The 109,564-nt window shown below is 36.0% G+C and overlaps 3 protein-coding genes across 8 annotated transcripts; all 3 read right to left on the bottom strand.

The window, feature by feature from the left end:
• Window positions 1-25,684: 25,684 nt before the first annotated feature.
• On the bottom strand, window positions 25,685-28,986 carry LOC117230644 (sphingosine-1-phosphate lyase). 5 transcript variants are annotated; one of them, XM_033488271.1, is made up of 9 exons: window positions 28,869-28,986; window positions 28,058-28,205; window positions 27,775-28,014; window positions 27,507-27,715; window positions 27,203-27,439; window positions 26,924-27,133; window positions 26,597-26,835; window positions 26,263-26,530; window positions 25,685-26,204 (listed from the first exon to the last, which is right to left on the bottom strand). In XM_033488271.1, the coding sequence occupies exons 2-9, from the start codon at window positions 28,203-28,205 to the stop codon at window positions 26,073-26,075; spliced, it is 1,683 nt and encodes a 560-aa protein (XP_033344162.1). In that variant the 5' UTR covers window positions 28,869-28,986; the 3' UTR covers window positions 25,685-26,072. The 5 variants fall into 5 exon arrangements, with proteins under 5 accessions (XP_033344162.1, XP_033344165.1, XP_033344161.1 ...); XM_033488274.1 differs by having other exon boundaries at window positions 27,775-27,990; window positions 28,869-28,983; XM_033488270.1 differs by lacking the exon at window positions 28,869-28,986 and adding an exon at window positions 28,657-28,838.
• A 470-nt stretch (window positions 28,987-29,456) lies between these two features.
• LOC117230502 (tubby-related protein 4) lies at window positions 29,457-58,351 on the bottom strand. Of its 2 annotated transcripts, XM_033488052.1 has the most exons (16): window positions 57,707-58,350; window positions 48,725-48,892; window positions 41,356-41,538; window positions 40,403-40,510; window positions 38,867-39,032; window positions 37,864-38,132; window positions 37,676-37,764; window positions 37,446-37,580; window positions 36,529-36,928; window positions 35,844-36,021; window positions 34,123-35,761; window positions 33,798-33,911; window positions 33,497-33,719; window positions 33,133-33,312; window positions 32,931-33,060; window positions 29,457-32,850 (listed from the first exon to the last, which is right to left on the bottom strand). In XM_033488052.1, the coding sequence occupies exons 1-15, from the start codon at window positions 57,800-57,802 to the stop codon at window positions 32,944-32,946; spliced, it is 4,065 nt and encodes a 1,354-aa protein (XP_033343943.1). In that variant the 5' UTR covers window positions 57,803-58,350; the 3' UTR covers window positions 29,457-32,850; window positions 32,931-32,943. The 2 variants fall into 2 exon arrangements, with proteins under 2 accessions (XP_033343943.1, XP_033343944.1); XM_033488053.1 differs by lacking the exons at window positions 29,457-32,850; window positions 32,931-33,060 and having other exon boundaries at window positions 33,171-33,312; window positions 33,497-33,611; window positions 33,676-33,719; window positions 57,707-58,351.
• A 22,055-nt stretch (window positions 58,352-80,406) lies between these two features.
• On the bottom strand, window positions 80,407-85,868 carry LOC117230765 (aminopeptidase N-like). Its single transcript, XM_033488522.1, has 6 exons — window positions 85,501-85,868; window positions 83,649-83,926; window positions 82,775-82,968; window positions 81,870-82,175; window positions 81,692-81,770; window positions 80,407-80,822 (listed from the first exon to the last, which is right to left on the bottom strand). Exons 1-6 carry the CDS (start codon window positions 85,763-85,765, stop codon window positions 80,610-80,612), a joined length of 1,335 nt encoding a protein of 444 aa, XP_033344413.1. The 5' UTR covers window positions 85,766-85,868; the 3' UTR covers window positions 80,407-80,609.
• Between the last annotated feature and the right edge of the window lie 23,696 nt (window positions 85,869-109,564).

Here is a 109,564-nt window from a genome sequence, read left to right as displayed (position 1 = left end):
TTCTTCGATGTCACAGTTTGTTTTATTAGCTTTTTAGGTCGCAACGATCGCCAATTCTCAGACGATTTCCAGAGTATCCAAAGACAGGAACGCGTTTCATTTCTTCCGTATCGATACGATACAGGTATAATGAAGTTGACGACGCTTGTCGCCACTTTATGCAGATTTTGTTTGCGGCACGAGGCAGGCGGACAACTGGCATGGCCGAGTCACCGACTATGCTCGCTTCCACTTCTGTTTCACGCGCGAGCGCCTCTAACAGGCTTCCATTCGATTAACAAGCAAGTGCTCAGCCATTGACCTATTGCACCGATTCGTATTGTTTTCGTGGGTTACCTTTATACGGCGAAGAAGATTTTTCTCATCCGAATATCAATATTCTAGATCCAGAACGATCCAAAGACTGATGCCATTTAAGACGATATCGATGTACTGCCTTCATTTTCCATCGATGGTGCTAATCCATTGTCGTTCTTTATTCCTTCCATCGCTCTAAATTAATTAATTAATTAATTCCGCCAAGATGCTTTCTTCTCGCGCGAAAAATCTGCCAATGTACCTATGCATTCTTATCACGTTTTGATCACGTAATGATAGCAGCGTCTTTCCTGTTGTATTCTCGCATTTCACGATTCCAACCTCCACGATTAATTACCTGCCGCTGAAAACGTTTAGCCGGTATCGTTAAAGAAACTCCGACCGCAATTCTCCACCAATTACCACTGATTTTTTCCTCTACGCCCGATGGACTGACATCCTGAACACGATGTAAACTTTACGTTATTTCATTTCACGCCTCGAGCGCACTTCAAAATACATCGACGAGGCTTTCACGCTTCCGTCTCTTCTCCTTTTTGCCCTTACTGTTTACGCGTCTTGTGTCACGCGTCCTCTCTTCGGCCCAGCACTTTGCGTCCTACCGAATTTCTTTTGCGTCCTTTTATCTATATAGATTTTTAATGTGTATTCTTTCCTATCCTCTGCTCTTTATCGCGAATGATAAGTCGATCATCGATCAGTGTCGTTTCTTTTTCCTTCTGTAGTCAATGGAACAGACTTACTCGCCGATCTGTTTGTCGTTATGAAAGAAGATTCGCCTCACATCTTCCGTGCAACCGCTTTCTCGCTTTTCGGTCTTGTTAATTTTCGCACAGTTCAAATATTCTCTTTCGAGCTGGAGATACAAGAATGATGGATACTAAGAATTCCTAGATAGCTTTCTACTCTCGGGAACATCTCGACTTGAAATCGGAAAGACGATTATTCACAACGACGATCGAACGACATTCCGTGCGAATGTCTCCGAAAAGATCCTTCTCTATTCGAGTTACAACCGATACTAAGAATCGTTGTTTGTCGCGCGAACGACGAACCATTTCTATGTCGTGATAAGGGAATACGCCTATTAAGTACATTGAATTCCAGAGGAGAAAGGTTGCATTAAAGATACATGGGGAATCGCACCGGTTCACGGGAGATACCTTTCAACAACCCTTTCTCGCTACGTCCAGGGACTAACAGAAAATTATTTGCAGATATTCGCCATTTCGAACGAGGACAAGAATGCTTCTGTCTCTGCTCACAATCATGCCTGTTTCCACGGTACTTCCGACGATCCTCGTTTCAATCGACGTTTCAGCATCATACTGTCGATTCCTTTCGTTTGCTCCAACTACGTTTCGCAACATTTTGTCACGTCCGCAATTTCATTGAAAACTCATTCCATCGCGTCCTCCGTGAAGACAGCTTTAGCCCTGCAACATAAAAAGTAGTTTTAGCATTTTTTCCATTTCAGTTGATTTTAACAAACTTGTACTTTTATTCTCTCATAACCTAATCGATATTAATCGTAATTATATTATTTCTATCTGCTCTATCTGCTCTATCTGCTCTATCTGCTCTTTCTGAACTAATATTCGTCTTCTAAATAACGGTCGTTTATAATTTTCTACACGCGCGCTAATAAAGAGCATACATATTTTTTAAAATATAAATATGTCATGTTACAGTAGTTTGGTCACTTAATAATAAATTCTCGTTCTCTGAGAGCAGAGTTCTTTGTTTCTCAGGTTACACTTTCTTAAACTTTGATATATTTACCATTACTGTACAGCGAGGGGAAAAATTTCAGGACATTTATTACGAAGAATGAAACTGCACAAGCAACTGAAATTATGAATTCGTTCCAAGCGACATGAATAAAAATCAAGCTCTGTAACTAACATCATTGTTGCTAAGTCGCCATGAAAATCACTAAATAGAATATCAGAGGAAACGAATATCAGTTACACGAACGTTCGCATATTTTCCTTTATACCGGTTCTTTGAATAAAAAGTTTACTGCAGATCCGTAATGTAACATTTTTCTATTTCTTACGATCCTTTCGGAAAAAATAATATTTAACGAAGCAACCGAATAGCGAACCGAATCGGTATCAATGAATATCACGAGTCCTGCGGTATCTCACAGATCTTTCATTACAGCTTAGTACGTGGCTACCTATTACGAACATGAAATCGTGTTTCACGTTATGGAATACTACTAATAATTTGAAATTGATCGTTTAATCCTAATCCTTCGTATGTGCAGGGTGAACGATAGTACGCTGACTCTTGCTGCTTGTAATTACGTGCCTTTCCACCTCTCAACCATCTTTACCGTAGTCATGTACAGTATAAATTCGGCAATGTATCGATCAAAGCTTGTCTCTCTTTACCGAAAGTTCGTTTCAAAGTGGTTCGTTCCATCGTTCGTAAAGCACTTTTACTTTTTGTCGATCAAACAATTTGCAACGTAGTGGAATCCGGTTGAAAAAGGAACGAAGGAAATCGTGGATCGTAGCAGAAAGACGAAAAGTTTTACGACAGTTGTGATCAGCGTCGAACAAAAAATACATTTCTCTAACGTTCCATCACATCGGCGAGTAAAAAAGTTGCCGGCAAAAGAAAACCGCGTGTCTAGCTAACGTTAACAAGCAATTTCGCTCGTACCATCGATTTTTTATCTCGATATTAGAATAAAGGTATACCAGGGGGCAGCCTACTAAATCGAAGTGGATTAAATCCGTCGGGCTATCCACATAGTTGTAAAACATACGTGAGATATCCGATGCTTTATCCTATCGATACGATGGATCGCTAGCGATGATACTTGAGATGAATCGAACTCCTGTCAAGCCGCATAGCAGTTTACATAGCTGAGAGAGTACGGATTGTTGCATTGTTCGCCTGGAGAATTTCACACAACTTGACTGAAAGTTAGCAAGCACGTGGATAAATATTCCAATGCTCATGTATGACAAATATATTTATTTACAAAGAAATGCAAATACCAAGCGTCATATGCCACGGTACTCTTCTCCTTACGCGCATTTATAAAATGATACGATACAATACAAATAGATATTCGATGCATCTGAAGTGTATATTTATATCTCGCTGCCTTAATGAAACTATTACTACCTATTGTACAAATATCTCTAGATGATACCGGATAGAAATCTTTTTTCAAAATTATCTATTTCACGATCCAAGAAAATGGAGATACTCCCGTGAAACGAATCTTGCAGATCTATTTTCATTCGTGTCAATATGTCAATGTTAATGTATGACAAATATTTTGAAGGAAACTCGATAACGATCAAATTAAATGGTTATTACAACTATTTTTTATATTGCTTTCGTTTCGAAATATATATGTATCTATCATTGCCGTGGATATTTTCTATCATATTAATAGCACTTCAAATCGTGTCGTACGATGTGCTAGAAATTTTAATTTATGTTAGATGGCTTTTAACTCGTCCGGACGAACGACATTATTGACAAGAAGCTGAAAGTGGTCGTGAGAGATGGTCTGTCTTTTATCCCGTCGTATATTCCGTCCGGACATCATCTTGCGAAATGTCTAACGACTGAAAATTGAGCGATCGTAATCCGTTCTATTCCATTCTATATCATGATTAATAAAACTAATGTTATCTTAACATGGCAATAAACGTAAGAATAAATGTAAAAAAAAAATTCTTATATGAAATTCATTTACATGAAAAATACATTACTTAACACTTTCCTAATATGTTTAATACTATTAAAAAATGATATCGTATTGGTTAACTTGGTTGGTATTAGTTAACTGGCACGAAGAAAAATTAACCGGTTCGTAAAAATCGAACAAACAGGTATGCAAATACAAGCTCGAGATAAAAGAATAGAGGAAATATCTGACGTTTTTAATTTCGGTGAACGAGATGCATTCTACATCTACATAAAACTAGTAGTAGTAGTAGTTTGGCATAAGACATCTTCAATTTTTGTTCGAGTATTTTACTTAAACAAAAATGAAATTTAAAGAGAAATTTCTATAGGAGATTTCACAAATTTCTATAGGAGATGCTTGATGGGTGACTGCGTGTATTGTATATGTATATTGATATGTAATACTTCGAAATATATATATTTAACGAAATTGTTATGTCATTGAAATTTCAATTTCACTAATTTAACGAACAACAGAGTTTGATAATTTAACATATAAATTGAAATTAAGCTATATAGAACCGCCAGTAAGCGCATACAGAATGAAATTGATTGTTATTCATTAACTCTGCCGATTTCATTATCGGATGTGTGTGTGTGTGTGTGTGTGTGTCTGTCTGTCTGTCTGTCTATCTGTCTGTCTGTCTGTAGTTCCTTTATAAGTGATAGACAGAGTAGATGTCCTAATTCAGAAGATAAGATTTTAATATCTACACATATAGCTCTTCTCGTGTAAAAAAAGTAATTTATCCTATTAAATTATTAATATTTGCGACACATTAATCTTTATATCGTTTAATCTTTATATAGAGCTTTAAGCACGATCTAGTTTATGTTATAAACGTAGAATTTTTGTAATTGTACCTATATTTAATTTTATAATATATAATACATTATGTAGCTATCGCTATTTTTTTTCTTTTCTTTTCACCTTTCCTATCTGTAATTATGCAAATACTTATAGTACACTTATAGCATATATATCATAATTGTAACACAGATTTAGATAGCGTTTTATCGACATATAAATAAACAAATATATAGCATAATACTGTGAAATTACAAGCTGAAACAAAACTTTTGAAACATTGGTTTAATAACCAATAAAGATTTTCTAACTTGCGCCACTTGTGGGCAAATCTCGACCTTTGCTACTGTAAAAAAGTTTCTTGATTATAAATAAAATATATTCAAATGTATTCAAAGTTTGATTTGTAAGATTGCTACGAAATTTACTGATTCAAATAATCTACATGACCCTAGGGAAATTTCGGTATATGTATATGCTAATATAAGATGCGAACACGATATACTATACATGTATAGGAGCGTACGCAAAGAATATCCACTTCTATAGAACATGTATTTACCAGAGTATGAAGATAGAAGAAAAATTGCAGTGTATTCTACATGTACGTGTAGGTATTAACTCTGTGTACGTGTGTGTCTTTACAAACACTTAACAACTGTTTTACGCATACTTAAGAAAAATCAAATTGTCTTTCAGTTCATTGAAATAATCGGGATTACATTGTAACGTTATCGTAGGAAATTCTTTTCAAAAAATATGGTCTATCGTAAAGTGTCTCAGACTCGTTAATGAGCTATGAAAACTCGATTCATCCGAGCATGTCGACGGACAGAACGCTCGGTATCCTTCAGACGTTCTTTTCCACTAATCATCATTTTTTAAATCATCCGATAACTCAATTCCAGATTATTGGATTCGTCTATTCTTACGAATATGTAATATAAGGAAATGATATATAAGATATTGGCCGGTGTTTCGAATAACAAAAGAGCTCACAGCAGAAATTCAATGAATCTGGTCTTGAGAGAAATCTCGTTCTGATAAATGGAAAATTCATCTTCGATCAAATGGACCATTCGTGAATTGCATCTGTCGCGTTTGCCAAACCTGTCTTCGCATATTGAAAAAGTTCGTTCGTAAGGAAACTGAGGAAAGCGTAACTATTTTATGCGATTAATGGCCAACGAGGCACGATCGTAACACACGCATCTCACGCATCGGTTACAATAACGCTTGTATGTTCACATATGCGTAATGCGAAATGCGAAACGGAAAGCAACGGATGCGGCACGCGCTAACACAATTAACCTCCTGGTAATGGAGTATGCGAGGACCGGCGCCTGTTGCTGGAGCAAGGTTTCATCGTGTTATCAAGACGCTGTCGATACTTGCAAAACCAACCAAAGTATCTACGGTACTAGCCACGCTCTAGAATCTAGAAATACGGACAAGTTACTCACGTATTAGGTTGTCCGAAGAGTGTCTTTCTTTTATACACACGTTTTTTACAACATACAGCATCTTTATACAAACGTGAAACCTAATACGTACCACTTTTGCCAGAAAACGTATTTCGCCGTTTAGAATTACTGCAATACGAAAGACGATGAGAAATATTGAAAATCTCTTTAACAATTGTTGCGAATCTTAGCATCACGTATTACATTGTTACATAGCACGTCTTGTGTGTGCGTGCGTGTACAATTTATCACATAAAATACATAATTGAATAAAATCAAAACGTTCGTGGGTTATCTACGATGAATCGATGATATCGATCCAAGATCCAAGAGAACTAATCGTCGTTTAACGTATTTAACGTTCATTACGATAAAATTACACATTCGAGTCTTGCTTTCGAATTATACGAAAGTAGCACACAAAGGAAAGAAATAACTTTGCATCGAGCTATATGGTTTTGCTGTTAGAAGTAAACATTGACGAAATTTGGTCAAGCATTAACCGCTTGTAACTTTATTCGGATACTCTATACCCAGTCTTCTATCGATTAAGATACGTATTCTCCAAACATCTTTATCTAAAATGCAAAGAATTTTATGAACGTAAGACGTTATCAGTTCGAGTTCGGAAACACGAGTTTCAGATACACCTTGATGCGATAAATGCGTGTCTCCTTAAATAGATGGAAATATCGAATACCTTTCCTTAAACAGGAATAAATCAAACGATTGGCTTTAACGTAACTACACCTATTTGATGTGTATATTTTCAGACTAGGTTATTTCCGTTGTTATTTGATATCAGGGTAAAAGAAAGGCTTTTTAGTTTGAAATTTGATAGCGTTTCGAATCAGGGAACGGTTTCCGAAGGGAAGAAGGGTATTTTTTCGTTGTGCGACATCAGTGTTAAAAAAAATAATAAGAAGAAAATAATGCGAATATCAATCGAATTTATTAAATAGAACTGAATTTGATAAGAGCAGGTGTATCCTAGATGATCGCCTAGGTGTCACCGTATACGTACGTATTAATGATTTCAAGTATTTTGTATAAACTTGTAAACTACTGTCGGAGAACCTATAAAATGACTAAATTAATAGAGACGCGAACGAAAAGAGCAATTAATTTGTTTGATATTCAACGCACCCCAAGAGTGATCCAAGAAATAATATTGACACAGGTTGTTCAGGGCAATAATGAATGCAACGGCAGAAAAGTAATTGGACACTATCGACGGATCAAACACGCATTAACGAAATTAACAATCCATTACGCGGTAAAGGCGCTTTACAGTGTCGATCGAAAGCTAATAAAACGCGATATATTTATTCTCAAAACCGATACACGACGTTTCGTGCGTGTCGTAACGCAACGTAAGTTACGAGTAATTTCATTACGTACAATATGTCGGAGAGAAGATCATTTCTGCAGCCGCGATTCGATTAATTGACAATTTCATGCCATTAAGGTTCTATAGTTAATCCATCGATCCCTTGATCAAAGCACTGCGGATCCATGTCGCTTAGAGATTTTAATGATCCCTGTATTGTCTATGCATTAGCGTGTTACCATTTAATAAATACTTAGTTGTCACGCTATATCACGTTCTTGATCTTCCGTTTCCCTCTACTGCCATATCTTTGTCACAGTATCTCTATAATTTTACCAATCTATAAACAAATGTTGAGTAATCTTGATCTTGGTTTGCGAATAATTGCAAATATTTTATGAAATGAGATTAAAATTTTTCGGATATTTTCCAACAAGCCGATATGGATATCTACACGGCAAAATATCACGGACCGATCGTTACACGACCTGTAATTATTTCCTATTCTCGTTCGCATTAGATTACAATCGGACGAAAATTTATTTCGGCTTTCTGCTCGTAAAGTTTGTGTAGCAACTAGGGATAGAAGAAAGAGGCGGTAGCGTTTAATCTTAATCTTCCATGGAATTCATTTCATATTACAGGAAATTACTGCCGAGACCGCGTTGCATCATCTGTATGGCAACTTGGTCGACGCGATTTATCAATTACGTCCAATCACTTTCTTACGCACCGCAACGGAATCAAAAAGCCGGTCCACTCTGGATGGTAACGTTTTTCACTTTCTGGCCAGTACATATTTCGCATCAGCTGCTTTCTCTTACGATGCAGCTGCCTACTAGGTAGGCACCGCCGTAATATGGCTAATTTCTGCCGGAAAATAGGAAAATCCACGAGAACCAACAGCTGCGCTGTTTACGATATCCTCCCTTGTTACTACAAGCAATCAAAAGCTTATGTTCACAGTTAATATTACCGAACCGCATTTTGTTTCCTTTAGCGGCCAATTGTCGATTTTCCGATCATGTTTTATTGTGAAATTCAATCTGAAACTAATACGAGAACAAAACTTTTTACAAATCTTTTTTTATGTAATTTATAATGATCGAAATGTATGGAAGACTGGAAAGTTATTTATTATTAACATCGTATGGTAATTTAAATTCCACAGTTAGAGATAAGATTATTAAATGGATCATCGTTTTCATCTTAACTGTTAACGCGAAGAAGTAAACTCTTTCCTCGGAAAAATCTTTTACAATTATTTATATAACGACTTTAAACGAGCTTCTAATCGTCTTACATTCTTCTCGTGCATAGTTTGCTTGGGTAACTCATTAAAACTCTGTCTGTTTCATTTCTTGGAAAATGTTTAACTTATCCTCTTTATCTTCCTGCTTCTTGCGACGGAGATATTCGAGTTAGGGAAGCCAAAATTATGTTCCATTTCTGTCGCCTAAGGAAAATCGTAATAAAAAAATTATTCCTTCCTAGTCTCTATCTTCCTGTTCTCTTTACTCTTCGGATAGTTTTACAAAAACGAAATTAATCGTTTTCAAATATCAGATAACGAAAGTCGAGTTTAGCAAGAATTCATTATTAGATTAATCAAAATTAAATTTACAAGCAATTTCACGTTGTGATTATAATTCCTATGCGATATGCATAGGAAACGAAAAAGTCGAATAAAACGTGAAAGAATATTTGTTGCAGTTTCAGCTACTGTTTATTCTATGTTCATCTGTGTATATAATTACTCCATATTTTTCGAACAGATGACATTTTTAATATCTCGATTTCGCTAGAATAAAAGCGAAAATATTTTTTAATATGTACTCATGTACTTTTTTTTTACTATTGATATTTACTTTTTTTTATGTATTTGTATTGTATACTTTTCTAAAGCGTTTTCTAGCGGAGAGTGGAGATCCGGCTACAAAGTATTTAGAAAGTTTCATTTTAAAAAAGAAGCGCATCTTGTACATGCATCGATGCATAAAAATGCATACAGATCTATTTCTAGAATTTCCATGCCATTGTATACCGTTTCAGTTTACCTTAGGACATTTTCTCCCATTTCTAACCATTCAAAAGATAGGTACCTCTTTTCACTGTTACACGATGGGCGTTGTGTATTTAACGAATAACACTTTGATATGTAATAATCAATATAACATTTTATTAGACACTTTATTTAGCAAATAATTCGAAAAACGTATAACACCCAGCGTGTGTTCAACTCAACATGAATGTCTCTGTTTGAGATCAACGCGTAATCAATTCCAATCGGCCGGAACACGATACGTGCAACACTTAGCCGTACACGCGTATTCCACATATAATTTTCAAAATGAAATTTCTCGCAAATGAATCCTCGAACTTAATGCTAAGCTTTTCTGGTTGCTTTTACAGAGCCTATATATATATATATATATATATATATATATATATATAATATGTATAATATGTATGTGTACTTGAATATTTCTTATATGTATGATTTACGAGCTACTTTTACATACTTCTACGTAGTCGTATCATGCAACTTTTGCCTCTTTTCCTATCGACAAACTTATGTACACATATTATTTATATTCGAGACGTTTGTAATATTTGTTTGCATACTTTGGCCCCGTATAAAAATCATTTAGGTGTATATATAGCACGCAGATGGAGGGAGCCTTCTTCTCCATTAAAAATGTACCGTTTCCTCTCTCGATCTTGGATCACTAGATCACCGGTACTTACCGTTAAAACCTTCTAAAGAAAGTACATTATTACTCTGTTCGAAACAAGGTCGATGAATAACTTGATTCGAAGCCTGAGGCAATTGAATAAGAGAAAAAGACACGTTTTTCCAGCGTTTATTTGAAATTTAGTCACAGCTTGAATACTGATAATAACATTAATTTCAATTTCAATTACAGTATGCGTAATTTCAGTTTCAATTTTGACTTTTATACGTATGTAGAAACACCTACTTTTCGCACAAAACGAAAATTACAATTTCATTGACTTAGTTACCGTCAATAACTCACACACCCACGAATAGATTATTTCACGGTATATATTTTCTACAACAAAATTATTTAGGCTCGTTAAAGTCAAGTTACACGCGAGATGTACTACATTGGAAAAGTAAATAGTGGAAGAATAAAAATTTATACGTTAAAAGTTACCGTCATTACCATAGGTTTAGCATAACCTATCGAAAACAGAGAATTATCGAAACAGATACTGTTTGATAATTGATAATCCTGTAATTCAGAATCAAGATCAATTAAGGCAAATATATGTTATAGAAATTCTTTTCGTTACTTTTATAGCTGCGATTTAATTCACCCTTCGAGTTATGTCAATGTTTCAAATCCGCCAATCAATACTTGGAACGTAAGATAGATACCGCAAGCCATAACGTTTTCCCTTCCGTATTTCACCACTGGGATTTGGTATTGTAAACGGAAGGCTATAAATAACGAATAACGGTAAACGAAAAACATATTTTCTGCCCATCTTTTCCTTTCAACCCTGCTTGATTTCCAGTTGAATTTACATGTTTTTTTCTTTTCAAAAACAGAAGAGCCACGTCAATACAACGGAAAATCCTGCTCCTCCTGCTAATCTTGCTATATATCTTCAAACGAGAACCACCAACATCTATCTTTAACTAGGGTAAGGTTCTTACTTTTCTGATAATTTAGAAAATACCATCTTTTTTTATCTTTTGTCCTTTCGATTACCAGGCAATTTCTAAATATATTATCTACCTAACAATATATGATTACCATTCCAATTACGAGTTAAAAATTCAAGGCAACCGAACCATCCAAACGTGAATTCAACATCAGTTTCGCTAAAGACAAACACTCTTCTTTTCCGAGAAAAGATTTCGGCAACCTGCTCCTTCATCTTTTTGAACTCTCGAAGGATTCGAGATCAAAGGCACGTAATACATAAATATCGCGGCATACCAGGTCGGACTTTCAACGCGAAACTTTCAACCAGATAACAGACTTATATGTATACAAAATGAAAGGGAGATTACTTTTGTGGAAATGAACGTTGAAAGATCGTGCAGACGAAATAAAGGATCCTTGATTACGACAGATATCATCATACGGCTCCCGCTCGTCTCTTCGTTACGCTTTCCTCTTCGTCCTTTCATTTTCTTTTTCCTTCTTCTTCGCCGTTTCTAGAGGTCTGTGTCCCCCCTTTTGATTCTCCTAAACTTAAGATCCAATTATATCAGCCACGAATGACAGTCTTAATCTTGACAAACGCCTTCGACCTAGTCTCATAAAACACCGAATCTGCGTTTCCTTTCTTTTTCTTTTTCTTCCTTTTTTCTTCTCCCTCTCCTGCCACTATTATTTTCCATATCTTTTCTCGAAAATCTCCAAGAAAAACGTCGGAAACGCACGACCGAACTGCATAGGTAAATCGGTTCATCGTAACTTTTGAACTTGAAACGCGACACTTTTGGAGAAATATGAACAACATCACTTTACGAAGCACGATTCGAAATCCAGTTTAAGTAGTTTTTCAAACCTTTCGATTTAAAATGCCTGAAAATTATTATGTATTTTATCTTATTACGGTCCCCGCCTCCCGATTAGTTTGAACAAGCAAGCAAAATCGTAGATAGGATTCAGCCAAAGAAGAGATTGTTGGAAAGCGATCGATCAATCGTAAATTATTTGCCGAATCTGCGAGCGACGCGACGTCTTCTCCACTCATTCGTACGACTATCGCGGCTAAATTCTCATGATTTCGTCTAGCTGCTAGATTCGCTATGATATTTCAAACCATCCCGGAATTTGTGTGTGACAACTGAGTTATGGATATCCCAGGGATTCTCCACCTTACGGGCTCGATCGTTCGTAACTATGTTATGTAACCTACATCGGGTCACGTTGAATTTCTCGAGTTCTACTTAGTATCCGTGATGCCACATTTCCACCAGTTTCGTCCAAACGCAAACGCGCCAAGCACACCGCTGCTTCTCAGCAAATTTCTAATTACGTTTTCCCCCAATTACATCTTTCATATTTTTAAACAAAAATTGTGTTATATAGTTTACGAAATCGAAGATACTGAGAACAATAGTCAACGCTCCATAGTATGTCAGAAACAAGGATATACGAAAAGACTTAAAAATACCAACAAACATATTAATTTAATTAGTTTTCCATTTTCCTTGTACGGAAATATATCGCTATGCTTATCACTGTTAATACAGTTATGTGTATAGTAGTAGTTTGCGACTTAAAATTACGCAAGAAGATAAAAGAATTATATCCGATACCGATGCAATTTAATTAGTTAAAGCTCATATTCGCTTTTATCGTTTTGTCGCTTTGTTGGCGTCGTCTGTTTCACAACGTTCCGACAACGATAAAAGTAATTAACATATCGCGTCTTCCCAAATGCGTGTCGCATGTTTTAATTAACTGTTACACAATGTTTTCGTAATGCAAAGAACGAAATGATGTTTGAATACTTTTTTTTTCAAGATATTTTGTCAGGATGAACTGTTGCGTTTATAGCATTATTTACAAGATACGTAAATAATAGATAGCATTATGAGACAGATAACATTTATTGGAAATGTGTGTATGGTTCGATTCGTAGTACGTATGTCATCGTCGCCTCTTTCATAAACCGCTTTCAATCTATTCCTATATAAAATCTATATAAATATATAAAACATAAATATAATATATATAATATAAATATAAATATATCTATATAAAATAAAAAATTGTTATTACAAGGTTGTTACATTTTGGCTGTTCAATGGTCCACTTTCTAAGCAACGATCAAGAGAGTAGTCGATTCCTCACATTTTCTGTTTTACCGCTATTTTAGCGCTTTACGCGCAGTGTTTTATAACTCCCGAGGGGTGTATGAGATAAAGGAAACGTCTCTCGATTTGATAAACAAAGTTTAGATGGGCAGCGTCGAGACACAGTGAAGGGATATACATCGTATGTATGTACATAATATGTATAACAACAAAGGTTATATTTCGATTGGCCTGACCGGTCAAAATTTCGCACCTACTCGCTACGATGCTTACAACTAAAGAGAATTCAGAAGCCATTTTTATGAATATAAAGTTATTCGAAATGTTGTTCTCTATAACGTATTTGAAAGTCATTGAAATCAACGATACATACCCTTTTCGGTATATTTACCCGTATATCCTTCGCAACATCGGAAAATTAGAAACGCACGAACGTGCATATTATCTCAAAACCTTTGCGAAACGATGGAATTCACCATTTAGGACTTTAAAACTCTTAAAATAGTTTGGCGGATGAGACCAGAAACTAGCAACTGCGACTATGGCACGTTATACGCTAGTTTTCAAATCGAGCCGAACGCTGTTATGTTGTGCTCGTGTGTGCTAGCTGGCCTATTTTAATCTTTCCATGTTTACTCATTTTCATTCTCCTTTCACAACTATCCGTCACTCGAAAAACTCTTTCAGAGAATACTCACGATCGATCTGTCTCGACAGCATACACTACACGTATACATATAGAAAATACCTGTCACGTATTAGCAGAAAATATCATAATTCGAAAGTTTTAAAAGCGAATGATATTATATTCATTTAGTAAATTCTGAATTCTAGTAGTTACATCGTGTATCTCTACTATTAGAGCAGTAGGGAACGGAAACACGGCATCATAAATATCACCAGTATTAGTAATTAATATTGACATCAACTGTTCAACATATATCAATATATACATAATTGTTCTTTTAAGACATTTTAACGAATAAACAAATATCAACTGATTGTTCATCATACTAAGTGCGAATTGAGATTTGCAGGGCAGTTAAAACGCTCATAAATAATCGTGTTCCTTTCTCCCTCGTAGAGAAATATTCCGGGCTTCTCGAGCTGAATTCGCGACACAAAGTACCCGATGTATTAGCCCGGATTCACTAAGATAATAAGATTTGTTACCATCCGACGACCAACCTTCGTCAAACTTCCGTGCTTCCAGGCATCCTGACGGGCCTCCGGCTAGAATACTTATACATCCTATAGCCTTTCGGCAATTCACTTCAATTAATTCGCCGATTCAATCCACGACCGCAAGAAACGATACGCGTATACTTTAAGTAACAACTTCCCCGTCACGGTTTACGAATCCGATCTTGGCTATAAATTTCACATATCGCGATTCTCGATAGCTGTTGCGCCAAATAGAAACCGCTGTTAAATAGTATTATTAACCAGTAGAATTAAATGTTTCTTAGTTATATGTACCTATTTCACGTGCTAAAAGCTATCAGTGATCTTTCACTACGTATCTAACGTATCTAGTCCACTATATCTATCGTGGTCACTCGTGACCAAACCAGTCGCCAGATTAACATTCGTATTATTTTCCTTCAAATATTTCAATCACATTTACATGTTTAACCGCGTAGCGATTACGCGTCGCTTTTTAAGTAACATGCTACGAGATTGAATTTTCTAGCCTTCCATCCCTAAAATCTGAAGAACATCTTGAAAGTTGAACGTCTCGATCGTTCAACCTCTTAGCTCCTTCCAAATTTTCTATGCACTGACCAAAAATATTTTGGGAAATGTGCATTTTTCAAGTCACTTATCTATCAACTAACATATTTTTCTTAAAAATAATGAAAATTTCATTACTAAAGTGAAACATATCGCTGTTAGTTAGTCCAAAAGAAAAACTTATTTTATAGAAATAAAGTGTCGTTTAATTTGTTAAAATCTTATTAGAAATGAAAAAATATCAGACAAAGGTATTTTTCGGGAGAACCACAGAGTCACTGATGTACAATAGCGGCTCTGGGTTAGGTATTAACGGCAAGAGGGTTAAAAGAGACGAGTGGTAAAGAAAGCGATTATCGACTACGAGTATAGAAAATGTAAGACGTGACAAAACAAATTACAATTACAAATAAAACTGTAGTCGCGCAATTATATTTAAGCATGATCTGTGTTCTTCACCCGTTAAAATACCCTGATTTTTGTACAACTTATGAAATCTTAGATATTAGATCCTAGTGAATATTTAAAAACGATACACATTCACTTACGACACAGGATGCAAACTTAATCGATGATTCTGGTAAACCACAATAATTATGTAGGAAATTGATAATTGTAACACGCTGTTTGCCCCATTGTCCTGATCAGTGGCGGTCAATTAAACGTTTTAATTAACACATAAATCGATATAATAATTGAACAGGACGATAATTTAATAAGAAATGGGGACAAGACGTGTCAAAATGTACATCTATGCAAACAATATTATATCACGCATAAAAAAACGTTAAGGACTATTTTTAGAGTATTAAATTCTTTTGTTGTAGGTAATGCATAGTACCCCAAGGTATAGAGATCCAAAGTATAATTCTAAAAGATCAGCCGTTTACAATAATAACCATAATAACGTACTAATCTCAGTATTGCAAGAATTTCACCAACGTCGAACGACAAACGGCACAATACTTTTTCCTGGATAAATACTCTTTCACATACCAGAATCTCCTCATTGCACTACACTTTTTATCTCTCTGATAGATAGATTTCGATCAAAGTATCTTTTCATTTCAGGCGTATCTCGAATGCATTACACTTATACTCCGTCCATAAATCTGGTACTATTTCTCATCTTTCCAAGTCGGCCACATTTCACGTGCCTATTCTAACAATAACAATAAACTCTGTTTGGGCGGTCGATTAGAAGCGATATAGGAACGAAACGACAATAATTTCTTCAAAATGAAGAAATGTATCTGTTATTTAATCTGTCGACTCTTTTTGTCCTCTCATCTTTTCCGCTGACGAGACAGCAGGCAGTGGTCTCTTTCCGATATCACGTACAGTGGATAGTGCACTTGACAGAATGCTCGGTTTATCAGCGTTCCTCGATTGAAACTCGTGAACAATAATCAGTGAACTACAGTAGATTTGAACTGGATTTGATCAGAAATGTCCCTAGACTCGTGATTCTCGATCGCATTGTCCTTTGCAATGGCAGTGATCGACGCTCTCAACAGGATTCCGAAACTGTCAAAGCATATGATTTCATCGACTTCTTGACAAGAATATCTGTCTCGGCGCTATCACCAATGTACATGTAACATATTACGACGATCAATATGAATCTTCGTTAGAATTTAGTCAATTTAATTTATTTGTCAATTCTAATTTATTTGTCAATATTTAAATGTTTTGCTTACTCACTACTTACTACTTACTACTTGCTACTTACTGTTACGGTACGTTTCCACGTGGCAGAAAGTCATGATTTTTCTCTTTATGAAGGAGAAGGGCTGCAATTGAATACACTGTTGTAACATTCAGTGTCATCGCTGTAAAGTCACAACTTAGTGACACGTGTATATATATATATATGACAATGGCAATTATCAAATATATATGTATACCTGTAGATATATCATAAAATTTCAGTAGGTTCATAGATTGCATGATCTTTCTTACGCAATAGACATAGTCTACGTTTATAAACGTTTATATGTGTTTATGAGTTTCATAGTAATAAAAATGCGATAAAAAATGAATAGAATTTCAAACTATAATCTCTCGTTTTTCTTCTTCTTTCGTTGCCGTGTTTTGTTAAGCAGTAACAGAAAACGTAGCGGTTAAATTGTTTATTCGTTTATTCTTTACTTTCCTCTTGGCTGGTTACTGGTTTCTATCGGAGAGATACCTTTCATTCTTGTTGTTCCTTTTACGGCATAACACCATCTCAAACTAACACTATCAACCATCGGCGATGGTGATGGCGATTCAACGAAGAACCAACGAATTAACCGATTAAAAATGAATAGAAAACTTTTCTACGGTTCCAAATGACAGCGATATAGCGCTAGAATGTCCAACTGCTGAAATGTTATTAAAAATTACAGTTACGTTCTATACGAAATAAGTAATATGTAAGAAAAATGTGTAAAAATGAAGTATGTAAATTATCGAAAGAATTTCAAAATATCGTAGCAAATCGTAACAAGAACAGAATTCGATAAAATCATAGCGTGAATTTCCGATAACAGATTGTATAAATGATTGTATACATTACATTACCGTAGTTAGAATTCTGAGCTTGATAATATCTCAAATGAGAATGCATTTTGCATATGTATATTCCAGCACAGCAGCAGTTGGTTACTGGCGCTGTTTTATAATATTAATGTAGTAGGATGTGAATATGATTAATGTTTCGTAAGATGTATTTATCACACACACATATGTATATTAAACTCATAAGTAGATACCGCGTGTTAAACATCATGCGATTGTAATACTGCCAAAGTAATATGTATACAGATTATAATTTACAGCAAATATTTGCACAATCGTCGACGATGCGGGAAACGAGAAGAGATCTCGTGAAACAACGATTCTCCCACATGGAATTCTTTATTACATTTCCAAAGTTCATCCATATTTAAAATTAATATGTGTTATAATTAAAACTGTGATCTATATAAAACAGTTGACCGAATTGCAACGAAATTCGAATCGAAACTAGTATGTAATAAGCTTAGCATTCGAACAGTTAGAAAAAAGGCGAAGAATTAAATCTAATAGCTCGCCTTATGTTTGAATGCAACGTAAATTTATATCTTTATATTTATTTTACATTGATGTAGCAAGTTTAGTAATATGATTTTTTATGAAAAAGACGACCCACGTCGACGAATAGCATATCGGTGAACGAATTTGCATCGAAATGCATAAAATAACCGTAAAAAGCTGAGGATGTCCTGTACAGAATTAGAATTAGCTAGTAACTATTCACATCACAGCATATCGCAGCTGTATTCATAGAGTTAGCGTGGTTATTAATCGGTATCTATAAAGTAAATTCTGTTGTCATTTAGAAACGATTAACTGTCATACAAAAGGATATTACAAGCTGACAACGAACCTTAGACGATCGAGAAAGTAGAGCGAAATATTATTGTGTTTCGTACAATCTTCAGGTCTTAACCCATTAACTTTAGAATGATATAAATCGACGTCGAAAAATATATTAACGTAAAGTATCTAAGTAAAATGCTTGTCGAGGAACGATAGAAAATTTCAATCGAGCATCGTCCACGTGTAATTTATTCAATGCCACATCGTTGTAAGAATCTTATTCGTCAAAAAGAAAGAGACACCGTCTTTTCCGAACAAATCTAGCCTGATTTTTGTCTTCTACCACAGTTGATAGATTCTTGCTTTCTTACGCAAACAAAGCTACCGTTATTGTTTGCGTTTTATCACCACTCGTTTATCTCTTTCCCATTGCATTCGTTATTTCAGGAAAGGACATCGTTGCCATAGGTGTTATTCGATAAAATAACTTTCGAGCAGTAGCGAGTACGTTATTAGGCTCGATTGACGCCAAGTACAGAACGCGAGTATCGTGACAATCGATCGACGATCGATATTTGATACGATGATCGGCACACGGTCCCTCTTTTGCATAATAAAATTACTGGCTAATCGTAGCCATGATTTCTTTTTAATAAGCAATGTTATCGCGTTCCTTTGCGCTCGCGGACGCATCAAGATCGAGCCTCGACGACCCTCGGTAACATTAATTAGACGTATTTACAAGCTCGTCAACAACAATTACATTTGTTGGCCAACGATCATTTCCCCTTGAATCGTCGCGTCGCGCTTAACTTAACCGATAACCCCGTCGAATTCGGAATACACATACATATTACAGCGATGCGTATCAACTTTCCTTCCTCTGTTTAGCTCCATTTCACACGAAAAGGGGTTTTCATTGGGCCACGAATATAGAAGCACGCTGGCTTTTTTCTACGATACACTAAATATCAACTTTGATTTCTTTCTATTTCTTCAATTAAGCCTTACATCAGTGAAAAAACCATACAAGAGCATTTTCCCCAAAAACGAGACACATACGAAACATGTGTATATATGTGACATACGTATCTAAATCTAAATACGACCTTATCGTATATTTTCTCACTTTTACGAGTACAAATGTCTATGTGTTTTAACGTTTAGAAACATGCAAATTTCTCTATTAAACGATTTTAAGATCAAACTATTTTAAGTTACGGTTTCCTCGAATTAAATATCGTTTAGTATCACTTGTATCACTTTTCCTACGAGTTTCTCGGTTTAGTGTGCAACAAATCTTTCAGATTGGCTACTAGGGCAACACAAACATCGTAAAAATTTCAAGTTTTCAAAATCATTACATTTTATTTGAACGCGAATCAGCTGGTCGTGTATTTCGGAAAATTTAATTACACCCACGTGACATTGAATGTTATTAAATATAGTTTGAACAGATCGCGATCCGCTGGTGGTTGTTCATAAATTGTCGTAATTATGAAATCGCCGGTGGAACCGTCGAAACTCCCGCCTCGTCGCACACTGTCAGTTTTCATTACAGGATCGACGCGTACCCGGTTTTCCTCCGATGCGTGATTTTCCACCACAGATACGAATCCGTACGAGCACGTTCGTGCAAAATGTTTCAAACCTGCCGCGTCGTCCGCGTTTATTTTCATGGATCGGTAAAAGATTACGGAATATGTATGTACGTCGAGCACATACTACGAACAGACATCGTTGGAAAGACAATTAAACAACGGACGAGCCGCGCACATAATTTGTGATAAGATAAGTATGTACCTATCTGGTGTAACAATGGCGGTGCGGCAGAAAGCTCCGAAACAAAGTGTTTCAGATCATAAAGTAGTCGCTGGTTGTCCGTTGGTTCTTCGCTGGACAGAAGGCAAACGATCGGAACATAGAAGTAAATTTTAGTTGGTTGGAGTTTCGCTACAACGTTTCTACGATTGGAAATGTAGCCAGGCATAATATTTACCACGGTAGACGATGCACAGTTTTCAACATCCGCTAGATATTAACGATGCAGTATGTAGGATCGTATACTCCGCTTAAAATGCATTTTACACCATTAATTTGCGAACCATTTGCAAACCATTGGGGTTCGACGAAAATTTCATTCGACCCAATTACGCGGAACCGTGTACCAGATGAGTTTATAGATCGTTCGTGATCGTCGATTCGCCGACGCGATGGCTGAATATCTTCATTTACGTTTCACCAAACTACTTCACCCTTACCACGCCGCAGATTGCACTCTTTGAAATTTCCTCGACTGCAGCACTCTCTTTTCGCTACTTGCGAACGCTTTAAATCAAAGTTTCGACGCTTCCAAGCTTTCCTCGATCTCGATACGGATATTCGATAACGTAACGACGAGAAACGCTAGAGATACCTGTGTAACAACGAGTTAACAAGTCTTCCAAGAACTTGGACCAAGGTATATTAAAGAACGGAACACGTCCAAGTTCTTCATTTTACAACTCGCGACAACTTTCTCTCAATTTCTTTGAACAATTGAGTTTTATATTTTTACGTACGTACGTATAGTGTGCACGCATACACGCACGCATTTCGCCGATTCCATGACTCGAAGAATAGTTGGACAGTTTGTAGTCGCGAGGCGACGCAACGTCGCGTTTCAATTTCACAAGCGCTTTGCTCCGGCAGCAATTCATCCGTTTCATCTATTTCAAGTTGTATTCGTTTATTTTTACAATGGTAAATCTCAGATCTCGTTTCACGGTATCCGTTAATGCGTCGACAATTTATCATTTTATCGTATACGATACGATAGAAAGAGAAATAACGAGAACAGTGTTACTTCTTCGAAATGATTAACTTGTCACGTATTTTACAATAAAAATTTCACCTGTACACATAGATAGCAGGTAACAAGTTTCAATTGCTCGCGAAAAAGTAAAGAATATACGTTGTTATAGATTCGACGCGATATGTTTATCAGCGATATTGGTTTCGCGAAGCAAGACCAGTCCGATACTCCCTATAACCTAGCATATTGTAACTTGGAAAACCAATTGTAAGTCTGCTCGATGTCACTGTTAATGGACGTGCTAAAGCCGAAGCTGTTTCTCACGGTCTACATTTTCATAACACTTACTACCTACTTATCCTATACTACCCTTCCATTTTTCTTAAGCACTTTTTCTTAAACATTATTCGTTCGTTTCCTACGCTCTTTCCTCTTTATTCTTTTTTTCTTGTGTTTTTATCAGTGGGAAGAAAAATTTTGCGACAAAAGACTCACCGGTGTGTCAAGATCTCGGCGTAAACTCGATTCGTTCGCGAATAATTTCACACGTCAATGACGAAACGTCGTTCTTCGTGAAATGTTGCACGCGATTTAAGGGTTGCCCGAGCGGTACGGGACGCGCGCTTCCACGATACTGATCGACGACGTCTCGCAATACTCGCGCGTCGTGACGCGACGCGACGCGACGCTTGGACGCAGAGCGCGTACTCGAAACGCTAACCTCCTCTAGCCTATCCGTGACCAGCCACTGGAGCTCTATTGCCAACTTCTCTCTACTTCGAACATCGACTTTTCCTCCTTTTATACTTTATACCATTCTTCTCTTCATCTTTGTTACTATACTTGTATCTTCGTTTTTCTGCGAGACCCACTTATCGAAAGATAAGAGACCTACATGTGTCTCGAGATTGTTCCTAGATAATTGTTCTCTTTCAAAATGATATATCGATCATAGTTTCCTTTGTCTGTTCGACATTTAGAATAAATCAATGAGATACGCAATTAAAAAGAGAAAAGTGAATCTCCTTTAATCTGACTCCTCGATTAATAAAACCAGTCACTAGTGTTTTAAAATTAAACGTCTCTACGGTATTATATACCGGTTACACGTACACAATCATCGTTTTGTTGTCGAACATGTGTTTACGGAGACAAGCACGATACAATAAATCGAAACTTCTAATTGTATTTTGATATTTGCAAAGCCTTTAAACCAACGAAATGTCGACCTAAACGGTTATGCTGGTTATTAAGTGATTTCATTCCAAGAGGATTTATAAATTAATTAGAAACCTTTGCGACCTGGATCTATACCATACTTGAAAATCTTTCCCATCTTTTCGTCACACGACCAAAATTAATGATATTTCCTTCAATAATCGCACGTAAAAGCTTCAAGGGATTTTTATCAAAGCAAAAACAAAGGAGAACGCACCAAAAGACAAAACGACGCAATGCCATTTCAATAACGGTTTTCTGGTTTCACGAACGTGAAAAATAATTTTTCTATGAAACAATTCGACCACGGCATTCGTTTCACCGTGGCTGTTTGATTGCTCACGTTATTTCCATTCGCACGGATCGAGTAACAATCGCCAACAGAAGCAAAGTTTTCTCTCTTGCTGTCATGCTTCTTGCAACTTTCAGCTAAAAATCACGCGCATCGCCATTCCTTCAAAATGAAAATGTCTTTTTCCTTTATGGCCCCTTTCCTGTAATACTAAATAATTTCTCAAAATTTCGTTTCATTCGCTATTCGCGATATTCTTCGCTTTCTCGAAAGCCGGACAAACATTTCAATCGGTTGTCATTTCAAATAGTTGTATGAATTGAAAGAAAATATCAAAAATCTAAAATTTGCTTCAATTTTCAAAATGATGTTACGAAATAAATTTACGCGTAATTATATAATTACGTACTAACGCAAACAGAACATGCGAAATGGTTATAAACGTGTCTAGGTTTTAAGAACGCAGAGAGATAACAGATAAAATAGTAGACGCGTAAAGATAATGGATCTCTCGAACGATCTCGAGTATAAAAAGGTTTTCTGATGACTGCATTATATAGTAAAACGTATATACAGTATTTATCGATCTATTATCTGGTAGAAATTATAACAGCCGCATGTATCTCTCATTCTATGTCCGAGATTTAACATATATAGCTATATATACGTATACCCCTAGATTCTAATCCTTTTAATTATCCCAACTACTTTAATTGCTAATAGTATCAAATTTTTTTGCTTTAACTACATTTTTTTCGTTTACTACTTACTGCTAGGCATGTTACATTCCTATTTATTATTCATGCGAGCTATATCATTGATAATACACGTTCATAGCAGTGACCTCCTGTTTCAAAATAATTAACTTAATCGAAAGGTCGTACGTGACAAGAGAGCTGGTTGGGTGGTAATGTTGAATCAACATACGAATCTGACGTCTTCGAGCCGGATAGCTCGATTATAACCATAACCGAATTGGCAGCGAGGAAGTTCCAATCAGGAATTATCGAGCTTTTGATCGACCGATATCGGTCGCATGGCAATATGTATGTAATTTTCAATTACTTGTGCATACGCTACGTTAGCCACACTTCAAATTTTCATTTTGTTCTTGATGAGTACTTGTAATTTAAGCTACAGTATTGTACTTATTATATAGTTATTAAAATTATATTATATTATATTATATATTATGTTATATTGCGGGGAGAAAAATCAACTATTTTAACCGAGTTTTACTCCCTAACTCAAGGAACCTTCAAACATATCTATCAGCGGGCATGTTTTATTTTAATCATTTAAATACAATACGAATCGAAACGTAACAAAAAAGAAAATATATAAGTACATCTCTTTAACAATACATTTACATCTTATAAACAAATCTCTTAGCATCTCTTAGTAATCTTAGCATAGAAAGAGCTGAGCAAGTAAAGCTATCAATACTGCTGCTTTAGAGATTACACATTCTTTTAAAGTTAACTTACTTAATTTCTGCATTTTAGTATTATTACGGCAATCGATTTAAACATAGTTCACCAAAGACTTGTTTCGTGATTCATTTCAAAATAAAGAACAATGTACTTGAATATTCAGAAATTAATCACTTTTAAATCTTATGGGATTTTGTATGGAAATAACTCTTACAGGTACATACTTATACTTACTCCATACACTACATACTACATCGACATATATATACTTTCTTTTGCAATTCACAAACAATAACAACATTCAGGCTGAAAATTTTCGTATCAATTATACTGTTTATTATTATTAGAGCTAATAATCGAGGTGCTAATTGCCCGTTTATCTCGATATCATTAGGTTGTCCGAAAAGTTTCTTTCGTTTCATAAGGTGATAATAGACGAACAACAATTTCTGTTTTATATTATTTTATTGAATTAGATATGAACCATTTCGTTATATTTCTATTATTATGTTCGTGCATAATTACGTTAATGTACATTATTTCGGCCATTCAAGTTTACATATCTAAGCGTTCGAATACTTTCGTCAGCCACTGTACAGTGGACTGTCGTACAACGCGGTTAATGCATGAATTCGCGTTGTACGTGAATTTTTCTCGTATAACGCGCATAATCTAAAGTAATACGTTTGAACTGATTATTGCTATGCCAACTTCTGTTTTCTGTGTTTCATCAAATAGGATAGTATTTTAAAAATAAATGGCACATATACGAAGTTGATTAAAAATAATATACTATTAATGTACGTAAAAATCGTATCTTTTACTTTTACTTTTTCTCCACAATTCAGCTGATCTAACATTGCAACTTTTTCTTTAATAGAAATGCATTTCTGTTTTAACATTTTTTTCTTTTTTAATTTCATCCATCATGTCCTTAAATTAACTTCCTTTATAAACGTAATTTACAAAATACTTCTGTATTATGTATACATACGTATTTTAAGTGTAAGCTATCTCGAATCATGAATACATGACACTGATACGTTAGTGGACACGTTAGTTACTGGCACGTTATAGGAATTCGCGTTGTAAAAACTTACGTTATACGGGAGTCTACTGTAATTAAGGAAATTACTGTTTTATGGAAGGGTGATGAGATTAGTATATTATTTCAATTCTTTATTCTCAATAATTCCACTGCCAAGCATATAAAAATATATGGCACCAAATTATACGTTATTACTACTAGTAATAGAATTAACATTCAATACGTTTTTGTTATCTAAATTTGATGTAGTTATGTAATATTAGAATGAACATAATAAAAATGTATAAAATATATAGATAGATATCTTTACATAATATTCTATAAAAAGTACCAAAAGAATTGTACACATGGATGTATTAAAAGTCTATAACGGAATATGTGTACATGTATTGTATATTTCATGAAATGCGTAAAAATACTGCTGTTAAATAAGATATCGTCCATTTAAAAAAAATTGATTAGAATAAAGTTTTGTACTTTAAAAGTATATGTTTAAATAATTCAAAATGCCATTGCATTGTACAAAATATTCCATTTATACGTATTAAATCTCTCCAATATATGTTCATAACTCTATATGGTCTTGAATTCTATTTTGTTTTTTAAATTCAATCTTTTAAAAAATATATATGGGTCGATTAGATTTTTTAATTAAAATTATATAAGAGATTTCAGAAAATTAATGTAATTTTTTTTTCTTTTTTCATTTCTTCTTTACTCTTACATTTGAGTTTATAAAAAGTAAGCTAATAGTGCAATCAATTTAGATACTTGATCCATTATTAACCATTGTTTTATTTCCTGGCGTAAAGTATATGGAATCTAAGAAACATTTTGCGAAATCGCCAACAATACTTCTGTCTGGTATGCTCTGACTCATTCCATAAATTGCAAACTGAAAAAGTATATTGTATATGGTATTTATATAAAAATTACTTAATAGTTATATTTACCTTCCCATCGACAGGAGCTTCTGGATTTTTTAAGATTATACTTAATTCAGTTTCAACATCATTTAAAAATTGATCTGCTACACCTAATTGTGTATGGACATATGTAACACAAAGATGTATGCCACATGGGAACTGAAGTGTATTCAAGTTCCATCCTCTTACATTTAGAGCTTCCGAAAGTTTATAAATGTGAAAATCATTTGACCCTAATGCTATAACCGAGGTAGCCGGGGTACCAAAAATAAATATTCCATCCAACTTTCTCAATCTGCGATCAATTCCAAACATTGGATTATACAGTTTAACAGATTTGGCAAGAAATTCAAATACGTACCGTTGTTCAATATATTTAGTAGTTTCTATAATTTTCCTTGTCGATTCTAAATATTCATTATAACCAAAATACAATAATGTAGCCCAACATGTTGCTATAATTCCACCAGCTCTTGAACCACTTACAGTTGGTGAACCATATATACCACCAGGCCAATCGGTTGTTATAGTATATTGATAATGTCTTAACTTTTTATTTCTATAAAGAATAAGCGAAGAACCTTTCGGAGCATATGCGTACTGAAAGAAACAAAATAACATAAAACACCTGTATTATTAAATAAAATTAATCAACATTGTATGTATAATTGTAATATTATTTATGTACTTTATGCGTATCAACCGATATACTTGTAACTCCAGAAAGTCTGAAGTCACAAGGTGGTACATTAAAACCTGCATTTGGCATGAAACAAATTAAAAATCCACCGAGACAAGCATCAACATGAACCGGAATATTGTATTTTATTCCTAGATCAGAAATTGCTTTAATGTTATCCATTGTTCCATACGGAAAGTTTGGTGCTGACCCTATTAACTATTATAAATATTACATTAATTCTAATGCATCAATTTGAATCTAATTTGAAAGTTATTTCCTATATACCATTATTGTATTCCTTGTAATAGCTTTTTCCATAGATTTAATACAAGCAGTATAGCTATGTTGGTTGACAGGGACAGAACGTACTTTAAGTTTTAAGTACTGAGCAGCTTTATCAAAAGCGGAATGTGCTGTTATAGGCATTACTATTTCTGGATTTTTTATACCTTTTACATTCCTTGCATAATCCCTATATGTTTTACATGCCAATAAGATTGATTCTGTACCACCGCTGGTCATCTGAAAACATTTTATTACATCTTAAGTTAGTTCGATCGGTCAGCATTTTAAAATGAAAACAACTTACAGTGCCACAAGAATCTTCATCTCCATGGAACAAATTACAAACTATTCTCACCACTTCTGCTTCCATCTTACATATACCAGGAAAAATATCAGGATGTAATGGATTTGTATATGATGCAATGCTATAAATATCTCCCATTAATTGTAAAAGATTAATATCAACTCTATATATAGCTCCAGACACTTTACCATTTCTCCAATCATAATCACCTAAATAACAATTATATATATTGGTATACTATAATAAGTTTTTTTCAATTGCTTGTTACCTAACTGAACACATTTTTTTATTTTTTCTAATATTTCTTTCGGTTCTAAACTTTTCTCTGGAAGTTTCACAATGAAAGGAATATCTTTTATTCTCTGTAACGTTTCTTGTTCGAACGTTTGATTAATCTTATCTAATTCTTGATCAATTTTATTTCTAATAGCAGGTATAAAATTCCTTAAACTAAACAGTTGCTTCTTTGCTCTTTCTACCAGACCTAGAAAACAAAATTTGCTATTCATTGCAAATTTTTAAATGTTAGTATACATTACAAATAATCATACTCTCATCTTGAAAGACAAAATTCCATAACCAAACTGTGGCAAGGATGGTTGTACTGGTTATAGTCACTATTTGCCATGGTTCTTTGGCTTCAAAATAATTATTAATCAGTTGTTTCATATTATTAACACCAAGAAAATATACGTTCATCTAAAAGAAAGATAATATTATCTATATGTATTAGATGTCTTTCATCGTTTCTACATGTTTTTCTTCCAAATTATCATAAAAATTTGATCAGTAGATTCGATACATGTTAACGTAGATATTGTAATTAAATAATCTTCAATGCAAAACAAGTGCTAACACTCTTTCTTTATTTCATATGTATGTATGTATATACATATGTATATACGGCATACACACACATTTATACACTTGATCTTTAGCTCTTATTCTTCCTCTTTCTCGACACATTTCATTCCCTGAATTTTTTACTGTCATTACTGTACATTACTGTCTTTATCACTTACTATGTATTCTCCTTTCTTTCGTTAACCATTTATTTATGCGATTTTTCCCATGCAACGCCCCGTTTCAGAAAATTGATGAGTGAAATTCGGCATATTTAAAAAGAACACTGGGAATTTTTAATACATACCTCAATTTTTGATTATATTATAAATATATTAAAGCGAAACGTAAGTGCACATCCCGAACAGTTTACGAGGGATTGTGAGATAAGTTATAATACTTCGATAATTCAGTGTATCAGAACATTAATAGATAGTAGCCCCCACCCTTGCTTCTGTTACAGATTACAGACGAGACGGTGGTCTGTGCTACCATTGACTAAATACAGGATAGACTTACCTGACACTATGATAAATATGAGACTTTCGTGTTTCACATTCTGAAATACCGACATCGAAAAAGATTATTGTTCCTTACGCCCTCTGCGATTTGCTACGGCAGATATGAGAATTACATATGTAATATTAAAGTCAGTTGTCGAAAGCGATAGAAATGGATCTGGCATTTTAGACTTTGCTCATATAGAAGAGTGGCGCGCGCTAAGAACGACCAAACAAGTGACGACAAAGCAGCAGAAAATATATTAAACTTATAGATTTATATAAAATAAGCCACAAAGTAACTGAGAGTTGACGCGTTATTTGAGGTTCTACGAGTGATTGATTTATTTTCTGCTGCGTTGTCATTCACTTGTGTGATCGCTCTTGCCGCACGCCGTTCTCGGCACGATCAAAGCCTTATATGATGTACCGTGTCTCATATTTCCTAATACCGTTTATTCTATACACGGTTTATCATCAACTAATCCTGTTATCATTAACTTTTCGTCGGTGCCTGTATGTCGACCATGGTTTGAGTGTGCTACATTTATTTAAACAAAAGCATAGTTCAGTCGAAATTTATATAAAAATAAAGAATAACAATCTTGTGTAGAATTTCATTCTTTATTTACAAATATTTGATAATCAATGAATTCGGTAACAAAATTGCATTGCACAGATGCAAAATGATCGTTTAGCGCTAACAATAAGAGCACAAATTAACAATATTATTATAGAAGGGACAAAAGAACTAATATTGATACGATTTTCACTATGACGTGTTGTTAATCAGTGCAATATAATAATTATTCAATTGCAAAGTTTTACACGTAGCACAGCATTTTTATCTCTATTTGTATGTGCATAATTTCAGGCATAATCTCAACGTTATGCTCATAGAGAAACCGGAATATATCAACAAAAGACAGAGGAGATATCACCATCAGTTAACGAACATGTAACATATAGCAAATATGATTTGTTGAGCTAGGCCGAACATTTTCGAACTCAGTCACGATTGTGGCGCGTGTAACTACATATATTACCTATAGATACAAACGCCTTAGACAGATTATGTGAATCTATAGTACGTTAAAATACACAATTGCTGTACAACGATAGAATATCAAGAACGATCCGCTGTGTGATGTTTCTGTTTTAGTTCGGTACTCAACTTTCGTATTTCGTAGGTCGTTCCGTTTGATTAATGTATACGTAGGCACTATTCATCGTCAGAAAGGTATGTCGATGAAGATTCAGTGATAATCCAAAAAATATTATATGACAATTTGTTATTCTTTTTTGTTGAACGCATGGATTTTCATTTATGCGTGAATATTGTCTCGTCAATGATGACGCAGGTGTTAAACGTTAATAGATCTTCAAGGAGAAACTAGTGCGTGGCGGAAATGACTAGTCATTGATATAGATGTTGTTTGTATGTAGCGTGACTCAAGTCCGTCTTGCTCGGCGGGTGTAATAAAAGTGTAACGTATGTGAAAGGTAAATAGGTCACATTAATGCGATTCTTTCCTTGATATCAAAAGTTCGTGCAGGTATGAAAAGTTAATTATCGCGAAGCTTTCACCGTAACGTGACGCAATATTCTTTTTCTCTTTCCTCTGTACGGTTTTGTGTTTTCTTTCTAATCCCTTCACTGATGAAAACTCGTACATCGTGCGACCATACCGAAAAGTACAAACTGACTTATAATTGTTGCGATGACGCATGGTCGACAGCTATAGTAAAATCTATCATATGGGGAGTACATATTAACCAATAAGTACGTAACCGTATACCTACGAAATAATATTTTTAAACATACAAAAACGAACTCATGAAGAATTTTAAGGAAACACTCGAAAGAACATCAAGAAACGATTGTATAATTCAATCGATCGATACTATTGTTTTGAACGTGTGTGTTCTGCATTTTTCTCGTTTTCAGATGTTCATTACTCCTCTATAAACACGAAATAAAAAAATTTTTTCACACGCGCTAAGCTCGTGGACGTACAGAGAGAAATAAGCGGTAGGCGATACAGCGATAAAACTAGTGACATGTGACGATAAAGGCAAAGCCGATACAAATGTTGACACTTACCGCTTACCGCTCTCTGTATGTACGTAGCCTAACGCATGCCGTTGTTTATTCCATGGATTAGCGTCTTGTATTTCACGGTGCAAATGCAACAGTGTATCAACGAAAAACCAACTTGTTGTTGATGATACATCACGTACTTTATAAGGTGCTATCTACTACTGGTGACGACAATATAATTCAACATACAGCGTTGTCTAGAAATCAAATCAACCGTACGATTTAGCGGTTCTATATGTATACCGACGATTACTGTCAATACGTGGCATAAATATTTGTATATTTATCGCTAACTCGTCAATACGGGGCGGCCTGACTATAATTAATTGTAAACATTGTCGAAAAAAACCTGCCTTATTAAAATTGCTTGTATGTACATACATGTCTGCAAAAAATAGGGTTACAACCAGTATAACACACACCGTTTTGTAAGAAACCAAGTTGTTCTACACCTTCATTTGTCTTACGTATATTTACGTCAGCAAACGCCGTTTTAGACGCGCGCATGAATCACATATAAGAATATGGCAACAGAAATTACAATTATGTTATTGCACAGCTCGCATTCTCGTTTGCTATCGTTTCAGGCGCCCCACTCTCGAAATTTCGATTCGACGAAAAAATAACTATCCCTTAAGCGTTTTTCGTGTAGGCCTGAAATCGATATTTCTCTTTTTCTTTCCTTCTTCATTTCATCCTTCTGTCTTGTTCACATTACTTATAATTAGGCGAATGAAATACAACGATAATGGATTAAGTACAGACGACAGTTAGTTTGTTGCGTATACACACTGGCATACTGGCGGAATACTCTCCCTCTTGCACTGTCTAGTTACATTCTTTTAATTGGTCTTTTCTTTCTTCTTCAATTTGCCCTTTTCGTCTTCCGTGCTTCGGCGAGAACGAGCACAGGTCGGACGTTATATCATTTAGCGTTATTTATTTATTTTTTTTTCTTTTTTCATTTTACAATACGCCTTAAGAAACATTTAATCGAACAACATGAAACACTCGCATGGTTATGCGAGCCCGTCTATATATATGTATATAAAATTCGAATATACTCGGCGGACCGCAAAAATGAACGAGACGAACTTTCAACAGCATCACTAGACTCCAACGTGTCGCATAAACTATACAAAAATCAGCGCTCGAAGTTGGGAGAAACGAAATATTTTGGACGGTACGACGAAGAAGCATTTCAACAAAATCTTATCCTTTTTACCACGGTTCCTTGTCACAAAATCTTTGTGTTCCGCTCAAATTCAAATCACTCTCAATTGTACATTTGCTAAAAAGAGATTCTGCGAACTGACGTATCGTGTTATTTTAATTTGAAGGTGTTGATTCGAGAGACTTTCGCGTAAGGCCTTCGGCAGGTTTTACGTTTCTATCTTTCTCTCCTTCTCCTTCTTCTTCTGCTTCTCCTTTCCCTTTTTCTTCTTCTTCTTCTTCTACTTCCCCCTTTATTTCTCCTTCTCCTTCATCCTTTTCCTTTTTCTCAAGTTTCTCTTTATATCTTTTCTGTCGCGTTACAAGGCGCTGCAAGGCTATGAGCTTCCCTCAACTTTGAGATTTCCATAAAAAGATCTCTGTATCGCGATTGAACGCTTGTTCGTTTACTTAATGATTTATTCCAGTTCGTCACTAGTAGTCTTAATAATAGAAAGACATGTGGCTCTATAACGTGTTCAAAAGCTATATTTAAAAGTGTCTTTTGTATTCTCTTTTTTACTATGTGTAGCATATTGTTACAGTTTTTTTTTTAGCCTTCCTAACACTCGCGCCATTTTTCTTCTCTTTCTTCTTTTGGTTTTATTTGGACGAATAATTTATGCAATTATAGCATACGTTCCAAGCGATATTCTTAGAATTCGCTTTTACAATGTCACACGCGAACCTGAAAAATAATCTTACTAATCAATTACGAAGCAAGAAATCAAGAAGTGACTCTCATACTTGAATTACCAAATGAATTACCGGTGACTAACGATTACTTGAGTCGTTGTGTAACATTAGCCAAGGCAACGGCAAATGCTTGTAACGCGCTGAAAGGATATTGAAAATCCAATGTATAGGCGTTTCCATCTATCCTTCCAAATTGCATGACCTAGTGTAATATCGAGGAAAATGTGTTATTTGATCACGTGAAACAGAACATTCAAATTTACTATTTCTATACCTGTCGCCCTTTGAATTCTATTTGAAAGTTTTTAGCGCTTTCCTGAGTTACTCTGCCACCAAAGTCAAGCTGATATACTTGACTGGATTCATTCCACATAGGTGCTTTATTGTGCATCACAAGCTCCCGCCGCACTGCTTCTGATTTGTTACCAGATATCCCTGCTCCTTTCTGCTTTAACTGTATATCGTAATTGAAAGTAGATTAGTCTTTGTGTAATCGATCGATTGTTTATTTAATAAACAATACAGCATAATTGAATGACAGTGTAATATATTTCGAATCTCCGAGACGAAATATTTTTATAGAATTTATGGTTGAATTGTAATGTGCAGGTATTAATATCTAGCCTCTTTTTGTTTACCTTTTGTCGTAACTGTGCTTTTTGAAACGTTTCGAGATCTCTGTAATTCGTTGACGAATCGTCTTGTAAAAGTCCTTCCTCGTCTGAACTCTCGCCTCGACTTTTTCGTGCTTTTCTACTTAACAAAGGACTCGATAAAAGTCTTCTTCTAATTGGCGAAGCAGATGCTGGTCTTTTACCTTTCTTCGAAGGCGCTGGGCTACTGGGCGAACTTCTGGGTAATCTAAGGAAAATGTTACTTGTCGGTGGAAGGTTGTTTTTTTTATCGAATAAATGATACAAATCTTATAATGTAATTTGCCTGGTGGATGGACGAGGTGACGGTGGTGGCAAAGAATGACTTTCATCGAAATCTCGAAGTCGAGCTGCAAGACCGTCTAAGGATGATGCCAATGAACCACTTGGACTGGATACTCTGGAATATTAGCACGCGTTATTAATGTGAAAACTTCAGTTTGCATGCATTCTAAATTCAACAAATTTAAATTAAAACAAATATTGGTAAGATTTTCCGTAAAGAACGAAATTGCCGAATAAAACCAATAGAACCTAACCCCAACCTAACCCCAGCCTAACTCCAATCACAGAATAACGAGCCTCGGTAAGTGGTCCTAATATCGGCTCACCTGGCAGGAGAATTACAACTCTTCAACCGTGTAGATTTAACTTGAGCAGAATTAACTATACTGGCGGCTGTAACGTATTCTGTACACTCCCTAGGCATCTCTGTCGCGTCTGGTAATTTCTCCAAAGGTTTGTTACTTTTGTCTTCGACAGTCTCGATATTCGTAGCGCCTACAATCTCTTCAGCGTGTTCAGGCAATTTTGGTGGCAATGATATTTGTTCGTTAGGCGGAAATATGTCACTAGAGTCTAAACTTTTTGATTTGCCACAGTTACGAAGTCTCGGCGATTTTGAAGATTGCTGTCCAATCTCTTGTTGAGTTTTATTCTTTTTCCTCCTCTTGGTTTTTCTCGATACCAAAACCAACCTCTTATTGGGTGCCTCTTTTCTAAGCATTTTTAAGGCGATATCGCAAGGGACCAGTTGCGCGTCCACCATGTCCAAATAACCGACACTGCAACTTCTGACTATAGAGTCGTTGACGCAGAGTGGACCGATACTGACAACCGTCTGAGTTCTGTGAACTCCTCGCGACTGATCGAACGCTTCTGCTTCGCCGCGACACTCTTCGTCGATGAAGCGCATTTCATCGACCCGGTCGGTCGTAGAATTACAAGTATTCGATTGACTTGCGTTTGTTTTACCGCACGATTCTGAGTGAAACTTTGTGGGATCTTTTAATCTCGTAATGCAGTATGAACAAGACTGTCCGATACATTGATCGATGTTTTCTGGGAATTGATAAGAACAGGCCGGCGAATGATTGCTCGACAAGTGTATACCATTCTTGCCCAAAGGACCATTATTCGTTCCGTGTTGATTGCTCGAGTTCGCCTGATACGGTGTTTGACTAATGTTTGTCGAACTGCTGACGTTATGGTTATTTTTACCCTGAGTTTCGTTCACGTTGCTCGAACATGCGATATTGTGCAGTCCATTAAGAAATATTGTTTGCGACTGAGGAGGACAGCTGTTGTTTGTGCTCAGACCATTTACGATGACACCTCCCTGAGAATGACTGCTCGATGCTTCTGTATTCGAGGCCTGTCCATTGTGCATTGGCATGGGAATGATAGTCGATGGACAGTTAGACGTTAAAACAGTTTTATCGTCCTGAGAAATCTGATTAAATTTGTTATTCTCGAGCTCCTTCTTCGAGACGAGTCCTGGCTGATCGGCAAGGGCGGTTTTCATCCTCTGAATGTTATTCGAGTAATCGGTACCCGGGTTCGACGTTGCGATTATAGTCTGCGTGGGCGCAACCGCGTTTTTCGGAGATTGAAGAGCCGGTACGTCGCAACATCTCGGTGGATTGTGCCTGGGTGGAGTTCGGTAAGTGTTTGTGGACGCAGTTCTCAAGTTCTCGTACAGATTGCCCATTTCTTGTAAGTCCACGTAAGGTAACTCGTTTTCGAAATTGTCAACCCTGGACAAAGCGGTTGGTAAAGACTCGTTGGTCATAAATTGATTGGAAATTTGTGATTTCGGGCGATTGGAATTAAGTCGCGTGTTTCGGGGAGTCATTGGTGCGATCGGAGGAGGCTGCGCTTCGGACGTGTTTCTCGAGGCAGCTTGAAATTCCTGAAACGATTCTTCTTCGTCTTCGGAGAACAAATTCGGGTTGAACGTTGGATCTGGGCCTAACCGAGAAAATCGATCATCGAGTTTTGTCATCAACGAACTTTATTTTTGTTTGTGATCACGGAAATGGTATAGACGTACCTGCAGGCACGTCATCTCGCAGCTCCGTCATCACCAAAGTCATTTGTCGTGGTTGTAGATGGAGCAACGACGTTCGATAAGTAACCTGACCCAAGTTGGCGGGCACCGAATCCGCCAGACCGTGAAACTTGAATTTCGTGCCCCAAATATTGGACGTTACTTCGACCAACCTCGCGTGCTGCAAACAGATACGTCTTGCAATACTGATTGTCACACGACTGATTTTCCAACACCTTGAGGCTCAAAGGGCTCGTTAAACTTTGCTACATCACGCAATTCGTTAATGCTCGAGTTTAAGTGCATTGCACCGTACCAGTGTTGAAATGAGTTAGAAGTACTCGTGTGCGGTGTATGGGGCACCAACAGAGGAGTAAAACGTGTTAAGAGGTGTCACAAATAACAGTGAAGCTACGTTGATTACAATATCCTAACCTCAATATGGATAACTGGTATTACACATCAACTGACAAGGACTAGTGTTAACAAAAAAAAAAAAAAAAAAAAGGTATAAAAACTCGTTTGCGTTTTATCTCGCAAATATCTTGCGTATCTTTTAGACTCGTATGCCACGCCGCGCTGTACTGTGCTGTGCACTCCTAAATCGTTCCATTTTCACAAAGATCATCGACCATGATTCGTCGTCGTGAAACGCGAAATTCCAAGAAATATTGGAACTATACTTTACCTCGGGTAAGGTATCCACGTAGGTAAGATCGTCGGTTTCTTCGTTCGATTTTTCTTCTTTTTTTCTCCTGCTTTTCCTTTTGTTCCTGGGTGATCCACACAGGTCGGCCGTGTCTTTCTCTGTATCGGAACCATCGCTAAACGATGGACACTGTGACATGTCTTCCACGACTTGAAGAGTATCTTGGTTTTGTGGATCGAATATCACGAATTCTGGCCTGATTTTGCTTGTCCTTCTGCCCTTTAGAAGAGGCACTAGACCACCTAGATACTCCAAATATAGCGTATAACATGGTACCGGTTCCACGGCGTGTCTGAGCATGGTGCAATGTAATCTTCCACCCCCTGGAGGTGGACGTGACACGAAACGTCTTAATTCCTTTGGTTCTGGCACGGAACATCTGCAAATGCATATTATTAGACTGTTTTATTTATGTTTTATTAACTGCGTAAAGCTGTTGTCTTTCAATTACGACTATTAAAATGTATAAAACGACTGTTATGTATGAACTATTACGTATGACTGTGTATCTATATGTATAGTTGTTGTAAGTATTAACAGCTTCGAAGGGAAATATAATTATATGATGTGAATTATTCTTTACTTTTTTAGTGACCTTTGTTTATAAAATAATATATTATGAAATAAAATTCATATTTCATTAGAAATAGAACAATGCTCTATAAAAATTAAATTTGTTAAGATCAAAGTTGGACACGTTCATGTTTCATCGAGGTTAAATTACAATTTGCAATTTTTAAAATTTGACGATGAACACATTTAGTCTGGATGATATAGTAAAACTGCCGTTTATTGCCGTTTATTGTTGTTTCTCGACACGAGGAACAATATATACGTGTAAACATTCTAAAAAGTATGATCAGTTTACATTTTACAGAGATGGAATAGCGTTTTACCTTATTGTGCTGGCGAAGAGAGCAGCCACTGATGCTCTTAATCTCGGTGGCAATGGAAGTTGCTGAACATTCGATTCCCTTGTCAAAGACGCTCTTACAGCTAAACGAGACAGCAATTGCAGAGAACCTACTCGTCTGTAGAACGTGTGCATCGTATATCAAACACTTGAGTATGAAAGACAATTAGCTAGAGTAACAGTGCTCTTCTGTGAAAAGAAATGGAGTATTACCTTGACACCCATGCTGCGTGAACGCGTGCCCCGGTCGCAACGAAAAGTCTTCTATCGTTATGACCCCATGTGAGCGCCGATACTGCACACTATGATATAAATATGAAACAGACGAGTAGAAATAACGCGTATACCATCGTAATGTCTCGGTTAGATAAGCGCGGCTGCCGTTCTGAAAAGATACGTACCTGCGTGTATGGTATCGCAGCGGTGTACACAAGGGTACCGGCCACTGAATAAAACTTTAAGAGATTCGTGTATTCGTGCGGGCTATTCTGACCGTTATCCGTATCCTTCGTTCCCGCGATTGCCAACAATTTTCTAGAATTGCTCCATTCCGCGTGCAAGGGAGCTTTCAGCTTTGTACGTATCGTGATAGGCGAGACGTCGTCGAATGAACGCAGCATAACGATGCTCCCGTCAGCCAGGCAAACCGCCAGAACGTAATTTCGATCGTCTATAAACATAGTAATTTGCGCTTCATATTTTTACTCTGCGTTATAAGATATAGTCACAGATGCGACTCGGTAATAATTTTAAGCTATAAGAGTTAAACTTTATTAACAGAGCGCTTCGATACGGTATATGAAATTTGTAAATTGATTAATTCTAAATATAATATGCACTATACAATATGCGCAACTCTATTTCTTTGAACTCAACAACGAACAAATGGCTTTCGAAGTTTATCGATTATCATTTTTCGTACAAGTAATCTTATTACTTAACTCTTAAGTGAAACTCTTAAGTTTCAGTTCAGATAAATGAATTCAATCGTTTAATTATTCGGAAGATCGTTTAATTAGGGACCTAATTATTACAATTTCGTTCTAATAAATTGCGGCCCAAGCAGAAGTGAAATTTTACATTATTAAGATTTATAAAATAGATTAATTTCTCTCATCAAAATCTGCAGTGTTTTTTTTTTAATTGATAGTGAAAGTGCGAGGTTGTCAACGTTCTTTTCCTCATTAAAAGAAAAATCTTTATGTACGTTATGTATATAAAAATTAAAACTACGCATATAATATAAAAGTGTTTGCACGTATGTATAATACGTACCATAATATAATACATATAAGTGTATATAACTCGTTAGAATGCAACAATTCGCACATATTAAGCTGATAAAATATACCGATTCTAATAGTTGAAACACATTATTTTATAGGCTACACCGCACCGTCGTACCTTTATGAGGTCTATCATTCGTTAAATCGTCATCTCCTTCTTCCATCGTAAACTTCTCGGCACTCCAAGCCATCGAGGTGACACCCGCTGCCAATTGTACTTCGGACACCATTGCTCCGTGCACGTCCATTACTATTAATTGTCCAGCCGTTGTCCCGAAATATACCTATGAATATCAACATCAATATCGTATGCGTTAAAAAGAGAATCTAATTTGTGTAATAATTTTATCCACTGACAAACTGGATGGAAACTATTTAGCCATTCGGCTTTGTCGATATTTGATCGCCTCAACTTAAATATTGGTGATGATTGGTAACACGGTCTGAACTTTTATCATCATTAAGAAAGCTTTTTTCACATTTCTAGTTTACACTGATTTCGAGAAAAAATTACACAATATATGCGTAATGTGATAATTGCACAAAAATCAGGACCCAAATGTTGCAAATTATGCGGAGGTGGAAATGTTTCAATTCCTCGAAACGGAGATCTTAGACGTGCCGTACAGAAGGACAACGCGAGTGACAGAGAAAGCGGCACTGAGAATGGAAGCATTTGGCAAACATTAATGCTCACGACTTAAAGCCGAGACCTTTAAATCAAAAGACATCATTTTTTATTTTCGATTTGTGATCAATCAAGTTTTTACCAACATGTTTGTTACATTCTTCTAATTAAAATGACACCAAACACGATTTAATTCGGAGCATATTTGCGCACTTAATAAACGATAATTTAAATGCATATCAGTAAGTGAATATAATTCAAATTATATCACGTTTTGGTCTCATTTTAACCTGAAAGATCGTACAAATGCGTTACTAAAAGTTCAAAAGTAAAAACATTATATTTTTTGAATTGGTACTTGGATACATTGTTTCAGACATATATAACATTGGATCTTGTTACACTACTCGATCGCAGCGGGCCGTCGTGCTTCTCGATGCGTCAAAGGAACCTTCCCCCCGTAGTAAAACGACGAATGTGCAATTGTAAATGCAGAAGATCTTTTTGTACAATTATCGAACTTTTCTTGTATTTTTTTTTTTTTTTTTTATTGTATTAGTCCCTCAGCAGGGTCGCCCTGATGATTTTAAATGAGTTAGGGGTAATGCACCTTCGTGATATAATATAATGGTAGATATAGTCTGCCGCTATTTAACCTTACCACAATTTATGATTGGGGCGTGGGCTTAATAAGAACCTCGGCAGGGTGCTTCAGCGAATGTTTGGAAAGTGGATAGCCGGCGACACCAAGTCGCGTATGAAATGTCAATGATATGACATATTATCATATTATCAAACTATTGACATGGACATGCGTGAAATAGTTTAGCGATGGCAAGTGACATAACGTTCCATTGTCAATGAATAGTAACTTTGTCTAAAGTACTAAAAGATCTTCTTCTATAAGCGGACTGTGACTGTGACACTGTGAGAGACCGCACATCACTTACCCTAGAATCTCGAAAGAGTAAAGAGTCTTTCCTACAAAAAGTTCTAACATACATAATAATGTAATCCTTTATTTACCTGTTGATCGTCAGGCGTCCAAATACCACAGGTGATGGTAGCTTTGTCGTTCAACATTGATGACCAATACCTTTGACCAGCAACGCTGCCAACCAACACGAAACCATCCTGTAGGAGAAGAGCTTTATTCGTTTTCTATCTTAAATTAAATGTTGAAAGAAAAACAGGAAAGAATAATGTACCGCAATTGTGATTATTCTTTCTCGTCAAAAGCATTTTATAATATTTTGATAAAAATATTACAAGATATTATGAGATATAATGAGATTGTTTCGCAAGAAGAAGAAATATGGAGAAATATTGCAATAGCTAAAACTAATTATTGTAAAACAAACCTTGAAGAACTGTTTATAGATCTTATAATTCATGGCAGTTACTTATTATAGAATTTTAGAAGTAAGATCAGAAGTAAACGAAATTGATATTTTCCATTGATAGTCTTTTCTAACTTTAATTCGAATGTTCCAACGAGTGTTTCACATGAACAATCATTTTTCAAAAGCTAGTAACTTAATTACAAGGAAAAGGAGCAGAATATGTCAGTCAACAATTCATAAGTATGTATGTAAGTAAGTCAATTCATAAGAGCTAAACCTTAAGCCTTCTACTTTTAACCTTCGAAGGCCGAAGCTTTGTACTTTATACGATGTTTGTCTTCAAAACGCACACTCAGCTTTTAAAGTTGATCCTTGAAGCTTCGAAAACTCGAGATCTATACAACGTTAATTCACAACATTTACATCGAATCTCCTATTACTTTGTGATTTCAAAGTACCGGATATGCAATACGTTGGTTTTATTATTTATATGAATGAAAGTTACGAATCAGATCAGATTCAGTTATCGTATGAATTTCGAGTCCTTTGTTTCATGTCTAAGGAAAGTTTTCCATGCATCTTTTAACTTTCTTTCGACAAAAGGTTCAACAATGGACATTTCATAAAACGAATTACCCTGTAGCATATAAGAGCCATTCGTCCGTCGTGAGACCATGAGAAATGAGTAACTGGGGTGCTTCTATCGTTGATCAGTTCTATGCTCCATCTTCCCTCGTACTTGATCCACACGAAGATCACGCCGGAACTATCACACGAGGCTAACTTTTGATATGGCTCGTTCCATTTCACTAGTATTACCTGCAACACAAAGTTCATTAATGTACATGTATAATAATAAACAACATTTCGTTAAAGTCATCTGTCACCTAAACATCGACGGTAATGAATCGTATTATTCACTCTCTTTTGTATTTTTTCCTTTCTTAGTCCTTTCTTTTCTATCGAGTTAGCAAAGTTTTGCTCTCGGCGATTCGGTATTCCAAAAGTGAAAATCTTTAATCCGAACCAAGTTCTGGGTCAGTTCGTTCTACATAGCCTGAAAACACCAAGGCCTCGTCATTCATAGTGTAATTTGCCTTGAGCGACTGGTTTTACTCACTATCAATCACCGTTTGTAGCAAGCGTGAAATCGCCGCGGCATAGGCAAATTAAGATCAAGCCTTCAAATATAAACTCTCAAAATAAAAATTCTATTTTAATAGGCAATATTAGAACTATGATTGCCGAAAAATTTGATTTTAATATCGCCTATTACAGGAGAAACAAGTGAAAAGGTTTAAGACTTTCAAAACCTTTAATTTTTTGCTTTTCTATTCTACAAAGCATATATCTAACGAACCTTTTGTCTCATCTTAAAAGTAGCTTACAAACAATGAACAATCGTTCTTTATTTCGTTTTGTTATTTCTATTTGTTTCTTCGTTAGAGAGGTGTATTACATTCGTAAGATGAAAGATAATCCGAATGTCGGGATCAGTGTCTCGCGAAAAGATTTCAACTGCAGTCAAGATTTCAATTCGGTCTCTGCATTTTTCGCCATTGAAGTAAAAAATCATTGGACGGAAATGCGAGGTTTGCTTTCTCAACCTTCTTTTCTTCTCCTTATTGCGACGTCTAATTTCAAGCCCTGCGACAGCCAAACCGCTGTGTTCTCACCTAATTGTATTTCCACCAATAGCTCATAGATTCGCACTACCAATCTCAATATTCTCACGAGCGTGGGCTCCGAGTTACAGTGGACAATCCTGTATAATTAGTATTTTAATAATCTATTAAAAAGTGGTGTCAAAGTCGGTTATCAGTTTGCGACGAGCCCTCGAGTTTGCGACGCAAACGCAATTTCTTTGATACCTTCGAAATTCGAAGTGAGTAATGTATACATACGTATACATATGTATATTAGACATTTTTATATCGGAATATAAAAAGCAGCGGTCGAACGAGTTACTCAGGCATTCGTTCAATACCATGAACTTTGCTTAGATATATGTTGCATAATCCTTTGTGGACACTCCGCGAGTAGTTAAATATGTCCTCTGCATCTTGTTTTCTTTTTCGTCGGGTATGTCGCATTCCCCCGATTGTCTGATTACCACCTGTTCCCTTCAATTTTTCCTAAGAAATTAGTTAACTAGGCATGCGTCGTATCGTCAATTAACACTCGTCGCGTCCCTCGATGAAAAGGGAAAGAAAAGGAACGAAAGTGCATAAATCCGTGGTACCATTCCATGATCTTTTCTCAATCTTCACCAGCATTCTGTTTGTGTCGCATGCTAGACATAATGCAACTCTGGATCTTTTCTACCTCTCCTTCTTTGTTTTTTCATTCTTTTGTCATCTTGCAAGCTGAAGATGTCTGCTGTATAACGCTCGAAACGTCTAATGCATTGCAGTAAAAACTGCGGCAATCTAAGGCGGCGGTATTTAATATTTCTCAGCCAAGCATGTTTCGTTAAATCAATGATGTTCCTTTTCACACAGTCAGTCTTTTTCAATGTCAAGGTAAACGTATGCGCCACATATTTGGAAGGAGAAGATCTCTCTACTCTTTTTGGCTTGATTTCCATATTGCGTGATATATTTTCTGTCCCGGCGTTCACGTCTCAGCAGGTCCAAATATGACCTCGCGTCGTAGCCTGACGCGACGCCAGGCACGCCACACCATGTCAAGTTCCGAGTGTCCAGATTTATAAGATTTATTCACGATCGGAACATGCCAGTGATCCAATTATCGTGCTGCGTCACTTCGCTTTTTCAAATAAATTAAAATAAATATAAATAGTTTGAAAGTGGAACGATCTGTCTGCTAGATCTGCAGTCAGCAGTAGTCGGACGAAAAAACTAAAATGATTTGGACGTCCTGCGTAAGTACGTATTTCGCGTCATGTGTACATTTCGTGTCATGGGCATAATCCATTCACCCATGTTTGAACTTTGGACGCTCCTCGTAATTAATTACTTCAGAACGGCGTATTCTTTTGATAGAATTCGTTAACCGAGTTCCTTGCATCCAATGCTTACCAATGTTCGTTTAACATTCCGCCTAGTCGTCCCTTTATTACAAAAGTTGAAGTTGACGATTTTACGACAAGATCCCATCAGAAAGTTAACAAATACCTATTTTTACCTCTGTGGTTAAGCATTTTTATGGCAAAAATCGACTATATACATTAAATATTCTAATTGAACAATTCGTATTTTGCTGACTAATCTTACTGATTTAACTAATTTTTAAATATTTATTTAAATAACATGCACATAGTATATGCTTAACTAAAATTATTAGGGGGTAATAATTATTATTTCCTCCATACGACTAATTCGGTTTGCAAAAGTCGTATGAAAAAAGGAAAGGAAGATAGAAAATAAAGAAAATTGCAATTTAACGATTGCAAGGTAGCTGTGAAATTAGAAATAAGAGAATGTGAAAATTGCAAGCTGTGATTAATGAGCTATGATGGCAAAACTAGCACGTATAATCGTGGTATTGATTCGTAAAGGTTCGAACCGTAGTTGGTACGGCCTAGAACAGAAATAACTGACAATACATGCATGTGCCTGTGAGTGTCCGCTTATACATGAAACTATCTGCAGAATAATATGATTCTGTTGCACGATTGCTTTCTTCGGCCTGGTTAGCTAAAATTCGATTCTCTTCCTATCGATCACCGCCTGGGGTTCGTTTGTCTAGAAGTCTAGATGTCTAGATAGATTTAGGTTTTGACGTTGCGCGCGATGTTTACTTACATTTTACATTCCTCGAGAAATTTATCGAAATAATTACGTGTCCTATCGCATTTCTTCTTTTTTATTGTACAATAAGATTGTGTAGTCCAATTCTGGTGGGCAACAGCTCAGTAGAAACGGTTTCTGTTCGGTAGCGGTGTTACGAATGAACGACGGATGTCTCGACGGAATGTCAAATGTGGAAATAAGTAACCCGTCAAATACCGCTTAAAATTGCTGTGTCAAATTAGCTTAGATTGCCGGTGGATTCCTCCAGGTTTACGGTTTACGATCATATTGACAAGACACACGGTGAAAGATACAGGTGGGTTTCATGTTTCTTCGTTTGTTTGCTCGATATAATAGAATTTATTGTGAAAACGATTTTAAAGCGTATTATGCACTGACATAGAACCCATAGTTGTCCATCAAAGTTTTGCGAAATCGAAACAGAATTTCTATTGAGCAACAGGTGAGAACAATAAGGTGGTTATGTAGGTAAAGGAGTTATTAACATTAGCGATACTTTTTATGTACTATTAGATTTATTATTATTTGCTTTCCACTTTCCAAACGTTTATAATATTCATAACGTATCGCATATGTTTCATAAGTAGATCGATTAATTGTGTGTAATTATAAGCGAATAGATGAGTCAAATATTTAAACCTGTTTAAACTTGTTTTGGAGTTTGGAGTCAAAAAAGGAATGATCAGTTAATAATAGAGGTAAATATAGCATAATAAATAAAATCAATAAATGGTATTATATCGTCTGGTCCTGTAGTTTTCATTAATAAATTACGAGCATATACACAATGTGTATGCATGCCATTCTGTACACTTGTAAAACAGAGTGAGGAAACTGAAATTAACGTGTTCAATAAATATGTACAAAGTAAAAATCACAATATGTATATATCGTTACTTACTACATAAGTAGATACATATATTAAAATAACGCTACAAATCAATAAAGTTGGCCATGTGCATACAGAAAATAAATATAACTCGATGTATTTAATATTTTATTATTTACATTTAATATTTCTTTTATTCTGAAACATAATTTCAAAGGGAATAATCTTTTAAGATTAGAAGTCAAATAGAAATAGTAAATAGAACATAACAAGTAATTATCATCTTCTGGGCTTAAAATATACATTCTTCAAGACATTATCTCAAGTACTTTTTCACAATAATATATCGTTTGATCTTCCAAAAATTTTTAATTTCAATTATAATATTTTTACAGATACATACGTACTATGTATAGGTAAATGCAAACTGTTCAAAGTATATAAACTCGAGCAAATCATTGAAATTTAACGTATAAACATAATTAGGTAGCCGTTATTTGCGATTGTTGAACTGACCAATCGAGCGGCGAACTAGGTAATGACGTTAGATGATACACACTGACATTGTGTCAACTCGGCATACACAGGAACAATGAAAGAAGGCCATTTCGATTTTAATCAAGGCGCTTGAAATTGGAATATCTTTGAAGACAGGATTGAGAACCACTATCCTGAAACAGCACTGCGTGCCAGATCGATACCACGTTGGCTACCCTTAAACTCTGAAATGTAGACCGAAGTGAATGAAAAGGACACGTTCTAGTCCTTTGCTATGATTCACGAAAAGCACGAAACTGAAATTCATGTAAATAGTGTTATTCACATTTAAAAAGGATGTGGAGGACTCGGTGTGTTATATTATTGCATTATGCTATGAATAAAATGCTACTGAACGACGCATAATGAAATCTAAAAATATTACAATGAAAATGTAGTAGAGACAATTTTTACCAAGGATATTAAAGTATTAAAGTTAAAAAGGTTTCCTTCCGTAAAAAGTGGTGAACGCTATAATAACCGGGACAATACTGATAAGAACGGTGAGACATTCGTCGCTTTGGCGCGATGTTCAGTCACCGGGAATCATTGTCAGACCAAAACTTCGATTGCCCGTTTCCCGAAGGAGTAAACGTATCGAACAGTCACAGCGGTCTTCCTTTGCATCTGTAAAGCACGGTAAAGACCACGAGACAAGATAAATGGTAGAATGGGGATGCGTATGTGCTTATCTTTAATACTCCCTCCAGGTATGTATGTACATATGTACATATATAATTCTAAGTAGGTTCTCGAGTATCTACGAAAATAAAGACGCGATCAAAAAATATGATTTCACGACGAAAAGATGATTAAATGTTATATGAATGGTGAAATATGTTCTAATAACATGTAAAAATGGGACAAGAAATGGATGCGTGGAAAGTGAAAATCCAGTGGATTGCACGTTGGCAATATTGATACATATTGTATGTGACGAGCTGATGGAAGATTTGAAATACATGTGACGCTGCCGTCGCGTTGCAGCGCTGTGAACCTATCGCGAAATATGTATTTCATGTAATTGCACGACATTGAGCTGCGAAACAGTTGCAGTTCGTTAAAACAGCCTACTGAGCCTACGGCTTAATATCGATTTACTGACATCACCTAGCCCAAAATATTCCGTACGAGTCGAAAATATTTTTTATCCAATATTATTTATTGTTTATTGGTATTATTCATGGCTCGCATCCTTTCAATTTCTTTCTCGATTTAACGCGCTCGCGCATCATCTAATCTAATGGGCTGCCATGCAACCGACTGGCTTCTGTATACGCTAGCACAATGTTCTATAGCTCCTCATGGGTTTCGTTCTGTAGCGTCACAAAATGGTTCGCCGATTGAAAATTGTTGGGTACTCGTATCACGACTGTACCTGTCAACGTGTTCCACCAGTGACTTAGTGTATTGAGAGGCCGTGGTTGAAACATAAAATCGAACCTCCTTTGGCTGCAAAGTACCGATACGTTGGTTCATATAGTTCATATAGTTGGTTAATAGGAAGAAATTGTATGAAAACACAGAAGGACTACATTACCGTTGATAAAACCCATACAGCAATATATGTATATGCTATATAAAACATAAATACGGCGTTTTTATCGCTGACTCGTTATCATTCTCTATTTTGTTCCGTATGTTCTGGTTCTGTTTCATTCTACATAAACGTGAAATAATCGGATATTGCACGGCATGTTTCGGACAAGACATATTCGTATTAGACCGCGCTAGGATGGCTACACTCTCATATACACCTCATGGACAAACACGAAGCGTATAGCACGATTAAAAACAAAACTCGGATACGTCGGCTAGAGTAATAGGAGATTCGTTGGTAGCTGTTATATTCACGCGCAGTTTGAACTATTCCATCTTTGTTCTTTTATTTTCTTGGCAATATATCGTTCCAATTTTCCAAAATATGTATGCCCATATTTAACACGTACAATTTAATCAATAATTTACTTATTTTAGCTGTTCATATAAACAATAAGCTGGGCCAAATGTGCCTATTTCAAGATCTATACTTTTCATGGATCTATACCTCAGACTACCCATACCTTTCACTATACATATAAATGTTCGTTGTTACGCTCGTCGTGACTTTTTATATGGTTTCGATAATATGATTGACAGACATACACGACGATGTGTAGTATACCGGGTACATCAACGTAGTTAACTTACTGATCATCTCAGTTACTTTTGTTAGCGGTTGTTAGTGGACTGATTAAAAATATTTTAAACATATTAAACATCTTAAAACATCATAGCTAGTAGGATTTCTTGCGTTGTTGACGTTTATCACCTTTGAGACTAACTTGGAAAGACTTGATTTTTTTATTCTATTACGCTGCGTTTTCACTCTTGATTATACCAAAAACGTATATAAAATACAACGTATATTAGTTAGAGAAAATTGTTTCGTTATTCGCTATAAACAAGAAACTATTGTATCAAGTTTCAGTTGAGGAGCCTCTGTTATAACAATGAGAATCAATAGTAATTAAGCAGAATTAACTGCGGTTCTAACTGAAAGTCTTCGAACGTGAGCCGAGCTAAGTTTGATTCTTGGACAGGGAAGCACTTGCGACCTTGACTCGGAAACATTTTAAATCAATATTCTCACAGGCTGACATCGTTTCCACAGAGATCGTAAGAATATGCCAGGAATTAAAAAGGTCAACGCTTTTTATTAACCGCTTGAGTAGCTCGGAAACGGGGTACAGAGAAAATGAAATTACACTTTGTTGTGAACATCGCACTTTCATTGTGTTCACTACGGTCGCGTGGATCAGAAAAAAGAGAGAGAGGGGAAAAATAAAATGTATATACGCGAGCGAGACGAAACAAAACTTACCTCGCTACGATGGCCTCGAAGGTTGTAATTTGCCCTTAGCGGAAGTTCTGTGGCTCTCGTTCGACAATGGGATGTAGTAAAAGTCACTCCCACCAGACCACGAGCATTACCAGTGGCCAGCCATCCTTCCTGGTAGTAATTTGTACGGTCCAGTTTCCATCCGTCGTCCTGGTAAATACAAGAGAAACCGCCATTATTGCCGTTTACTTCGTGTTTATCGGAAGATCTAAATCATAGATATAGATCTAATTTATAATTTTTAAACACTGTTAACACACTATTGGACTAATACACTTATCATTAATAAATTAATATGTATGTTTTATATCGAATAAATCCTTTGAAGGATATATTACACTTTTAATCGCATATAGCAGGTTTTGATGGTTTCTTAATATTTGTTACTCTACGTTCATATTTCTGAAAACATCATAGAAGTAGAGTGCACGTTGGTAATGTAATTCAATGTTTTGAAACGATCGTCCAAGAAACTGAAAACGTTAAAATAGTGGATTAAATTATTAAATGAAACAAGTTTTTATTTCAAACTTCTGATTCAACATACGATCCACACGATCGTATACATACATAACCTATTTTGTACATACGTGTACATGATGTACATTCTGTACAATGCGTACACTACGAAGCGTACGAAGAGAAGATTCGAGCTAGCATCGATTTTCACACCTACCGGCATCGGAATTAGGAGTTGTAAAGTGTTTTAAGCGATATGTCGCTGCATTATGTATTCCAAGCAGTTCTAACATAGACACTATTTAATGGCCATTATCGCGCGACGAGGTTATAACAAGAAATTAGTGTTGGATGAAAGTAAATTCACAAGAAACATCATCTTTCTGGTGTAGGAAAATGGACGGAATGTTAAAACATGTAGTGATGCATGCACCGACAACTCTAGGTTTCATGAGATCGTAATTTGTGGTGTTGTCGTATCAACACGTGTTGAAACACGTGTTCCCAAATGTCTGATTATTTTCCGACTTCAGTATTATTACCTACCACAACGATAGGAGGTATGTCGATTATAAAAAATGCAAAATTAAAGACAAAAACTAATGAATAAAGAGATGGTCAATTGAGAGAAATAGATTTTCTAATTCCGCCTTATTAAAAGAACTAAAAACGAACGAATAGAGTGATTACAGAAATATTTATATATGAATGGTTCTACTTTTCAGCATCTATTAATCTATTGGACAAAGTTCGCCCAAGAATTGAAACACAAAATACAATGACGAGAGTTTACTATAAATTACATTCGGTATTGGTACCACCCTCTATAGCAGTGTCCATGGTACAGATTCGCGCGCCTGCCTCTCCTTCTACCCGTTGTATTGCGCAACGCGTCCATTTGTAATCCGCATCAAAGAGACCGCACGATGCTATGAAGTGAACCATGAGAGGCTCGCGTTTCCATAGTCTAAAAATCCATCGTAGTCTAAAAGTCTAAAAGCATAAAAGATGTATGCATCGCAACATGTTTCAACGTGTGTATAGGGACTTTTATGAATTCATTATGCATAAATTCAAACAAGCACGTACCGATCCACGCGTATATATTTATGTATATAAATGAATAATTTGAAATCAACATATGTCATGCAATAAATTGAATTTATAAATACCACAAGATCCGAACTTTGGAATTAATTTACATACTTGCTGTAATACAAAATTTTCCTTCAAAACATATCTTTTGTTTTATAACATGGATTAGTCATTTTTAGTTAAGAGTATCGTAATTCATAAATTACGACATATCGCATATATACTAAGCATTGTATTAGGTCATCCCATAAGTTCGTGCTGTTTTTCGAGCGGTTATATTACTTAGGTATATATGACATTAATTACGTAAACATTTCTACTAATTATCAAGTGTCTACATTGTAATTTGTATCGAAATTTTATTCGAATAGAGAGTTTATTTTCTTAAGCTGAACGCGAAATTATTTTTTACTTCTGCTTAACAAAGGCATAGAATCTCAAATCAACAGTGTAACGATAATTAAAGAGAATAAAAGAGGAAAGAGGGAACTCGACATACATGTCGTAAAATAGGAGCATGAAATTCTGGTATACATTTTACGGCCCGTTAAAAAATACTATTAAACAAGCACACGTTCAAGTTTATATGTATCTTACCCCATTCGCAGTTTCTAATAATAATATAGAACGTAGTTTATCATGTCACATAACAGTACATGATATGTATGTATGTACGTATGTACGTACATATGTATATCATTGCCTTTTATTACTATCAAGGCAACCGTATAAGCAAAGTTTAGCTCTTAATCAATGAAACGTCAACAAATTCGTTCATGATATCATCTATTTGATAATGATGATAATAGTAATCGAACAGTTCAATTCGGGCAAAAACACTTACAAGACACTCTTTCTACTGTTTCGTGTCTGAATAGATATTATACAATAAAAACAAAAATATACGAACATTAATATGCGGCTTATGCTTTGTTACTGACAATTAAAGTAAAATAAATAGATATCGACATAAGCACACAACCGCGTATTTGCATCGCTAAATTTTCTATCCAATTCGTATCAGGCTCTAGTTCGTTATTCAATAACAATGGCCATGTTCTTCACTGGCTTTCATTCATTGACGTTCGCATTCCTTAAACTGAAACGGGAATAATAATCTTCACGATCGATCAGCAAGCCAGAAAAATTTGCGTTCGGCCAGCTCTCGGCACTCCTCTCGATATTGGATGGATTTACACTCACGCCACCACCGTATTGCGTGAACTCGCACACAGCTCTACATTCTACGTGTCTACTAACACAATCTACTTACTATAGCTTGGTATGTATTACTATTCGTTGGCACGTAACTCTTCCGCTTAAGCGCGGCTGCGTTAGGTGACGGGGTATTCAATGTTACAAGGGTTTCACCCTCGGACCTGTCATTATGTGCATGTAATTACTCCAACCAGCGCGAATCCTTACAAAAAATAAGAAGAAAATAAGGGCCGTCGCGTCGTCGAGACAGATTTCAACCAACTATAACCATTCAGACCGTTCACTAGCCGGACAAAGAATCGCTCCAACTTTTAAACACCATTTTCCAACACCGAATTGCTAATTTTTTATTATATGCTTCAAGATTAGGAACTTGGCAAAACATTAACATCTCTTTTCTTTTCCACACGTCTTTCATCTTTTTTTATTACTCTTATTGACATACGACGAATTTAATCAATTATTCTTTAAAGTAATTATGCAGTTAAATGCTAGCCGACCGCCTGACAACGGCCGAATTAGTACCACTACCAATCCAATCCACTTTAAAAACTATATTTTTGCGTATAGCTCGAATACTAAGACCGACTGTCGGTTATATTGATAGAAAGAAGTTGTTCGGTATGCTGAGCTTCATAACGTATTTCAAAATCATCAAATTCAGAGAATACGTGACACATCAACAGGTTGGCCACATTCCTTAACTAATTAAAGCTAATGAATTTAATTAATTAGTTAATTATAATAAACGATATTAAAACTTATGTTTCATTGATAATCAATTGATTAAAAATCAATTAATAATCAAATTAGTAATTACAAGAAATTTAATCTAGTTGGATGATTCTATCCTGACTGTTCTGATATTTAACTAACCAATCGATTAACAATCAACTACCTAACGAACTTAATTATTACATTCGTAATTATTAAACTTTGATAATATCTTTCCGGAAGTCTTTCTCTCATTTTCGCTGTCTTTACTCCTATGTTTTGCGTACCATCATCACTGCGATTATAACAATCAAATAGTCGCTTCAATATTCTCGATTTCCCATCATTATCACAAGTATACTCGAATAAAACCATACAAAATTCTCCACGTCCCTTAATATTTTTCTACCTGCGAAGAAACTTATCAGTCTTCTATCAACCCACAATGAAAACCGCACCCGATATACGATATCCTTTTAATCGATAGGATAAACTAGATCCGAGTAACTCACAATAGTTTACGAAGTACATATGTATCTAATTAGGGGGCGATCAACACTCTTCAAATGAAACACGATCGCGCTTTCTATTCCATTCATAATCTTCAGCATTTCTTCGCTATCATGAAATTGTGAATCGTTTTGTCGAAAAGAACATTTTGTTGTGGAAATGTCAATTTGTTCGCGCAGAAAGCAGCAATTTTGGGGGAAAAAGAATCAGGCTGGCTTAAGGCTTAAGACGAAGAGCAATAGAACCACATGTCTTAATGGATTTCCAAAAGGAATTGGGTCAATAAATTGTCGATAGTGTTAAGAACGACTCGTGGTTTCATATTCGCGTTACATTAATTGTAAATGCAAGAGCAAGTATGCAAGTTCTGTGTTACTTCTATCGAAGAACGAAACTATCGAAAACGGAAAAGATCGAATGGTTTATTTAAACGATTTTTCGATGTGACCCGATGAAATCCCTCCGACAAGTAGAGTACACTTTTACACTCACTATATATTTTCCGTCGCTTTCCATACATTGGAAATTCATCGGTAACTGCATGACAGTGACAGCGTATTCGTTAGTTTGGTTGAAGGGCAGCCCATGGTGGACGGATAAAATGACACTTAACCTATACATATAAACTATAAGCAAAAAATAAGAATTACATTTGGGTTAAGCGTTATTTTATCCGATAGCCGCGCCGTTGCGCTGCTCCAAGGGGCATACTCTACAACGGACGCACAATTATTGGCAGCATTCACTGCAGTGGTACCAAAAGTTTTTTGCAAAAATTTCGGAAACTAAGGCCCAGCGATGGTTATACGTATAGGGAAAAGTTGTTCAGAATCATGCTCCTGACAATATATTCGAAAATCATTGAAATCGGCGAGGTATATGAACTCAATAATTACCTATGTTTTGTTTAATGTTGAAATTATTAACTTAATCAACTTAATCAATTAACAAACAACGATGTCGATACATGTACCGAGTTCGTCATCAAAGAATGAATTAATTAAATGAAGACACAAATTAGGTCTGTATTATAAGAATAACACACGAGATTTAATTACCGATCCGTTTCTGGAGGCAAACGCAGTAGAAACAGTAGTTGACAAGTAGACATTGTAGAAACAAAACAGAGATCGTTGGAAGATGATTAGAAGGCGATAGGAGATCTAGCATAAAGATCTATAGCGGCCGTCGCCCGGTCGTAGGCCGCTTGATACATATATGTTCCAACTTCATTACACAAGCGCATCTTCCGCTCGATACATATATCGATCTCGCACTGAACGTGTTAAGAAATGTCTTTCGACGATTATAGTTTTTTTTTTTATATCTGATTTAACCGCTACAAATAATTAATTACAGAGGGTGTCCTTGCAGTTGTGGGGAGTGACTTTTCTAAAAAAATAAGTCGAAAATTCAGTACAGAAACTGTATCTTTACCGTAATTTTTTTCCATGGATTCCATCGAAGCTAATATTTGTATAAAAAGGTAATAATTTAATTAAAGATATTAATTTAATTAATTAGGAAGAAAGTCATACAGGAAAAAACGAATAAAGAGATCCGACTTTCTTTCACTTACTTCCAACACAAGCATTTCACTTTCCATAAATATTGTATCGCTTAAGTTAGAAACGTTTCGTAGTTTGTGATTGATGATTCCATCACGCGTCCTTTCAAGAATTGCTCGTATGTGTCAAATTACGTTTGTGAAAAAGAGAGAAATGGCTGTTTTGTTGAATCGCAGAGAGATCTACTATTCGAGACACGAAGCACAAACTTCATTTTTGCCTGGTCGATTTGATTACATACGAATATACACATGTATGTGTGTTTCGTCACCCCTTCGAACTTCCCGCTCCCTTGACCAACTTAAGCCGTTTCTATGTGACGTACGCGTCTCCGCTCTGTCGCGACGAATTCCAATTCCTTCGACTACGCTGTGATGCCATGTCCCAAAATCCTCGCTGGTATCATTATATAGGATCGTAAAGCAACGAGGTCTCTCTACACTTATACATTCTTTTAAAATCGAAGGAAATATTCTTTCCTACTAACCGGATGACGAAAGAGTTAGGCTTCGCACGGAATCTATGACTTTCACTCACGTGTATCATTTGAAAATATTGCATGCAACGTTAATGAATATGTCGATGGCCTTCCGTTGAAAGCTGTATCGGTCCAAATCAACAAAGCAACTCCAATAAAATAGTCAATCACATGTTATACACATACTGATATATCATTTTACTTATCATTTTACAAAAATTTCGAAATAATCTTGATCCATTTCATATCTATCGGTCAACAATTTGGCTAAAAGATTGAAACAGGACGCTGAAAACTGCTGCATAACTAGCCAGTTTTATATTGGTAGGTCTAAGATCTTTTATCATTAAAATATATTTTGAGAGAATGCACAAACAAACAAACCAAATAACACGTACATACAAACGGGCGTAAGGTGATTCCTTATGGAAAAATAAGAAGAAAATATAGAAGAACATTTTTTCGTTCGAGATTTAGTTTTTAAGAAAGCCGAGTATGAAAATTTATCATAAACCGTTTCTTACATGGAGAATAGTTGTTGAATGTTCCATTTATTATTTCAAGTTTCTATTTACATATAAAGTGCTGAACAGAAGTATTGTCGCACCCCTCGAAAAGGAATAACTTCTTTAGAAACGAACAACGGTGTGACGCGTAAAAAATATTTATTTTGAAAGAATTGTAATTGCTCGGAATCGCGAGAAAAATAATAAAGGACGCTTTTTACAAACTTTTTTTCTGAACCTGTAATGAAAATTTATTCAATACAACGAAACAATGAAAATTTCATCGAAATTTGTCGATGCAGAAACAATTGGTGGATGCCGATAGATGTAAAAATCTTTAAACATAATAGTACAGTTATAGGTCGAAAGTCGTGGAAAACTGCAATTTTCATCATTTTTCATCATTTTTATAGCTCACGGTAACATTAACCGATTGTGATAAAATTTTCGGGATAACTTTCGACATATTTTTAATTTTCATTACAGACTCAGCCAAAAAATTTCACCTCTATTATTTCCTCCACGATTCCGAGCAGTTACAATTCTTTCAAAATTTTTCACGCAGCATTAAATAAACTAATCCTTGTAACTTCTCAAAAAGACATCAAATCGTTTGATCCAATCTTAAAAAAGTTATTTTGTTTTAAAGGGTATGCTAATGCTTACCTATAAGTTATGTTCATCACTATGTGCCAGGCAAATAATTGAAATATACGTATTTAATCTTGTTCTTCGCAGTCACTCGTAAAAATAAAATATCACTAAGCAATTATTTTTTAAAACAAAAATTACCGCTGCAAACAATCAAGTATTTTGATATCTAATTACATATTGTAGTCTTAAGAATAGGCTTAGAGATGATGAATTTAAGTATGTATGTATGTACCTGATAAAGATTGGAATTATCTATTATGTAATTATACTTAAATTATCTGTAACGAAGTAATATCATATTTGAATTTAATATATCCTAATATTTTTTCCTGTATAGTCAGTCGTAACTAAGAATCAATTTGTCCGCAATATAAATACCTATTATTATTTAACGTATCTCCTTCTTTTATTTTAATTATTATTCAAATCATCAAAGCGAGTTTCTTGCAAAATTATAATTGTCCAAGAAAATCCATACCACCCTCTTTTCCTAATAAAAGTGTAATCATCGAATCACAAGACTTTCATCTTGAAAACACTTTAAAAAGATGCGAGACGGGGTAAATTCGATCTGATGCTCTTGTCGAGGAAACTCGATCGAAAGACGCAACAGCCTAGGAACGAATCGGTACGATAATTTCATGCCGCGTCCAATGTCTGTTAACCGGTTTACACAGAACAAATAATGATAAATTGATTCGACGTTTCTACGTACGGTAGCAGAACGCGGTTCTTATAACTGCTATGTTTATCCTGTGTGATATGTATCTTTGAGACGCTGCCATAACCAGTGTAGTTAATTGCTAATCATATTTTGTCTCACGTTAGTTGAAAACAGGGAAAGTAGAAGTAGGAAGTAAATGATGAATCGAATGGTCTGCTTACATTCAACGCAAAGACCATATTACCTAGAGTTTTAATGACGCCAATCATAGTGAAAAGTGATACTTATCAGTTTGTGTTTAATGACTCGCGTTTGGTGTGTTACCAAAACTAGAGCTGATATTGGCGAATTTTAGTAGTTTTAAAATCAATAAATAAAAAACAATTGAAGAAAATTACCATAGTGAAAACACAATATATCGACTTTTATAGCATTTGCTGATACTGAGTGTGACCGTTGGCATAATCTTATCGTGTCATATTGAGATTATTGACTCGATTCGGCTATATAGCTATATGTAGCAGTATATATGTTAGTATATATATATATATGTTAGAACGATATTTTAGGCTAGGCTTCATTCTGTCGGTATGGTACACATCTTTTAGCAGGAAGAATAAAATAATTTTCTATTTGGAGCTCATGAAGTTTACTAGTTTTTACGCTATATAGAATAAACATGAAACGTTGCTTCAAATAAACGTATCTACCTCTTGTTGTCTAATCCATCTTTTTCTTTTTGTTTATGTCCGGTAAAAAGAATTTACTATCAATTCTGGAATGATGAAAATCTTTTATGCTTAATCGAACCTTTTGAACATTTTCTTCACTCAATCTAATTATTCTCGTACTTTGTTATGAAAATAAAATATTTAAATCTCTCTCTTGAACAGTTTTAGTCTCATTATCAATTCACTTTGCATACAACAGATACACAGTGTGATTTCGATACTTTCCTACGTAATTTAAATCAAATCCATAATATATCAATTATTATAGTATGAACCTCTTTTACATCATTGTAATGTATCAGGTAATGTATTATTTCCAATTAACACTGAAAAATACACGGAATCGTTGAAAGAGTAAGTCACGTACCTCCGGTGACTCGTCCGGCACCTTGCCCATCCAGCTGAGCGACAAGATGTTACAATCGCACTTGGCATTGTTATTCCTTTCAAAGTACAAATGCATTATCGCGTTAACAGTTGCGAAAGTTTATCAAGCCATCGAAGCAGGCATCGATCAATGCAATCGTCACTCAGCTAAGAAATGAAGAACACCTCATGCGAGCTTTTAATACCATTAGTCCATTCTACAGATATCCATTCTTAAGCTCGAGTCGATTGTTGGTCGACAATCGAATTCCAGTCTAAATCCGTCACTCATTCTCCAGCAAGTACGCGACCAAACTGTCAAGTTTTCCCATATTGATCAGATTATACCAGTCATGTCTATCGGCTCCTTTCCTTCCAACTCTCTTGAAACATCTCTATAAGGGAAGGACGAGTTTTCATGAAAAATCAAACGAGTGTCCTAGACACAGGCAATATTTTCGTCCGAAATCATCTTATTCGATAACCATTTAGTCTTCCGAGAACGCCGTGGTCCCCATGTTTCAAATGAATCACGCCAGGCTTACACGATTGAGTTTTCGTCCAAAGTCATTTATATCGCATCACGGTCGCCATTTTCCCACTTGCTGTAGGTCCACCACCACGTAGCCTGGCCACGACGACGACGACGACGATGACGACGACGACGACGACGACGACGACGACGACGACGACGACGATGACGACGACGACGACGACGACGACGACGACGACGACGACGACGACGACGACGACGACGACGACGACGACGACGACGACGACGACGACAACGACAACGACGACGACGACGACGACGACGATCCGATGTAACGCGGCAAGATGCGCGCGAGCAAGCGAACGAGCAATCAAACAACTAGCAAACGAACTTCGTGAACTTTCAACGCGGCCGAACGTCCGACTGAAAGCTCAGTCGAAGCTGCCGCGCACGAGGCATAGCCGCACCGCGTTTTGCAAGCTTATTGATTGCGCGCCGCGCTTCCTTGCCTTTCTGGCCACCTACCGGCCTTTCGCTGTGTTAGATCTGCTGCAAAAGCTTTTGCGCGCTCTCATCACCATTTTACAGCCTCGAAATCATACGAGGCGTTGATAGTCGTTTCGCCCGCAGTTGCACACTGGGGTAACCCTTAGCTATGGCGGCAACATTCTTCTTTCAACATCTAAGCCATCAATTTGTAATATTTAAGCTATTAATTTATACTTTTAAGCCATTAATTTATAACATTTAAGCTATTAATTTATAATATTTAAGCCATTAATTTATAACAGTCAAACCATTTTTCAAGGAATCAATTAGTCTCTCGCTAATAGCCTAATAGATCCTTTGATAGATCTTACGAAGAAATACCTAACCATGATTACAGCTAATCATATTATTCGCTACATAATTAATATCTGTATCACGTATAGCGATGCAGGCGGTATTGAAGGAAAAAAGCCATTTTATGTTACAATTATAACGAGTAAATTTACTCGTTTAACTTGAGAGGAATTAAAAAGGTACCTGACTTTTAAATAAGCATTAAATAAGAATTTTAAATATCGCAGACAGTGATGTAGGTGTTATTCTAGAAGTAGAACATTTTATTTCGCAATTAGCACGAGTAAATGAATGAATATCGATAATGTAACACAACGCTTAATATGAATTTTATCTGACTGATTATTTAATACCTTAACTTATTTCACAGTAACGTCATCGTCTGCCGTTAGGCTTTTTTTCCCTTTTTGTTCAAACTAATTAGTAGTCGAACAGTTATATTAAAGAAGTGTGAATTTAGTCTTAGTTTGCAGAAACTATTAAAATGTTAAAAATGGATATCGTAAAAGATGCCAATTTACGATAAACATTAAGAAATCGTTCAATTTGATTTTGTTACAATGGAAAAACCGTCTCCTGCTATGTCAAAAAATCGTTACCGTTTGATTAACAAACCGGCATCTTGTCAAGGTATATAAGGAACACGGAAGTCGCGCGCGAGCTCTTTTGTGCCTGAAATTCCGGAGAGTGAACATCGAAGAAGAATTTAAATATAAGGTAAATAAAAAAAAATCAAATAACAAAATTGCAACCAGTAATTTATAACGTCTAAACCATTAATTTACAACACTTAAGCTATTAATTTATAACATTTATGCTATTAATTTATAACATATATACTATTAATTTATAACATTTAAGCAATTAATTTAGAACTTCTAAACTATTAATTTATAACATTTAAACTATTAATTTACAACATTTAAACTGTTATTTTATACATTTAAGCTATTAATTTATAACATTTAACCTATTAATTTATAACATTCAAGCCACTTATTTGTAACACTTTAGCTATTAATTTATAACATTTCAGCAATTAATTTCTAACATTTAAACTGTTAATTTATAACATTTAAATAATTAATTTATAACGTCTAAACTATTAATTTATAACATTTACGCTATTAAATTATAACATTTAAGCTATTAATTGATAACATTCAAGCCATTTATTTGTAACACTTTAGCTATTAATTTATAACATTTCAGCAATTAATTTCTAACATTTAAACTGTTAATTTATAACATTTAAGCTATTAATTTATACATTTAAACCATTAATTTCTAACATTTAAGCTATTAATTTATAACGTCTAAGCCATTAATTTATAACATTTAAGCAAACAATTTATAACGTTTAAACTATTAATTTATAACAATTGAAACATTAATTGATAACATTTAAAACATTAATTTATAAGAATCAAACCATTCTTCAAGTAATCAATAAGTCTCTCGCTAATAGCCTAATAGATCGATAGATTTAACGAAGAAGCACCTAACCGTGATTACAGCCAATTAGTTCGTATTATTCGCTACATAATTAATAACTGTATCACGTACAGCGATGCAAGCGGTATTGAAGAAAAAAAGCCATTTTATCTTACAACTGTAACTATAATTACTTATATATCGATAATTACTATAATTTACTCGTTTAACTTGAGAGGAATCAAAGAAGTACCTGACTTTTAAGTAAACATTAAATAAGAATTTTTAATATCGCAGACAGTGATGTAGGTGTTATTCAAGAAAAAAGAACATTTTATTTCGCAATTAGCACGAGTAAATGAATGAATATCGATGATGTAACACAACGCTTAGTATGAACTTTATCTGCCTGATTATTTAATGCCTTAACTTATTTTACAGTAACGTCACCGACTGCCGTTAGGCTTTTTTCCCTTTTTGTTCAAATTGATTGATAGTCGAAAACCAGTACCAAAGAAATGTGAATTTAGTCTTAGTTTATAGAAACTATTAAAATGATAAAAATGGATATCGTATTAAATCGTTGAAGGCGCCAATTTTCGATAAAAATTAAGAAATCGTTCAATTTGATTTTGTTACAATGGAAAAACCGTCTCCTGCTATGTCAAAAAATCGTTACCGTTTGATTAACAAACTGGCATCTTGTTAAGGTATATAAGAAACACGGAAGTCGCGCGCGAGCTCTTTTGTGCCTGAAATTCCGGAGAGTGAACATCGAAGAAGATTTTAAATATAAGGTAAACAAAAAAAAAAAAATATCAAATAACAACATTGCAACTAGCAATTTATAACGTCTAAACCATTAATTTACAACACTTATGCTATAAATTTATAACATTTAAGCAATTAATTTATAACATTTAAACTATTAATTTATAACATTTATGCTATTAATTTATAACATTTAAGCCATTAATTTATGACATTCAAGCCATTTATTTGTAACACTTTAGCTATTAATTTATAACATTTCAGCAATTAATTTCTAACATTTAAACTGTTAATTTATAACATTTAAGGAATTAATTTATAACGTCTAAACTATTAATTTATAACATTTACGCTATTAAATTATAATATTAAGGCCATTAATTTATTACATTTAAGCAATTAATTTATAACATTTAAGCAATTAATTTATAACATTTAAACTATTAATTTATAACATTTATGCTATTAATTTATAACATTTAAGCTATTAATTTATGACATTCAAGCCATTTATTTGTAACACTTTAGCTATTAATTTATAACATTTCAGCAATTAATTTCTAACATTTGCACTGTTAATTTATAACATTTAAGGAATTAATTTATAACGTCTAAACTATTAATTTATAACATTTACGCTATTAAATTATAACATTTAAGCCATTAATTTATAACATTTAAGGAATTAATTTATAACATTTAAGCAATTAATTTATAACATTTAAACTATTAATTTATAACATTTATGCTATTAATTTATAACATTTAAGCTATTAATTTATAACGTCTAAACTATTAATTTATAACATTTACGCTATTAAATTATAATATTAAGGCCATTAATTTATAACATTTAAGCAATTAATTTATAACATTTAAACTATTAATTTATAACATTTACGCTATTAAATTATAACATTTAAGCCATTAATTTATAACATTTAAGGAATTAATTTATAACGTCTAAACTATTAATTTATAACATTTACGCTATTAAATTATAACATTTAAGCCATTAATTTATAACATTTAAGGAATTAATTTATAACGTCTAAACTATTAATTTATAACATTTATGCTATTAAATTATAATATTAAGGCCATTAATTTATAACATTTAAGCAATTAATTTATAACATTTAAACTATTAATTTATAACATTTATGCTATTAATTTATAACATTTAAGCTATTAATTTATGACATTCAAGCCATTTATTTGTAACACTTTTGCTATTAATTTATAACATTGCAGCAATTAATTTCTAACATTTAAACTGTTAATTTATAACATTTAAGGAATTAATTTATAACGTCTAAACTATTAATTTATAACATTTACGCTATTAAATTATAATATTAAGGCCATTAATTTATAACATTTAAGCAATTAATTTATAACATTTAAACTATTAATTTATAACATTTATGCTATTAAATTATAACATTTAAGCCATTAATTTATAACATTTAAGGAATTAATTTATAACGTCTAAACTATTAATTTATAACATTTACGCTATTAAATTATAACATTTAAGCCATTAATTTATAACATTTAAGGAATTAATTTATAACGTCTAAACTATTAATTTATAACATTTATGCTATTAAATTATAACATTTAAGCTATTAATTTACAACATCTAAACCATTAATTTACAACATGTAAACTGTTATTTTATACATTTAAGCTATTAATTTATAGCATTTAAGCTAACAATTTACAACATCTAAGCCACTAATTTACAATATTTGAACTGTTATTTTATACATTTAAGCCATTAATTTATAACATTTAAACTATTAATTTTTAACATTTGTGCTATTATTTTATACAATTACACCATTAATTTCTAACATTTAAACTATTAATTTATAACATTTAAGCCATTAATTTATAAAATTTAAGCTATTAATTTACAACATCTAAGCCATTAATTTATAACATTTAAGCTATTAATTTACAACATCTAAGCCATTAATTTGTAACTTTTGAATTGTTATTTTATACATTTAGCTAGTAATTTATAACATTTAAACTAATAATTTATATCATCTGAGCCATTAATTTGTAACATTTAAGCCATTAATCTAAAACAATTACTCCATTAATTCTTAACAGTTATACCAATAATTTATAACCACATTCTCCCATTAATTCAAAGTAATGATGCTCTTAATTTATAACAGTTGTACCGTTAATCGGGAGTAACTCTACATTCATTGATTTAAATCAATACCATTAATTCGTAGTGAGTGAATTATTGATTTATTTTGTTTCATTTTATTAACGAAATCTATCGAGTCTTTGAAGCACTATTTTATTTCTATATAGCATTATTTTTTAATTTTAAATACAGTATTTAATTTCTCATTTCACTATTTCGTATAAAACCTGTGTTAACACAGAGTGTAATTTTAAGATGTAATTTTTCATGTCTGCTCAAAACCAAGGAAATAACACCATATTCATGGAATCAAGGAAGCAAGTACAATTTAACCGAAGGCAACGACATCTTATCATTTATCCATACGCGCTACAATTGGTACCTCGCATGGTTTCGTTTCTTCGATGATAAGTTCTATATTCAAGTATGATTATGCGTATCCACGTACTACAGCTATTCTAATTAATAAATTTCAATATACTACTACTTCTATATACTACTACTATACTACTACTACTATATGCTACTTCTTTAGTGTAAAATAATTTTACATCTCTGCTCCCAATGCTTAAAAACTCTTTATGTAAATGGGACCCGAGCATAGTTACCTCCTCGTGGTGGGTCCCGGTAATTGGTATCGTTTCCCAAATAATAATACACCAAGTACTATTTTGAATATTAGTATTATTATTTGAGAAACGATATCAAGCTAAAAACTACTTGAACATAGTCTGGTCTAGATCATCCAAAATAGTTTTGGTGATCTCGACCGGACTAAGACCCCCCGCGGGGGCGCCGTGGGACATCGTGGGACATCGTGGGACATCGCGGGACACCGTGGGATGCGTACGCTTTAGTCTTAATTAATCGTAAGGTAGATGCCTATGTTAAGTGCATTGTGAGCTCATTCTGTACAACGACATTTATCCACCTTAGAACGAAAAAAAGGAAAATCTCGTCTCCCTTCACTCGCTTACCACACAGTACTTATTGTACTCGCGATTTCTCGGTTCGCGATCACTCAGTTCTTTCAAACCGTAGCGTGACGTACTCGCTCGCGCGTATTCCGGGTACGTGCGGGTCAACGTGCACTGGACAACTCTTTGGATTCGTAAGTCGCCCCAAGCACACCTCTGTCTTGATGACTACTAGACGACTGCTCGTCGTTTGCCTCGAATCACGGGAGCTGTCATCGCACTGGTGATACCTGCGATCAGCAATACTGTCCGATTGGTACTTCGGTACTCGAGCAGAGACCTGCATTTCACGTTCTCCGTAATCCTGTTTAAGTGACGAACCCACGAGGGTGGACCCCACTGTTCAGTTGGGGCCTTGCATTCGTAATCCTGTTCAGCGGCCCCTCCCCGGGCCTTCATTTGTTCAGTTGGAGTATGTTAAATGGCAGGCCTATTTGCTGAATTACTAGTATCATCGGTCGGTGCCATCGACCGTGATAAGGTCCAGACGACGTGACAGGAATCGGGCGAAGGTCAATGCTTGAGCTTTCCGCTGAACCTTAGGGTTCTCTGGTGCACGGGGGTACGCCATTTAGGTTTGTTAGTTTTTTCGAGTGACCGCGATTTCGTTCGTTCCGAGCGCGCCGCGGTTTTTCTTTCATCGCCTGATTGTTGGGGCTCCTTTTCCATAATAGCCCCATTTTTTTCTTTCGTTCCAAGTTAGACAAATGTGTCTTTGATACGGAATATTGCGGATAGGCTTGCGAATTATTGTACGATGTTTGTACTGATCGATGTAAGCGTTGTATGGAAGATGAATGTTGCGTTGCGTGGGAGATAGATATTGCGTCGTTTTACGTTTGTAAAGATTCGTGTAACTGCTGCGTAGGAGATAGGTGTTTCGCGGTTAGGCTACGAAATAACTATCTCTTTACGCAGACTCATGAAGTAGAGTCAGAACTTGACATTCTTGCCAGTAGATTGAATATCGAGACCGATGCATAATGTTAAATAACTCATGGGCGGGTCTCGTGCGTAGTCACCTCCTCGTGGTGAGACCTGGTAATTGGCATCCTTTTCCAAAAATTAATCAGTTGATTAATCTTTGGAAAACGATGCCAAGCTAAGAACTACGCAACAGTCCAGTTTGGATCACCAAAAGCCTCTAAGAGAATTTTGGATGATCTAGACTGGACTGCACCGTGGGACATCGTTGGACACCGTGGGACGTCGTCGGTCCAGTGTAGGTCACCAAATGCCGCGAAAAGAATTTTGGATGATCTACACTGGACTGCAACGTGGGACATCGTCGGTCCAGTGTGGGTCACCAAATGAAAAGAATTTTGGATGATCTACACTGGACTGCAACGTGGGACATCGTCGGTCCAGTGTGGGTCACCAAATGCCGCGAAAAGAATTTTGGATGATCTACACTGGACTGCAACGTGGGACATCGTCGGTCCAGTGTGGGTCACCAAATGCCGCGAAAAGAATTTTGGATGATCTACACTGGACTGCAACGTGGGACGCCGTGGGACAACGTTGGACACCGTGGGACACCGTTGGACACCGTTGGACACCGTTGGAACACCGTTGGACACCGTTGGACACCGTTGGGACACACCGCGGGACACCGTGGGACACCGTGGGACACCGTGGGACACCGTGGGATGTCTTGGCTATGTCGAATCCATTCTGAGCCCATTCTGTACAATGATACTTATCTGACTTGGAACGAGATATAAAAATCTATTCTTTTTTCCCACTGAATCTTGCGGTTATTTTGTGCACAGGAGTGCGTCGCGCGAGTCCATTGATTCTTCTGAAAGATCCCGATGTATGAAATCATTCTCTTATTTCAAGCCAATTTTTGACGAATTATCTTATTGTTTCAAATTGAGTTATAACAGTTAGTAACAGTTGGATTCAAATACCTCGAAACAAGGTTTCGCGCGCGTTTGTGCAGTATTCTTTAAGTATATTTAAGTGGCGAACTTTTGAATCCTTGCAAATATTTTCCAATATTTATAACACGCGACTATAGTGTATTAGTGGAATGCATATTTCGTATTCTAATAACGAAAATTCATAGTATATATTCTAATTGCGAACAGTATAATTCTTGCAAACGATTGCATTGCATTCGCGGTATTCGTAAGCATTTGTTCGCTATCGAGAAATATCTTACAATTTTCAACTAAATAATATTTTTCAAACTTGTTCCAATTACTTAGTAATAATTTTTAAGTGTAAAAAAATAGCAGTATTTTCTAAATAAACGTTCGATAGGAAAAAGAAGAAAATTGTCGAAACGACGTTTCGCTTCTTTCTCACCCCCCTCCCCTCACCCGCCCATAAACAACCACCATTTTCACCACTGGACTTTACCCGGTTCCTGCCTGATGTTAGTCTCCCTGATGATATTCGCTGGGATACCGCAGCATCCAGGGTAACGTCCTCTGTTTCTCCGCATCGAACGGTGAGTCGCATGCATTTTTGTTCCTCCGGTCACTCAATCATGTCGTAGGATGAAAGGTCCGAATCGGCACGGGTGACTGGTTGTATTACGTAGAATTTTCTGAGCATAGTGACCGCGGGTATTTTTTATACCCGTGAGTAGTAACGTTCTTTTTTTAAATTTATTAGTTTAGGATAGGTCTTCTTGCACAGCGCGATTATAATAATTAGTTTAAATACATACACTTGAGAATATATTCGTGTTATTTATAAGCATGCATGTTAACATTCCGTATGAATATTTGCAAATGGCAAATATATACACGAATATACTTGTTTGACATAAATATACTTGTTCTTAAGCAATGAATTAATCGTGACAATATTAAGTCACGTTCGTTTATTTCACTTTAGCTAAAATTTAAAATACGAGTTAAAATTCATTTTTTCCCGTACAAGAATATGTGAAATTTTACGTGCAAGAAGACACTTCGCGACAGGCAGATTTTTGAATCAAAGCAATAATTTTGAACACTGCTTCTGCACTTTCGAGTATATGCTTTGATAAAGAGATCGCCTGAGATTATTTCTTTCTTAGTAATATATTTGAAGTCAATTATTCCATTTGATCGAGTCACAGTCTTTTTCAATTAACGCTACCTTTATGCAATATTAAAATTTTGTTCTGATTTATTAAATTAATAAAGTAGAGTTACTTGATTACTATTAAATTAATAAAGTAAATTTAATCAGATACAAAGTAGTAAAATATAAAATCAAAGAACGCTAGTCCGTTAAATAAAAATTACACAAACTAATCGTCTTTTTAGATCAGGATTTTCAGGTTTAACCCTTTCCGTGCCCATTGTCAGGATCTCATTCACGTGCCCAGGTGCTACTTGAATGGGAGAGAGACATTGGGCACGATGATCTAGAATTAAGTAATGTAATAATTTGTCAGCGACTGACGATGTGTTAGTGTATCGTGCACGACGTATTTTCCACATTATGTGTGTGTGTTGTTAGGCCGTGGAACTGCGTCGCTTTTTCTCATTCGTTAAAACTTCAAATATTAAAAATGTCGAGACATATATCGATTCAATTTACGTCTCGATAGAATCACAATTTGTGGTAATACCGTCCACGCGATTAAGTGTAACCACGCTTTTAATATTGCCGTCAATTACAATTATAATTCCAAGTTTACTTACATTTATTTTAACGATATCATTTCCTCAGACGTGTTCTATCGCGTCTTACGCAATGGTCACTAGCCTTCGTCAGTCGATTTCAGGAAAACGGTACGTACCTTAGAGTGTGCATGATGTGTGTTAAGCTCGGGTGTCGGAGGCGTCCCGGGACGTCCTCTCTAGTGTAGGACCTTTGCGCCCGAGCGTTTGTGTGAGAACCGTGGAGCGAGTGTGTTGGTGTGCCTGTTTTGCACATATTTTCAAATATAGCGCTAGGTAGGATAGGTAGTATACTTTCTGGCATGTCTGTTAATTATAAGTAGGTAGGGCCGGGCAGGTTGGCACAGTCTCTGGTCGGGTAGGCGCGTTTTCGTGTAGCCAACCTGTTTCTGGACATATTTGGAAAATCGACAGTGAAACTGGCACGAGTAGAGCATGCACTCGTCTCTGGTTTTGTCTTTCGATTTTTCGAATTTCGCGGTCGCGGTCGCGAGTGGGCTCGAAACGAACGTATATTGCTCGAGCACGCACATGCGAGTGGGCAACGATCACTGCTGTGATCGTTGGTCAGTCCATGTGCACTTCAATCAGCTTCCGCGGTTTATATTTTTATTTTACCTTGGTAAGTTTTTTTTTTGTTTGCGATTTAGAAGTCTCGAGCTTAGATTTAAGTTTCAGCGGGCATTGCGCCCGAAGAAAGAAGGGGCTATAAGCCGAAGAGGCCCGGCAAACTGCCACTCAAGAGGGCAACTACTAATGGCTCCCCATCCTCTGGGTCATCCAGAGTATGGGAAGTCATTATTGTTACTACTTTGTCACTATGCTCGATTTTAGTACTTGTAGTAGTAGTAGTAGCAGTAGTAGTAGTAGTAGTTTGCTTTTTTGACCGATGTATATATCGGTCCATCGTCCTATTGGGCAAATCGCGATTTTTCTTAAATTAAATTAAATTAATTATGGGTTGTATTAGAGTTGCGAAATAACATCGCGGCTTTTAATTAGTGTGGCGAGAAAATGATTACGGTTTGAATTAGAGTTGCGATAAAATGATAATCGCGTTTGCTTTAGAGTTGCGAATTACGATATCGCGATTGTCTTTTGCAATTTTTATTATGAATTTTTATAATTTCTTATAGAACTATACGTATCAGAATTTACCTTGTTTTCTATTGTTTGAAATTACATTATAAAAATGTTAGTTTTCAATTAATTTATTAGTATTGCAAGTAGCAATACCAGAATATTTGAAGTAGCTTTTTCATATAGTAAATAGTAATTTTTATTAAATTCACTATAAGAGTTAGCGTTGCGATATTGTTCCATCGCGAGTTCTGCTTATTTTTCCTTTTAGCGTTGCGATAATAAATGATCGCGTTTTGTTAAGTAGTGTTGCGTTCACAAACTGCCCTAACCCCCCGACTGCAATTGTCGGACACTGTTCCTGGATCACACGTTCAGCTGCAAGAGCTGTGCAAGTGTGATCGTTCATCAGCAACCTCTTAAATGGTTGCACTTCGATCTCTCGCTATTAGTGTTGCGCATTGCTAAAATACGAGTGCGTAGATTTACACTTATTAGTGTTGCGTATCAAATATCGGGAATTTTCAGGCTTAATTTTTTTTTTTAATGGTAGATTATTGATATTGCAGATATAACGAAGCACTCATCGCGGTTTGATTTTGACAATTTTCTGCTTCATAAATATTAGTAGTAAATTAGTGTTGCGAAACAAGAATATTCAGTTCCACTCTCAGCGTGTTGATCGGGTTTATATAGAGTGGAATACGATTGAATTTTAGTAGCCCTTCTGGCTACTGCTTTGTTTCCTTTTCAGCGCCCCTTATTACCACGTTTATTACTGAAAATACTGCTATAAGACATATTTCTTTGTCAGCGTTAACGTTACCATAACTGCTAAAATACAGAAATTTATTACGAATGTATATTATATATAGATTTACATATTTGAAACTGTGAGCGATTTCATGCGCAACAAAGTATTATAATGAAATATCTTAAAGTTGCTATGAAGGCTTCAAACATTTTTTAAAATTTAATTCATTGCAATTGGAATTTCCGCTGGTGATTGTTCGTTCTTAGAACCATAACTTTTAACATTTCTTCGACCGCGATATTTTCAATCTTTTAACATTAATGTAGAATTTTATAAATATTCGAATTTCATAGTGAATTTTTAATTCAGATTAAATTCAATTACTTAAAATTCTTGTTTTCAACGTAACCCTAGTTTCGATTAAAAAGATACAAATGATCCTCTATATTTGCTAAAATTTAACGAATAGTAATTTGATCTATAATTAACCATTATTAGTAGTTTATTTTTCATGTATAAAATGTTCTCGTTTTAAAAATACCTGTTTCTTCCATATACCACACTAAGTAAACGAGTTTGCTTCAAATTTATCAATTAGCAGAAAGTAGATTTCAATTACATATATGAACATTTCATAGCATATTAAATATGTATGCTAGATACCCAAATGATTTTTCTTCCATTGTCTGATTGTTCAGGCTTCTTCCCGTTTCCCCATTTTTAAAAGAAGCATATTGCGGTAACGTTGGAGTATATAACTTTTCGATATTTTCATAAGTTTAGTACAACGAGTCGTATGTCTCTTCTGCAAGACTCTAAATTGTATATGCAGTGTCAATAGTTTCATTTCCATTCTTTCGTTCCAAGTTAGACAAATGTATCTTTGATACAGAATGTTGCCAATACGGTACCGAATTATTGTCCAATGTTTGTGCTGATAGATGTAATCGTTTTCGCAGATTAATCAGTTGATTAACTTTTGGAAAACCACAACATCCATAAATACAAGCATTGCACAATAATTCAATACCAAGCTAAGAACCACGCTAATACAGTCCAGTTTGGATTACGAAAAGCCACGAAGAGAATTTTGGATAATCTAAACTGGACTGCAACGTGGGACGCCGTTGGACGCCGATGGACACCGTCGGACACCGTGGGATACACCGTCGGTCCAGTTTGGGTCTCCAAAAGCCTCCAACAGAATTTTGGATGATCTAGACTGGACTGCAACGTGGGACAGCGTGGGAAACCGTCGGTCCAGTTTGGGTCTCCAAAAGCCTCCAACAGAATTTTGGATGATCTAGACTGGACTGCAACGTGGGACACCGTGGGAAACCGTCGGTCCAGTTTGGGTCTCCAAAAGCCTCCAACAGAATTTTGGATGATCTAGAATGGACTGCAACGTGGGACACCGTGGGATACCGTCGGTCCAGTTTGGGTCTCCAAAAGCCTCCAACAGAATTTTGGATGATCTAGACTGAACTGCAACGTGGGACACCGTGGGATACCGTCGGTCCAGTTTGGGTCTCCAAAAGCCTCCAACAGAATTTTGGATGATCTAGACTGGACTGCAACGTGGGACACCGTGGGATACCGTCGGTCCAGTTTGGGTCTCCAAAAGCCTCCAACAGAATTTTGGATGATCTAGACTGGACTGCAACGTGGGACATCGCCGGTCCAGTGTGGATCACCAAATGCCGCCAAAAGAATTTTGGATGATCTACACTGGACTGCAACGTGGGACATCGCCGGTCCAGTGTGGATCACCAAATGCCGCCAAAAGAATTTTGGATGATCTACACTGGACTGCAACGTGGGACATCGTCGGTCCAGTTTGGGTCTCCAAAAGCCTCCAACAGAATTTTGGATGATCTAGACTGGACTGCAACGTGGGACACCGTGGGATACCGCCGGTCCAGTTTGGGTCTCCAAAAGCCTCCAACAGAATTTTGGATGATCTAGACTGGACTGCAACGTGGGACACCGTGGGATACCGTCGGTCCAGTTTGGGTCTCCAAAAGCCTCCAACAGAATTTTGGATGATCTAGACTGGACTGCAACGTGGGACACCGTGGGATACCGTCGGTCCAGTTTGGGGCTCCAAAAGCCTCCAACAGAATTTTGGATGATCTAGACTGGACTGCAACGTGGGACACCGTGGGATACCGTCGGTCCAGTTTGGGTCTCCAAAAGCCTCCAACAGAATTTTGGATGATCTAGACTGGACTGCACCGTGGGACATCGTTGGACACCGTGGGACATCGTCGGTCCAGTGTGGGTCACCAAATGCCGCGAAAAGAATTTTGGATGATCTACACTGGACTGCAACGTGGGACATCGTCGGTCCAGTGTGGGTCACCAAATGCCGCGAAAAGAATTTTGGATGATCTACACTGGACTGCAACGTGGGACATCGTCGGTCCAGTGTAGGTCACCAAATGCCGCGAAAAGAATTTTGGATGATCTACACTGGACTGCAACGTGGGACATCGTCGGTCCAGTGTGGGTCACCAAATGCCGCCAAAAGAATTTTGGATGATCTACACTGGACTGCAACGTGGGACATCGCCGGTCCAGTGTGGGTCACCAAATGCCGCCAAAAGAATTTTGGATGATCTACACTAGACTGCAACGTGGGACATCGTGGGATACCGTCGGTCCAGTTTGGGTCTCCAAAAGCCTCCAACAGAATTTTGGATGATCTAGACTGGACTGCAACGTGGGACATCGTCGGTCCAGTGTGGATCACCAAATGCCGCCAAAAGAATTTTGGATGATCTACACTGGACTGCAACGTGGGACATCGCCGGTCCAGTGTGGGTCACCAAATGCCGCCAAAAGAATTTTGGATGATCTACACTAGACTGCAACGTGGGACATCGTGGGATACCGTCGGTCCAGTTTGGGTCTCCAAAAGCCTCCAACAGAATTTTGGATGATCTAGACTGGACTGCAACGTGGGACACCGTGGGAAACCGTCGGTCCAGTTTGGGTCTCCAAAAGCCTCCAACAGAATTTTGGGTGATCTAGACTGGACTGCAACGTGGGACACCGTGGGATACCGTCGGTCCAGTTTGGGTCTCCAAAAGCCTCCAACAGAATTTTGGATGATCTAGACTGGACTGCAACGTGGGACATCGTGGGATACCGTCGGTCCAGTTTCGGTCTCCAAAAGCCTCCAACAGAATTTTGGATGATCTAGACTGGACTGCAACGTGGGACACCGTGGGATACCGTCGGTCCAGTTTCGGTCTCCAAAAGCCTCCAACAGAATTTTGGATGATCTAGACTGGACTGCAACGTGGGACACCGTGGGATACCGTCGGTCCAGTTTGGGTCTCCAAAAGCCTCCAACAGAATTTTGGATGATCTAGACTGGACTGCAACGTTGGACGTCGTCGATCCAGTGTGGGTCACCAAATGCCGCGAAAAGAATTTTGGATGATCTACACTGGACTGCAACGTTGGACGCCGTGGGACACTGTGGGACACCGTGGGACACCGTAGGACACCGTGGGACACCGTGGGATGCCGTAAGACACCGTTGGACACCGTTGAACACCGTTGGACACCGTTGGACACCGTTGGACACCGTTGGACACCGTTGGACGTCGTTGGACGTCGTTGGACGTCGTTGGACAACGTTGGACGTCGTTGGACAACGTTGGACACCGTTGGACAACGTTGGACACCGTTGGACACCGTTGGACAACGTTGGACACCGTTGGACACCGTTGGACATCGTGGGACGCCGTGGGACACCGTGGGATGCGTGCGTCTTAGTCTTAATTAATCGTAAGGTAGATACCTATGTTAAGTGCATTGTGAGCTCATTCTGTACAACGACATTTATCCACCTTAGAACGAAAAAAAGAAAGATCTCGTCTCCCTTCACTCGCTTACCACACAGTACTTATTGTACTCGCGATTTATCGGTTCGCGATCACTCAGTTCTTTCGAACCGTAGCGTGACGTACTCGCTCGCGCGTATTCCGCGTACGTGCGGGTCAACGTGCACTGGACAACTCTTTGAATTCGTAAGCCGCCCCAAGGACATCTCTGTCTCGGTGACTGCTCGACGACTGCTCGACGTTCGCATCGGATCGCGGGAGTTGTCGTCGCGCCGGTGATGCTAGCGAATCTGTTGGGGATTCAGTCGTGGATCTGCAGTCCTGTCCGATTAGTACTTTGGTGCTCGGTCAGGGACCTGCAATTTCACGTCCTCCGTAATTCTGTTCGGACCCGCGGGATTGGACCCCACTGTTCAGTTGAGGTCAATGCCTTCGTAATCCTGTTCAGCGGTCCCTCCCCGTGAGTGGACCCCACTGTTCAGTTGAGGCCTCTTGCCTTCGTCATCCTGTTCAGCGGTCCATCCCCGGGTTCCACATGTTCAGTTGGAGTGTGTTAAGTTGCTGGCCCATGTGCTGGATCCACGGCTGAATTACCCGTGAATCACTAGCATCATCGGTCGGCGCCATCGACCGCGACTCGTGTAAGTTTCGAACGGCGAAACAGGAATCGAGTTACGGTCAATTCTTGGGCTTTCCGCTGAACCTCGGGGTTATCTCGTGTACGGGGGTACGTCGCGTAGGTTTGTGAGTTCTTTCGAGAGATCGCGATCTCGTTCGTTTTGGGCGCGGCGCGATTTTTTTCCCTTTATCATCTGATTCATCGGGCATTTTCTTGTTTTCCCATTTTTAAGGGATACTTATTGAGATCACGTTAGAGTTTATAACTTTTCAGTATCTTCAATATCTTACAGTGTCGCAAAAATAGAACGATAATTAGATTAGTACAGCGACTCGTATGTCCCTTCTGCGAGACACGAAATGGTATATACAGTGTCAGTAGCTACGTTTTCTTCCTTTCATTCCAAGTTAGATAAATGTGTGTTTGATACCGAATGATGCCAGTAGGGATGCGAATTATTGTACGATATTTGTACTGATCGATGTAATCGTTGTGTGGGAGATGGATGTTGCGTTACGTAGGCTTTGTTCTACGTTTGTAAAGATTCATGTAAGCGCTGCGTTGGAGATATGTGTTTCGCAGTTAGGCTACGAAACAACTATTTCCATACGCAGGCCCATGGTTAAGTAGAGTCAAAACTCGACATTCTGCCAACAGGTTGAATGTCGAGATCGAATGTGTAGTGTTACATAACCCATGGGCGGGTCTCGTGCGTAGTCACCTCCTCGTGGTGAGACCTGGTAATTGGCATCCTTTTCCAAAAAATTAATTAGTTGATTAATATTTGGAAAACGATGCCAAGCCAAGAACTACGCAACAGTCCAGTTTGGATCACCAAAAGCCTCTAAGAGAATTTTGGATGATCTAGACTGGATTGCACCGTGGGGCACCGTGGGATACCGTCGGTCCAGTTTGAGTCTCCAAAAGCCTCCAACAGTATTTTGGATTATCTAGACTGGACTGCAACGTGGCACATCGTTGGACGTCGTTGGACAACATTGGACACCGTTGGACAACGTTAGACACCGTTGGACAACGTTGGACGCCGGGGTGGTGCGATCGAGGCTCCTGTACGGCGCTCCGATCTGGGCGGCGAGCCTGTTGGCCAATCGTCGCAGTCTCCGGCTGGTCAGGAGACTGCATCGTACGGTGGCCCTTAGGACGGTGAGGGCGTATCGCACAGTCTCGGCTACGGCGGCGTCCTTGCTCGCGGGGTTCCCCCCGTTCGAGTTGGAGGCCCTACGGTCTCGGGAGATCTATCGACAGACGCGAGCACCATCGGGCGGGGTCGTCGAGGCCGCTCTACCAAACTGGAACGATTGGTTGGACGGCGGTGCGCCCCCCCTGACCTATAGGGTAACGCAGGTACTTACGGGCATGGATGCTTCGGTGAATACCTGCACAGGATAGGACGGGAGGCGACCGCGCGTTGCCAGCATTGCAACGAGGGCGTGGACTCGGCGCAACACACGTTGGAGCACTGTCCGGCGTGGGCGTTGCCTCGCCGCGCCCTCGTTGCTGAGATAGGAGGAGACCTCTCCCCGCCGGCGGTGTTCGGTGCGCTGCTGGCGAACGAGAGGAGTCGGAAGGCGGTCACCACATTCTGCGAGCAGGTGATGCTGCGGAAGGAGGCGGCGGAGCGCGAGAGAGAACGGGATTCCCATCCCGAAAGGATAGGCGGACGGCGGCGGGGGGGGGGGCGTGGGCACGCCACTTCCAGGCGAGCTCGGACCGCTTCGCCGTCAGGTGGGTCTTAGGCGTCGGCCGCTTCGGCGCCACGGTGCCGCTAAATCGCCTGGTCGGGGAACCAGGAGGTCTTGCACGGCGGCCCGTCGGGGGTGGCGCGATGCGCGGTGGCCGCGCATTGCGCCGTTAGTTAGACTCGCATAACTCGAGGTGAACTCGGCGCGGAGGGGGCTCGTGATGACATGCTAATGAGCGTTTCTAGGGTCCTTTCCGCCATGCGCCAAGGACGGCCACCGTGGAGGTTTAGCCGGTACGAATCCGGCACTACCCAGCGCCCTCTCCCCGGAGGGCGCGGGGCGCCTATGAAGGTTTCCTCCACGGAGAAAGCAGTACTTTTTTGGTACTTTTACAAAGTACCATTATGTGCTATTTTGTAAGGTACTATTTAAGGTACTATAAGGTACTATTTTATATAAACAATTAGGATGACTTGTTATTATTGCATTACAATTACTTACCCATTTTAAAGGTACTACAATATTAAAGATAATTTATGAAAATCAAATTGGAAAGTGCGTTTATTTTTACAATAAACTATATGTATCAACTCTAACTACAAATTGGTAGATTCAGTAAAAATTATGAGTAATATTACGAATAATAGTTTGTTACTAGTACTTTATGACAGGATACTTTCGAGATTTGACACTCAGAATTTTTTATTTTTGTTCAGTGACCAACACACTATGCCTTGGTGAGATTTTTTGAATTAAAATGAGACCAAACATAATACTTTTATAAAATCGGATAATGTGACTATTTGAAATCATATTTAAAAATTTACTATTGGAAATAGTATTCATATATATACTTTTATATAAAATTTACTACAAAATTTTATAACAATTTGCGTTTGATCTCATTTTAATTAGGAAAATGTCGTTAATATGTTAATGAAATTTATATTAACTACAAATTTAAAATAAAACGGTCTCATTGTGACATTTGTGTTAGATTACTGATGTGAAAGCGAAAGTAACCATCTTTCGAGTGTCCAGAATCTAAACAATATTTAAGGTCTGTCATGTCTGCCCTGAGGGAAGATAGAGGGAGCCCTGGCGTTTCCTACCTCCAGGGCGTAGTTGGGATGTATCTCACAAACCGGAGTATTATCTACACTGACCGGGGTAGAGAAGTGGTTAGCAAGGCCCCGCAAGGGTCTGTACTAGGCCCACTCCTCTGGGACCTCGCATATGACGAGGTGATGCCTCTGGACTCGGCACTGACGTGCTACCCAGAAATGGCATGCGTGGCCTCCATCAGAGGATTGAGGCTGGAGCTGTCCCTTGAGAAAACCGATCACGGGGCCTCTCCAGCAGAGTACCGCCTGATTCTAGGCTGGGGTTTTTAATTGAAAAGAAACAAGGGATATTTATAATCTGGTTAATCCAGATGTAAGACGGCATATTGTACCGATAATTAAAGTATTATCTACTTAACAGATTTGCCTCATCTAGTTAATCCTGCCTATTGATTTTCCAGATAAGGTTATCAAAAATAATTTCTCGTTTATATATGTCGCGCAGAACAATTCAAACATCCACTAAAAGCTTTTCCACATTTTACTAATTTACGACTTAAGTATAACCTTACTAATTTCTAAGGCTTCTATTATTCCATTTAAATCGATACTTATAAATATCTCTGAGATTATTCATAATACTGAAAAATGTTTCAAACAAAAGCTAAATTGGGGACGCGTAATTTGATGTCAATAGTTTATTGTAGGTAGAAACATAGAGGACATATGAAGCTCACCTTTACTGTTTTTAATGAAATTATATATTCTTTAATACATGAATCGTTCCGTCTTGATATTCCCTGTGAAAAGTTATCAACCTATTTATGTTGGAAAATTAATAATTTAGCAGATATGTTAACTATTTTATAAAATTTAGTCTACGAAGTATAAAGGAAGGCAAGTATAAAAATAGTGCTTTAGATTTTTCATTGTCTTTCTCTTTTGAGAACAAGAAGAATTAGTTCAATTTTTGTGATTTACTTCTATCTATAATAGTATTAACTTCATGAAAATAAACTAGATGATTTATTACTATTTTACGCAAAGTGGCGTTAATTTACTTTATGCTTTATCATATTCTTACATAGTATGAATACATATATTCTATTATCTCTATAGAGAATGTATCATAGTATGTGGGACCGACTTCAGGAGTGAAGAAGAGGCATAATGAAAAAGGTTCATATGAACATGTGTTCTATCTGACCTTGTTTTAACTTTATAGTCACTATGCACAAAAAATATATGAAACTTTTTGTACAAAAGTGAGTTTTTAGAGCAGATATTTTAAAAAATGTACCAAAAAAGTGGTAATTTTTGCTATATTGAATTTCCACGCACTTAGCATAAACTTTTCAGGTAGAGCAATACGAAATATTTATTTTCTACAATATTTGGCAGCGATTTATCTAAGAACGTTCCGTTAGATCAGGTCAAATTCATCCCAATAGCTCTAGTGAGCAGATTATATTATTTATCGCCACTGTATATTGTTGCACTATAAGGTCTTTCAATTTCTTTTGTAGGATATTGGACTTGTTGCATCATTTTTTCATAGGATGTAGTAGGATGAAATTTTGCTGTCACCGATGCTATATATTTCTAAAAACATATTTGCAAATGTCTCCGTAATCAGAGACAGTTGCAGTTCTCCTTTTTATTCTTTTTAAGGTAACGATGAAATTAAAAAGCTGTTGCTCTAATAAGATTAGTTATTGGGAGTTTAAACACCTTTGCTTGTACTTCCGTTATTACTTGTTGACACTTGCTTGTAAACACGTTTTATCTCTACGAAGGTTCGACAGAAACTCCTTCAATTCCCATATTCTATTAAAGATATATTATACACATATAACTTTTATTATAGTTATTTTTTAATTATAACAAATTTAATCAATTTCACTTGCAGAACGAAAAAATGTATAAACTAAGAAACTACCTGTCAAAGGTAACTACCACTTTCACCCCTCGCTTTATCCATTTCTCCCGCAAATTATTATTTTAAAAATATCAATTTTTTTTATTGTCGTTTTTATAATTCTCTTTTTTTTTAATTTATTTTTAATTTAATTTTTCTCATTTAAATATCTTGCTGTAATTATTATCATACAGGTTAGGGCGGAAATCGTAACACTACGGGGCAAGGGGTGATTCTACATAAAATACTAAGAAAAAATTTTGACATAACGCTTTTTCATCCGAGACTCTGTTTTCAAGAAAATCGAGTTTGAAAATTTGACAAGTATATCTAAATTTGGCCTAATTCTCGGATTAAAGAAGAATAAATAGTCGATAGGAGTTTAAACTACATGTGAAAATAAATAAAAAATGTAGAATAAAATTTTCTCGTCTGATGCTTTATTTCTTCAAGAAAGATAAATTTGAAAATATGTCATGCGTGTGTATCAGATCAGTTCGTAATTAAACATCTTTAAAATTTATTTTCTTGAAAATGAGATTTTAAACGGAAAGTATTCTTTAATATATTAAACTGATTTTTACATGTATGATAATCTCGTATTAATTAGTCCAGTTGAAGTATACTTGACAAATTTTCAAACTCGATTGTCTCTGAAACGAAGCGTCATATGCAAAATTTGTATTCTATATGTTTAACTTATTTTTTCATATAGATTCATCCCGTGCTCGGTTATTTTTATGATTTCCGATCCACTCTGTATAAGAGATCGTTACATTAGCAATTATACCATAATCATTGTTGCGAGATATCTCGGGAATCACACAGAAAAGACGTAGTACCCGGACAAGTTGAAGAGTTAAGAAGTTGGAATCAGCCAGAGTTAATAAGGCTGATGAAGGCAAAAGGTTAAAATTATACATGTACATTGTCTTATCCCGAGCGAAAATATGAAATTATAAAAGTCACTCAATACTTTATTTATTCTTAAGTCTCTTTATCATATACCTATATTCATACAGTTACAATATTATTTGTAATATTATAAAATATTAAGTTATTAAACACTAACTGGAGTTTTAAGTAAATGACATAATACCTATATACATACATGATTGTACCAATGCATAACGCATGTAAGAACATTTATTATACAAATTATGCATCTTAATTAATATGTAACATATTTCTAAACAGCTTCATACGATTAAAGTTACTATTTATATTTCATGTTATAATGATATTCCTTTTCTTTGTTAATATTATTGTAAATAGATTAACTTGTACGAATCAAATAAGAAAACCCGGAACGATATTCAGATTTCACTCTTTATTAAATATTTTTTAACGTAATATAAAAATATGTTTGGACCAAATAGGTTTCCTTACAATCACATTAAATTATAAAAATATTCCACATCTTCATGGATTGTATATTACATCTCTCTATCGAATTATTGATTCCATGATCGTATTAATGTATTCTATACAGATGATCATTCTCGATTTGTTCTAATACTTAATTGTATTTTTATGTGACTCGGTTGCTCGATGAATCAATTGAATACATTCTAACTACAGTTCAACTGAATAAGTTTTTAGTAAAATCTGGTAATAAATATTGAGAATATAATGAGAAGCGTTGCAAACGTCAGCGAACTGGAGGAGTTGAAATAGTTCCTGTGAGTGTACAACCAGTTCTCAATGGTTTCTTGATGGACGTTAAGCCATTCCAAATTTCTGGTTGCCTTCAATAAGATAGTCTGAAGAGTGTCTGGTTTCAATCTTTCCTTCGCCAAAAACATAATTAACTGTCAAGTAAAAAATGATTGCATACTATTAATTATCAATAACTGGAGAAACTTACTCAAAATGATACGTACTGCTTAGGCAAATATACAAGTTACTCGTTCAAAAGTTAATAAACGAACGATTGTTAACTACTTAAGTACTAAGCAAATTTCATAATTTTTATAGATATATTTACTAGTATGAAGTTTAAGTTACTACTATATAATGGAAAACCACAAGGAAGGAATATAATCAGCAATTATAAATCTCAATAACCAATTATTGAATATTTAAAAAATGTTGAATGCTATAATTTTGAATATATCCTTGATTATAATCATTTATAATATTTCATAAATCTGTTACCTATTTTGAGGACCTTTATATCTTTTGATATATCAACTCATCATATTTTTTACATGTGCTTTTACGTTATAATTATGAAACTTTCTAATACTACGACAATTGTGAATAGCACGTTTAAACATTTGTTCGTATAAGTTTTCTTCGGATTCATTATGTATCTCTTTTCACTGTTGGCTATTGTAATAACGATTTTTTGTAAGAACATAATAACCAAAGTATACGTCAAATATATTGATTAGCCATCTTGTCCTTTTCAATTCTACTCTTATCATATAAAAATGATTGAAAACATTTATAAGTTAGATCAGACAAAGGAAACGTATGAGTGCATGAAGAAAGACAATTAGAGCATATTTCCATAAGGAAAAAGAAAAATTATATTAGAGGCTTTGTTAAAATTCATTTTGTGATAAAGACCGACCAATGCATTTAATTAAAGTAAAAAGAAATAAGATAGGAATAGAAATAAAGTTTTAAAGCTAATATATTTTAATTAAACGTTATCTTAATTAATTAAACGTACCTGTGTAAATTGATCCTTATTTGTAATTGCGCTTGCAATTATGTCAGCACTCGATTTGATGACGTCTTCGGCTTTGTTCCTGAAATCAAAAAGTTCTGTAGATTATACCGAACCAATCACACCTCGATATTATTTAATCGGATTCTCAACGATGAAAACAAATCCAATTGTCAATTACAATTTTTTTATCTTCTCAATTTCGTTAGTCAGCACTTCCAGAGCAATGCTGACACCCTTTGCATTCTGAGACACTACATTTAGAACTGCATTATTAAATGTCACAGTTGCATTTTCCTGAATGGACATGTGCAAGTATTCCTTCAGAAGATCTACTGACTCGGAACAAGCCAAGAGAGAAAGTAAACTCTTTTTTTCGTCTTCGTCCTTTGTTTTCAACAATTCGGTCAGAGTGTAGTTCCACACTTTTTTATTTGCAGATCTTATTCCATCGCAAAGAATATTGTTTTTCAAGTCAATGTCAAATCTGTAAATAAAGTAATTACTTTTTTTGCTAAATAATTCATCTTGCGCTATACATACTGACTATCTCAATATCGGCAATATCATTTAATCCTGCTTCGATCCATTTTTTGTGACTCAACGTCTTGCTTTCGTTTCAATCGAAAAAAAGGGTTTCTAATGTTTCAAAGAAACTTTTAGCATGCAATTGAAAACTGGAATAACGCATACTAATTAACGATTATTTCTCTCAATCATAAGAAATATTCTAGCGATCGGAAATGATATAGAAAACGGAATACAGTCAGGAATTTATATTATATACATATCATATATTATATATATATATCATATACATATATTATATATTTATATGTTATGTATATACATATATATTCTTTAATTTTCTTTTACTATCGCGTGGTACATAAGTTTTCGTATAATTATAGCAATCGTCATGATTCAATAAAATGCATTTACGTTTAACAATTGGAAAACAATATAATCGCAAGATTTGTAAATGATATACACCATCGATAAATCTTCATTTATTGTGAATAAGTTAACGATAAAAGGTAAGGAAGATTAAAAAAGAAACAAATGAGAGCAAATATAGCAACTTACGATCTACTGGAATTACTTAACCATGCGTTGAACTCTCTGTTGGTATAATCTTTGCATTCGTCAACGCCAGCTCTGCAGGCCCATTCCATTGCGTTTATCCTAAGAAGTTTCACAATATCGAGTTCTTCGCCTTTCTGATATGGCTTATACCTCACTTGACTCGTCACGGATTTCATTATTTTTCGAATATAATTCTGCAACGAGTTTGAACTTTTATTTAAACAGAAATAGAAAAATTGGTTACATTAGAATAAAAAGATCTTTCGGAAGGAATATAATATGTGCATCCTTTTTATTACGTACATTCGATTTTTTCTGCCTATTATCTTTTGTGTAAAATTGCCTACTGTCTGTTTTAAAATAGAAAACGTGCAAGACCGTAAATATTATGAATGAACATGATATGTAAAAAGCTATAAAATATCCAAAGTACAGTACTCGGTTTAGTATTTAATAGGTAAATTAAATTTCTGTCTGGGTCTTAATCCCTTAGTTGTGTTCATAAAAATATGAATTTGCATAAATATTCGGAGTCTGCTTATCATAGAATGATTGGACAAAAATTACACTAGAAAAGATCGCTTGTAGGTATTTTTTATCGTGTGTATAATAATATATGACTACTATATTATTTAGTCAATTAAAAACTTAATTTTTAAAATAAACTAAATTAATAATTCTATAAATTAGAAATAATTAAAAATTTCTCTATCATCAATAGAATTGCCGTTATTAATATAACTATTATGGAAAAATAGTTCATACCTACTGGACTTATATAATAACTTATATAATTACCAATATGAGTAATACATATATCTGAAATTGTGAATTGAAATATTTAGATTCTTTAAGTCGTATTATATATGCATACCATAAAATTATTATATTGTACAGAAGTACGTAACATGTTGTGCAAAAATTGCATATTCCTGAAGGTCGTTTGCCAAGGCACGTAATCTGTTTCTCTCTCAAGGTAAAGTGTGAGTGTCAATGCAACCGTATAGTTCAATCGGTTAGTGCGAGCCATGTTTAAGGCATCATCGATTAACTGAGCACGGTTTACGACGTGGATATTCTCGTAGTTATCCGAATTCAACTGCATCGATAACAGTTTCCACATTTCTGGCTCATAGTTCACGCGATAATAACCTAAAAGAAACCGAGCAACTACTAATTAAAAAATAAAAGTATGTATGTGTTATTCATCTTGCAAAAGATTAGACCAATTCAGATATATTTATAATAACGGTTGGCTTAATTATCTTGCACGCTTTTTAAAAAATTTAATTAATTATTAATATAATACATACACATATTTTTATAACGATGAGATATACTTTTACGGTATAATAAATATTTGAAATTTTTTACAAAATAGTTAAACCATTAAAAATTGATGATTTTTCAGACAATACAATTATAAATTAAGAACATGTTGTAATTGTTTGATTTATATATTAAAATATTAAATTATTATGACATTTAAAGCTACGATAATTATTATTGTATTGAAATATTTATAAGAATACTTTTTCAAGATTTGTAAGCTTCCTAGCTCGAAATTTAAATTTGCAATTCTTACAAAGCTACATAATAATAAACATGTTGTTTCTAACTATTACATAAACATGTTGTTACTAACTATGTAAAGATTTCATAAGTTTTCACAGCAACTATATTTTACGAAATTGAAAATTCATTCAATTTAAGTTGCAATTATTGGTGCGTAATTAAATCACTATAAGTTCCTGCATAAAAATAGTTTGTTTTTTCTACGCAGTAACTTAAGCATCAGTTTATCATTCAAAAAGTTAAAATTATTTTGTATTACATATGTTTTAGTTAATAGTTTCAAAACAGTTATGTATTAAATTTTCTTCAAATCTATTTATTAAAAAAACACTTATATTCTATTTATCGTTTTATAGGGCAAAAGATGATATTAAAAATGGACAATTTAATTTTTGTTAGAGGAAAAATAGACAATAAATAAATAAAGAATTAGAAGATTCACTGACTAAATATTATTAATTTTTAATTCAGTCTTTCTAGTACTACAATAGTTATACTACAGAAGCTTGATTATTCGAAATATATAACCATGAAACGCGCCATTTCTTTATTTCTCACATTAATCGTATCAGGATATTTATTATTTTTAAGCATATTTCATCCTAAAATGAAAATTATTGATGTTAAACCTATAGTAATAAATTTTAATATATGTATATTCAGTATATTTCATCCATATAAATAAAAAAATTCATTAGATCTTTGGAATTCTTGAATTTTTATATAGTTTGTTTTATATGGTATATTTCCGCTTTGGAACTATTTACGTATTCAATTTGTTACGAGTTCGAAAATATGTTATGTTGGGTAGAAATTATGCGAAATCATAGATAATGTGACGAATATAGTGCCCAATAAATCTAAAAAGAAATATGTTATTTCATGTATTACTACTGCTGTATTAATATTAGTTGTTGTAATTTATTAGTTGGAAGGAAATGGCCTCATACTTTTTAACAGGGTTATATTTTCAACTACGTATTCTATAAATATTAAAACTAAATAGGATCAAAACCCTACAATGAAAATGTATTGATTTCATTGTTATATTTTAATCTTACAAGGAATCACCCCAAAATCTCCCATTAATTGATGATGATAATCATAGTCTACTGTACTAGACATTTTTAAATATAGCCAATATTACACACCTGCTTGTTGTGTATTCACAATAATCCATCCCTCTGCCTTATTAAACTTTATCGTTTCATTACGGCCTGGTTTTAACCATATAATTGGAGTTGTATTATTAAAGTTCATGCTAGACGAGTTGACGTAAGTTATAGGCACCCACCAGTTTGCGTCATTTTTAGTTTCATAAAATGAAAATCGTTCTTGACTTAACTGCAGTTCATCGTCATGGTTTCGCTTTACATTCACAACCGGATATCCTGCGTTGTTCACCCATCCGTCCATGATTTTCCCGAACGAAGCTCCATCCCATTTTTTATTTTTTCCAAGATGCTCGAAAAGATTTGTCGAATTAGCAACATTCAGTGCACTGGAAAAATTGTTATCTCCCGTTAATATGATTTGTAGGTAAAACAAAAGACTAAAACTTTAAAAACCAATAACAAACATATGTAAATATCTTCTAAATGAAAAATGTTTACAAATATTTAATTTTTATTTGGGAAGTGTATATGACTGTAGAGTCACAATGACAAAAATCTTATTTTTATAAGTTATTGAACGATACTCTAAAAATTTTTGTCGTATTCTTTCAGTTCATAGCGTAAATTACCTATTTTGTTTAAATACTATCAAATCATTTTTTTATTGATCTTATTGAGCACAGAAAATACATGTGCTTCTTTTGGATACATATATCCCATTAGGTTTGTCATTTTTATGCTTAAATCGAGGTTGTAAATGTATATTTTAATCGCGAAAAAGGTACTAAAAAAGGAGTAGTATCGGAAGACTTGCGAAAAATGCTAAATATACATACATATCTACAATATGTATGAAAGCAGAATATGGGAATATGTCAAAACAAAGGACAAATACAATCTGTCTGACTTGCGAGATTCCCCTTTGCAAAATATTCTGTACAAAATATTATGTATAATAAGAAATGATAGATTTATAAATATGTATATCTATACATATATGTCGGAGATGAAAGAACACCGGAGCCTTTGGAATTTTGGATAATCCTGCAACATTGTAATCTAGAGTCTACTATAGCTGTAATTAAACAATTGTAGTTATTCAATCCGATCGTAATTGTTCGCGAGTTGTAATAATGAGCTTGGGCTCGAGGCGACAGCCAGTCGCCGAACGTAGCCGCGGTCACGGGATGAACGCTTTGTCTAACAAAGGTATGGAGTAATTCTATAGCTCTCCTTCTCTTTTTTTTATTTATTTATTTGGATTTTACAATTTGTCCAGTAGGATATTTGGTAAAATGTTGTAGCTGTATACTAATATAACATGTGGGTGGCTACCCCCAGCGGGGTACCATCATCGTGTTTGTTAGGTTATATCCTTTGTGAGATCTGTTGGGTGTTTTCCTTTTAATCTTCTTTTTATGCTTGATGTGTCGACCGTTTCCGCTGCCAGTCAGTTTGGGTGCGTTGCTATTTGTTCTCCGTACCTTCTTGCACTTTTGTTAATCTCCTTCTTGTCCGTTGGTATTCCCAGGTCTTTCCGAATGTCTTCGTTCCTAACGTACCATGGCGCGTTTACTACTGTTCTGAGTATTTTAGATTGCGTTGCCTCTATTTTGGTTATATGGCTCGTTGCTGCTGTTCCCCATAGTGCTATTCCGTAAGTTCAGATTGGTTTTATGACCATTTTATATATTTTTAGTTTGTTTTCTATGCTTAGTTTGGATTTTCGACTTGTTAGCCAGTACATTTGTCTCCTTGCCATCTGTATTTTGTCTATTGTTGCTTTAATATGCTGTTTCCATGTGAGTCGTGTATCTAAGTGGAGTCCTAGGTATTTGACTTGCTTTGTTTGTATTATGTGTGTGCCGTTTAGTACAATGTTTGGTGGTTTCTGTTTTCGCAGTGTGAATGTAATGTGTTTGCATTTTTCGGGGTTTGCTTTGATTTGTTTAGCTTGTAGCCACTTTTCTATTTTTGTGATATGTTCTTATAGTAATGTGACTGCTGTTACAGGGTTAGTATGCTTGACTAGTACCGCTGTGTCGTTCGCGAATGTCAGTATTTTGCTGTTGGTAGTTATTGGTATGTTGGCCGTGTATACTGTGTATAATATTGGTCCCACGACGCTTCCTTGCGGAACCTCTGCCTTGATGTCTTTGACTTCGGAGTATGTGTCCTTGATTTTTATTACGAAGTTTCTGCTGCTTATGTAGAATTTTGTCAATTGGTATATTTGCTCCGGGAATTGTTTCCTGATTGTTTGTAGAAGACTTTCGTGGTTTATTTTGTCGAATGCTTTCTCTATGTCCCTAAAGAGGGCTGTACAGTATTGCTTGTTTTCTAGTGCTAGTATTATTTCGTTGACTAGTCTGTGCATTGGCTCTATAGTGGAGTGTTTGTTTCTGAATCCGAATTGGTGATCCGGTATTAATTTTTCCTTCTCTATTATTGGTTTTATGCGGTCGTAAATTACTTTCTCTAGTATTTTAGAGAACACAGGAAATAATGATATTGGTCTGTATGATGTAGTTTGATGTGGGTCTTTGCCTGGTTTAGATAACATTATGATCTGTGCCAGTTTCCAAGGTTTAGGAAAGTATTGAATTCTTAGTATTGCGTTAAATATTACTGTGATTTGTCTTATCGCTTTTGGCGGGGGTTTTTTCAAGATTTTGCCATTGATTAGGTCGATACCTGGTGTTTTATTATTTTTTGTTTTCTCGATTATGTTTCTAATTTCTTGTGCTGTTGTTTTAGGTATGGCGTAGTGTTTGTCAGTTGATGTACTAGTGGTTAGCGCATCCTCGTCCGTATGATTATTATGGTTGCTGTTGTTGATATTATGTGGTGTAAATGTGTTGCATAGGTGGTTGAAAAATTCTTCAGCTTGCTCTTCGTTGCTTCTTGCCCATGTGTTATCTGCTCTTCTGATTGCTGGGACCATTTTTATTGTCTTCTTTATTTTTTTTTTTTTTTTTTGTGGCTTTCCATAGTGAGTAGTTGTAGTTCTCGTGTGCAGATAGTGACTCAATGAACTTTATGAACTCGTTGTTGTTGTGCTCTTTTATTTTGTTTTTTATTTCCTTCGCAAGTTTGTTTAGGTGCTTTTTGTTTTCTTTTGTTTTATGTTTTTGCCATTTTGCTTTCGCTTTTCTTTTTTCTCTAATTTTTTCGAGGATGTCTAGTGGAACTGTTTTTGTTTGTCTGTTGGTTGTTTCAGGTATAGTGGTTGCCCTTGCTGCTTCTTGGATAGTTTCTGTGAATGTTGTTACTGCTTGATCGATGTGTTCAGGTGTTTTCAGTGGGATGTTGCAGCTGATTTTGCTCTCAATTATTTCTTTAAATGTTTGCCATTGGGTGGTTTTGTTGCACAGCGTCTCTGTGTTGCTGTAAAGTATTGGTCTGTTTCTGTATGTAATTATTATGGTCGGAGGTAAGCTCGAGGCTGGGTGCCATGTTTAGTTTATTTGCGTTCAGTCCCTTTGTAACTGCAAAATCTAGCAGGTCAGGTATTTTGCTCAGGTCTGTCGGCCAGTATGTCGGTTTTCCTGTGGATAATATATTGAGGTTATTATTTCTAATGTATTTTTCCAAGGTTCTGCCTCGAGGTGTGGTGATTCTTGATCCCCATAGTGTGTGCTTTGAGTTATAGTCTCCCGCTGCAATATACTTGTCACCTAAGTGTCGGAAGTAGTCTTCCCACATTTGCGTTGTGATTTTGTGTCGCGGCGGTACGTATACTGCTGACAACTGCAGGTGGTGCTGTTAGTCTGTACGGTAACGGTGGTTGCTTGTATATGTTCCTTACTGATCTGGCTGTGTAGGTGATGTTTAATGTCGTTTTTTATTACTACTGCCGTCCCTCCGTGTGCTTTCCATGAGGGATGCTTGATGTCGTATATGGTGTAGTGCGGTATTTTTATGTAGCTTTTTATTGTGAGGTGTGTTTTTGAGACGAGTAGTATATCGATGTTATTGCTGTACAGGAATGTTTTAGTTTCTAGGGCCCTTTGTTGTAGGCCGTTAGAGTTCCAGGCTGCTATTTTAAGCGTGTCTATTTTTATTTTTTGCTCATCATGTTAGTAAGTGATTGTAACATGACTGTTATCTGCTGTATTTGCTGTCTGAGGAGTTCGTTTTGCTCGCTTATCATTTTTGTGAGTATTTCGGTGTTTTTTATGGAATGTTTTATTAGCTCTTTGATTTCTATAGCGTCGTTGCTGTGGTTGTTCTGTTCTTGATTGTCTGGGGGTGACGACTTGCGCGTAGCTTCGGTTTCTAGCGGTGTTGGTGTTAGTGTGGTTATTGTTCCTTGCGTGCTATGTTTTTGGTGTTGGCGTAGGTTCTGTGTTGTCCTGTTGCGTGTGGAGATTGTTGTGTGTCCTGTTACGAAGCGGCGGAAAAAGCTTGCCTTGGAGTTGCTTTCTTACTAGACAACCTTTGTAACTCGCTGGGTGATTCCCACCGCAATTGTAACATTTTACGTCGTTTATTTTTCCCGTGTGTGGGCAGTTCGCTGTTAGGTGCTTTTCTGCGCATTTGACACACGCCGGGTTCCTGTTGCAGTAATTTTTAATGTGTCCATATTGTTGACACCTCATGCATTGTGGTATGTCTTTTTTGTGCCTGGGTGGCTCGACTGTGATTAGTGTGTTTAAGATTTTTTTAATATCGAAAATTTCCTTGTTGTCATTTTTATTTCTATTAGGAATAGCGGTAGTGGTTGCTTCGTATCGTATCTTGTAATATTGTTTGTCGTTCTTGTTTGGTGGCCCATCTTTGCTAATTCGTCACTTAGTTTTTTTGTGTTAATTTTTGGGTGCAGTCCTCTTATAACTACTTTGTAGCTCCTTTCCGTTTTGAGCTGGTACGTGTGGTATATGGCATTTTCCCCCATAATTCTTTTATAACTTTTCTGTAATTTTCTGGTGTGTTTGTTTGGATTTTTATTTGTTCTAGTTTTGTTTGTTTAATTGTGTAACTATCCTTTCCAACAATATTGTTAAGTTGATCAATAAGCGGGTCTATTATTTGCGCCTCAACAAATATTGGTGGTGGTTTTGTGACGTGTGTTGATTGGGTTGTGGTATTGCTTGTTGGGTCGTCGTCTGATTCTTCTGTTAGCGAGCTGAAGGAGTTTCTTAGCGGTAATTCTTGCAGCCATCGCTGCCTTTCCATATCTAGGTTGGCTGTTATTTTTCTTTTTTTGTTATAGCTGGCTACCTTCCAGCTTTCGTCCTGTTGAGTTGTTCTATAGCTCTCCTTAAAAGAAATATTCGTGGCGACACGCGACAGTAAACATTCCAACGGTTTCTGTCCCGTGGCTCGCCACACGCAGACCCCATTCTTCGGGCAAGATGATCACCAGATATCAACGCATCTCCACGGTTCATGTTCAGCTAGGACCGGTCACGAACGACGCTTCTCACTAGCAACTTTCCCTCAAGGACGGCTAGCATCCTTCTCTAACCACCAACATGGAAATTGACAAATTAATAACAACGTCAATTTCCCTCACTTTCCGAACGAAGCCCTCTCTCCACGAATCTGGTGATCTCATGCCTTTAGACACGCCCCATTATAGTTTTCCTCTGCAGCATCATCGTGACGGAAAGTCACTCTCTCGTGCACTCTCAGCAACTAGTTACGTATCGTTTTGATCAGTGAATTTCTCACGCTCTAACATAGAGTCCAACTTAGACTTTGACGAAACAATAAATTCGTTATCCCGTTGATTGCGGATTCGTTATCGAACCGGAGGTTATTGTTATTAGGGTCGCGAGTGCCCAGTCGCCGCCATTAATTGTCAAGTCTGTAGTATCCGTACTTGTGTTAATAAACTGTATCTTTTTTATACCACAACGAGGGCTAATTTCAATGAAGATTCATCAAACACCCACAACCCTACCTACAACGCCAACCCAACATATATATATGTCGGGTTTGTCGGGTTGGCGCCGGTTCTTGGAGCGCGTTGCGTTTCTTTATTAGGACAAGCCATTGTAGTTGTTCAAAGAGGTTTATATTTACAGTGATATGTACAAGAGTTGATTATATATATATATATATATATATATATATATATATATATATATATATACACATACATATATGTCGGAGATGAAAGGAAAGCCGAAGCCTTTCCTTGGAAATTTTGGGAACATCCTCTAGTACTCTAGCCTAGATTTTATCATAGCTGTAATTGTTCATAATTTGTGATAGCGAGATTGGGTTCGAGGTGACAATTGGTCGCCGAACGTAGCCACGGTCACGGGATGGACGTTTTGCCTAACGGAGGTCTGGAGTGGTTGTATGTGTTTTCCGAGAAATGTGGTTGTGGCGGCATGCGGCCTCGAGAGCGGGCCTAGCCACGTGTGATGTTGCCTCGGAGGTGCCGATGCAATGGGACATACATTGTATTAGTAATCAAAACTCCAGGCAGAAACTGCCTAGCAACGACGTTTGGAACTTTCTCGATGCTTCCAACGAGTGTGCCTAGCAACGGCGTTTGGAACCTTCTCGATGCTTCCAAACGGGTATAGAAAACAAAATGCAATCGTACAGGGAGAAAAATCTCCACGAGGCTGGCATTCTTGCGATTGCCTTGGAGAGTGATACATCGAGCATTTTCGACGATCGCATTTGCGTCTAAGTTAGTTTCGCTTAGTAAGGAGTTATCCCGGTGACCGTGGATTCGTTTGAACTCAAACATTGCTAATAGTGTTATTTAATTTAATTATTCGTAGATCGTATTATTCATTAGGCTTAGTGTTTGTTAGACTTATTATTAGTTGTACTTATTATTTGTTAAGCTTAGTGATAGACCTGTATATACGTGTAAATAAAATCTCGGCTTTGTGAAACGATGGCTAGTCCACATGAAGAGTCGTCGCGCGCCCAAAATTCGAATCGTGACCCGACATATACATTTATGCTATTAATTTATAACATTTAAGCTATTAATTTATAACGTCTAAGCCATTAATTTATAACATTTAAGCAAATAATTGGCAACGATTAAACTATTAATTTATAGCAACTGAAACATTAATTGACAACATGTAAAACATTAATTTATAAGAATCACACCATTCTTCAAGGAATCAATAATAAATACCTAACCGTGATTACAGCCAATTAGATCATATTGTTCGCTACATAATTAATAACTGTATCACGTACAGCGATGCAGGCGGTATTGAAGAAATAAAGCCATTTTACGTTACAATTATAACGAGTAAATTTACTCGTTTAACTTCAGAAGAATTAAAAAGGTACCTGCATTTTAAATAAGCATTAAATAAGAATTTCAAATATCGCAAACAGTGATGTAGGTGTTATTCAAGAGAAAGGAACATTTCATTTTGTAATTGGAACGAGTAAATGAACGAATATCGATAATATAATATAATGCTTAATATGAATTTTATCTGTCTGATTATTTAATACCTTAACTTATTTCACAGTAACGTCATCGATTGCCGTTAGGCTTTTTTCCCCTTTTTGTTCAAACTAATTGATAGTCGAAAACTAGTATTAAAGAAGTGTGAATTTAGTCTTAGTTTGCAGAAACTATTAAAATGATAAAAATGGATATCGTATTAAATCGTTAAAGAAGCCAATTTACGATAAAAATTAAGAAATCGTTCAATTTGATTTTGCTATAATGGAAAAACCGTCTACTGCTAAGTCAAAAAATCGTTACCGTTTGATTAACAAACCGGCATCTTGTCAAGGTATATAAGGAACACGGAAGTCGCGCGCGAGCTCTTTTGTGCCTGAAATTCCGGAGAGTGAACATCGAAGAAGAATCTAAATATAAGGTAAATAAAAAAAGAATCAAATAACAACATTGCAACCAGTAATTTATAACGTCTAAACCATTCATTTACAACACTTAGGCTATTAATTTATAACATTTATGCTATTAATTTGTAACATTTAAGCTATTAATTTACAACATCTAAGCCATTAATTTACAATATTTAAACTGTTATTTTATACATTTAAGCCATTAATTTATAACATTTAAGGAATTATTTTATAACGTCAAAACTATTAATTTATAACATTTATGCTATTAATTTACAACATCTAAGCCATTAATTTACAACATTTAAACTGTTATTTTGTACATTTATGCTATTAATTTATAACATTTAAGCTATTAATTTATAACGTCTAAGCCATTAATTTATAACATTTAAGCAAATAATTGGCAACGATTAAACTATTAATTTATAACATTTAAGCTATTAATTTACAACATCTAAGCCATTAATTTACAACATTTAAACTGTTAGTTTATACATTTAAGCCATTAATTTATAACATTTAAGCCGTTAATTTCTAACATTTAAACTATTAATTTATAACATTCAAGCCATTAATTTATAAAGTTTAAGCTATTAATTTACAACATCTAAGCCATTAATTTACAACATTTGAACTGTTATTTTGTACATTTATGCTATTAATTTATAACATTTAAGCTATTAATTTACAACATTTGAACTGTTATTTTATACATTTAAGCCACTCATTTCTAACATTTAAACTATTAATTTCTAATATTTAAGCCATTAATTTACAACATCTAAGCCATTAATTTACAACATTTAAGCTGTTAGTTTATACATTTAAGCCATTAATTTATAACATTTAAGCCGTTAATTTCTAACATTTAAACTATTAATTTATAACGTTCAAGCCATTAATTTATAAAGTTCAAGCTATTAATTTACAACATCTAAGCCGTTAATTTACAACATTTAAACTGTTATTTTATACATTTATGCTATCAATTTATAACATTTAAGCTATTAATTTACAACATTTAAACTGTTATTTTATACATTTAAGCCATTCATTTCTAACATTTAAACTATTAATTTCTAATATTTAAGCTATTAATTTATAACATTCAAGCCATTAATTTATAACATTTAAGCCATTAATCTAAAACAATCACTCCATTAATTCTTAACAGTTATACCAATAATTTTTAACCACATTCCGCCATTATTTCAAAGTAATTGCGCTCTTAATTTATAGCAGTTGTACCGTTAATCGGTTGTAACTCTACATTCATTGATTTAAATCAATACCATCAATTCGTAGTGAGTGAATTAATGATTTATTTTGTTTCATTTTATTAACGAAATCTATCAAGTCTTTGATGTACTATTTTATTTCTATATAGCATTATTTTTTAGTTTTAAATACAGTATTTAATTTCTCATTTCACTATTTCGTATAAAACCTGTGGTAACACAGAGTGTAATCTTAAGATGTAATTTTCCATGTCTGCTCAAAACTAAGGAAACAACACCATATTCATGGAATCAAGGAAGCGAGTGCAATTTAACCAAAGGCAACCACATCTTATCTGTAGCTGGACATGAGTCAGAGGACATTTCAAATCATGCTGTTGTTTTGCCTCGGAGTATCAAGACCGTTAGATTACAAGTAATGTAAGAGAAAATAAACTCCGGGCAAAACAATATCGCCGCTACAATGTCGCTTTATTATAAAATAATTTTATATCTCTGCTTCCAATGTTTAAAAACTGTTTATGTAAATGGGACCCGAGCGTAGTTACCTCCTCGTGGTGGGTCCCGGTAATTGGTATCGTTTCCCAAATAATAATACACCAAGTACTATTTTGAATATCAGTATTATTATTTGAGAAACGATATCAAGCTAAAAACTACTTGAACATAGTCTGGTCTAGATCATCCAAAATAGTTTTGGTGATTTAGACCGGACTAAGACCCCCCCGCGGGGGCGCCGTGGGACATCGTGGGACATCGTGGGACACCGTGGGACACCGTGGGATGCGTGCGTCTTAGTCTTAATTAATCGTAAGGTAGATACCTATGTTATGTGCATTGTGAGCTCATTCTGTACAAAGATACTTATCTATCTTGGAACTAAAAATAAAAATCCCGTCTCTCATGATCCCCTCGCTTACCACACTGGAAAAATTGTTTCCGCGATTTATCGGTTCACGGTCGCTCAGTTCTTTCAAACCGTAGCGTGACGTACTCGCTCGCGCGTATTCCGGGTACGTGCGGGTCAACGTGCACTGGACAACTCTTTGGATTCGTAAGTCGCCCCAAGGACACCTCTGTCTGGGTGACTGCTCGACGACTGCTCGACGTTCGCATCGGATCGCGGGAGTTGTCGTCGCGCCGGTGATGCTAGCGAATCTGTTGGGGATTCAGTCGTGGATCTGCAGTCCTGTCCGATTGGTACTTTGGTACTCGGTCAGGGACCTGCAATTTCACGTCCTCCGTAATTCTGTTCGGGCCCGCGGGAGTGGACCCCACTGTTCAGTTGAGGTCAATGCCTTCGTAATCCTGTTCAGCGGTCCCTCCCCGTGAGTGGACCCCACTGTTCAGTTGAGGCCTCTTGCCTTCGTAATCCTGTTCAGCGGTCCATCCCCGGGTTCCACATGTTCAGTTGGAGTGTGTTAAGTTGTTGGCCTATGTGCCGGATCCACGGCTGAATTACCCGTGGATCACTAGCATCACCGGTCGGCGCCATCGACCGCGACTCGTGTAAGTTTCGAACGGCGAAACAGGAATCGAGTTACGGTCAATTCTTGGGCTTTCCGCTGAACCTCGGGGTTATCTCGTGCACGGGGGTACGTCGCGTAGGTTTGTGAGTTCTTTCGAGAGATCGCGATCTCGTTCGTTTCGGGCGCGCCGCGATTTTTTCCTTTATCATCTGATTCATCGGGCATTTTCTTGTTTTCCCATTTTTAAGGGAAACTTATGGAGATCACGTTAGAGTTTATAACTAGTTATAACTAGTTTAGTACAGCGACTCGTATGTCCCTTCTGCGAGACACGAAATGGTATATACAGTGTCAGTAGCTACGTTTTCTTCCTTTCATTCCAAGTTAGATAAATGTGTGTTTGATACCGAATGATGCCAGTGGGGATGCGAATTATTGTACGATATTTGTACTGATCGATGTAATCGTTGTGTGGGAGATAGATGGTGTGTTACGTAGGCTTTGTTCTACGTTTGTAAAGATTCATGTAAGCGCTGCGTTGGAGATATGTGTTTCGCAGTTAGGCTACGAAACAACTATCTCTTTACGCAGGCCCATGATCAAGTAGAGTCAGAACTCGACATTCTTGCCAATAGGTTGAATGTCGAGACCGATACATAATGTTAAATAACTCATGGGCGGGTCTCGTGCGTAGTCACCTCCTTGTGGTGAGACCTGGTAATTGGGATCGTTTTCCAAAATTAATCACTTGATTAATCTTTGGAAAACGATACCAAGCCAAGAACTACGCAACAGTCCAGTTTGGATCACTAAAAGCCTCTAAGAGAATTCTGTTCAAACTAAGTGACAGTCGAAAACTAGTATTAAAGAAGTGTGAATTTAGTCTTAGTTTGCAGAAACTATTAAAATGATAAAAGTGGATATCGTATTAAATCTTTAAAGATGCCAATTTACGATAAAAATTAAGAAACCGTTCAATTTGATTTTGTTATAATGGAAAAACCGTCCCCTGCTATGTGAAAATATCGTTACCGTTTGATTAACAAACCGGCATCTTGTCAAGGTATATAAGGAACACGGAAGTCGCGCGCGAGCTCTTTTGTGCCTGAAATTCCGGAGAGTGAACATCGAAGAAGAATTTAAATATAAGGTAAATAAAAAAAGAATCAAATAACAACATTGCAACCAGTAATTTATAACGTCTAAACCATTCATTTACAACACTTAGGCTATTAATTTATAACATTTATGCTATTAATTTATAACATTTAAACTATTAATTTACAACATTTAAGCTATTAACTTACAACATTTAAACTGTTAGTTTATACATTTAAGCCATTAATTTATAACATTTAAGCCGTTAATTTCTAACATTTAAGCTATTAGTTTATAACATTCAAGCCATTAATTTATAAAGTTTAAGCTATTAATTTACAACATCTAAGCCATTAATTTACAACATTTAAACTGTTATTTTATATGTCGGAGATGAAAGGAAAGCCGAAGCCTTTCCTTGGAAATTTTGGGAACATCCTCTAGTACCTTAGCCTAGATTTTATTATAGTTGTAATTGCTTAAGATTTGTAATAAGCGAGATTGGGTTCGAGGTGACAATCGGTCGCTGAACGTAGCCACGGTCACGGGATGGATGTTTTATCTAACGGAGGTCTGGAGTGGTTGTATGTGTTTTCCGAGAAATGTGGTTGTGGCGGCATACGGCTTCGAGAGCGGGCCGAGCCACGTGTGATGTTGCCTCGGAGGTGCCGATGCAATGGGACATACATTGTATTAGTGATCAAAACTCCAGGCAGAAACTGCCTAGCAACGGCGTTTGGAACCTTCTCGATGCTTCCAAACGGGTATAGAAAACAAAATGCAATCGTACAGGGAGAAAAATCTCCACGAGGCTGGCATTCTTGCGATTGCCTTGGAGAGTGATACATCGAGCATTTTCGACGATCGCATTTGCGTCTAAATTAGTTTCGCTTAGTAACGAGTTATCCCGGTGACCGTGGATTCGTTTGAACTCAAACATTGCTAATAGTGTTATTTAATTTAATTATTCGTAGATCGTATTATTCATTAGGCTTAGTGTTTGTTAGACTTATTATTAGTTGTACTTATTATTTGTTAAGCTTAGTGATAGACCTGTATACACGTGTAAATAAAATCTCGGCTTTGTGGAACGATGGCTAGTCCACATGAAGAGTCGTCGCGCGCCCAAAATTCGAATCGTGATCCGACATATACATTTATGCTATTAATTTATAACATTTAAGCTATTAATTTATAACGTCTAAGCCATTAATTTATAACATTTAAGCAAATAATTGGCAACGATTAAACTATTAATTTATAGCAACTGAAACATTAATTGACAACATGTAAAACATTAATTTATAAGAATCACACCATTCTTCAAGGAATCAATAATAAATACCTAACCGTGATTACAGCCAATTAGATCATATTGTTCGCTACATAATTAATAACTGTATCACGTACAGCGATGCAGGCGGTATTGAAGAAATAAAGCCATTTTACGTTACAATTATAACGAGTAAATTTACTCGTTTAACTTCAGAAGAATTAAAAAGGTACCTGCATTTTAAATAAGCATTAAATAAGAATTTCAAATATCGCAAACAGTGATGTAGGTGTTATTCAAGAGAAAGGAACATTTCATTTTGTAATTGGAACGAGTAAATGAACGAATATCGATAATATAATATAATGCTTAATATGAATTTTATCTGTCTGATTATTTAATACCTTAACTTATTTCACAGTAACGTCATCGATTGCCGTTAGGCTTTTTTCCCCTTTTTGTTCAAACTAATTGATAGTCGAAAACTAGTATTAAAGAAGTGTGAATTTAGTCTTAGTTTGCAGAAACTATTAAAATGATAAAAATGGATATCGTATTAAATCGTTAAAGAAGCCAATTTACGATAAAAATTAAGAAATCGTTCAATTTGATTTTGCTATAATGGAAAAACCGTCTACTGCTAAGTCAAAAAATCGTTACCGTTTGATTAACAAACCGGCATCTTGTCAAGGTATATAAGGAACACGGAAGTCGCGCGCGAGCTCTTTTGTGCCTGAAATTCCGGAGAGTGAACATCGAAGAAGAATCTAAATATAAGGTAAATAAAAAAAGAATCAAATAACAACATTGCAACCAGTAATTTATAACGTCTAAACCATTAATTTACAACACTTAAGCTATTAATTTATAACATTTATGCTATTAATTTGTAACATTTAAGCTATTAATTTACAACATCTAAGCCATTAATTTACAATATTTAAACTGTTATTTTATACATTTAAGCCATTAATTTATAACATTTAAGGAATTATTTTATAACGTCAAAACTATTAATTTATAACATTTATGCTATTAATTTACAACATCTAAGCCATTAATTTACAACATTTAAACTGTTATTTTGTACATTTATGCTATTAATTTATAACATTTAAGCTATTAATTTATAACGTCTAAGCCATTAATTTATAACATTTAAGCAAATAATTGGCAACGATTAAACTATTAATTTATAACATTTAAGCTATTAATTTACAACATCTAAGCCATTAATTTACAACATTTAAACTGTTAGTTTATACATTTAAGCCATTAATTTATAACATTTAAGCCGTTAATTTCTAACATTTAAACTATTAATTTATAACGTTCAAGCCATTAATTTATAAAGTTTAAGCTATTAATTTACAACATCTAAGCCGTTAATTTACAACATTTAAACTGTTATTTTATACATTTATGCTATCAATTTATAACATTTAAGCTATTAATTTACAACATTTAAACTGTTATTTTATACATTTAAGCCATTCATTTCTAACATTTAAACTATTAATTTCTAATATTTAAGCCATTAATTTATAACATTCAAGCCATTAATTTATAACATTTAAGCCATTAATCTAAAACAATCACTCCATTAATTCTTAACAGTTATACCAATAATTTTTAACCACATTCTGCCATTAATTCAAAGTAATTGCGCTCTTAATTTATAGCAGTTGTACCGTTAATCGGTTGTAACTCTACGTTCATTGATTTAAATCAATACCATCAATTCGTAGTGAGTGAATTAATGATTTATTTTGTTTCATTTTATTAACGAAATCTATCAAGTCTTTGATGTACTATTTTATTTCTATATAGCATTATTTTTTAGTTTTAAATACAGTATTTAATTTCTCATTTCACTATTTCGTATAAAACCTGTGGTAACACAGAGTGTAATCTTAAGATGTAATTTTCCATGTCTGCTCAAAACTAAGGAAACAACACCATATTCATGGAATCAAGGAAGCGAGTGCAATTTAACCAAAGGCAACCACATCTTATCTGTAGCTGGACATGAGTCAGAGGACATTTCAAATCATGCTGTTGTTTTGCCTCGGAGTATCAAGACCGTTAGATTACAAGTAATGTAAGAGAAAATAAACTCCGGGCAAAACAATATCGCCGCTACAATGTCGCTTTATTATAAAATAATTTTATATCTCTGCTTCCAATGTTTAAAAACTGTTTATGTAAATGGGACCCGAGCGTAGTTACCTCCTCGTGGTGGGTCCCGGTAATTGGTATCGTTTCCCAAATAATAATACACCAAGCACTATTTTGAATATCAGTATTATTATTTGAGAAACGATATCAAGCTAAAAACTACTTGAACATAGTCTGGTCTAGATCATCCAAAATAGTTTTGGTGATTTAGACCGGACTAAGACCCCCCCGCGGGGGCGCCGTGGGACATCGTGGGACATCGTGGGACACCGTGGGACACCGTGGGATGCGTGCGTCTTAGTCTTAATTAATCGTAAGGTAGATACCTATGTTATGTGCATTGTGAGCTCATTCTGTACAAAGATACTTATCTATCTTGGAACTAAAAATAAAAATCCCGTCTCTCATGATCCCCTCGCTTACCACACTGGAAAAATTGTTTCCGCGATTTATCGGTTCACGGTCGCTCAGTTCTTTCAAACCGTAGCGTGACGTACTCGCTCGCGCGTATTCCGGGTACGCGCGGGTCAACGTGCACTGGACAACTCTTTGGATTCGTAAGTCGCCCCAAGGACACCTCTGTCTGGGTGACTGCTCGACGACTGCTCGACGTTCGCATCGGATCGCGGGAGTTGTCGTCGCGCCGGTGATGTTAGCGAATCTGTTGGGGATTCAGTCGTGGATCTGCAGTCCTGTCCGATTGGTACTTTGGTACTCGGTCAGGGACCTGCAATTTCACGTCCTCCGTAATTCTGTTCGGGCCCGCGGGAGTGGACCCCACTGTTCAGTTGAGGTCAATGCCTTCGTAATCCTGTTCAGCGGTCCCTCCCCGTGAGTGGACCCCACTGTTCAGTTGAGGCCTCTTGCCTTCGTAATCCTGTTCAGCGGTCCATCCCCGGGTTCCACATGTTCAGTTGGAGTGTGTTAAGTTGTTGGCCTATGTGCCGGATCCACGGCTGAATTACCCGTGGATCACTAGCATCACCGGTCGGCGCCATCGACCGCGACTCGTGTAAGTTTCGAACGGCGAAACAGGAATCGAGTTACGGTCAATTCTTGGGCTTTCCGCTGAACCTTGGGGTTATCTCGTGCACGGGGGTACGTCGCGTAGGTTTGTGAGTTCTTTCGAGAGATCGCGATCTCGTTCGTTTCGGGCGCGCCGCGATTTTTTCCTTTATCATCTGATTCATCGGGCATTTTCTTGTTTTCCCATTTTTATGGGATACTTATTGAGATCACGTTAGAGTTTATAACTTTTCAGTATCTTCAATATCTTACAGTGTCGCAAAAATAAAACGTTAACTAGTTTAGTAGAGCGACTCGTATGTCCCTTCTGCGAGAGACGAAATGTTATATACAGTGTCAGTAGCTACGTTTTCTTCCTTTCATTCCAAGTTAGATAAATGTGTGTTTGATACCGAATGATGCCAGTAGGGATGCGAATTATTGTACGATATTTGTACTGATCGATGTAATCGTTGTGTGGGAGATGGATGTTGCGATACGTAGGCTTCGTTCTACGTTTGTAAAGATTCATGTAAGCGCTGCGTTGGAGATATGTGTTTCGCAGTTAGGCTACGAAACAACTATTTCCATACGCAGGCCCATGGTTAAGTAGAGTCAAACCTCGACATTCTGCCAACAGGTTGAATGTCGAGATCGAATGTGTAGTGTTACATAACCCATGGGCGGGTCTCGTGCGTAGTCACCTCCTCGTGGTGAGACCTGGTAATTGGCATCCTTTTCCAAAAATTAATCAGTTGATTAATCTTTGGAAAACGATGCCAAGCTAAGAACTACGCAACAGTCCAGTTTGGATCACCAAAAGCCTCTAAGAGAATTTTGGATGATCTAGACTGGACTGCACCGTGGGACATCGTTGGACACCGTGGGACGTCGTCGGTCCAGTGTAGGTCACCAAATGCCGCGAAAAGAATTTTGGATGATCTACACTGGACTGCAACGTGGGACATCGTCGGTCCAGTGTGGGTCACCAAATGCCGCGAAAAGAATTTTGGATGATCTACACTGGACTGCAACGTGGGACATCGTCGGTCCAGTGTGGGTCACCAAATGCCGCGAAAGGAATTTTTGATGATCTACACTGGACTGCAACGTGGGACGCCGTGGGACAACGTTGGACACCGTTGGACACCGTTGGACACCGTTGGACACCGTTGGACACCGTGGGATATGTCTTGGCTATGTCGAATCCATTCTGAGCCCATTCTGTACAATGATACTTATCTGACTTGGAACGAGATATAAAAATCTATTCTTTTTTTCCACTGAATCTTGCGGTTATTTTGTGCACAGGAGTGCGTCGCGCGAGTCCATTGATTCTTCTGAAAGATCCCGATGTATGAAATCATTCTCTTATTTCAAGCCAATTTTTGACGAATTATCTTATTGTTTCAAATTGAGTTATAACAGTTAGTAACAGTTGGATTCAAATACCTCGAAACAAGGTTTCGCGCGCGTTTGTGCAGTATTCTTTAAGTATATTTAAGTGGCGAACTTTTGAATCCTTGTAAATATTTTCCAATATTTATAACACGCGACTATAGTGTATTAGTGGAATGTATATTTCGTATTCTAATAACGAAAATTCATAGTATATATTCTAATTGCGAACAGTATAATTCTTGCAAACGATTGCATTGCATTCGCGGTATTCGTAAGCATTTGTTCGCTATCGAGAAATATCTTACAATTTTCAACTAAATAATATTTTTCAAACTTGTTCCAATTACTTAGTAATAATTTTTAAGTGTAAGAAAATAGCAGTATTTTCTAAATAAACGTTCGATAGGAAAAAGAAGAAAATTGTCGAAACGACGTTTCGCTTCTTTCTCACCCCCCTCCCCTCACCCGCCCATAAACAACCACCATTTTCACCACTGGACTTTACACGGTTCCTGCCTGATGTTAGTCTCCCTGATGATATTCGCTGGGATACCGCAGCATCCAGGGTAACGTCCTCTGTTTCTCCGCATCGAACGGTGAGTCGCATGCATTTTTGTTCCTCCGGTCACTTAATCATGTCGTAGGATGAAAGGTCCGAATCGGCACGGGTGACTGGTTGTATTACGTAGAATTTTCTGAGCATAGTGACCGCGGGTATTTTTTATACCCGTGAGTAGTAACGTTCTTTTTTTAAATTTATTAGTTTAGGATAGGTCTTCTTGCACAGCGCGATTATAATAATTAGTTTAAATACATACACTTGAGAATATATTCGTGTTATTTATAAGCATGCATGTTAACATTCCGTATGAATATTTGCAAATGGCAAATATATACACGAATATACTTGTTTGACATAAATATACTTGTTCTTAAGCAATGAATTAATCGTGACAATATTAAGTCACGTTCGTTTATTTCACTTTAGCTAGAATTTAAAATACGAGTTAAAATTCATTTTTTCCCGTACAAGAATATGTGAAATTTTACGTGCAAGAAGACACTTCGCGACAGGCAGATTTTTTAATCAAAGCAATAATTTTGAACACTGCTTCTGCACTTTCGAGTATATGCTTTGATAAAGAGATCGCCTGAGATTATTTCTTTCTTAGTAATATATTTGAAGTCAATTATTCCATTTGATCGAGTCACAGTCTTTTTCAATTAACGCTACCTTTATGCAATATTAAAATTTTGTTCTGATTTATTAAATTAATAAAGTAGAGTTACTTGATTACTATTAAATTAATAAAGTAAATTTAATCAGATACAAAGTAGTAAAATATAAAATCAAAGAACGTTAGTCCGTTAAATAAAAATTACACAAACTAATCATCTTTTTAGATCAGGATTTTCAGGTTTAACCCTTTCCGTGCCCATTGTCAGGATCTCATTCACGTGCCCAGGTGCTACTTGAATGGGAGAGAGACATTGGGCACGATGATCTAGAATTAAGTAATGTAATAATTTGTCAGCGACTGACGATGTGTTAGTGTATCGTGCACGACGTATTTTCCACATTATGTGTGTGTGTTGTTAGGCCGTGGAACTGCGTCGCTTTTTCTCATTCGTTAAAATTTCAAATATTAAAAATGTCGAGACATATATCGATTCAATTTACGTCTCGATAGAATCACAATTTGTGGTAATACCGTCCACGCGATTAAGTGTAACCACGCTTTTAATATTGCCGTCAATTACAATTATAATTCCAAGTTTACTTACATTTATTTTAACGATATCATTTCCTCAGACGTGTTCTATCGCGTCTTACGCAATGGTCACTAGCCTTCGTCAGTCGATTTCAGGAAAACGGTACGTACCTTAGAGTGTGCATGATGTGTGTTAAGCTCGGGTGTCGGAGGCGTCCCGGGACGTCCTCTCTAGTGTAGGACCTTTGCGCCCGAGCGTTTGTGTGAGAACCGTGGAGCGAGTGTGTTGGTGTGCCTGTTTTGCACATATTTTCAAATATAGCGCTAGGTAGGATAGGTAGTATACTTTCTGGTATGTCTGTTAATTATAAGTAGGTAGGGCCGGGCAGGTTGGCACAGTCTCTGGTCGGGTAGGCGCGTTTTCGTGTAGCCAACCTGTTTCTGGACATATTTGGAAAATCGACGGTGAAACTGGCACGAGTAGAGCATGCACTCGTCTCTGGTTTTGCCTTTCGATTTTTCGAATTTCGCGGTCGCGGTCGCGAGTGGGCTCGAAACGAACGTATATTGCTCGAGCACGCACATGCGAGTGGGCAACGATCACTGCTGTGATCGTTGGTCAGTCCATGTGCACTTCAATCAGCTTCCGCGGTTTATATTTTTATTTTACCTTGGTAAGTTTTTTTTTTGTTTGCGATTTAGAAGTCTCGAGCTTAGATTTAAGTTTCAGCGGGCATTGCGCCCGAAGAAAGAAGAGGCTATAAGCCGAAGAGGCCCGGCAAACTGCCACTCAAGAGGGCAACTACTAATGGCTCCCCATCCTCTGGGTCATCCAGAGCATGGGAAGTCATTATTGTTACTACTTTGTCACTATGCTCGATTTTAGTACTTGTAGTAGTAGTAGTAGCAGTAGTAGTAGTAGTAGTTTGCTTTTTTGACCGATGTATATATCGGTCCATCGTCCCATTGGGCAAATCGCGATTTTTCTTATTAGTGTTGCGACAAATTAATTACGGATTGTATTAGAGTTGTGAAATAACATCGCGGCTTTCCATTAGTGCGGCGAGAAAATGATTACGGTTTGAATTAGAGTTGCGATAAAATGATAATCGCGTTTGTTTTAGAGTTGCGAATTACGATATCGCGATTGTCTTTTGCAATTTTTAGAATTTTTCCTGTTTTCTATTGTTTAAAATTAGATTATAAAAGTGTTAGTTTTCAATTAATTTTATAGTATTGCAAGTAGCAATACCAGAATATTTAAAGTAGCTTTTTATATAGTAAATAGTAATTTTTATTAAATTCACTATAAGAGTTAGCGTTGCGATATTGGTCCATCGCGATTTCTAAATTATTTTTCCCTTTAGCGTTGCGATAATGAATGATCGCGTTTTGTTTACTAGAGTTGCGTTTACAAAATGCCCAAACCCTCCGACTGCAATTGTCGGACACTGTTCCTGGATCACACGTACAGCTGCAAGAGTTGTACAAGTGTGATCGTTCATCGGCAACCTCCTAAATGGTTGCACTGCGATATGTCAGCCCCCCACTCGCGATTTTTCTAATTAGTGTTGCGATAAATTAATTACGGGCTGTATTAGAGTTGCGAAATAACATCGCGGCTTTTCATTAGTGTGGCGAGAAAATGATTACGGTTTGAATTAGAGTTGCGATAAAATGATAATCGCGTTTGCTTTAGAGTTGCGAATTACGATATCGCGATTGTCTTTTGCAATTTTTAGAATTTTTTCTGTTTTCTATTGTTTAAAATTAGATTATAAAAGTGTTAGTTTTCAATTAATTTTATAGTATTGCAAGTAGCAATACCAGAATATTTAAAGTAGCCTTTTTATATAGTAAATAGTAATTTTTATTAAATTCACTATAAGAGTTAGCGTTGCGATATTGTTCCATCGCGATTTCTAAATTATTTTTCCCTTTAGCGTTGCGATAATGAATGATCGCGTTTTGTTCACTAGAGTTGCGTTTACAAAATGCCCAAACCCTCCGACTGCAATTGTCGGACACTGTTCCTGGATCACACGTACAGCTGCAAGAGCTGTACAAGTGTGATCATTCATCGGCAACCTCCTACATGGTTGCACTGCGATATGTCAGTCCTCCACTCGCGATTTTTTTTATTAGTGTTGCGACAAATTAATGACGGGTTGTATTAGAGTTACGAAATAACATCGCGGCTTTTCATTAGTGTGGCGAGAAAATGATTACGGTTTGAATTAGAGTTGCGATAAAATGATAATCGCGTTTGCTTTAGAGTTGCGAATTACGATATCGCGATTGTCCTTTGCAATTTTTATTATGAATTTTTATAATTTCTTATAGAACTATACGTATCAGAATTTATCTTGTTTTCTATTGTTTGAAATTGCATTATAAAAATGTTAGTTTTCAATTAATTTGTTAGTATTGCAAGTAGCAATACCAGAATATTTGAAGTAGCTTTTTCATATAGTAAATAGTAATTTTCATTCAATTCACTGTAAAAATTAGCGTTGCGATAATGAATGATCGCGTTTTGTTAAGTAGAGTTGCGTTTACAAAATGCCCAAACCCTCCGACTGCATTTGTCGGACACTGTTCCTGGATCGCACGTACAGCTACAAGAACTGTACAAGTGTGATCGTTCGTCGGCAACCTCCTAAATGGTTGCACTGCGATATATCGGCCCTCCACTCGCGATTTTTCTTATTAGTGTCGCGACAGATTAATTACGGGTTGAGTTAGAGTTGCGAAATAACATCGCGGCTTTCTATTAGTGTCGCGAGAGAATGGTTACGGTTTGAATTAGAGTGGCGATAAAATGATAATCGCGTTTGCTTTAGAGTTGCGAATTACGATATCGCGATTGTCCTTTGCAATTTTTATTATGAATTTTTATAATTTCTTATAGAACTATACGTATCAGAATTTATCTTGTTTTCTATTGTTTGAAATTACATTATAAAAATGTTAGTTTTCAATTAATTTATTAGTATTGCAAGTAGCAATACCAGAATATTTGAAGTAGCTTTTTCATATAGTAAATAGTAATTTTTATTAAATTCACTATAAGAGTTAGCGTTGCGATATTGTTCCATCGCGAGTTCTGCTTATTTTTCCTTTTAGCGTTGCGATAATAAATGATCGCGTTTTGTTAAGTAGTGTTGCGTTCACAAACTGCCCTAACCCCCCGACTGCAATTGTCGGACACTGTTCCTGGATCACACGTTCAGCTGCAAGAGCTGTGCAAGTGTGATCGTTCATCAGCAACCTCTTAAATGGTTGCACTTCGATCTCTCGCTATTAGTGTTGCGCATTGCTAAAATACGAGTGCGTAGATTTATACTTATTAGTGTTGCGTATCAAATATCGGGAATTTTCAGGCTTAATTTTTTTTTTTAATGGTAGATTATTGATATTGCAGATATAACGAAGCACTCATCGCGGTTTGATTTTGACAATTTTCTGCTTCATAAATATTAGTAGTAAATTAGTGTTGCGAAACAAGAATATTCAGTTCCACTCTCAGCGTGTTGATCGGGTTTATATAGGGTGGAATACGATTGAATTTTAGTAGCCCTTCTGGCTACTGCTTTGTTTCCTTTTCAGCGCCCCTTATTACCACGTTTATTACTGAAAATACTGCTATAAGACATATTTCTTTGTCAGCGTTAACGTTACAATAACTGCTAAAATACAGAAATTTATTACGAATGTATATTATATATAGATTTACATATTTGAAACTGCGAGCGATTTCATGCGCAACAAAGTATTATAATGAAATATCTTAAAGTTGCTATGAAGGCTTCAAGTATTTTTTAAAATTTAATTCATTGCAATTGGAATTTCCGCTGGTGATTGTTCGTTCTTAGAACCATAACTTTTAACATTTCTTCGACCGCGATATTTTCAATCTTTTAACATTAATGTAGAATTTTATAAATATTCGAATTTCATAGTGAATTTTTAATTCAGATTAAATTCAATTACTTAAAATTCTTGTTTTCAAAGTAACCCTAGTTTCGATTAAAAAGATACAAATGATCCTCTATATTTGCTAAAATTTAATCAATAGTAATTTGATCTATAATTAACCATTATTAGTAGTTTATTTTTCATGTATAAAATGTTCTCGTTTTAAAAATACCTGTTTCTTCCATATACCACACCAAGTAAACGAGTTTGCTTCAAATTTATCAATTAGCAGAAAGTAGATTTCAATTACATATATGAACATTTCATAGCATATTAAATATGTATGCTAGATACCCAAATGATTTTTCTTCCATTGTCTGATTGTTCAGGCTTCTACCCGTTTCCCCATTTTTAAAAGAAGCATATTGCGGTAACGTTGGAGTATATAACTTTTCGATATTTTCATAAGTTTAGTACAATGAGTCGTATGTCTCTTCTGCAAGACTCTAAATTGTATATGCAGTGTCAATAGTTTCATTTCCATTCTTTCGTTCCAAGTTAGACAAATGTATCTTTGATACAGAATGTTGCCAATACGGTACCGAATTATTGTACAATGTTTGTGCTGATAGATGTAATCGTTTTCGCAGATTAATCAGTTGATTAACTTTTGGAAAACCACAACATCCATAAATACAAGCATTGCACAATAATTCAATACCAAGCTAAGAACCACGCTAATACAGTCCAGTTTGGATTACGAAAAGCCACGAAGAGAATTTTGGATAATCTAAACTGGACTGCAACGTGGGACACTGTTGGACGCCGATGGACACCGTCGGACACCGTGGGATACCGTCGGTCCAGTTTGGGTCTCCAAAAGCCTCCAACAGAATTTTGGATGATCTAGACTGGACTGCAACGTCGGACACCGTGGGATACCGCCGGTCCAGTTTGGGTCTCCAAAAGCCTCCAACAGAATTTTGGATGATC

The sequence above is a fragment of the Bombus vosnesenskii genome, unplaced genomic scaffold (genome assembly GCF_011952255.1).
Source record: "Bombus vosnesenskii isolate JDL3184/JDL3185 unplaced genomic scaffold, Bvos_JDL3184-5_v1.1 scf7180000013267, whole genome shotgun sequence".
Classification (NCBI taxonomy): domain Eukaryota; kingdom Metazoa; phylum Arthropoda; class Insecta; order Hymenoptera; family Apidae; genus Bombus; species Bombus vosnesenskii.
This window is presented reverse-complemented; position numbering and strand designations above follow the sequence as displayed.

Excerpts from the sequence above, each read along its gene's own strand:
- LOC117230765 (XM_033488522.1), bottom strand. The coding sequence starts at position 85,765 with ATGGACGGATGGGTGAACAACGCAGGATATCCGGTTGTGAATGTAAAG. Across the intron at positions 82,969-83,648 it reads TACAATATAATAATTTTATG|AATTATATTCGAAAAATAAT; the intron begins GTATGCATATAT and ends AACTCGTTGCAG. Across the intron at positions 80,823-81,691 it reads ATAAGGATCAATTTACACAG|TTAATTATGTTTTTGGCGAA; the intron begins GTACGTTTAATT and ends TTTACTTGACAG.
- LOC117230644 (XM_033488271.1), bottom strand. The coding sequence starts at position 28,205 with ATGAACGTATATTTTCTTGGTGTTAATAATATGAAACAACTGATTAAT. Across the intron at positions 27,134-27,202 it reads TTACAAGGAATACAATAATG|TTAATAGGGTCAGCACCAAA; the intron begins GTATATAGGAAA and ends TATTTATAATAG. Across the intron at positions 26,205-26,262 it reads AAGCTCCTGTCGATGGGAAG|TTTGCAATTTATGGAATGAG; the intron begins GTAAATATAACT and ends ATACTTTTTCAG.
- LOC117230502 (XM_033488052.1), bottom strand. The coding sequence starts at position 57,802 with ATGCATTTGTACTTTGAAAGGAATAACAATGCCAAGTGCGATTGTAAC. Across the intron at positions 41,539-48,724 it reads TTCGAGGCCATCGTAGCGAG|GTAATACTAGTGAAATGGAA; the intron begins GTAAGTTTTGTT and ends TTTGTGTTGCAG. Across the intron at positions 33,912-34,122 it reads AGTTGTAATTCTCCTGCCAG|AGTATCCAGTCCAAGTGGTT; the intron begins GTGAGCCGATAT and ends CTAATATTCCAG.